The 121896-nt window shown below is 42.3% G+C and overlaps 7 protein-coding genes across 11 annotated transcripts in view; 5 read left to right on the forward strand and 2 right to left on the reverse strand.

Moving 5' to 3' along the window:
* The window catches only part of LOC311064669 (polyprenol dehydrogenase), a 56249-nt gene extending 51393 nt beyond the window's left edge, over positions 1–4856 (reverse strand). The window contains exons 1-2 of the mRNA XM_084084581.1: positions 4737–4856; positions 2626–2733 (exon numbers count right to left, since the gene is read on the reverse strand). Coding sequence (XP_083940707.1) covers positions 2626–2733; positions 4737–4839 — 211 coding nt within the window. The 5' untranslated portion in view covers positions 4840–4856. The remainder of the gene's footprint in view (positions 1–2625; positions 2734–4736) is intronic.
* Positions 4857–9726: 4870 nt separating this feature from the next.
* Positions 9727–10644, forward strand: LOC311064438 (mitochondrial glycine transporter A-like; the record flags this gene model as incomplete). The annotated part of the gene is made up of 1 exon (XM_084084268.1): positions 9727–10644. One exon carries the CDS (start codon positions 9727–9729, stop codon positions 10642–10644), a length of 918 nt encoding a protein of 305 aa, XP_083940394.1.
* A 23091-nt stretch (positions 10645–33735) lies between these two features.
* znf148 (zinc finger protein 148) lies at positions 33736–48337 on the forward strand. Of its 4 annotated transcripts, none has more exons than XM_084085446.1 (8): positions 33736–33856; positions 36233–36605; positions 38479–38610; positions 38820–38943; positions 40121–40204; positions 40718–40836; positions 41098–45640; positions 45749–48337. In XM_084085446.1, exons 2-7 carry the CDS (start codon positions 36240–36242, stop codon positions 42739–42741), a joined length of 2469 nt encoding a protein of 822 aa, XP_083941572.1. In that variant the 5' UTR covers positions 33736–33856; positions 36233–36239; the 3' UTR covers positions 42742–45640; positions 45749–48337. The 4 variants fall into 4 exon arrangements, with proteins under 4 accessions (XP_083941572.1, XP_083941573.1, XP_083941575.1 ...); XM_084085447.1 differs by having other exon boundaries at positions 41098–45624; XM_084085449.1 differs by having other exon boundaries at positions 38479–38604.
* Positions 48338–49159: 822 nt separating this feature from the next.
* slc12a8 (solute carrier family 12 member 8) lies at positions 49160–78073 on the forward strand. The gene is made up of 15 exons (XM_084084073.1): positions 49160–49423; positions 52797–52949; positions 53576–53722; positions 54308–54502; positions 55802–56033; positions 67181–67294; positions 68043–68130; positions 68936–69023; positions 71511–71657; positions 74047–74339; positions 74994–75412; positions 75730–75827; positions 75926–76043; positions 77099–77159; positions 77462–78073. Exons 2-15 carry the CDS (start codon positions 52833–52835, stop codon positions 77628–77630), a joined length of 2286 nt encoding a protein of 761 aa, XP_083940199.1. The 5' UTR covers positions 49160–49423; positions 52797–52832; the 3' UTR covers positions 77631–78073.
* Positions 78074–82839: 4766 nt separating this feature from the next.
* Positions 82840–114737, forward strand: heg1 (heart development protein with EGF-like domains 1). 2 transcript variants are annotated; one of them, XM_084085443.1, is made up of 19 exons: positions 82840–83471; positions 83694–83721; positions 93640–93963; positions 94667–95022; positions 95646–96006; positions 97154–97451; positions 98063–98327; positions 99195–99483; positions 99766–99879; positions 100167–100289; positions 101095–101198; positions 101318–101373; positions 102821–102981; positions 103395–103529; positions 104347–104392; positions 104500–104537; positions 107941–108028; positions 109273–109450; positions 111225–114737. In XM_084085443.1, exons 1-19 carry the CDS (start codon positions 83082–83084, stop codon positions 111366–111368), a joined length of 3498 nt encoding a protein of 1165 aa, XP_083941569.1. In that variant the 5' UTR covers positions 82840–83081; the 3' UTR covers positions 111369–114737. The 2 variants fall into 2 exon arrangements, with proteins under 2 accessions (XP_083941569.1, XP_083941568.1); XM_084085442.1 differs by having other exon boundaries at positions 82840–83721.
* On the reverse strand, positions 104816–105769 carry LOC311065157 (leukocyte elastase inhibitor A-like). The gene is made up of 2 exons (XM_084085374.1): positions 105247–105769; positions 104816–105200 (listed from the first exon to the last, which is right to left on the reverse strand). The coding sequence occupies exons 1-2, from the start codon at positions 105762–105764 to the stop codon at positions 104861–104863; spliced, it is 858 nt and encodes a 285-aa protein (XP_083941500.1). The 5' UTR covers positions 105765–105769; the 3' UTR covers positions 104816–104860.
* Positions 114738–115442: 705 nt separating the features above from the next.
* Positions 115443–116770, forward strand: LOC311064791 (eukaryotic initiation factor 4A-I-like; the record flags this gene model as incomplete). Its single annotated transcript, XM_084084733.1, has 1 exon — positions 115443–116770. One exon carries the CDS (start codon positions 115443–115445, stop codon positions 116670–116672), a length of 1230 nt encoding a protein of 409 aa, XP_083940859.1. The 3' UTR covers positions 116673–116770.
* Between the last annotated feature and the right edge of the window lie 5126 nt (positions 116771–121896).

The raw sequence follows: 121896 nt of genomic DNA on the forward strand, positions 1-121896 counted from the left end.
CATGCAGAACAATTAATGATAAGGCAAATTGCGTGGTTGTGTGGTCTCGCTTTATCAGTGACAGTTTAGTGGGGGCTGTCTGTGAGATAAAATGCATTTAATTAATTCTGTTATATTATGAAAAAGTACAAGGCATTTACACTTGTACTCTCTCCCTGCCAGCTAGATTTGAGACGCACACAAGGATAAACTGATGAGAGTTTAGTGGTCAATTTCAAGGTCACTAACCTCCCAAAATATAATTCATGTCAATATATATAAATACATTTAACCCAACTGCTCCTTAACATACATTTCTAATCAGACAATCACATGGCAGCGACTCAGTGCATTTAGGCCTTTACACATGGTCACTGTTGCAGTGATTTAAATGACTTTGAACCTGACATATGGTCAGGGTTGCCAGATCTGCTTATTATAATTTCCCCGCAAGATTTTATTTGAAAATAGCCTATCTACAAGCTCACAACGCGTCGCATCGCGACGCGTTGTGAGCTTGTAGATCTGCTATTTTCAAATAGCTGATGTATATGTTAATGTGGCCCATAGTCGCTTCTTTTGGGCTGGTTTTCCTAGACCTGGTTGCTTGTTTCTCTCACAGAATCTGGCAACACTGCATATGGTTGGTGATGCCAAACGAGCTGGAAACCAATAGGGTTTTTTACAAAGAATGGTCCGAAAAAGAGAAAATATCCAGTGAGACGCAGTTAAAAACAACAGAGTTGTTATGGATAATGGATAGGAAAGGATAATGGTCAGACAACAGCGACTGAAATAACCACTCGTTACAACTGAGGTATGCAGAAGAGCATCTCTGAATGCCAAACACGTGGAGCCTTGAGGCAGATGGGCTGCAGGCAGCAGCAGAAGACCATGATGCCAGGTGCCACTCCTGTCGGCTATGAACAGGAAAGGAAACTGAGGCTGCAATTAGCACAGGCTCACCGAAATGTGACAATAGAAGAATGGAAGAACGCTGCCTAATCCGACGCATTCTCTAGTTTCTCTGTAATCCTTAGAGATGGTTGTGCCTGAAAATCCGTCGCGTCGTGAGCCTGTGGGTCTGCTTTTTGCGCAAAATTTGAAATAGAGTTTATGTGTGTGTTTAATACGGTGTGACTATAGAGTCTCGAACTCCTGACGTCACTCCGCTATCCCCTGGGTCACGGACAGTGGTGGGAAAAGTATTCAATTTTTTTACTTAACTCATTCCCTGCCAAAAACATAAAAAACGTAATTATTTCCAATTACCAATTCTGCCAAGAACGTAAAAAACGTAATTTATATCTTTTTTTTTATTTGACCCAAAGACCAAGGAGATATGATTTTTCGAAGATCTAGACTCCCATCCACTTCCTTGTTAACTTAAAACTTAAACATTCTGCATCTCGGTTCCTGAATACTTTTTTTTTTTCAATGAAAAATCTCTGGCAGTGGGCAAATGCGGCCAGCAATAATTCAGGCAGTGAATGAGTTAAGTAAAAGTATCAATACTGCAATGTAGAAGTACTGTACCTGTTGTACTTGAGTACAGTACTTGAGTAAATGTACTTAGTTACTTTACACCACTGGTTTCTCTGTAATCCTTAGAGATGGTTGTGCATGAAAATCCGTCGCGTCGTGAGCTTGTGGGTCTGCTTTTTCCGCAATATTTGAAATAGGGTTTATGAGTTTAACACAGTGTTCCTATAGAGTATTGAACTCCTGACGTCACTCCGTTATACCCTGGGTTACGGAGGTATTTTTTTCTATTGAAAATACCATAGGGTCATCTTAGACACAAGAACTGTGTTCCAAACATAACATTTGATCTGTCTGTGTTTGGAGAAAATGTATTTATTTGCTTACTCTTTGGATAAAATGTGTACTTTTTCCATATCCATAACATCCATAATGAGTCAAATCGCCTGGCTCATTTGTTTATTTTTGGAACACAGTTCTTGCGACGCTATTGAGACCATATGGTATTTTCAATGGAAAAAAATGACTCAGGGTGATAGCGGGCGGCCTGTAGCGGCAGTGATGTCAGACTTCAGTTCTCTATAGGATCCTTTCAGCAATGCCAGTCCATGCTGTGTGACTGTGGTGTAGAGCAGTGGTTCCCAAACTAGGGGTTAGGACCCCCCAGGGGGCTCCCCCCCAAGTTATTTTGGGGAGGTCCCCAGAAGATTATCTTAATGTCCGATATTTTTTTCTCACTCTCAACGTAAGTGTATACCGGGTATCTGCATATTTTCTAAAGTTACAATTTAATGACTTTTAAGACCTTTTTAATACCAAACTGGCCAAATTATGAAATATTACGTAAGAAAGAGGCAAACATTGTGAAAATAGCCGAACTACAAGCTCACAACGCCTCGCCCTGCGAGGCGTAGTGAGCTTGTAGATCGGCTATTTTCCACATATTTATCTGTGGAAACCGAGTCAAACTAAATGTAATGGCTACATTCCAAGTGCTTTTCAGGGTGGGGCGGTCCCCAGTTCAAATATGATTATTTTGGGGGTCCCCAGTTCACATATGATTATTTTGGGGGGTCCCCAGTTCAAATATGATTCTTTTTGGGGGTCACAGCCTGAAAGGTTTGGGAACCCTTGGTGTAGAGTGCTTGCTTGATGATACTGTACCTATGATAACATGGGCCCCCAAGCTGGCCAAGTGGCGGACCACCTCATAGCCTATCCCCCTGGATCCTCCTGTCACTATGGCAACCTTGCCATCTTGTCTGGGCATCACTGGAAGAGGCAGACGAGGACAGACAGAGAGCAGAATCAGATCTGATAAATATGACACTCTATCTTTATTAAAGAAACCTACAAGCTTCATATTTCCCCGAGCAAAGGTTCCTTTAAAGATCAGTGGTTCTCAATGGGGTCTGTGGACCCCCAGGGGTCCTTGAAGGAGTTTCAGGGGGTCCCCAGTAAAATGAGTTAATTCATATAGCATCATAATCTGTTTAACCCCTTTAATTTTATACTTTGGCTATTCAAAAATAGTCAAACTACAAGTTTGCAATGCATCGTAATGATACGTGTTGTGAGCTTGTAGATCTGCTGTTTTTGAAAAATGTTACAATATCTTGAAGAAATGTGAACATTTTGAAATATGAATGAACACAAATCTTCTTATGGGGGTCCCTGGCACAAAATCCTTTCAGATAGGGGTCTGTGCTGCGGCCAAATACATATACATGTTGTGGTCTTTGATATGAAAATGTTTGAGAACCACTGCTTCAGATATTCCACAAAAAGAACAGGAGTAAGTTTAGAGTAGCTTTCAGCAGAAATAACGTAAGAAGGCCAACAGTAAAATTGTGGATGCACACGTGAAAAATGGAGGCTATAATACTTATATAAAAACTTCAAATCAATCAAATCTTTCCGATTAATTTGACCAGGATCGGTGTCTCTGTCTCTTATTTTAAAATACATATGAATTAGCAGTGATGGAAGAAGTACTCACATGTTTTACTTAGTAAAAGTATTAATACTGCACTGCAGAAACACTCAGTTACAAGTAAAATGCCGGATTTCTAAATGTACTTGAGTAAAAGTACATAGGTATTGGTATCAAAATGTACTTAAAGTACCAAAAGTAAAAGAAATCATTGTGCAGATTGTCCCATTTCACAAGTTGTCAAATGTATGAAACGTATAAAAATATTTTGAAAATAGATCGGCTATTTTCAAATGGCCAAAATGTATATAGGGCTGAGGTAGGTGAATAATTTTGTAATAATAATCAAAATCTACAAAGCAACTATAGTACCTAAAGTTTTAAAATAATTGCATTGGAGTAAAAAGTACAATAGTTTCCTCAGAGATATAGTGCAGTAGAAGTAAAAATTGGAAATACTTAAAATTGGACATTCGTACTTGAGTATATGTACTTAGTTACTTTACACCACTGTGAATTGGCTGGAGTGCGCTAATAGAGCGCAGTTCTGACTTGCAGTAACGTAAGGCAACGTTGTCACCATGAAACGCGTTTGTTTACAGTCAGTGCTAGCCTTGGATCATAAGACGGTCGTCTGTCATCACCGTCATGGATGAACTTCAACATAGTGTTTGCGCTTTCTCCATTTACAGCCCGTACATCTACACAAACGTTCAGATTTCAGATATAAAGTGCTTAACCAATGGCCACGGATGTTGCAATTCACTTCGGGCGGGTATAAGTACCCGTATCTTCCGTATTGTTCAATAAAAAGCATTTTAATCCGATCGGTCGCCGTTTTCTCATAGAGTTATGATGTATATCAGAGTGCAATACACCTCCCAACCGATAGGGTCACGCAGTCGAAAGCGTCTAGAGAAAATGGCCACCCATCCGATTAAAATGCTTTTTATTGAACAATACGGAAGATACGGGTACTTCTGAGGTCCCGAACACAATTGTAACATCCGTGGCCATGCGGTAAGCACTTTATATTTTACATCTGAACCTTTATGTAGATGTACGGACCAAAAACGGAGAACAAGCAAACGCTATTTTGAAGATCATCCAAGACTATTTTATAATATATGACAGAATGCACCCATGACAGTCTTGTATCAAGGCTATAGTCAGTACATGAACCCCTATGATCAACATTATTGCTTGATTTATTTGTTTACAATGTTTACTGATAGCCATAGGTGACGTAACTTACAACACACTTGCTTTTAAACACATTGAATGAAATGTGAGTGAAACATGTTTGACAGTACTACACTACAATAAGTAGAAGTGGACCGACCTGGCAACTTGAAGGGTCTGCTAAACAGTTGAGCTAGCAGCACCTTAAACCCGACCAGATATAACCTGAAAACAGGCAGAATATAAGCTAGAATAGACATCATTCTATCAGTATCTGTTCTGTCTGTAACGGTAGCAGAAGAACTAGAGTGCGTCGGGGAAACGCAGTTCCGTGTGTATGTTTGAGGACGCGTTCCAATACGAAACAATCCTGCTCCAACATGAAACCTTGCACCCATCTACACTGGGATGGGATCTGTCAGTTAGTTTGCATAGTCAGTTTACACAGAAACGTCCTGTTCTTGTGCGTGCGTGCGTGCGTGCGTGCGTGTGTGTGTGTGTGTGTGTGTGTGTGCGTGCGTACAATTTCTCAGCTCAAAATATTTTTTTAAACAGGCTTCTAACCGAAGGCAGGGATCATAGCTTAGCTATATAAAGGTACAAAAAGGGCGTTTGTGTCATAAGCCAAGCTGTACTCAAAATACTAATTTGTGACTCATTTGTTCAGGATCACCCTCTCATCACCCGTCATAGATAAAACTTAAGGATGCTTAATAAACAATTAGATGCAGATATTGGAACTTTATTAATTTGTTTCTGCTCCCTGTGATAAGGTTTCCAATAAATAAAAACAGGCATATATATGTGTGTGTGTGTGTGTGTGTGTGTGTGTGTGTGTGTGTGTGTGTGTGTGTGTGTGTGTGTGTGTGTGTGTGTGTATGTATATATATATACATATATATATATATTATATATGTGTGTGTGTGTGTGTGTGTGTGTGTGTGTGTGTGTGTGTGTGTGTGTGTGTGTGTGTGTGTGTGTGTGCGTGCGCACGCACGCACGCACATACATACACACATACACACACACATACATACAAACAAACATACATACATACATACATACATACATACATACATACATACATACATACATACATACATACATACATACATACATACATACATACATACATACATACATACATACATACAGATTTGCACAGGGCCCAATTTGCAAAGGTGCCCAGTTGTCCTGTATCCATCTCATCTGCCCTGCATTGGCTGCTTGATGTTCTGTGTGATCAAGCAATGTGGAGCTGCCATATTGCCCTGTTCAGCTGTCTATCTGTCGCATTAACCACTGGGAGCAGTAACACTGTTTGAGAGAGTGGAAGGATAATACACTACTTTGCTGAACGTTAATTTCCCAGGGTGGGATCATTGAACATGCTTGTATAGCAGGGCAGCTGTCTCTCGCAGCCTCAGTCTAATAACTCCTCTGGCCACTAGGGATTCACGGTTCACCTACAGCTGGCTGTCAGGTTTTTTTTGTTTCCTGGCTTCGCATGGGACAATTTCAAGCTGCACAATGTAACTTTCTCTACCCCGGATTTGAACCCGGTTTCCTGCGCAAGTGCTGAAATCTTTAGCATTGAGCTAATAGAGCCTGCCTGCTTGCTCAGGGGATAAATTGAAGCTTGACCATTGGGTCAAACTTTGCGTCAGATCCTGTGTCTATATGAGACATGGCCTTTGACACTAAATAGTAATAGTCTAAATAGTCTCAATAAAAGAGCAGGGAGACAAAATACAACCACCCCAATTGTATAAGTTATATTGTGTTAACATACTCTACCATACAGACTCAGAGTGGACAACATTATATTTTATTAATTAAAAAAGGTTACAAGTGCCGCCGCTTTCAGTCCAGTGCATGTACTCTTTTTTTTAAACCACATAGAAGAGGAATGATATGCAGCTGTTATAAGCAAAGGATTAGCATGCCTATTGTGAAATCCTGTCATTTATGCAGTCTGTATATGCATACTATAAGAATACTGGAGCTAATTAGCACCAGCATTGGCTGTCCAGCTTATCATGACAGATAGATAGATAACAATATTGTAGATGCACAGAAGAAAAGCCTATTATGATCGCATCTTAAGCAAATGTTACAGCCGTGTCTGAGCCTATTTTAGAACCCACATCTTGCAGCTCTAGCCAGACTACATGGCCATATTCAGTGCTGAGAATGGTTGAAGCGTTTGCTTTCATGGCAGGTGAGCTCATGTGGGTTATTTCTTTTTTATTGCACCTGTGTGGATCCTCTGTGAACTGTCTGTGTTGCAGCGTGACACATCACAGAGCAGCTTCAGTGACGGTGCAAAAAGGTTTCCCACTTCCAGGCTATACAAGCTATACGGGGAGTCCGTGTCACACAGCAGAATTTCAATCAATACTGCTATGCCATCATGGACACACACAATTTAACCCATTAAGACCTGAAGCCGATTCTACAAATGTCTTCTAAATCCCAACAGTATTCTGAAAAAACTATATTTCTATATCAGTGGTGCTTAAACTTTTTCATGTCACGGACCCCCAAAATGATATGTAATTGGCCGCCGACCCCCATCTCAAAATATTTTGTTCCAGGGACCCCCCAGAAGATTTTAGTTACAAATGTTCGCTTTAAAACAATATATATATTCAAATATTTGCACACATTTTCATAATTTTTCAAAAATAGCAGATCTACAAGCTAATGGCGTGGCACTCGGTGCCGCTCTATGAGCTTGTATATCTGCTATTTTGAGCGGCGCTAGCCGCTCTATACCTTTATAGAGCGGAGCCTGCTCTATACCTGACTTTGTCCGTGTGCGTACGTCAACGTTCTGATTGGTCAGGTGCGTAGAAAAACATTATAAACATATATCGATGACAAAATGTATCAAAGGCGCCGCTACCTTCACACAGGGTATGATTTTTGAATATCCAAGGTGTAAAATAATGCTTTTTTTTAGCTCAAATCAAAAAGTGACGCAGATGCGTTCCAGGGTTGGGTTAAGAACACTGTACCTGCTGCACTTTAAGAACACTGTAACTGCATGTTATATACACACCTGCATATAATGACAATGTTCTGAAGAACATGCACATACCTGCTACTACATCTGTATATTATATGTTTTAGATGTTTTTTGTTTTTTTGGGGGTCTTTTTCTGCCTTTATTGATAGTTCAAGTGAACACTGACAGGAAAGAGGGAGAGAGAGACGGGGAGAGAGACTCGGAGAGAGACTCGATCATTAGAGCCTATACCCGGACTGCTATAGGCCAGCGATCCGGGCCTCTTTTTGATTATTTGACCTCTTTCAATCTTGTGTTTTTCTTTCCTCTCCTGCTCTCACACTTTCTCTGTCCCCTCACTGTTCACAGAAACTACAAAATAATGGAGCATGCACAAACCCGACCCCCCCCCCAAAAAAACACTATTTCACCTGTAAACCTGACAATAAAGCTGAGTCTGATTCTGAAGCCTCACTTACAAGTTACACCTGGGATTTGGAGTATAGTCAATGTAAATGTGAAGATATTGGCACTGATGCTAGATCACAGCCTTTTCCATGGCAACGAGGCCATAGTTTTTGTTCTCTTCTTTGGGTTTGCCCCAATTTTAGGGTTGTCATATCACAGTGTCTGCAAATTGCACACTGTCTCGCCAAATACAGGACACACCGTCGCCCATCCCTGCAGCAATGTAGAGCAGTCATTCCCAGCCTTATATGGCACCCACTTTGGCAAAGATAAAGCAGCAGGACATGTACTATCAAATTAGGGACTTCTCATAATTAGTTACTACCTTGAGTCAATTAGGAATATATAATCAGAGGTGGCAAATACGTACAGCACCTGAATAAAGATTGAAGCCTAATTTATACTCTGTATACAACGGTGTCATAGGTGTGTGTGTGTGTGTGTGTGTGTGTGTGTGTGTGTGTGTGTGTGTGTGTGTGTGTGTGTGTGTGTGTGTGTGTGTGTGTGTGTGTGTGTGTGTGTGTGTGTGTGTGTGTGTGTGTGTGTGTGTGTGTGTGTGTGTGTGTGAGTGTGTCCCTCGAGAACCCTCCATGTGTGTGTATCGCTGAGGACTTGAGAGAATGATATGCCGTATATGTCGTATCAGCGCTTGTCGAGAAATATGCCTATATTGTAAATCTATAAATGGACAAATCTCTGCATCTGTCTGTGTTAGTCTGGCTCATATAATATGGGCATCTCTGTGTTTGTCTGTCTGTCTTCCTGTGTCCCTTTTATGCCCATATATGTCATCGATATGACGTCATCGACTGGCCTCCTAGTTCTATGATAATGGCTAGTAGTAAGTAGCCTGCATGTGGCTCATAGGGCAGGAGCCTCTCCAGTTGCTATAGTGTGAAACGACTTGATGCCGCAATCCTATGCATTTGTGCAACTGCAAATGGCAAATAAACTCTTATCTTTATGTACAACATTCAACAGCCGTGACGTTCAAGTACACCCCGTGGACATGGTCGCAGGGTCCCAGGACTTCTCAAAATCCAAACCTTGGGTCACATTTCTATAGTCTTTGGTATGAGCCAGCCAGGGAATCGAACCCCTCTACCTCCCAATCTCAGGGCGGACACTCTAACCAAACCACAAGGCCTCTGAGCTGGTTGATAATGGGTACTGCATCAAATACTCGACAACGGCCAGGTACAACGGGTATGGCATAACCAAGGCGTGTGCGTTCCCAACATGGCATCGCCCTAGTATTCATAATTAGAGGAGAGGAGAGGACGGGAAGAGGGGGGAGGGGTGAGGAGAGGAGAGGAGGGGAGAGGAGAGGAGAAATTATTATTTCTAGGGGGCCGCGAATCGGCCCAAACCTCTAGTTTATATATATTATCATATAAGATTTGGTGGCCCCCTACAGCAAACTCTGAGGACCCCCAAGGGTCCCGGGGCCCCTGTTGAAGACTAAACTAATCAAGATGGCGTTGTGCTCCCAGCAAGGGTTGACACCATATATGGGCACGGCTGGTGACGTCACGTCACATCACGCCACGTCACGCCATAGAGCACACGTTATGAAACATCGACTCAAGACTATTATTTCCGTCGATGAGTGCATCCACAACTTGGAAGTGTGGCAGAAAGAGAGACTTTGCCTCCAGGCTTTGCCAGAAGGATGGAGCTCCTCCAGACTCACCCCGTCATCAAGGCCTTTGTGTGTGGCTCTCTCAGCGGAGCCTGCTCCACGCTGCTCTTCCAGCCCCTGGACCTGGTGAAGACCCGCCTGCAGACCCAGCAGACCCTGCAGGGCGGCAGGCTGGGGATGGTCTCCATGTTCCTGAAGGTGGTACGAACCGAGAAGCCGCTGGGGCTGTGGAAGGGGGTGTCGCCGTCTCTAGCGAGGACCGTCCCGGGGGTGGGGATCTACTTTGGCGCCTACGACTGGCTGAGGCAGGGCTTCTTCCAGGAGGAGGAGGAGCCCCTGGGGCCCACGGACGCCCTGCTGCTGGGGGGCGGGGCTCGTGTGGTCGCCGGGGTCCTCCTCCTGCCCGTCACGGTCGTCAAGGCCCGCTTCGAGAGCGGCCGGTACGACGGTTACGGCAGCGTGAGCGGAGCCCTGCGGAGCGTCTACCGCGCCGAGGGAGCCACCGCTCTGTTCTCCGGCCTGACAGCGACTCTGCTCCGAGGCGCTCCCTTCTCCGGTCTCTACCTCCTGTTCTACGGCCAGACCAGAGCTCTGCTGCCGACCGGGGAGGTCAGAGGGTCGGCCTACTGGCCGCTGGCGCAGTTCGGCTGCGGCCTGGCGGCCGGGGTGTTGGCCTCACTGTTCACCCAGCCCGCCGACGTGGTCAAGACGCACATGCAGGTGAACCCACGGCCGTACTGTAAGAGGACGACGGATGCGGTCCGGTACGTCTACGCCGAACACGGCTTCAGGGGGTTCTTCTCCGGCGCGGTGCCGCGTTCTCTGAGGAGATCCATGATGGCCGCCATGGCCTGGACGGTGTACGAGTGGACGATGGCCCGCGTCGGACTGCTGGGGGGCTCGACGCTCAAGTCGAAGGCAGATGATGGCGAAAATAGAGAAGAGTAAAAGAGATACAATTTATGTTATAAATATAAAAGTTCATACTACACAGTTTTAGCCCAGAGATAAAAAAGGTATCATTGGGGCTCTGATGCAACCTGAGGATGTTTGAAATTCAAAAGGTTGAGAATCATTGGCCTGCGTTTACATTCAGATCAACATAATATCCACTTCTCAAACAACAACAATAGTCACTGCGGGCGGCAGTGGCTCAGGGGTAGAGTGGCCTTGCACGGTTTCCTCTGCCATCAGTGTAAGAATGTGTGTGTGTGTGAATGGGTGAATTTAATGCACAATCTATGTAAAGCGCTTTGGATAAAAGCGCTATATAAATGCACCATTTACCATTTTATTTACCATTTAGTCACCATGGTGATAACACCATATATGGGCGTGGCAGGTGACGTTACGTCACGTCACGTTACGTCACGGGCCTCTCAGTATATGTAGCAGACGGTTCTGCTTTACTTGCTATATATATCAGCTACTTTACTTAGAAAGGATAAGGGATTGCTCTCTGCCCTGATGGCAGGTTCCCTATTCGCCTGCCAGGACTAAAGCCAGCTGAATTAGAATTACCACTGGCCACTTAAGTTGGGACAAACAAACAAATTCTCAAATGCCCTCATTTCAGGGGCATCTGTACGGAGGTAAAACACTCGCTTCCTGGCAGCGGTGCCTCTGTCTGGGGAAGCACAAATCTCCATAATGCGTACTGCTCTCCCGGTGAAACTCTAACCCACTGTCAGGTGAGAAACAACGTGCCTGGCATCTCCATGAACCAGGGGAGACGTGGCACTCCCTCCTCAGGCCAACAGTGTGGGTTGGCAGGGACAGGTATCGCAGTACACTGCATTGGAAATTAAATAAAACAAGCACATAAACATTTATCCAAAGTCCCTCATTACATTATTTCAAGCTACAGCTCTGGGCTCACGCTCAGCTGGCAACCAAATCATTCGCGAATTTCTCTCCATTGCACTATTCAAAAGAAAGACCACAGCGTTGATGGAAAGTTAATGGAGCGCTTCACCCATTTTCAACCTTATCTTCATATAATTGGTCCTCGCTAATGCTCATTATAAGATGGCACAATTTTGCTGTACTTGCTGTCAGAGGTGGGCAACACAAGTATGTGTTATTTTCATTGATGCAAGAACAAAGGCTTCTATTTCATCATGCTAACCTTCCAGGAAGAGAAAAGCTGTAATTTCCATTAGCTTGGGGTTCCCATCGATGACGACGGTCCACAGCCGTCAAGTGACACAGAGCGACTAGACAGAAATGGTGTCATCTTATAATGAGCGTTAGTGAGGACCAATTATATGAAGATAAGGTTGAAAATGGCAAAAGTGCTCCTTTAAGGTCTGGGTGTAACGGTAGCACTGTCAAGCAGTTGACCTCAGTTAAAGTGTTTATAACAGCGATTCCCAACCTGTGGTCCGGGGCCCACTGGTGGGCCGTGAGGATATTACAAGTGGGCCCCAAAATAATTGGCAAACACTAAGATTTTATATTGATAATATAACATTAATATTTAAAACATTTGTGTAAAAACAATGTCATGGTATTGTTTCATTGTGCTATTAATAAATAGTCACCTGCCTGATTTATACAATAGTTGCACACCGGTTTCGAGCACCGAAAATAGCAGATCTACAAGCTCAAGACGCGTTGTTTGAGCTTGTAGGGTTATGGTTAAAACGGAAAAAAAAGGCATTCGTAAAATCAATGTCCTAAAATGTTGATGTCCTCACAAGTATAGACAGTAATACAAATGTGTGTGTGTGTGTGTGTGTGTGTGTGTGTGCGTGCGTGTGTGTGTGAGGGCACGCACGCGTGTTTGCGCGCGCGTGTGTGTGTGTATGTTCTAACATGGCCTGAGAGGTCGCGTGTCAGTGATGCGGGCTGCCTGCTATATTGTTTACAAGAAATCACATCTCACGCTCGACTGTGGCATTATCTAGGATGACAGAGCATCGGAGAGACAGTCCACACACACATACATGAACATGAACACACATGTACAGTATAGCATCCTCTCAGCTAGTATTACTACACACACACACACACACACACACACACACACACACACACACACACACACACACACACACACACACACACACACACACACACACACACACACACACACACACACACACACACACACACACGCAAGGAGGGTGCCTGATGTAAACAACATGTGAACAGCATCAGAATAGCTCCAATCAACAGTCAACCGCTCTCTTATATGACAGCTACTGGATGGCTGCAAAGCACAGGCCTATCTATATCTTTCTAAATCCAGCCTGACAGCAACAGTTCCAGGGGGTCTGTGCGTGTGTGTGTGTGTGTGTGTGTGTGTGTGTGTGTGTGTGTGTGTGTGTGTGTGTGTGTGTGTGTGTGTGTGTGTGTGTGTGTGTGTGTGTGTGTGTGTGTGTGTGTGTGTGTGTGTGTGTGTGTGTGAGAGAGAGCGTGTTCACGTGTCAGTGTTATATTTTTTTGTTGCAGGCTGAAAATGAATTTTGTACTTTTCCCAGATTTTCATGAATCCATCATTAGCGAGGCAAAGGTGGTTTGTGGTGGTTTGCAGAAATTGTTTTCTGGGTTTCTCTGAATTGGGCCAATCTTTAAGTCAGTGGCTCTCAAAGTGGGGTCCGGGTACCCTCATGGGGGTCCTTGAAGGGGTTCCAGGTGGTCCGCAGCGGAATTAGTTAATATAGCATCAACATCAGTTTAACTTAAACCCCATATACATTGGGTATATGAAAATAGCCAATATACTGTGCTTGCAGATCTGCAATAAATAAATAAAAACTATTTTTGAAACATTTTAATAAAAAATATATTTTATAAAATCTTGTATGGGGGTTCCTGGCAGAAAACACTTTCAGATGGGGATCTCGCAGCAAAATACATCATTTAATTTGGAGGTCTGTGAGTTGGACGTGTTCCCCTTTTGTTTTCTTCAACTCCTCTCTTTTCCCATCGATTTCCTGTCAATGTGCTTACATTCCTCCAGAACATCTTGGTTACGGCCGGGTGCCAGTTTTGGAGTCCAACTGGGACCGTTTGTGTGAAGTCTGTTTTTTTTTCTCCAGTTTGAGCTGAGCGTCTGTCCAGATGTTGTGAGACAAACTTTTCTTCTGAAGCCTCTGAACATTTGACAGACAGAGAGACAGACGGTCAAGGATGAGCTGAACACTCCAATATAGTGAGATGGAGTCTCTATCTCTATGTGTGTGCACACTTGTGTGCGTGTGTGTCAGAGACAGCAATGATTTGTGATAGAATCTCAGCAGAGATTGTACAAGTTTGCACATGCTGGACTTAAGTAGAAATACAGATAATTGTTTAAAAATGACTCTGTATTGATTCTACTTCTTTGCTCAAGTAAAAGTAAAAACTACACGCTCCAAAATGTACTCAAACTATAAAAGTATATTATATTTCTAACTGCTGTTTCTGTGCAAAGTCAACCTCATGTCATAGTAATTTGAAGACAATTAAGTGAAAACATCTTCTACCACTGCATTAAATTAAATTAAATGTATCTCTTTTAATAGGTGCATGTCAATGACTCATGCAATTTTGTGCATGACTGTGCACAGTCATGCACTGTGGGTTCATGCTGTATAGGTTTATGCTTTTGTGCCTACAGTATGCTTACAGTATGTCTATGCATGCATGCATGCATGCATGTCCGTGTGTGTGTGTGTGTGTGTGTGTGTGTGTGTGTGTGTGTGTGGGGGGGGGGGGGGGGGGTGGGGGGGGGGGTTTCTCATTACTGTCTTCAGTGAGCTGGTGTGTTTTCATTAGAAGATGTGGTATACTGAGGAGTGGGCGGGGCACTTTACTCACAGCAATTAAATGTGTCATTAACTCCCGTACCACAGAGCAGCAGCAACAACCATCGCCATATTTCCATATTTCACACATGGTGGCTGTCAGGTGCAAACTCTCTCTATGTTCAAAACTGTTACTTCTCAGGAAATGGAAAAAAGAACATGTGTTCTAATGTATACAATGTAGTTATCATTTAGTCACAAGCTCTTGTTAATTATTTTCATTGGTTCAATATGTATAAAACCCCCCAGATAGAATTAACCACTTTCACTTAAAAATACATTCGAAAATAGCCAAAACATAACATCTACAGGTTCATAACGTGTGGCATCGCGATGCGTTGTGAGCTTGTAGATCGGCTATTTTTGTTACTTTAGTATGACACTATATTATGACAAAGTAGGGCATTAACTTATGAAAAAAAAGATATATATAATGTGTGTGTGTGCGTGTGTGTGTGTGTGTGTGTGTGTGTGTGTGTGTGTGTGTGTGTGTGTGTGTGTGTGTGTGTGTGTGTGTGTGTGTGTGTGTGTGTGTGTGTGTGTGTGCGCTAGTGCACGACATACCACCTGTTGTCATGACACAGTAATAATGACTAGAGATTCTTTCACAGGGCCGGCCGGACAGAGAAGATGTCAGGCAGAGTTTCATAAACATGCAGAGCCTCTGAGCCGCTATACTTGTTCCGTTGCCTTGGCACTGAGCACTTCTAGCAAACCATGCCATTCCCAACCTGAGGGCCGAGGCCCACTAGTGGGCCATCGGGATATTGCAAGAGGGCCCCCAAATAATTGGCAAAACACTAAGATTTTAATTATAACATTGTTATAAAAAATGCATGTAAAAACATAATAAAAGCATTGTGAGACCGCGTGAGAGAGGCGAGGTTGAGATGGTTTGGACACGTGCAGAGGAGGGATAAGCGGTACATTGGGAGAAGGATGGGGGAGAAGGATGGTGAAGATGGAGCTGCCAGGTAAGAGGAGAAGAGGAAGCCCAAAGAGATGGTTTATAGATGCGGGTGAGAGACCAGGGGGGGAGTAAAAAGTATCAATACTGCAATGTAGAAATAGTCTGTTAAGTAAAACTCCGGAATTCAAAATGTACTTGAGTAAAAGTACAAAAGTATTGGGATCAAAATGTATTTAAAGTCCCAAAAGTAGAAAGTACTCATTATGCAGAATGTCCTATTTCACAAATTTTCAAATGTGTAAAATGCATACAAATCTTTTGAAAATAGCAGATAGCAGGAAGACGCAAAGAACAGAAGCTGTGGCGACCCCTATGGAAATTAACCGAAAGAGGAAGATTGTGAGATCGATGAATAGGAAGTTTATAGAACTTAAAGTGTGTTAGTTTCATTGATCCAAGCCGGGACACAATCGATTGATTGACCGTTAAAATAAACATCCATCTGACAATTGACCACATTGAAAAACCCTTTGTGTATCCATGAGACTCAGACACCTCTGTGCATTATTAATTCAGTCACACACAGCTCTAGCCACAGTCTGAATACATTCCATCTGTCGACTGCATGATTACCTTCTTAACCATATGATCCCTATCCTGGGGAGAACATTTGGCGAAAATAGCAGATCTACAACACTCACGTTGTAGATTTGGTGTAGAGGGAAATACTAGTGAACCTAGTGCAGATCCCTGGGGGACCCCGGTCAGCAACTGTACAGTATACTAGGGTTTAAGTGGTTTAAGTCTAGGTCTGCAACTCTCAAATGTTTTCGTAGCAATTATTATATCGATCACGTTTTTGATTAATCGTATAATAAAGAAGCACATTTTTCTATGTTTTATTTAACTTTTCAAATGTTATTACTTGTCAAGAAATCAATCAACCACTTATTAATTAACTAACTAACTAACTAACTAACTAACTAAGGATATTAACTAACCTTATTTTATAGTTAGTCGCACAATGGTGTCACACGGAAATATCTAAAATAGCAGACCTACAAGCTCGGCTATTTTAACTATTAATGAAATCTTCTGAAGCTTTTCTATAATGACATGCCCAAAATAGGCATAGTTTATTAATCGATTATTTAACAAAACTACATTTTCAGGCCATGGCCTTCAAATCTAGTCCTATATTGATCAGAGCAATGTTCAGAAGTTGTTAAAACAAGTATTTTGCATGACTAGAATGTGTGCTTTAGGCTACAGCACCTAAATGCTGATGCAGAAATGACACCTGCAAGGATAAACTAATTAGCATTTTCTTCTACAGTAACTTTATAAGCAACCAATGAGTGAAAACATAAATACATGTATAAAAAAATATATAATAGAGAAAAAAAACTGCTTCTCGATTATTAGATGAATCAAAGAAATAATCGATAGACCAATAATCACTGAGAAGAAAATTGATAGTTGCAGCCCGAGTATCAATCCTCAATGTCAGTGAGGAAAATAAAAAGTTAATTGGCAAACAGCTAAAAGGTCCTTTATCGCTGCTCTTAAAGAACAAGCTGCTGCGACCACAGATGTTGTTGCCTCTCCCAGTCCCTTCACTGATGTGATGATGATAGTGTTTATGGTGATGATGATGATGGCACCACAGCACCACAGCTTTTCCTCTTGTTAACATGCTAATATTGTCGCTGTCTGTCGGCCGGAAACCTTCTACATCCAAAACCTTCTACATCCAAAACCGCACCTTTTTTATTGTCATTTCATCAAACAGTAGGGTGTTAATTGACGAAAGAAAAAATGTAAAACATGGAGATACAAGGTTTCTGCCCGACAGCAACGATATATAGACAGGTTTCCTGTTAGTAAACATTGAGAGGAATATGACCGCGCAGAGGAGGGGGAAGCCTATGGGTGCGTTTGGAAATTACGCACCGGAGCACACTCGCCTATTAGTTTGTATTGGCCAGTGCGCTCACTGCCGCTCAGGGCTGTATTTTCGAACGCGCCTTTCACCCGGGCATGCGCAGATTGCGCATTCTGCTCTGTGATGACGTCGCGCGGAAATCCGTCTATAGTGTTAACATTTGTGCAAGCAATTTCCTATAGCTAATACGTCTAGTACAAACAGATAAAATAAAAAAGTTTTGACATGACTCATTAAGAATAGTGATAATACATATTATATTAATATAATATATAAGATAATATAACATAATAGATATTATATTATCGCCTTGCAATTAATATCCAATATCAAGTATGAATCCAAAGCAGTTTTGTGAAAAATGGCGTGTAGATCAGCTCCCTTTGGATAACTGCCAACCAAGTCAAGCTTTCTGCCGCCAAGTCAAGACTGGATGCAAATTTCCCTTCTTTCATTTTTGTTTGTTATGTTTTCTCGACATAAATCATTGCCCCGGCATTCGTCGTCTGACACAGGTCGTAGTTTCATGGCACAATGTCACAGGTAAACTCAATTCAACTCACACAGCCTGACAAGGTGGATAACAATGATTTTACAAACAACTTAAGGATGGTTATATGACAGTTGGTCCAACCATCCATCCACTACCTCGAAAACGACTTGCTGGATTGCCATGTGATTTTCTGTGCCCTTGTCCTCCACTGATTTCAGTGACCCGGTAGCCTTTCCTCTAATGCCACCATTAGGCCAAAGTTACCAATTGCACACAAGATGTTTCAAAATCCGATGGGCAGATTACCATGAAACATGCTGATCGTGTGCATTCTCCATGGAGGATGGCCCCTTCTTGGTGGCCCAATGGCCTTCCCTTTATCGCCACCCATAGGCCGAAATATCTCAAAATGTCATCGGCAGATTGCTATGAAACTTAATGTGCTCAGCAAGGATGGAGTGTTGATTTTGGTGACCCCATGAATCCCTCGATGGTATAAGCTAAGTTCCCTCCAGGAGTGGCACAGGGGAGCATGTTCACTACCTGAGGGTTATACCAGGGTCAGTTTACCTTTATGTGGATTATGCGGTCGACAAACGCTGACATTTAGCACAGACTTTTTCTTGCACTGACCTTTTTTCGTGGACCGTAACTAAAGTCCATAGTATATCACCTACAGTATACATCTGCTGCTATATGCTCACGCACCTTTATATCTTACCTCAGGTACTATGTGTAAATATGTAGATCATTTGTTTGTTTTCTTTGATTGATCTCTCTTCCCCATTGCCCCCCCCCCCTTCTTCTTCTTCTTCCTTTTCTTTTTTTTTCTTGTAGCCTGGAGCTTGTAGATCAGCTATTTGTTGAAGAATAGATAAGGAATAGGAGAGTCTGAGGTGCGAGGCTCGGACACAGCAAGCATGTGCATAAGAGAGAGAGAGAGTGTGTGTGCGTGTGCATGTGCGTGAGTGCGTGTGCTAAAGCTCGGACAGGGCAGACACACGTCACCTCAGCTCCCGTGCTGTCAAGCTAAACTGACATAAACAGCCCTCAGGCCACCGTATCAGAGATGGACTTTACATAACGGCTGAGTCACTCCCAATCTATTTTTACGGCTCTGAAGAGAGTGTGTGTGTGTGTGTGTGTGTAGACAAAGAGGGAGACACACACTGTGGTACTATATACATTCACTATACTTAAAAGTCACACTACTTAAAAAGTAGTAGCGTGACAATGCCATTTAATCATATTTAAAGTTTTATGTTAGATTCGCTTGAATAGATATGTGACTAAGTGCTCAACCTTTCCACAATTATTATAGAAGGGAACAGATTTTCGAAACATGTGAACAAAGCTGCTCCGCGAAACCGGAACAGCAACTTCCGGAAAGAGGAATTCGTTTTTTTTTCCTTTTTTCCAGTAGGCGTGGCCTAGACCGGATCACACGGGCCATTAATAACGAATACCAGGCTTTCCTCCGAGGTGGAAAGACTGGTGATGCGAGGTTACTTAAACCATATACTAAGTATACACTAGAGTTTGTAGATATTCTATTTGCTATTTCCGCTGAATGTTAACCCCTGAATAGGGATGCTAGAGTTCAAGTGGTCTTAAAACTATAAACTGGGGCATTACAGGTGTACGGTAGAACCTACACAGGAAACTTGTATTGCAATATCGGTATCGGTCGATTTGACCATGCAAATAATCGTTAATCGGATATCGGCCAAAATGTCAATATCGCGCATCCCTTAAACTTTGGAGATTGTAGTTTTTTTGTTAAATTAAGTTAGATTAGTTAAATGTAGTTAAATTAACAAAAAGGATTTACTGTGTGGTGCTCATTGTCTATTGTGTCTATGTTGATTCACGTGTCTTTATCCCCGGTTACAATCACAGGTTGCAAACTGTCCTTTGCCACTGACGCATACTCTCTCTCTCTCTCTCTCTCTCTCTCTCTCTCTCTCTCTCTCTCTCTCTCTCTCTCTCTCTCTCTCTCTTTCTCTCTCTCTCTCTCTCTCTCTCTCACACGCACGCACGTCGGCCCGTGGGTCCGTGGGGCCCAGGCATACAATGCTCATTTGGTATGTTCTTGCACTCTATTTCAATGACGTGACGTGCACGCCGCTTAACACCTACACTGCAAGTCACAAAATGGACAATTGATATGCATCTAGGCTTATTCCTATGTTAATTCGCTAGGTGTGAGTCGGGAGCCTTTGAAAACTTTGTTGAGGTGCGAATTTAAAGTAGTTTTAAATCTATACGTGTGCCTGCGTGTGCTCCTGGTCAAATAGGTTCCGGCATGGCGTGCAAGGCCGTCCAGTGAGCATTGCACCCCTGGTGGGGCCCTATGCGACAGGGTCGAGATGTTGAAAATGGTCTCCCAACGTTATTTAAAGGAATAGTATACACTTTAAAACTCACTTCATGGCGTTGCTTACTCGCTCCGCTACACCGCTTCAGTGGTTAAGAAAATGTCTCCATTTGGGTCCAGTGGAGGATACTTTACACTTACTCCACTGCTCTGTAAAAATCAGGCAAAAGGCATGCACGCAGTCACAGACCCTCTTCTAGACAGCTTGCCTACTGCGAACGTGCCATAATAACACACATTGACCATCTGAACACATACATACTGTACTGTGCGCAAGGAGGGATTTCCAGGGCCTGTCTGGGCTGGGGTTGTAATTTGCCATAATGTGCCATAATAGTGGCAAACCATTCCCTGATTGGCCAATCCAACCCATGAACTTCACGCTTTGTGGGATGTTTGTGCCGCTGTGCCAATATAAGTGGCATTGTGCACGATACTCCATTATTTTGCAGAGTAAACTTTGATTTGGGCCAGGTGTGTGAAATGTTCAGATGGACAGTGAATCTGCAAGGAGCACCAGATCTACACAGATCTCCCTCTGCCCCTACTGCCAGTGTTGCAGTGGGGCACAATGTCTACACCTTTACATGCTCCCCCCACGACATGCTTCAGATGGTGGTGCACATATTCAACACAGTGTCTTTGAGTTGGCTGAGGTTGCCCCCAGTGACAACTGGAACAGGACAATGTCCCGTTGAGGTTCCCTCTAGGTGCGACGCTCACACAGCTGTGCTGATAGAAGATATTGTCTACTACTGGGCGGGGTGTAAGTATAACCCACAGGAGTACTGCAGTGTGCTTTATGCATTTGATGTTGACACCCACACATGGTTCAAGACCAATAAGGTTTCAGGGACTGTTCCAGAGGGGAGGTACATGCACTCAGCCTGTGTCTTGGGGAAGGTCATGTATATCTATGGGGGAAATAGAGGACCGTCTCGACTCAATGACCTCTACACGTTGGACACCACCACAATGGTCTGGGCTTTAATTAACACCAGAGGCACTCTAGCACCTGTTGTAACAGGTCACTCTGCAACCATCATCGGGACAAAGATGTTTATATTTGGGTCGGTGGGTCGGTGGAGCGGTGACAACAAAATCACTGTGTTTGACACAGAAACCAACAGCTGGCTGAGTTTAGCCAATAAGCCGCGCCGAGGGCGGCCGCGGAGGGCACAGTTTCTTGCAAAATCGCGTGAATGTCATGCAGCCTTTACGTACAATGGAGATCTTTACATATTTAGTTGCATCAGCAGGGACTGGGAAATTCATCTGTTGAAAGATCTGTTGAAATTCAATCTAAAGACCCTCTCCTGGACGATAGTTGAGCCCAAGGGGAAAGGCCCGTTTCAAACGTGTTCGATGTGTTGTTGCGCGGGGAAGGATTTCATCATCCTCTTTGGAGGACGCAAAGGGTACACTCGCTCTGGTGAACTGTACATTTTAGACTTTCGTCCTAATTTGAAGACGTTATGCAAGCTGGCGGTTATTCAGTACGGTCTGGAGCAGTCGGAACTCCCACACGACATCAGGTGGGAACTGGCAGCCATGAACCCAACAGCACCATAATTTTTTTTAAAACATATCTGTGATCGCTGCCAGTGTGTTCCAGTGGATGTTGATGATCTAAGACTGGTTCTCGTGGCCTAATACATATCAAAGTGGGGTTCCTTGAAATAAAAAAAGCGTGAGAATAAATGATCGAAGATATATATATATATATATATATATATGAAATAATAGAAAGTCCAATAAGAAACACAGATGTTTGTAAGGGGCAGCCATAGCTGATTGGTTAGTGAGCCCGCTTAGGATTCCAGCCATCAGCAATGTGTCGAAGTGTCCCTGGGCAAGACACTTGACCCCTAACTGCTCCCCACCTCCGCGCTCCTCTGTGGGCAGCACTCAACTGGGTGAATCTGAACTGAAGTTGCCCCACGGCATGTGATAGGTATAAAGACAATAAAGGAGAATAACAGAAAATCACTGCAAAGGTGTAAAACGGATTTCTCTGTCATATTTGAGGGAGTATTAAAGTCAGCAGAAGAAGCATTGACAGTACCACATACACAACACTATAAAGGAACGCTCCTTGGAGCGCAGATCCCCGCCAGGCCAGGCTGCCTACCTAGGGCTGTGGGTCATGGGGTGCAGCCATCTAGCATGTGTGGTGGCCGTATAGGTGTAAGTGCAATCGCTGTTGGCTCTGTGCTGTTTAGAGGCCCCAAAATGTGTGCTTTGGATGGGGCACTGCATTTATGATTTGTGCCATTTTGTGCAAAATGACTACTCCCGCAACTTTTGGAAGCCAATTGTAGCCATTCGGAATGGGAAAATTGATGACATGCCTGCAGAGATAATGTATACCGATTTTCGTGAGTTTTTTATCATATTTTATTTTTATTGCTTTTTCTTTCTTTTTTTGTTTTGCCTTCTGGCCTTGGCGGGGATAAAAGTCCTTGTTAAAGGGGTATTTCACTTTAAAACACTCCTGGGGTCATTTTAACGTCTACTCTGGCTTTTGTCCTTGAAGTTAAAAGGCTTGAGAACCACTGGTTTAAAGTAAATGTGGGAAGACAAGTGCCTCTCTGACATTGAAAAGTATACTGTGCGGAATGTTAATAATGCAGGCATCCCTGAACTGCACAGAATCCTGAATACTGAAGGTTGGTTTCGCTTTTATTTCATTAGTTAACATTTGGTTAACATGTTCACTGAACTTCAGTACATTTCACCAATATGGTGTATTTGCTCACACAGTGCACACAGACAGGTGCATGGCAGACACCTGTCACCAGAGTCCCCGGATCCCCGCGGAGTTTCCTCTGCCTCGCACGCACGTACGCACGCACGCACGCACGCACGCACGCACGCACGCACGCACGCACGCACGCACGCACGCACGCACACACAGTTTTACCATTTTTGTTGCATTTATAAGACTTGTCTTACCTGAACCCATTAAAACCTGGAAAGCATCTGTGTCATTTCAGATTTTAGCACATTAGTTCTAAAAATTTACAATTGGCAATTCAAAAATAGCACATATACAAGCTTATGAGCTTGTATAATGTAAATGTGAAAACGTTGAAAAGTAAAAGATTTCCACATACAGTAAGTCATATTTGTCTGGTCTTACTACCCTTGAGAGAACAGTTTGTCCCCATGTGGATAGTAACGTGAGCACACACGTTACTATTGCGCGCACGCGCACGCGCACGCACACGCACGCACGCACGCACGCACGCACGCACACACACACACACACACACACACGCTCACACACATGCAAAACAATTGTGCAGACACAGACACAAAAACGCTACCCTTTCTTCCTTCCTAACCCATAGCATAACACATGATCACACACACCACATAATATGTATGCACACAGGTATGCACAGACTATACACAACTGCCCCTCAACACATTGTCCAAAATGATATACAAAATGACTGTACACAAACACACTTTGCTTCCCTCACTGTACATGCCTTTTCCTGCAACAACATGTACAGATACACACATGTACAGTAACTCTGTGGATTCTAACCCATGTTGCTCTCATGGGAAACCCAGAATCTACCACTCACCCAAAAAGGGAATTCCCCCTTGGCCAAAGGAGATATTTGGCTCCTGGGTTTCAAACAGGGCCAACACAAACACATATTTTATTCCTTCATAAATAATATCTGAATCTTTCCTCCCTTCTTTTTTCTTTTCTTTTTTTTTTACCAAACTAGACTTGGAGCGATGAAAGTCAGGAACGATGCAAGATGTCAGATTGAAACAGTGCAACAGTTAAAGGTAGGGTAAGTGATTTTCTTTGGTTAAAATAAGTGTTAAATAGCTCTATATTCTGATAGTACTCATTGCTATAGAGTGTTTTTTCAGTAAAAGGAGTCTCCTTGTCTCTCCAGCTCTTTATAAAACAGACAATGCATTTTCGTTTCAGTTTCAGTTTCATTTCCAATTTTATCCAATCAGGATAGAGAACTCAATCAGGATATAGATTAAACAAAAATTAAGCTTAAAATTGGGTACTTTCTCTTGATTGGCTGAGATTTTGACACCTACCGGAAAATGTATTTCCTGTTTATTAAAGAGGAGAGACGGGGAGACTCCTGTTACTGAACAAACACTCTATAGCAATGATAACTATCAGAATATAGTGCTTTAACCTTTTAACAAAATACTTTTTGTTTTAACCAAAAAATATCACTTAACCTACCTTTAATTGATTTAATCGATTATAAAAGAAGATCATTTATTAATAATCGCTTGCAACCTGCAAGTTTTATGTCCTACCCAAGATTTCAAACCCTTGCTTCCCACCATGGATATATTGTGTTAACATATACTGTACCATAAAGATTGGTTAAAATAACCTTTTATTCATTAAGATAAGGTCTGGATTGCAGCTTTAATTTAACTCTTAAAGTGTCAGCATTAAATTAACACTCCAGGTTTTTACTGTAAACACTAATAAACACACAGACATTAGAGAGGTTGACATACTGTGTGAAGGATGCTGTTGCTCTCTAAAGGGTGAGTTATACTGCGTTGTGTGAGCTTGTAGATCTGCTATTTTGGGTGCGCAACACAGCGTGCGGCCAAGTATAAATCAGTCATCAGGGTGATACGTTTTCATCACATTCTTCTACTATATCGTCGCTGTCGGGCAGAAGAAACCTTGTATCTCCATATTTTAACGTTTTACATTTTGTTGTAAATGAATGCCCTACTTCATCATACAAGAGTGTCGCACGAAAGTAGTGAAAATATCGGCTAATTTCACTATTTTGAAATGTTTTTTTTTTTGGGACATACAAGGTTCAGTGGTGGAAAAAGTACTCAAATGTTTTACTTCAGTAAAAGTATCAATACTGCAATGTAGAAGTACCCCATTACAAGTAAAAGTCCGTAATTCAAAATGTATTTGAGTAAAAGTACAAAAGTACACACAAAATGTACTAAATGTACTTAAAGTACTAAAAGTATAAGTACTAAAATGTTTGAAAATAGCAGATCTACAAGCTCACAACGCGTCGCGATGCGACACGTTGTGAGCTTGTAGATCGGCTATTTTCAAATAGCCTAGGTATAAATAGGGCTAAAGTGGTTAATGTATGTTTGATAGTGTAATCATTCATATCTGCAAAGTAACTAGTAACTAAAGTTTTCAAATAATTGCAGTGGAGTAAAAGTACAATATTTGCCTCTGCGGTGCAGTGGAGTAGAAGTAAAAGTATAGACAATAATTGGAAATACTCCAGTAAAGTAAAAGTACCTCAGAATTGTTCTTAAGTACAGTACTTGACTAAATGTACTTAGTTACTTTATAGACCACTGACAAGGTTTCCACCCGACAGCAACGATATGTCTCCTCCATTAGCCTACACCTCCTACACGTTGGGCCAACAGATATATGGGAGAGAGGGAGGAGGGTGAAGGGAACCTAACAGCTCGTGTGCCCGCAAGCTGTCTTTGATTTATGGGAAAGGGCAGACAGGGCTGTCATTTATGGTGTGTGTATACTGTGTATACTGTGTGTGTGTGTGTGTGTGTGTGTGTGTGTGTGTGTGTGTGTGTGTGTGTGTGTGTGTGTGTGTGTGTGTGTGTGTGTGTGTGTGTGTGTGTGTGTGTGTGTGTGTGTGTGTGTGTGTGTGTGTGTGTGGGGGGGGGGGGATATGACAGAGGGTTTATATGGGTGCCTGACAGAAGTCATTTTGTTGCCAGGTCAAGAGGACATCTCCCATCAAATCTATCCCTTCTTTCTCCTTCTCTCTCTCTCCCTCCCTCTCTCTCTCTCTCTCTCTCTCCACCCCCCTCTCTCTTTCTCTGTCCCCCTCTCCTGTGTCTGTCTGTCTCTCTCTCTCTCTCCCCGTGTGTGTCTGTCTCTCTTTCTCTCTCTTGTCACCCCCTCTCTCTTTTCTCCTCTCCTCTTTCTCCACCTCTCTCTTCTCTCTCCCCCTCTCTCTCTCTCTCTCTCTCTCTCTCTCTCTCTCTCTCTCTCTCTCTCTCTCTCTCTCTCTCTCTCTCTCTCTCAGGGAGGTGGGGGGCTGTCTCTCTCTTTCTCTCTTGTCACCCCCCCTCTCTCTCTCTCTGCTTGTCTCTTGTTGGCAGTAGACCGTTTATGTTGCCTTGTTGAATTCAGCAAGCTTGTTTTGTAATATACAATATTGTACAATATTATAAAACATATCCATGACTCAAAATAAACGACAAGGTTTCACTTTCTTTTTTTTTTTTTTTCTTTTTAGCTTTTAAAATGTTATTAAAGCCTAATGGAACCGGGGCGTCCTTGGCGTGTCCTTCACGCTCTCAAGTTATTAGAAGGCCATTTATTCAGTGGGAGCGTGAAGGTTTTTCTGGAAAGAATCTAGATTAGATCTGGCGCTCATTTTTCGCAGGTTAAATAACCGTATGGAGAGACAGTGATGGTGCCGGTTGGGTTGCACTCGGGTGACGGTCAGCGCTGGTCTGCAGCGGCATTATGATGAATGACCGTCATTACGCGTTGCCAATGGCCTTTGCCTTTTAGTCGCCTTGTGTGTTAAAGCATTGACCGTCTCTCACCCCTTTAAAAATTAATTTTGACCACCGATTTGATCTGTATTAGGCCCCAGAGACCCCTATTTGATACAGATGTTAATCTCCGGGACCCCACATTGTGAAATGCTCAGTGTTGATTTAACTCTGAGAGTGTACAAATGGAACCAAATGGACCCGTAAGGGTCCATTTGGTTCCATTTGTACACTCTCAGAGTTACAGACCCGCAAGGGTCCATTTGGTTCCATTTGTACGCTCTCAGAGTTACAGACCCGTAAGGGTCCATTTGGTTCCAATTGAACACTCAGAGATATAGACCCGTAAGGGTCCATTTGGTTCCATTTGTATACACTCTCAGAGTTACAGACCCGCAAGGGTCCATTTGGTTCCATTTGAACGCTCTCAGAGTTACAGAGCCGTAAAGGTCCATTGAGTTACAGACCCGTGAGGGTCCATTTGGTTCCATTTGTACACTCTCAGAGTTACAGACCCATAAGAGTCCATTTGGTTCCATTTGTACGCTCTCAGAGTTACAGACCCGTAAGGGTCCATTTGGTTCCAATTGATCACTCTCAGAGTTACAGACCCATAAGAGTCCATTTGGTTGCATGTGTACGCTCTCAGAGTTACAGACCCGTAAGGGTCCATTTACAATTGAACACTCTCAGAGTTACAGACCCGTAAGGGTCCATTTGGTTCCATTTGCACACTCTCAGAGTTACAGACCAGTATAGGGGTCCATTTGGCCCCCTAGGTGGTCCCCAGACCCTATACGTTGTGAAATCACAACACACCCTTCATTCATCACAAGGATGGGGAAACAAACACGTGGCCAGCACGAAATAAAGCACACAAATATCTGGGGTCTGTGAATGCGCAATTTGCGTAAAAGCAGCATATTCAGCGACATGCCGGGTCACACAGTTAATAATGCCAAACATCAAGATAGATTATGAAACATGTAGGAACCGCATGGTGATAATGATAATCCCGTTGGCGTTATCTTGTATGGTAAGTAAATGCTCCATGTCGGGGCATATCCTCCTGAGAGACCAGATGAACTGAACATGAACTAATGCTGCAGAGATAATTGTGGATGGAATGCTCACACGCGCGCGCAGGCACACACACACACACACACACACACACACACACACACACACACACACACACACACACACACACACACACACACACACACACACACACGCACAGGGTGTGAGAGAGAGAGAGAGAGAGAGAGAGAGAGAGAGAGAGAGAGAGAGAGAGAGAGAGAGGGTCAAGAAGACAGCCGTTATTAGACAGCGCTGATGAACGGATAAAAAAGCGACTCTATCTTGACCTTAAAGGACACCAGCACTGTTACCGCAATGTCATTGGCTGTCTTCGCACTCCAATTACTCGGAAAACAGCGGCAGCGCAACGCAACGCAACGCAACGCAACGCAACACACACACACACACACACACACACACACACACACACACACACACACACACACACACACACACACACACACACACACACACACACACACACACACACACACACACACACACACACACACACAGCGACATAGCTTCCATTTCGCTTCTATGTTGATGATGGCACGGTGACATTGTCACCTAGAAGCGCTCCATCTCTGCCATGCAGCTCCAGCGGAGTTGCGAGGTCGAAATGGCATTGTGGATAGTGGATAGGCGAGTAGCCTATGCGAGTGACCTGTGTCCTGTGTGTGTGTGTGTGTGTGTGTGTGTGCGCGCGCGCGCGTGCCGCGTGCGTGCGAGAGAGAGAGAGAGAGAGAGAGAGAGAGAGAGAGAGAGAGAGAGACTGGACACCGGTCGGGGATACGCGCTCCTCAGACGTGGTATTCTAGACTATACTGGAGCGCAATTTGACATTTGCGCGCGCGCGCACGCACGCACAGGCACAGGCACACACACACACACACACACACACACACACACACACACACACACACACACACACACACACACACACACACACACACACACACACACACACACACACACACACACACACACACACACACACAGAGAGAGAGAGAGAGAGAGAGAGAGAGAGAGAGAGAGAGAGTCAACAAGAGAAGTAGAGACAAAAAGCACATGTATGAAGGACTCACGTGGTGACCGCGGGTTTGTAATAAAGTGCGCGTTGGTATTATTCCCGTTAGGTTGTGTGTGGATCTCATCATCATCATCATCATCATCATCATCATCATCATCAGATGCCGTGGTCACAGTCCACGTCCCTGCAGATGTACCAGAGGATCACATAGAGGATGAGGAGGATGGCGAAGATGAAGAGCGCTACTAGGATGGCCTTCGTCACCGGAGAGATGAACGACTGCATGGCAGAGCCGCGTGGAGAGAGGAGGCTCCGTCACTCAGTCAGCGTGTCCTCTCCTCCTTTGACTCCTCTCTCTCTCTCTCTGCTGCCTCTCCTCTCCTCTGATTCCTCTCTGCTGCCTCTCCTCTCCTCTCTCTCCTCCGTCTCCTCCGCTCCCGCGGCGGCAACTGTTGAGGAGGAGGAGGACGGAGCCCGGAGCCTTGTTGTTGTTGCTTGTGGCGATGCACGCACGCACACATTTATGATAAAGAGCGACACACACACACACACACACACACACACGCGCGCGCTCCTCCTCTTCCCCTTTGGCTGTGATAAAGAAAGCAAGCCAAGCGCGGGCGTGTGCGTGCGTGCGTGGGGGGCTTCCCTTTCCCCAAAGAAGCAACAGCGCAGCCAGGCAGAAATCCCCCGTTTTGTATCTGTTTGTTCCCCCACCTCCACGAGCGCATGGGAGACACTCCAGATATAGAGACACACAACCCACACCGGGGAGACTGGTTTGATTCACCCGGGACGGTTCGGTTCGGCCACGCTGCTGCTGGTCGCTGTTCCGCACACAGACAGACCCACTCTGCGAGAGAGGCTATAGCCTACTAACGTTCTTCTTTAACTTGTGCGCGCGCTGTTGCTGCTCCTCCGACCGCAGCTGGAGGAGGAGGAACAGGTTGATTAGTATTCCACGCGACGGAGGAGCGGAGCGGTCAACTCCGTTCCTGTATGATTCTACCTCACCGCCGTCAGCAGCACGCGCGTCTGAAGGTTGGCCAGTCAGTCAATTCAATTCAATTCAATTCAAAGGAGCTTTATTGGCAAGAGAAAACATACGTTTACATTGCCAAAGCAAGTGTAAAAATATAATTAAAAAACAGTTGAAAATGGGGAAAGTATGTACAGTCACACTGCGTCGTTATATACATGTTATAGGCCTACAGGGTATAAAGCTTTTTGAGACAAATATAAGCAATCTTTTGCAGTCACTTTAAGACAAATAGCAGCATTTTTTTCCTCAAAACGATTTAAATAGTAGAAAAAAAGAAGCCTCAGATTTAAAATGTGTACAGTATAGCTCTAGGTCTACGCGGGACACGAGCCATCACATTGACATAAAAAGTCTGTTCTTTGAAAGCATTTTTACACAATAAAAGGTGTTGGTGACATGGAGGACCCCCGCCCCAGTATAAAATGTATTTGGCCCCGGACCTCCAATGCAAATATTGTGTGCCAGGGACCCCCACACAAGATTTGTGTTAAAATGTTTCAGAAATATTCAACATTTAGATTTTTCACATTTTTCAATATTCTTTGAAAATAACAGATCTAGGCTTTTTTCCCCCAAATAACCGATGTAGACTATATATTAAAGTGGTTAATCCCTAATTCCCTATTCTGGGGGGAACATCCCCCAAAGCAACCATTGTGTGAGATTTTGGCAAAGAGATTTGGTGTAACTACTATACTGTAGACGAAAAAAGAGGTACAGTACAAATATAACTCAGGTCCGTTTTTAAGACTAAAATGTTGAAGTGTTTAAACTGATGTTTTAATGCTATAGTAGGCCTAATAACACATTTTGCTGGGGACCCCCTGGAACTCCCTGAAGGACCCCTGGGTGGTCCTCGGGCCCTGAGAACTACCATTCTATTCTATTATGTTCCATTTCTATTCTATTCTATTCTATTCTATTCTATTCTATTCTATTCTATTCTATTCTGTTTTGTTCTTTTCTGTTTGCACCAAATTATTTTCTAATCTTTAGTCTAGAGGCCAACTTCTGGCTACTCTATTTTATTCTACCCTATGTTCTTCTATTGTATTCGAGATATTCTAATAATGGATGATAACCCGTTTAGCAAATATTATAGCTCATCATCTACATCCATAAAAATGATGAATGTTTTCACAAACATTCATAATTATCAAATCAGTCCTGATAGTGATAGAGTAGATGACAGTACGCCTACAGACAGTACACTGATCTGTTCTTTATGAGAATGAATAGCCTACTTGTGGCTGTTGGCCTCAAATTATGAGTGACACTCATTTATATTCACCGAAAGCTATAAAGCTAAACGACACCAATTGGAACAAATGATCAATCACAGCAATATGGTGCTGTAGCAAGTCATTGAACAATAACCCAGTGCCGATGTCTTGTTTCATTTCATTTTTACATGTTTCTGCTTCTGACTCTTATTAATGCTGTGTGTAACTCTTATATGACACCTGAATTTCATCAGGGATCAATACACTTTTATCTTATTGTATTTTGTCTTGTCTTGTCTTATCCTATCTTATCTAACTTAACAAGGGAACCAGGAGACCTGGTACTGCCAGACCCCTAGTGGTTTGAAATCTGAATGGCCGGACACGCATGACGTGTGTGCAGAGGAAAAGAGGGACAGACCGACTGACCGACCGACCCGACCGACCGACCAAGCCTCCTGTAGGCCGACCCCCTGGGTCTGGCAAATATATTTGGATATAATGGATTATATTATTATTACTAGGCTACTAGAAAAGGTGCTCCACCAGTTAGGTGTGGGCCAGCAATGGTCGGAATTCGCCAATCAGGATGGAATATGAAAAATAGGACGGATCCGTCTTGATCACTTGATTACAGAGATAATGTGTACCGATTTGCATGATGTTTGGACAACATTTGTCGGTGTAATATAAAGAGAAAAGGTTTCGCAAAAAAACGGCCTCCTGGTGGCACTATAATAGGGCCACCAGGAGTGTTAAAAGGGTGGCATTTGTTCCTCAACATAGTGTGAATGTGCGTGCAAACGGAAATAGCATGCTGTGTTCATGATTAGAGGCATTTTGTTCAAAACAAAGCACTCCTACAAACTTTGGAAGCCAAGCTTAGCCAATCAGGGGGAAAAATCGTTTAATGACTATAGAGATACTGTGTACTGATTTGCATGATGTTTGGACAAAATCTGTAGGAGTACTGTCAAAAAAGGAGTTTTGCTCAAATCGGCCTCCTGGTGGTGCTATGACAGGCCCATGTGAAATATTTGGGGCAGAGGTTCTGCACTGGCATCCAGGGAGTTTCGCTGCAATCAAGCCAACGGTCCGAGATTAGCTGTCCACAAACGGAACCACACAAGGACGGACGGAGGGACAGGGTGGACACTATGCAGCATAGAAACAATATACCAAAACCTTTATCATCAGAACATGGACATGCACACATTGACTGATCATAATCCCAGCTTGATCCCCTTTCATAACAAACAATTAATTTGGGAGAAAAGGGAACAGAGCTTTTGACAACCGCAGTGATTATCAATTAGCCTGATCATTAAACCACAGTATTGTTATCAATTATAGATAATGAATACACAGTTATGCCATTATCAACGAGCCTGATCATTAAACCACAGTGTTACTATCAATCAGATATACTTAATACACAGTTATGCCATTATCAATGAGCCTGATCTTTAATATGAAGTGCTGTTATCAATCAGTGATCATTAACACACAGTGATGTTATCAATCAGCCTATTAACCTGATAATTAAGTGTTGTTATCAGTGAGCCTGATCATTATTAACACACAGTGCTGTTAAACACAGTTCTGCCATCAATCAGTGATCATTATGACAGTGCTGTTATCAATGACCCTGATCATTAATAAAGTGTTGTTAACAATCAGTGATCATTAATGCAGTGCTGTTATCAATGAGCCTGATCATTACCAATACAAGGTGCTGTTAAACACAGTGCTGTAATCAATGAGCCTTATCATTAATACAGTGTTGTTTTCAATCAGTGATCATTATTACAGTGCTGTCATCAATTATCCTGATCATTATTAACACACAGTGCTGTTATCAATCAGTGATTATTACAGTGCTGTTATCAATTATCCTGATCATTAATACAGTCCAGTGTTTCCATCGGCATGATCATGATTACACAGTTATCAGTATTACACATTTCTGTCATTAATCAGCATGATCATGATCACACAGTGATCATTAATACACATGTTATTAATCAGCATGATCATGATCACACAGTGATCAGTATTCCACAGACACAGTCAGTGGTGTAAAGTAACTAAGTACATGTACTCAAGTACTTTACTTAAGTACAATTTTGAGGTTTATTTAGCATTTCCAATGTTCAGTACTTTTACTTCCACCCCATCTCAGAGGCAAATATTGTACTTTTACTCCACTACAATTATTTGACAGCTTTAGTTACTAGTTACTTTGCAGATTTAGATTATCACAAAACATGCATTAACCCTATACATTTCGGCCATTTGAAAAGCCGATCTAGAGCTTGTAGATCTGCTATTTTCAAAATATTTGTATACATTTTGAACTGACATTCTGCATAACGAGTACTTTTACTTTTGTACTTGAAGTATATTTTGATACCAATATTTTTGTATTTTTTTTATTCCGGACTTTTACTTGTAACAGAGTATTTCTACAAATCAGTATTGATACTTTTACTTAAGTAAGAAATGTGAGTACTTTTCCCACCACTGGACACAGTGTTGTTATCAATGAGCCTCATCGTCACCAATGTCAGCCACTAGATGGCGACAAACGGGCAACAAAACAAGAATGATTCCTGTACTTGTCACATCAGTGCAATGTTGTACATTTGGGGCTCCTACTCCGTACATCAGCGTTACATTGCATAACAATCATGACAACTAGACGGATTTAATCATTAAGACGCACACTAGTAGGTAAGCTGGCCGCGGTGGCGCGTACAAACACAGACAATGTGGAGGAGACGCAACAGCGGTGTCGTTTTGTCTCGTTATAACCGAGCTAACTAGCTGCTAACTTTAGCCGCAGCAACACTGGGGCAGGGTTGCCATGTCTGCTTATTATAAGCGACTTTGGGCTTGTTTTCTGTAAAGTTGTTTGTAAATATTGGTAGTTTGTTGTTTTTTTTGGGCTTGTTTTTAAAGTGTAGTTGTTTATGTGGGCTTGTTTCTAAAGTGTAGTTCTTTATTTAGGCTTGTTTCTAAAGTGTAGTTGGTTATTTGGGCTTGTTTTTAAAGTGTAGTTGTTTATTTGGGCTTGTTCCTAAAGTGTAGTTGTTTATCTGGGCTTGTTTCTAAAGTGTAACTTTGTTTATTTGGGCTTGTTACTAAGGTGTAGCTGATTATTAGGGATTGCTTCCTAATGTTGTTTAAACCAGTGGCTCTAAAACATTTTCATGTCAAGGACCCCCAGATTTATGTATTTGTCTGCAGACCCCCATCTGAAGATATGTTATGCCAGGGACCTCCATACAAGATTTATGTTGTTAAAATGTTAAAAAAAAAAAAAAAAATCCAAATCTTTCACATTTTCTTCCAAGATTAAAAATAAATAAATGGTAGATCTACAAGCTCACAACGCTTCTATATACTGTAGTCCATGGGTTCCCAAACTTTTCAGCCCGCGACCCCAAAATAAGGCGGAAATTGACTCGCGACCCCACCTAAACCTGGAGGTCATTTATGCACATAAACTTGCACGTTCGGTGCGCATTTGTAATGTGTTAAAATGGTAAAATGTACCATTTGTGATCATTTTAGATGGTATTTCATCCATTCTGTTGAATAAAAAGTTAAAAAAAAAAAAAAAAAAAAAATGTTTTTTTTTTTTTTTTTTTTTAATGACCCAAAATAATTTCGCGACCCCACGTCAGTCTCCCGCGACCCCAAGTGGGGTCGCGACCCCTACTTTGGGAACCCCTGCTGTAGTCGCTTTATAGTTGCTTCTTTTGGGCTTGTTTTCATAGACCTGCTTGATTATTTCTCTCGCAAAACCTGGCAACACTGTGCTAGGGCCTGTGGACTAAGAATAGCCGAAGGAGCCAGTCTTCTCCAAGCTAAAGCTGCTAGCCTCGAAGCTAAAGCTGTAGCTGATGATAAGTTAGACGAAATGTGCGACAGGAAAAGTTGTGCTTTGGGTGAAATAAAGCAGCAGTAGATGTTAGGCTGCTGGTTGTATGGATTTAAGTTGTGAGCATGACGTTATGCCGACGATTATTAAACTATTTATAATACCAGTGGTTCTCAACCTTTTCAGGCCGAGACCCCCCCAAATAATCATATTTGAACTGAGGACCCCCCACCCCGACAAGCACTTGGAATGTAGGAGTGGAGGCATGACATTTAGTTTGACTCGGTGTCACAGATGAATATTGTGAAAAATAGCAGACCTACAAGTTCACAACGCCTCCATTACTTTTGATGTACTCATGGTCTTTTTCTTTTCTTGGGTATTAAAAAGGTCTTAAAAGTCCCTAGGCCCCCCCCCCCCCTCCTCAATCATGTGGGGACCCCCCTGGAGGTCATGACCCACAGGTTGAGAACCAGTGATTTATACCAAACATTGATGTGTTGTTTTTTTGACCCCCCAACCGCCTTAATAATGACATTATTATTATTACTGACTGGGGGAGAAAAGTGTGTGTTTGTTTTTGTTTAGTCTCCAAGTGCAGGGCTGTAAGTGGTTAAATGAGGCTTTAATGAGCCTTAATCAACAGGCCTTTGAGCTTGACTTTGACCACAATCCACACATCAGTTATTGGTGTCACACAACCACAACACACCTGGTCACAGTAGGCTAATACGATTATTTAAACCAAAATATGCCCTGCTAGCCATTGTGTCGAAAATCAAAATAACAGCACAAGCCATGTGAATGTCGTATTTACTATTGTAATTGGAATGCTTGTTATTTTGGCTTGAGGACACAGTATTGGAAATGGTGTCAACAACACCGGTGTGTGAATGATTCACATTTGGCCTAGTAAATGTTCCTCCAACATAACATCCTCCCCTCTCTCTCTCTATGGATTCTGAAATAGTGCTGCAACAATCCATGATCGAATAAGCGTGAATTTTTAAAATGTTTTATATACAAACAAATCCATTAACCACTTAAGCCCTATTTTTTTACTTCATCACACAACGGTGTCATGCAAAAATAGTGAACATTTCTACAAGTTCACAACTATTTTAACTATTTTTGCAATGACGTTTCTTTTTTGTTGAACCTTTTGTACACACCCAAAATCTCTTTAAAATGCAGCCCTGTTCTAAAACTGACTCTCCTCTCAGCAGAACAATGAACATGGAGGATAAACTGGAAGGCGTGCTGCTGAAGTGCGGCAGCGGCGTGGACGGCGGCAGAGGAGTGGGCGGGCTGGGCATCGCAGGAGGAGGCGGCCTGGTGGTGATGACCCTGGGAGAACGCTCGCTGGCCAACCACCCCCTGCTGGCCGAAGATGACGACGACGACGACGACGACGATGACGACGAAGACTTGACCAGGGGTCCGTTGGTCACGCACGACCTGGTGCCTCCGGAGCAGCTGATGGTGCACGAGGAGGGTACCAAGAGCGGCGCCGGCGGGGAGGGTCGGCGAGGAGAGGTGGCCGTGCACTTCCCCATAAAACTCTCCAACAAGATGCCCTGCTCGCTCCATATGCCGGTGAGTTGCATCTTTGTTCTGTTACTGTGTGTGGCAGTGTTGATTTTGACAGGCGATTTTGTTTTAGTCATAGTCTTTTGAATAGAATTCCATTTAGTTTTAGTCATATTTTAGTCATCTGAAATGTTTTAGTTTTTGTCTAGTTTTAGTCGACTAAATATCATAAGATTATAGTCGACTAAATCTACAGTTGATTTAGTCGACTAACACTAAAGTGTATTTTGGTGGTGCCTTGATGGCGTCGTAATGGCTGATTTTGACTTGGTTGCATGCTGAAAATAGCCGAAGTACTCAAACCCCAGTACCTGAGTCAAAGTATAGATCAGGGTTAGGCAACCTTTAGGCACGGGTGCCAACATTGGCACAGGGGAGGGTGAGAGAGAGGATATTTAAACACAACATAGTCAGTTCAATTAAGTGCCCTCCCATCTGTATGCATTCTGCACATAATTCTACATTCATTCAAACTCTTATCTCTGACTGAGGAGGGAGTCCGGGAGATAGGTGGGTTATTGCTCTGAATCTAATGGTCATTATTACAATGTCCTGATGGAAAGAAAGTAGTTCAAAGAAGAAGTGAAAAAGCCTGTTATATTTATGGACACTCAGAATAGCTTGGACATACTTAATTTGATGTCATATTTAAACTTGATCTTGATATGGCACAAGAAAGAACATGGCACTTGATTTCAAAAAGGTTGCCGACCCCTGGTATATAGATGCTCCTGGTCAAATATTACTTTACAAGTAAAAGTGTGTACTGTACTCAAGTACAGTACACAAGTAAATATACTTTGTTACTGTACACCACGGGCTATGAGGGATACTTGAGTGCTTTGTTTTCTCATGTAGCCAGACATAAACGTATATATACTGTGTGAATGTCATAATAGGCGTACATTCAGCGAAAATAGCTGCTCTACAAGCTCACACAACGCGTGGCATTGCGTTTTGTGATAGTCTTTTTTCCGCAAAGAGATTTGTTGTTGGGGGAGGGGACTTCAGTATAGACATTTGGAGGATCTTTGTCAACAAGGACATTTGGAGGATCTTTGGTTCAAGTTTCAAGATAAATGTCTGGCTCTTACAGGCAATCTCTTCGAAAACAGCATTCATGAACAGCAATGATCAAATACTGTGAACTCATTAAATGTCCCATTCAATTATTGTGGAGAGATATATTCCCATAACCTCAGGTATTGTCATCAATTTTTCAATCTACCATAACATTACCCCTCTCTCCTCATAGTAATATAGCACAAATTAATGACAAAATAGATAACAATAGCCGAGTTACCGCAATTCAATAAAGTCTGGGAATTCTATGATAATGCAGGTATGGTGGGTATTTGTCAAACAGTTTAATCTTATTTATAGTGCCAAGACCATTGAGAACCAGGTTACTGTTTTACTTTTAGTTTATTGTGTTTAGTTTATTCACTTGCACAGCTTAGTTCGACATTGTGCCACAATACTTTGTGTCACCAATGTTGACCTTGTTTCTTTTTTCACATAACTCCATGCCACTTAAATGTTCTTAACTCCTGTCAAGATGAAAACTAATAAATATACAAAAGTCACTGGAAATAGTTGATGTTTGAATGAATCGAATGTGTGCCGGAGGGTTACGTAAGTAGGTCAGCGTGGCTTATTGTCTGTGTCAGCCGAGCAATGAGGACAGCGTCGTGAGCTTGTAGATCGGCTATTTCCACTTTTTTGTAAAAATGTATGAAAAGTAAACGTATCAAAATGTTTCAACATGGAAACGATTATGAGGATTGGGCAAAATCATTGTGATTATCTACAAAATAATTGTGATCAGGTGATCATGTAATAATGGTGACGGTGGTCCGTGGTCTTCTCGGTTTCACAGTTGAGCATCAAGCAGGAGCTGAAGCTGTCCGATCCACTGGTCCAGATGAAGAAGGAGAAGAAACAAGCTAAGGACCTAATGGAGTGTCCCAAGAAGAAGAAGAGGAAGCAACGCTCGCCAGCTAAGGTGCAAGTGAGAGAATGTTTTTTACATGTCAACACTAGCAGGTGGTGGTTGTGTTTGTTGTTTGTTATTGTGATGAGTGCTGTAGATGAGTTATTGGGAAACCAAATTTACGATTTTCAAGTGAGCCCTGATCCAGAAAAAGGTTGGGAACGACTGACATAGACCGATGATTCCATCTCTTTGTTTCTATTATTGTTCTCTCTCGCCTTTGATAGATTCTCACGATTAATGATGATGGATCGCTGGGGCTCCAAAACCCCAAGTGTCACATTTGTGTTCACTGCAACGCTGCGTTCCGAACCAACTACCACCTACAGAGGCACGTCTTCATCCACACTGGTAGGAGTTGAACTGTCACATCAACATTCAAGATTGTCTTTTTTTTGTCGAATAGGTTTTATTTAGAACAGATTATAAAATGTTTGTACAATGTACATTCATTAAAAAAAAATATATATATATAAAACAAAGAGAAAAAGGCACAACAAATGAGACAAAAAGGAAAAGACAATCCTCAATCCCTCCCACCCATACTGTTCAGTGACATCACATAAAATAAAGTAGTAAAAATGAAATTTGGGGCAGCCAAAACATTTTTTTTTAAGGAGTACCATATTCTCTGAAGGTGAGGTGTATTAGTCATTGAGCCAGTGGTTAAATGCCCTTTTCCAATGTGTCAATTTTGTTGTTGTTGCTGTAATCAGACCATATGATAGAAGTTGTCGCTGTGCTCTCGTCAAAATAGAAATGGAATCTGACATTCCCCGAATAATTTGCACAGGATCGGGATCAATATGAATACTAAAAATATCAGAGAATGTCTCAAAATCTTAATCCAATATCTCTGTATCAGAGGGCAAAGGGCGAAGCTGTGCCTCTATTGCATTACATTTATCACAGTGCGAAGAAATATCTGGAAATATCTTGTGTAGTTTTGATTTGGAATAATGGAGTCTATATATGACTCGAAACTGAACTGCAGTGAACATTCAAGATTGTCATACAAGTAGACTATTCTAGACAGGAGTTAGATGTTGAACGCTTAACTTAAAAAAATGGAGACATGGTTAATGAGATTAACTTGACTTTTATAGTACCATGGCCATGGAGAATACTCTTATTGGCCAAGAGGGTGTGCATTATTTTCAGATGGATTAATATGCATAATATCCATTGCACCGTAGTAACTGTTTAAGCTAAAATTGGTTACAAACTATCCTTAAAAACGACATGGATTTCCATAATCTTTTTGGGGAGCACATATATTATGTTAAAAGATGTGACTAATGCAGTTGGCTGATAAGCTTCAGCTTCAAACATCAAAAGATGAGACATCACGTTAGTGAGGTGAAGTTGACTTCTAATGTGGATATCTTTTAATATGCATGAATGTTTTGGACCAAGCCCCAACATGAGTTACATGCAGCACACTGAAGAAGGGCTTGGCCCAAAATATCTGTTCATATACAGTGCGCTACAGTTTATAATGAGGCTAACTTGCTGTCTGTCTCCCAAGGTGAGAAGCCTTTTCAGTGCAGTCAGTGTGATATGCGCTTCATACAGAAATATCTGCTCCAGAGGCATGAGAAGATCCATACTGGTGAGTGAATGGAAGGAAGCACGTTTATAGTCTTAAAACCCAGAAAGAAGTCAATATTTTTGTTCTTTGAGTTCCCTAGTCTCGAAGTCTGTGTGTGTGTGGGTGCACGCCCGCCCGCCCGTGCGTGTCTAAAGGCATAATGCCCTGAGAGCCTGGCCTTTAAAGAATAACAAAAAAATTTAGTGAACTTGTGAAATATGCAAGAAATCAATAAAGAGCAAAGTTTTGATCCGAAGGTCAACCTTTTGAGAAAAGTAATTAAATCATAACTGGTGTTGTAAAGATTTTGTGAAGATTTTGTTGCTGAACAAAACGTGTAAGTATCATGAACCTTTATTTGCCACACATAGCTTATTTTCAGCAATAATCAGAGATCCAATGGAAAAAAATGTGATGGGCCTTTAGTCGAGGGAAAATATGTCATCGCTCTATTTCTACCAAGATGTATCTAACATGCATTTGTGTTTAGAATATTGTCTTCTAACTTGCCGTGCTTGTTATATCTTTGCTTAGGTGAGAAACCCTTTCGTTGTGACGAATGTGGGATGAGATTCATTCAGAAATACCACATGGAGAGGCACAAGAGAACTCACAGCGGGGAAAAGCCCTACCAATGTGACTACTGTCACCAGGTGAGCTTGCTGTAAACATAAGTGTAAGTTTCCATTTACCATTAAATGACTGAATCTGAAGCCATTACACAATGCAGTACAGGGTCAAATCTGTGCTCTGTTGCTTATAAAATAGCTATTTTTGTTTTTCGGGGGGGACATTTTGGAAATCTTTTGTAGCTTTTGGAAACATGTCACTTATGAAATAGTGATGCCAGGTTGAAAGTGGTTAAGCTGCTACAGTAGAAGCTATGTTCTTTTTTTTTTGCCTTGTTTCCACAGTACTTCTCCAGAACAGACCGGGTTTTAAAGCACAGGCGGATGTGTCATGAGAACAGGGAGAGGAAGGCCCACAAGGCAGCCGCCAAAGCTGCACCTCTGCGTGACACAGAATCTCTTGGCCTTTCCTTTCCTGCCAAAGAGTGCTCACTGCCCAAGAAAAAACGTCAGAAGTGTTTGGATAAGTCGCACAGCTCTGCTGCGTCCAGTGCTGCCCGAATGGAAGAACACGCGGTTGCCGTGGTCGGCGCGGAGGAGAAAGAGAAGCAGAGACCGAGCAAAATCGAATGTCTACCTCTCTACGCTGTCTCCTCCAAAGTCAAACATGAATATGTGATCGCGGGCTACTCTGTGGAGCTTCCCGAAGAGTCGGCCAGCCGCCCCCCTTTGGGAGAGGCGTCCCCCGAAGAGATTCCTCCTCCCAAGCTGGTCCTGAAGAAGGTCCCCAAGAGGAGTGTCAAACAGGCCAGCGAGCAGCCGCCTCCCAGCCTGTCCCCTTTGTCTTCCTTTGAGGAAAGCAACAAGGTCACCAGGTACACCTTTGAAATTGTGGACAAACCAGGAGGCCTTCTTGATGTAGAGTGCAACACTGAACTCGAGCCCGTCGAAACACTTCAAACCAAACCAGCAGCCAGCAGCACAAACTACGACGACGCCATGCAGTTCCTCAAGAAGAAACGCTATCTTCAAGCTGCCATGGCCAACAACAGCCGCGATTATTCCATTAACGTAAGCAGCATCTCTTCTCAGCCTTCTGTTACGCAAACAGTGGTGTCAACCGTCATCGATGAGACGGTCCCCGCCACCATCCTGGAGCCCCAGCCACTCAATGCGGAGATCAAGGCGACGCACGACAAGAATGTGCTGCCAGACGAGGTTCTTCAGACTCTGCTGGACCACTACTCCAACAAAGCTAACGGACAGCAGGACATCTCCTTCAGCGTGGCCGACACGGAGGTGACTTCCAGCATCTCCATAAACTCCTCCGACGTGTCAGACGGCAGCCCCGTGGAGAGTCTGGGAGGTTCCAGCGCCCAGCCTCAGCCGCCCGCCGAGAAAGCCAGCCTCCTGCACGAGTACTCCAAGTTCCTCCAGCAAGCCCTGGAGAGGACCAGCCAGAACGACAGCTTTCTGAGCACCCAGAGCCTCAACCTGGTGTCTTCCGAGAGTCCCACCTTGGCCGGGCAGCCTCTCTTCTCCACGGAGAAACAGTTCCCTTCTCCCAGCAGGTTCAAATCAGGGATGAGCTCTCCACTGAGGTCCACGCTAGAAAAACCTCACTTTGGACTCCTGGTGGGGGACTCTCAACACTCATTTTCGTTTTCAGGCGACGAGACCAACACGCCCTCCGCCGTGTCCCCGACCGACGACGACTTTCTGGAGGAGGTCTCCCCCTCTAAAAAGTCTGACTCCTCGCAGGGGATGGTTCAGACTTTCCAAATCAGCACCTTTGATCAGAACTTCAGATCGCACTTCCAGGCGACGAGGTCGGGAGCGTCTTCACAGTTCACTATTGCCAACGGACAGGTTAGTCTGCGAGGAGGACACGGCACAGACTTCTCAGAGTTCCCCTTGGTCACAGTCTCAGAGACCAGGTCTCAGCTCAGCTCTTCTCCAGACGTTTCGTCTAGCGAAACGTTTGGCTGAGAGAAGGTTTCATTCATAATCTGTAAAATCATTTCAATGGCACTTTATATCCTAACATCCTCTGTTCTGCCAAAACTGGTAAAAATTGGAAATCATCGCTGTCGGGCAGAAACCTTGTATCTCCATATTTCAAGTCTCTGTTTTATTTCATAAATGAATGCCCTATTTCGTTGCACAAGAGTGTCACGCAAAAGTTGAGAAAGTTGTCGATCTACAAGCTCACAACGCGTGGTGAGGTTGTAGATCTGCTATTTTTGAAGAGTTTTAAGTGGTTAAGTGTGTCAATATTTGACCAATGACAAGTATTAACAAGAGCTTGTGACTAAATAACTACTGTGGATCCATTGAAACACAGTTTCTTTTCCAACAGTTTTGGACATAACATACAAGGTTTCCACCCGACAGTTACGAAATGTGTGCTCAAAGCATTGTTACCATTTCTTCCTTCTCTCATCATTTCATCTTTACAAAATGGGGAATAATGGAATTGGAAAAGGCATAATACCCCCTAAAAAAAATAATTTGAATGATGCATGGGTATATTACCATGGTATAGCACCATTCAAAGTAGAATGTATATGGAAAGATTTGTGACCAAAGCCTAACGCAGTGGATGTTGTGGAATATTCACTTGTATTATTGCCACAGATTATTTGTATCTCAGTGTTGTCTTTATTGTCAATCATTTTTGCCTCACGGTCGCTTGCACACAAAATATTTACAGTGATTCTAGCTGCTTAATGTGTAATATTTTCCACAGAAATGCAGGCTTAAATAATAACGTTTGCCCTTTTGCAGTTAGCTACCTCCCCCTGTTATTTTTCTGATCAAGAAAACTAATAACTGGAATACATTTTCAGTTCCCTTCACATGTCAACAACCACCCCCTCTCTCTCTCTCTCTCACACACACACACACACACACACACACACACACACACACACACACACACACACACACACACACACACACACGCACACACGCACACACTCATGCACTTATATCCAATGATGGCCTGTTGAAACTAAATCATAATGAGAAAATTACTATTGATTATTTGTCTTAATTTAAAGTCACTTTATTTGCTGTCACCTGAAACAGGTGTCATCACAAGATAAACTTGCTGAATGATTGTATTCCTCTGGTATAGAAACCAGTATAATTTCCTTTGATATGAATTGGCTTCATATCATGTTTGGCCATTAAGGAAAAGAAAATATAGACAAAATACTATGTATTGTAATGTATTTTCTTTTGTTCCTTTTTGACCTTAAAATTAACATTTGTGGCCTTTGTGGCTGGAATTACAGCCAGACTTGTAAAGGTAAAACTGTTTTTTTACAAGTCTTAGACTATCCTATTCTTCTTCAAAGAAATTAAACAAGTAGACCAACCTGATCTAAGTCTATTGAAAAGACCCTATAGCCTCTGATTTTTGAGTTTGAGCTTTATTTTAAAAATCAAAATTGTAGTTGTGAAATTGTACTTAAAGTTTGTTGCATGCACTTAATGGCACGATGGCGCTTAATTCCCATAACCAGAATAAGCAAGCTCTAATGGACATCTTATTACAAGTACACTGAACTTAACAAAATGAGTGTATGCAACTGTCCTTGTAAAAGGACACAATCTTTTGTAATGCACATTATTGGGCGTGTTAACATTTTCTCTGTACAGAAATTGCCAATTAAGCTAATACAACTTGGCAACTTTCTTGTCAATGATGATGATGGCGACTTATCATGTCAAATCCTGTCTTAGATTTGTCTTATCGGAAGCGTAAAGCTACAAATGCCCCCCTTCTACTGTATGTATAACTTTACTTACTCTCTCTGCCACCATTTTGCACCAGTCATTTAATTTCCCTCCTTGTAACGGGTTTAATTCGAACACACAAACAATGTTGAAGGCGACCCATTGTGTTGTTTTTGTATGGTTACATTGTGAATTATAAGTGGGGCGAAATGCTTTTCTAGTTTACTTAGTTGTACGTGTGCCTTTTTAATATTTCCAGTCATTCCTATATTATGTCTTTCTTTCTGATAAGTCAATGGATAGGATACAGGCCTAATAATTCCACTTGCACATTATTAGCACATGTATAAGCTATGAAATTATCCACTCTGTAATCTTATTAGGGTGATCTAATGACAACTTAACCACTTAAACCCTATGTACTGTACAGTACTTAATTGACTGGAGTCCCTCAGGGCAGTCTACTAGGCCTCCTCCTTTTTTGCCTCTCTACACCAAATCTCTTCGGTGAAAATAGCAGATCTATTATATTAATGAATATAATAATGAATATGCCTTTTTTAAATCCTGACAAATGTGGAGAGAAACTGATGCTCCTACTGTTCCACCAGTAACCTATGAGCTGCAGGTAGTAATCAAACATTAAAAACAAAAAAAGAAACACAAGCATTTTACGTACTGTACAAGAATTAAAAAGAAAAAAATCTGCCATTTTTTTTTTTTACAAATGTTCGCCCCAGAATAGGGACGCTAGGGTTCAAGTGGTTAATTATCATCACTCTTATTTTAGAATGCTCCGGGACACTGACCTCTTGTGGGAGGAGGCAAGAAATAGCACCAAGGCAAAGTTCTCAGCCTGATATCTATGGTTAGGAAAAAGAGAAGGTATTTTAAATGACCCGTTGTCTGTGTGTGTATATATATACAGTATGAGAGCAGTATCATGTTTAAGATGTCTATAGTTTTGATAATTATTTCATATTTACAAAGCAGAACTCAATGGTAAGCCTTGTTTGTTCAGACTTCTACATGGTTTTAAGTAACGCATGTTAATCTGGCTTTTTCATATACTGCCTCAGATTGTGTGTGTGTGTGTGTGTGTGTGTGTGTGTGTGTGTGTGTGTGTGTGTGTGTGTGTGTGTGTGTGTGTGTGTGTGTGTGTGTGTGTGTGTGTGTGTGTGTGTGTGTGTGTGTGTGTGTGTGTGTGTGTGTGTGTGTGTGTGTGTGTGTGTGTGTGTGTGGGCGTCATTAGGGGTTCAAAATGTTTGCATTTATCCTCAAAATTCAGGTCTTTTATTCGTATTTCTCCACCTCTGAATGTTGTTTTTTTGCTGATTTATCTCATTTTAGATCGACGCTTATATACACTTGTTTTCTCTCTGCAAACATACATTCATTAATCACTTTAAACCTGGCTTCCCTATTTTTATTTTTCATTTTTTCTTTTTAAATAGAAGATCTACAAGCTGACAACACATCGCATTGCTGTTAGCTTGTAGATCTGCTATTTCTGCTAAATCTTAAGTTGTCACTTAACCACCCTCTAATCTTTTTAATGAAATGACGCCTGTGTGTGTGTGTGTGTGTGTGTGTGTGTGTGTGTGTGTGTGTGTGTGTGTGTGTGTGTGTGTGTGTGTGTGTGTGTGTGTGTGTGTGTGTGTGTGTGTGTGTGTGTGCGCGTGTGCGTGCACATGTGACCTCTTGCTTTTGGTGCTATTGTTCACAAACACTGATTTTGTGTACCATCCATTTAGGTTTGGACATCAAAAGTTCCTCTCCCTCGTTTTTCCTCGTTACATTTCTACTGACAATCAGGGACAGACAACATCCCTTTGTTCTAAAATCAAAACGGCTAATTATTTCCCCTCTGTGAACATTCCTCTTAGAATGTGTATAAAATGTCCTGTTGTAAATATATTGTATATTTTCACATTGTGCATTTTTTTATGTTCTGAGATATACAGTATGTACTGATACATGTGGGTAGGGGCGACTGTAGGCTTGTGCAAGACACCAGTGGAATGCACATTCATTAAAAAAACAATATGGGGGCGGGGGGGTGACAATGAATCCACTTCTTAATGTGTGAAGTGTGAATTTCTGACATTTGTGTATATATGACTGCGATTATCAAGAGTAAATTGTCTGTTTTTTGACAGAGAATTGGTTAATGTTTAGTTTAAGGAAAAAAATCTGCAAATAATGAATCCATGTAATCTTGACACGTTGTTCCCTACTATTGAAATGTCGGTGATGGAAAAACATTATTTTATTGTAGGGCTGGGGCGATATGACTAGAAAGCAGTAGTTTATTAGAAAGCATTTGATTATTTCAAATTCTTTGCCTCGTTTTTGATTAATGAATGATTATTTTTAAAAACATATAGTGAAAATAGCAGATCTACAAGCCCGTGAGCTTGTAGGTCGGCTATTATTCCTATTTTGGTACGCCACCATTGTACAACAAAGTATAATACAGTGTTAAGTGGTTAATCTGACTTATCGCTTTATTCGGTGTATAAAAACTATTCAAATTTGATATATATTGTATAAATACAAAATGATGATTTAAAGAAAACACTTTATAGATTATTCGATTAACCTACATGAGTAAGATTAGGTCAGTTATGTTGGTTTATTGCCCAGCCCTAGTTTATCATTTGAGAATTGTTTGTTGCACTCCCCTATGGTGTGAAATATATGTATGTGTGTGGTTGGAAAATCCCACTAGCTACCTATTCATACTAAAGCACTTTTCAAAAGCAAAGTGCAAGATGCGCATTTATGCTTCGTTAATTGCAATCTTTATTTAATTGGCCAATTTAAAAAAATGAAAACGAAATGCGTTGATACAAAATCATCCACTTATATGTCGTCTGTCGGGTGGAAACCTCATAGCCTGGTAAACCCCTCCCTCCGGAAATCCCATTTGTATTTGATTCCTTCCTGAAATCAAATGCAAATGAGATTTCCGGAGGGAGGGGGGTTTACCAGGCTAGTAGAAACCTCATACCTTTCAGAATTCAAAAGTAGCAGATCGACAAGCTCAGAACGCGTGGCTTCACGCCACGTTTCGAGCTTGTAGATCTGCTACTTTTTATGCTTTTGTGTGATGTTAATTTACAGAAAAAAACACATGAATTAAGGAGATAAGAGGTTTCTGCCCGACAACGATATAAAAAAAGAGTACCACAGTCCTATCACATAAGCCTATTTACTGTTCTGAACTACCATCACCTGGCCATAAGTGTCCTTGTATAAGCTGGAAAGAAAAAAATCACTTTGTTTTGTGTAAAAAAAAAAAAGTCTGAATGATTTTTGATAAAAACTTTGTTCTATTTTTGAAACATGTAATGTTGCATACGGCACTGATCTGATGTGTATACTGTATCATAATGCAGTCACTATTGCTATCATCACACTGATCCTCCATAGATTATGTCAAGGTCAACCGATTATGGTCAAGAATTTCCCTCTCAAGTCTGACTTGTTGACTCTGCTATTTTCATATACTTTTTTGCAGAACTTGAACCTCTACTCACTAAAACAAAGTTGTGAATCATTGATTTGAATGCTCCACTGTTTGGGGGGAGGGAGGGAGCGGGGGGTTGTCAAGGTTGATTTGCATGGTCTCCAAGTTTGTCGGGTCGTGTGAACTTTTTTTTTTTGTTTTTTTTGTTTTCTGAATATATTAATGTGCGGCTTTAAATTGTAGCTGATTAATTTCGGTAAAAGTAGCCAATTATGATTAGATTTTTGCAATATATTATCATTTGTAAAAGATCTGATTAAAGTTGTTGTTTTGATGTGTGTCATGTCCCTTATAAATAAAAAATAATTCTCAGTATTGGGTCTTTTCAAGGAGTCTTGATAATTCAGTAATTAAGTACATTTACTTTAAGTACTGTATACTTAAGTAAAATGTTGAGGTATTCTTTACTTTACTGGAGTATTTTCAATGTTCTGTACTTTTACTTCTCCATTAGATCTCAGAGGAAATAGACGATCTACAAGCTCACAATGCCTCATGGGATGCAAGGCAGTGTGAGCTTGTAGATCTGCTTATCAGATTTTCAAAAGATTTGTATACATTTGAAAACTTGTGAAATGGGACATTCTGCATAATGGCTACTTTCTACTTGTGTTACTTTAATTACATTTTGATACCAATACTTCGTTTGCACTTTTACTCAAGTACATTTTGTATTCCGGACTTGTATGTGTAAAATATCTACATTGCAGTATTGATACTTTTACTTAAGTAAAAAATGAGAGTAGTTTTTTTCCACCACTGCTTGATATTCCAGGAGCCTACTACCGTGGAGCTGTGTGTGTGTGTGTGTGTGTGTGTGTGTGTGTGTGTGTGTGTGTGTGTGTGTGTGTGTGTGTGTGTGTGTGTGTGTGTGTGTGTGTGTGTGTGTGTGTGTGTGTGTGTGTGTGTGTGTGTGTGTGTGTGTGCGTGTCAGTCTGGTGCTTTGATTTAGTCCTCCGTACGGCGGTGTCGCTCGGCGAAAATAGCTGAGCTTGTGGATGTGCTATTTTACGACGGATCAGACGTTGACGCTGATAGGCTCCCGTCCGTGCCAGCTTTAGCGCGGGTGAAGGCTGGCCAAAACTAACAAAGCATTGGCAAGATCAACACACCTTAAAATAACATTGGTCAGAGCAGCAGTAGGATACCTGTCTGCTGACTAGTCAGTCTACCTTGACTTGACCACGTAGCATTATTAGAAAACAGCCGAGGCTTTATGGAGACTGATGAGTTTATCAGGAGAATTATAGGCAACAATAAAAGTATAAATAAATAAAACAGCTCTGGCATAGGCTTATCTTCTATATTTATTTTTCTCTCACCCATTCCTGACAAGACATGGAATCGGTGTTTTATCATTGAAAGCGACGCGTTTTGTTGCCCTCATCCAGGCAGGTAGGCTAATTGTAATTTAAATCATTATGTGAACAGGGTATAAATACGCATCATATCATAGGTACTGCAATATGCTCTATTCACAGCAGCCATATTATGAAGACATTCACAGGTGTTACCAATGATACTAATGAAGGCTCTGTTCCATTCTGGTCAAACAGAGTAAGGGTGCTGATATTGTGCATGTTTGCTCACTGGAAACACTCTGTTACACCAGTGGGTCTACAGTTGGGGTCCAGGGACCCTCATGGGCTTCCAAATGGCCCCTTACAGGTGTGTAACTCTGAGAGACTCTCAGAGTTATGGGGCTCGTGGAAACTACTGTGCTAGACTAAATGGAACAGAGCCTTCATTAGTATCATTGGTAACACCTGTGAAGGAAGAGATAATATGGCTGCTGTGCATAGAGCCTATTGACGCATTGTCCAGTGCCACTTATTGTATTTGGTAGGTGTATGTGATTAAATGCACACAGGTGTTACTTGATTATTTATTGGAACCTGACAAGTAAAGAGAGTACAGGCAGTTCCATCTCCGAGTGTTTGTATATTAATATTATGTATACACTACACACGCATCATATAGTGTTATTATGTTTATTAAATTAAATGTCATGATAAGCGGTTACCATGTAGGGTGCCTAAACTCCACACTACTGTTTTGTCTCTTTTGTTGGTAAATGATTGCTCAGTCAACACACCTGTCGCCTGTTGGATCCGGGTGTCCGTTTATTAGACCTACAGCCACACCTGTGTTTGTCTCCGGGACGGTGGAGACACCGCAATTAATGTCTTGTATTCATTTAAATTAAAAGTAGGCTAATGCTTGATTTACAGGCCGTCGTAGGACGAACTGACAAAGTAGCCTATATACACTCGAATCTGCGTCTCCCAATTAGCTATTGGCCATTTCACTGCTCTTTACAAGAAGGAATCCCAAGCATAGAGTTATAAATATATCGATCCCAAGAGTGAATCCCCATCCAGGGGAGATATTGAGCTTTAAGCATAATGGACAAAGTGACTATAGACTACTCAAATAGGCTAAGCCTGTAGGCTATTCTAAAGTAGGCTACACATTACCTAGTAGCCTACCCTATACATTTTCTTTTTAATATCAATGCATTGCTCTATAGAAACTTTTTGTAGTCTACTATTAACATAGCTAGTCTACTCTACCACAGTGTATCTCAAAGTGGTCGTTGGGGGGGTTCCCCAGCAGAATGAGTTAATTTAGCTTAGAAATATGTTTAACCACTTTAAACCTAGGTGGGCTATTTGAAAATAGCAGATCTACAAGCTGTAGATCTGTTATTTTCAGAATATCTTGGAAAAAATAGAGAACCATATGCACTGTATACAGGTTGCAGTTTTAGAAAATCACCAGAACTCTACTCTACTCACTGCATATTAGTTTTTCAGTAAATAGTGAATAACCATAACTGATACAGGCTGTGTAAACAGAATTAACAGGCTGTGACAAGTTAATGAACAAAAAGCTTAGAGCAAGACCAGGGATAATAACCTTCCTCATGGCAGCTATGGTTTTAATGTGCATTTCAGAGTCAAGTTGTTATGCTGTCCTGTGGTGGAAAAGTAATGAAATTACTCAACTGTACTTAAGTTTACTTGTAGGCTATTTCTATTTGGCTTAACTTTATACTTATACCTCATTACATCTCAGAGGTGAATGTTGTAGCCGACGTTTTAGTCCACTGCTTTACGAACATCTTTACAAAAATCTAAAATAGCCGATCTACAAGCTCTGAACACGTCACACATGCATGGGTCATCACCATGCCAGCTTGTGATGGACATTTTCATCACCATACAAAATATGTGTTCAATAATATTACCAGAAACATAGTGGACTACTAATCTGCTGTAGTGTCTATTGCTCTGTGCTACACATTTTAAGTCTATCCTGTGTTTGGGATTTCAATAATTGGGTCTTATCAGTACAGTCAGTGCTACAGTACCATCACTTGTTACATGAGCAAAAGTTGGCTGCAAAGGTGAGTGGGTGCATATCATAGGTCTTATGGTTATTATTTTCAGAGGAAAGTGTTATTTGAGGACAGGAGGAGATCAAGTTCTACCAGCTAAAAATGTTTTTTTGTTTGTCAAGGAAGCAGCTTCAATAGTTGTGGTTATTAAAGTGAACAGGTAGTCTTTGACCGTGCGTAGGACGGTGTAATGTAAGGTATGAGTGACTAGATACTGAAGGGCATGACAGGATTTAAAGGAATGCCGTGTCACAACTAGTTTGATGCAAGGGCTCGGAAGTCGGAACTTTGATCGGAGGTGAGCAAACTTTTAGGTTGGAGGTCTCATGGTGATTGCGGACCCCCAGGCTGTGGATCGAGGCTTTCCCATGGATTATGGCTGTGTAGTAGTGGTGGTGTTACAGTTTTTATTGCTATTATTGGACTATTGGACTACTTTCCCTGTATTTATGAAAATCTGCTTTACTTGTCCAGTTCTGCCCTCCTTTACCTCTGTAGCAAACTTCCTTCTCAGCAGATGACATGCCTTCTGTCTTTGCTCTTTTCCTGTACCACACTTCATACACAATTTAAAATGTTTTTTTTTCCCCACAAAGGATTGAACACAGTTTTTTGCCATGTTCAGGAAATTAAGGCAGCTATTAGCAAACATTGCTTCTATTTGTCTTGTTGTCCTCCTTTGATGCAATTATGTATGTTGTGCAACATATTGACAATTCGTCATACACTCATAAAGTGTCATAATGACACTTTATGAGTGTCACCGAAATCATGTTTTGTTTTTTGGAATGTAAAAAAAAACATATTTTTTTCCAAAAAAAAAAATTACGTCTTGCCACGGACATGTTACCCTGGTCACATGTGATGTGGTGAGAGCTTATACTGGATATTTTTGAATAGCCGAAGTGTAAAATAGAGCTTAAGCCATTAATGATCAATAATTATAGTCCAATAACATGATACTGTGTAATGCATAATGAGTACTTTTAGTTTAGCTATTTGAATACAGGTCTTTAACAGAGTATTTAGCTATACACTGTGGTATTGTTGCAGTACTTTTACTTACTTACTTACTTACTTACTCAAGTAAAAAAGATCACTGATTATGTCAGCCTGTAATGCTATATATTCTGTGCAGGAAAGATCCTTGAAAAAGTCCTAAATTCCATTTTAAAAAAATGCATTAAAAAAGCTTGTAAGAAATAGTGAAAATAGACGATCTACAAGCTCTCAACGTGTCCGGATGCGACGCGTTGTGAGCTTGTAGATCTGCTATTTTCGCTATTTTGGAAATGGGGCTAAAGTGATTAATTCATAATACATTTTTGTTTGGGAACCCCTGTTCTACATGACTACTGATGCGTGCAGGGCACAGAGTCACAGTGATCCATTCCATCCCCTGCCATGGAGACCCTGCAGCCCACAGGGTGGTCCGGTGTAGGACTGCCGAGGCCTGGGAGAGTACCTGGCACCTTCACAAACCACACACACATCCACGATCTGTTCCACGAGGATGCACAGGTACAACTTTGTCCTTAAGTATGCATAAACCCCCTCCAGACTGAAAAAGTCTTCTTAATGGCCAAAAAATAATATGTGCACAAGGAAAAGTGTTTTTGTACAAAGCCTTCAAACCTTTTGTTGTACCACCAACGGCATATAGGAATCACTCAAATATCTGTCGATTATGAGGGTTAAATGAGATGCAAATAAAGCTTTATTGAGATACTTCAGATGCAAGCCACATGGTGCTAAGCAGGGAAAACACCCCACCCCCAGTAAAAACATTTCCTTTTGGGAAATAACAATTTCTTTGTATTTATCACATGATGAAATATAAAGGTTTTAAGTGGTTAAGATTAAGAAAGTGTCCCATCTCTGTTTTCTCTTACAAATCAAACCCTGCCTTCAGCCTTGTCTTCTGTCAACATAAAATGATATTTTTCTCAGCGGGTAACTAAAGTTGGGTTAGGGGATAGTTTTACCACTCATGCCACCCATTGTAAACTGTAAAGATCATCCACAATGTTTGTATGCTACGTAACTGTATATAACATAAAAACTTTGAAGAAAGTTGAAGAAAAAAAAAGATCATCCACAATCAAATGGATCTATAAAGCATGATCTTCCTCATGTGGTCGGTATAGGGCTTGCAGCGGCCCAGCCAGCCCTGGTGGAGGGTCCAGTTGTTCGTGTGGGAGCCGGTCCTCTTCGGTACCTGGGACGGCGTCTTCACCACCTGCATGATCAACATATTTGGCGTGGTCCTCTTCCTCCGCACCGGGTTCCTTGTGGTGAGCGGACATATACTGTACACTCACCGGCCACTTTATTAGACACACCTCTCCAACTGCACATTAACACATTAATTGTGTTTGGGTTTTATTTTGTTGTGTCTGTGTTTTATATCTGTAGCCTATGTCTTAACCCATTAAGACATGAGGCCGATCTTACAAATGTCTTCAAAATCCTAACTCCTAAGTTTTCTGAAACACTTATGTTGCTAATATCAGTGGTTCTCAAACTTTTTCATGTCAAGGACCGACACAATTATATGTATTTGGCCACAGACCCCCATATATTTAGTGTTTAGTATACTTTAGTATACTTGTTTAGTATACAAGCTCATCGCGTTTGTGAGCTTGTAGATCTGCTATTTTCAATGATTTTAATACATTTTAGACATAACTTGTAAAACGGGACAAACTGCATAATGAGTACTTTAACTTTTGGTATTTTAAGTATATTTTTGTACTTTTACTCAAGTGAATTTTGATTACCGGACTTTCACTTGTAACAGAGTGTTTATACCTTGCAGTATTGATACTATTGCCTAAGTAGACAGTGTGAGTACTTTTCCCACCGTCCTCCTCCTCCAGGGGAACACGGGTGTGTTGCTGGGGATGCTGCTGGTGTCCTTGGTGGTGCTGGTGGCCTTGGTGACGGTGATGTCAGGGATCGGGCTGTGCGAGCGCTGCGGCACCGGGAACGGAGGAGGGGTCTACTCCATGATCTCCACCGTGCTGGGGGGCCGCGTGGGAGGCACCGTGGGCCTCCTCTACGTGTTCGGACAGGTCAGAGGTCAGGGACATTGTGTTGAATGCACTATATTCTGATAGTAATCATTGCTATAGAGTGTTAGTTCAGTAACAGCGGTGTCCCCATCTACCTAGCTCTTTAATAAACTCAAAATAAAGTTTCCAGTGCCATTTTCATCGAATCAGGAGAGAGTGCTCTATTTATCAGCTTAAATGTTATGGTGTTCCAGTTCCAATTTTGTCTGCACCATTACTTTGTGTCATCACTTCCAATTTCACTTTTTCATACTGCATCCTGGATGAGTTCTCTCTCCGTTTGTAACCTGTCAGAGTTAAAATGCATTGGTTCTCAAAGTGGGGTCCTTGCAGGGGTCATCACCATGGGAGCTGGTGATGGACAATTTCATTCATATTTCATCCACAGACATGCAAAATAATATTTTTTTACCAAAAACACATTGGCCTAGCCCTAAATGTATACTAAGGGACTGTGTTATAAGGTCTATTCCAATGTGCTGCACATTTTAAAACAATAGTATGTCATTAACTACTGAGCCACTTAACCACCAAAAACTAAATCCTTATTATTTTGGATAATAATAATTGAGTCTCATCAGTATAGACATGCTTCCATTGCAAAAGGGCCATACATCATGGCTATTATAGAGATTGCTTGATTTTCAAAGGACAGCGTTACTTGAGGACAGGAGCCTCAGTTGGTTTGGTTTGGCAAACTTGATTTGATTTATTAGACATAATTACATGTTAAATGCTTCTCACGGAAACGTCAAGGATAAAATGCCAATGGAACACTGGAACAAGGAAACTTGAGAGTCAAAAAAGAGGCTTACATGATGAGTGATTAATGAAGAGCATGCCAGGATTTTAATTGAATGCAGTGTCACAATAGTTAAATGCTAGGCACCTAACTTTGATCAGAAGTGAAGTGAGCTAACTTTTAGGGGGGAAAAAAAGTGCCATGAACATAGATGTGCCATGAACATATGTCTTGCCATGGACACGTTTGTCCGTGTACGGACATGCTGATGAGCCCTTGGTCCTTGGTGGGGTTCCAGCTCTGTCCCCAGCAAAAGTAATACAGCATCACAATCATTTTAACCACTTTATCCATTTATATGATGGCTATTTTTGACATTTTTTGAAAAATATTGAAAATGTTTGAATAATTTGGAATTTTCTTTGCATAAATCTTCTCTTCTGGGGGCCCTGGCACAAATCCTTTTCAGATAGGGGTCCGCGGCCAAATACATATCAATTTGGGGGTCCTTCACACGACAAAATTTGAGAACCACTGTCATGTCTTCCCCTCCTCAGTGCGTGGCCGGGGCCATGTACATCACAGGCTTCAGTGAGTCGGTGGCAGAGGTGCTGGGCATGCAGAGTGAGTGGGCGGTGCGCGGCATGTCTGCCGCCGTGCTGCTGGCTCTGCTGGGCATCAACCTGGCCGGGGTCAAGTGGATCGTCCGCCTGCAGCTGCTGCTGCTGGCCCTGCTGGCCGTGTCCACGCTGGACTTTGTGCTGGGCACCTTCACACACCTGGACCCAGGTAGGTAGGCTGGGAGGGCTGGGCACCTGCAACTGTCCGTTGGTTTCTTATTGATAACTTTTTTGAGTAATCAAATAAAAGTGAAGCATACTATTTAAAAACGTATGTCGTCAAAGGATTGAAACCCCCAAAAATTATAGATTTTTTATAATCGACTAAATGGATTAGTCTGATTAACCACAAACGTGATGCGATACGTTAAATAATGAATTAAATCTGTTTTAATGTACAATATTTGTAAGTATAAAATATGAATAATATTGAGAAATGGAAAATACTCAAGTATTTTGATTACAGAATTGTAATTAAGTACAATACTTATGTACTAGTAAATGTACTAGTAAATGTACTTACTTTCCATCACTAGCTGTCATGGCTCTTATAGTTGTTTGTTATGGGAGCACTTAGTTTGAATAAGGTTTGTCATTGAGCTGTTTTTGCCAGTAGATGGCACTGTGGCACCATACTCTCTCCTCATTCTGAGATTTTATAGCCAGTGTCTGGTTTGCTGTTATTGATGCATATCTGCCCCTTTAACCCATACTGTACCTGTTGGGGTGTTTTTCTTCACTGCAAAGCTGCTCACTCATTCTCTTTAGTGTGGATAACATATCCCAGAAAGTGAAAAGGGGAAGTGTTTTTTCAATGGTAGACCCACTGTAAGGAAGTAAAGGTCTTTGTTGTTGCTGCTGTGATAGTTGAGTGGATAATGAATGTTTTGCAATAATAAACAAAATCTACTAAGTAACAAAAAGAAAGTAGTTTTCAAATAAGTGCAATAAAAAGTACAATAGTTGCCTCTGAGATGTATAGTGGACTAGTATTGAAGTATTTAAAGATTTACATACTCAAGTAAAGTACCTCAAAATGGCTAAGTACAGTAGCCTACATGAGTAAATGTACAGGTTAGAGCCGAGTTGCTAACCTGTGGAATGTTAAGTCAGTAGACGGTTTTGTGGTGTGGTGCGGTGTGCTGCGGTGGTGTGGTGTGGTATGTTGTGGTGGGGGAAACATTGTTGCCTTTTTGTTTCAATAGAATGTATTCTTTTGCTGGCCTTCAGGAAGTCCTTCCCCGCGTTTCCTGTTCTCACTGATTATCAACTTCCTGTTCAGAGGGAAGAGCAAAGAGTTCCAGAAGGGCAGAGCCTTTTCTCTCCCTCTCTGCCAGCGAAACCACAAGGAACGCCACTGCTGGAAAGTAACCTAAGTACATTTACTCAAGTACTGTACTTGAGTATAATTTTTTACGTCAATTTTCAATACTTTATAGGCCATAATTCTCCACTGCATCATAGAGGCAAATATTGTACTTTTTCACTCTACGTTTATTTGAAAATTTTACTTTTATACTTTTACTCAAGTAAAAGTTTGAATATAGGCCTTTTATTTGTAACGGAGTATTTCTGCACTGTAGTATTGCCACTTTTACTTAAGTAAAAAAATATGAGTACTTCTTCCACCACTGAGGAACGCAAACAAGACCGACCAACCAACTGGCGGTGGTGGTGGTTAGCTCGGCAAGATGAAACTTTACCACTCCATTTACCCGCGTGTCTGTCAAACCAGCCTACCATCATCCCTAATCCCACATCACCACCACAGCTGGGCACAGCCCAAATCCCTGTACTGTGAGCAGTGTCGAAATACAATTACTTGAGTATTGTATTTTTTAGTATCTGTACTTCACATGAGAATTTTTTATTTTTGGATACTTTTGATACTGACTTTCACTCTACTACATTTCACATTCCACTACAAATATTGTACTTTGACTCTATCACATTTCTAGGAAGGGTAAAAGTACATTATGAATTAACCACTTGTAGATGGAACATCATTGAATCTTTTTGGGGGAAAATGTCTACATTTGAATACATTTATAACTGATAATAATTGATGCTTTGATAACTAGAAAAAGTGCTCCCCGGAGCACAGGTCTCCGCCAGGTCAGGTAGGTTATTGTGAGTCAGCAATGTTGATGGAATATGAAGAATCGGACAGCTCCATCTTGATCACATGACTATAGAGATGATGTGAACCGATTTGCGTGATGTTTGGACAATAATATAATATAATATATTAATAATGATAATATAAATATAATTATAATATTAAAACATTTGTTTAGCAAAAATCGGCCTCCTGGTGGCGCTATAATAGGGCAAAAGGGTGGCATTTGTTCCTCAATGTAGTGTGAATGTGCGTGCAAAGTTTCACCGCAATCGGACGCGGCATTCATAATTTGAGGCATTTTGTTCAAAACGGGCTACTCCCGCAAACTTAAAGGGTTAGTTCAGATTTTTTGAGTATTTTCTGTAGGAAATACTTACCATTAATGTAGTGGTTGCAAAGGTATTAATTGATTGCCCGAGTCCCGTGGTCAGAGTTATGGTCCGTTTCTGATAAATATGAATGTAGTTCCGGTAGATTAGTAGATTTGGTGGGGGCCGCTCATTAAAAATAAATACATTTAAAAAACTAGTGTCATTTGTATTGTTGACCTATTTCTACCATATAGAGCAGGTTTCGTTCAATTTCGACCCCTCTGTCACATGGTACTATTTTTTGTGTCATATATTTTGTGCGTGAGTAGGCTGCCGCGGCGCAGTGATTCTGGACACAAACATTACTACCATGTGACAGAGGGGTCGAAATTGAACGAAACCTGATCTATATGGTAGAAATGGGTCAACAATACAAATGACGTTAGTTTTTTTAATTTATTTATTTTTAATGAGTGGCCCCCACCAAATCTACTAATCTACCGGAACTACTTCATATTTATCAGAAACGGACCATAACTCTGACCACGGAACTCGGGCAATCAATTAATACCTTTGCAACCACTACATTAATGGTAAGTATTTCCTACAGAAAATACTCAAAAAATCTGAACTAACCCTTTAAGGTGTCAATCTTAGCCAATCAGGATGGAATATGAAAAACTGATTGCGTTTAATTACTATAGAGAAACTGTGTACCGATTTGTGTGATGTTTGACAAAATCAGACAAAATCTGTTGGAGTAATATACATTTTTAATTTTTAATATAAAAAACTTGTTTTGCAAAAATGGACCTCCTGGTGGCACTATAACAGGGCGATCTGACAAATTCAGGGCAGAGGTTCTGCTCTGGCATCCAGGGAGTGTGCGTGCACAGTTTCGTTGCGATCGGCACGATGCCGGAGATTAGCTGTACACAGACAGACGGACAGACACACACACACACACACACACACACACACACACACACAGACAGACCGACGGACAGGGTGCAAAACATAGTCTCAAGCCACGCCTCTGGCCTGGCAGAGACGATAAATAGATAATGTACTTTTTAATATGTGCTTTTGAAGACTTAAGTGTTTTTAAAAGCAAGAACTCCAGTACTTCAACTTTCAAATTTGACAGAGAAACAGTGATATTTGACCACGAGTATCTACAGTACAAGTACTTTGTCCACCACTGTGGGTAGTGGGATAGTAGGAGAGCTAGTCATAATGGATAGACCAGGTTTTTCCAATTAAGCGCTGCTGTACTTTCTCTGTGTGTGTGTGTTTGTACTTGTATTACTATACTTGTGAGGGCCAAATGACCACTCAAGTATATAGTTTAATGCAAGAAATTGGACGTTGTGAGGACAAATGGTTATTTTATGGTTTAAAACGATTATTACAGTTAGGTTTACAATTAGGAATAGATTCAGGTTGGGGTTAGGATTAGTATTAGGCCTTCAGAGGTTAGATTTCGGAGGTATGCCTGATTTATACGTAGTTGCATGCTGGTGTCACGCACAGACAATAGCTGATGTACAAGCTCACAACTTGCTGCACTGCCATACTTCTATAACATTTTTTAAAACAACATTCATAAAATCCTTAAAACATTGATGTCCTCACAAACATAGTAATACAACCGTGCGTTGCATGTGTGTGGTGATGATCTCATGATTGGCGGAGTGCCAGCTGGTCCCCCTAAGCTAGCCAAGGGCCTAGTCTAGCCTCCTCTCACCGGGCGCCTCAGACAAACGGGGGCCTGGTTACCTGCCAGGCGGAGGGAAGGAAAAAGAGCCACGACATGTGTTTACAGTACGATAACACCTCTAATCAGGTGGCCTGTCGAGGCCAGCTGCCTGTGCACACTGTCACATGGGCCCAGCGGTGGGTTCCACAAACCTCCATACATCACCGTCATACAGTTAACTGCTGTATGGCATTATGCCTTCGCAGCCAGGTGTCAAAATTCAATGAAAACATCTACTGAATGTCTGCACCGACCTGCTCCAGTAATGCTGTTCAGTAAAACCCCATGATATACTGAGCAATGCTCTGTGCAGGGGTGGAAAGCAACTAAGTACATTTACTCAAGTCACTAAAAATACTTGAACGTTTCTATTTCTTTGATAGTGTAAACTTGTAATCCACTACATCTCAGAGGCAAATATTGTACTTTTTTGTACCTCAGCTATTTGAAAATAGCATATCTAGCCTACAAGCTCACGTCGCATCGTGACGCATAAAAAAATACTTGTCAGTATTTCTACATGGTGGTATCGCTACATTTACTTTAAGTAAAACAATGGGAGTACTTCTTCCACAACTGGCCGTGTGTGTGGCAATGTCATTATAAGTCAACAGGCTATGCGTTATTATGCTTGAAGAGCTCACAATAGATTTGTCGAGTGACCCCCCCCCCCCCCCCCCCTCTCCGTCCTCTACGTCCTCAAGGAGCAGTTTAGTGATTGATTATGACAAGTCCTTCCTGTAATACTGTTTCTTTTAACAGTTTCTCAGGTGCAGTTAGAACCGGCTCCCCACTGTCAGGGCTGTCAAGATCATGACATTTTACTTGGCCATTAATTGTCGATTTAACTGTTTTTGGCATTGAACATTGGAACATATACAGTAAATAAAAACAAATTGCGTTTCTGTTTGCTTTTTCTTAAACAAAAATTGCACCTGGCAGACATGACAAATAACTTAAAGAAGAAATATACTTTCAAAAATGTTTTAGAATAGCGGAAATGGTACGATCTACAAGCTCATAATGCAACGCATCGCATTACAGACCTGTGAAGGGTCCATTTGGACCCAAAATTGAGAATTGGGATTGGTTCAAAGCTTAACTGCCCCCATATGGGAAATTCATTTGAGAAACTTTTTTTTTTTTGCTCATACCGAACATGCAATCTGGAGGGCGTGTGTCGGCCCGAGGAAATTGCCAAGGTATTGTTGCTGCAACCAAAAGTGCCTGAACCGCAAGACAATTTTGCGCTGTGCCGTCAAATTGAAATACAACCAGGCAACGCCTTTTCGCTTCCATCTGTCCGTTTGAAGCCCTCGATCCCATGGAAGAGGACAGGAAGCCATAATGTGCTTCCTGGGTCTGGGGTTTAGGGTGTTAACCCGACTTCACCCAACATTTTTGGACAGTGACACAAAGACATGAGGCCGGAACTGAGGCGCGATCGAGGGCTTCATCTGAACCAGAGGCTGCCGCATCTTTGCTCTTGATGTGATCCTATGACGACAGACTGGTGTTGTCATCCATCTGAGTGGGATACACACACCTCAAGTACGACATCATCACAGGCTGGGAATATCCTTTCCATCTGTGTAAATCAGCTTTGAAATGATCAGAAATCTCATATTTCCATCATTATTTCCACATCATTGTCCATGGCTCTTTTAACCACTTTCAACCTGGCATCCCTATTGTTGGGTATTTCAGGCAAAAGAAAAATGTTCATGGAAAAAAACAAAAATGCCAATCATAATAATTAGACCTCTTTGATCAGCTTCAACCAGCTGATTGCTACCAAAGTGGTCATACTTGAGTGCCGGGGGAGGGTTAGTAAGGGGTTAAGTGTCTTGCTCAGGTAAATGGTAAATGGTGCATTTATATAGCGCTTTTATCCAAAGTGCTTTACATAGATTGTGCATTACATTCACCCATTCACACACACATTCATACACCGATGGCGGAGGAAACCATGCAAGGCACCAACCTGCTCATCGGAAGCAATTAGGGTTTCACTGTATTGCTCAAGGACACTTCGACACTAACTCTGGGGGAGCCCGGGATCGAACTGGGAACTTTGCGGTTGCCATCGCGGTTCCCATCCGGCTCCCCTGTCAGGTGATAAGAAGCGGCTTGCTAGCTCCTCATGCATTGAAGGAGGCATGAGCTCAGTTCTGGCCTCTCCCTAGGCTGGCAGAGGGAGAGTAACGCCCAGGATTACATAGGCAATTGGCACTGGGTGAAAAATGGGTTACAAAAACATTGGATAAAAATGTAGCCAAAAAAAATAAAAGATCAATAAGCTCACAACCTGTCCCACGCGTTGTGAGCTTGTTGATCGTCTATTTTTGCTATTAAAAATGATTAAGTATATGGCCTGTTTTGGCCATAGTTCATTATTATTATTTATTACCAGTCATTGTCAGTCAATTCTTTGTATATTTCAGTAACAGGCTTTGTATATTTATTTGTCATACAGTACCTGCCCTGTGTAATTGTTTACGTCAAATGTTCAATGCCAGAAACACAAATCATTAATTGCAATTATTATTCATGTATCACATTATTTGTGATAATTAATCATCTGCTAAAATGTAATGATTGTTGCAACTCCATTGACAACCAATGTAACCTGCCTACACATTCTTAGTAATCTAAGAATGGAATGCAGGGCTGTGGGAGTTGTTTTAGTGGTCAGACAATATGCTTAGAAAAAAAGTCTGATATTCTCCCTGTTTTATTGTGCAATACAAACTACCCTGCATGCACTATAGTAGTTGGACGCTCAAATGTGAAGCACTGCTGATGCGTGCAAACCTCTGAATTGTTTTAGTCCATGAGTGAAGTGAAACCATTTTGAGTTATAGCCACTCGAACCCTTAGCATCCCTATTTCTGGGGGAAACGTTCTACATCTACATGCTCAAGTGAACACCCTTGAGTTAATTGACTTGATGTGCTCTCTCTCTCCCCGCACTCTCGCTGGTAGCACATGGAGCTCGAGCGGCCGCGGCACTGTGTGTGTGTGTGAGTCAGGCTGGCTCGGGTGTTGGAGCGTGATGTTATAACAAGGGTGGGGAGCCCACACAGTGGAGACATGGACACTGACTGCCCTGGCTTTTAGTTACACACCACCACTGGGATTGTTTGGATAAAGGGTGGTCTTGCCGGACTCACAGAATGGACTCTGAGAGTTCGGACTCCTGGTCCTGTTTGATCTGGGTTGTATAGCCCTCCTTAAGTTTCCCTGTCTCATCATAGCTGTGGACAGCAGGACAGAATGGATGGTATATCCATCCCTTTTTGGGCTTAGTCTGTGTCATGCATTGGTGTATTTCTGAGAAGAAAAGAATGAGCGTCCATGCACTTGGCGCTCTCTCTCCCTCTCTCTCCCCCTCTCTCTCTCTCCCTCTCTCTCCCTCCCTCTCTCTCTCTCCCCCTCAGACTTGGAAGCGGCTGAGCTTCTGAAAAGGGCGGTGACTTCCTTTTGGATAAACATGTCATTAATCTGAGAGAACACATTCTTTCCCATCGTAAGATAACCCAGCGGGAAATGGCCGGTGTTGTAACATAGGCGGACCCTTCAGATTTGGCTCTCTGGATTAAACCGTGGGGCCCCCCATCAGTGGAGACCTGTATGCAGGATTGGATTCGCTGGGGGGGTCAGACTGAATTGAATACATGCATATACTGTCTGATATCTTTCTTTGGGTACTTAGAAAAGCGCAATATAAATTTGAGATATTATGATATGTCTCGTATCGAAATGTTATTCAAAGGAGAGCGTGCACACCCAGTTGTTGCTGGTGCAGGACAGGATAAACAACAGCTTAAAAATGGAAAGTCAGCACGACAACTTTGTCAGATTTCTTTTTTTACTTGCAACAAAGTGTCCATGCATCACAGGTACAGAGACAAACAACATTGCGGCCAAACAATTTGGCCTTCCTCCAGTACGGAAGGTACAAATTGTTTTCCTCAGGTGATGAAGGACGGACATTTTCTAATAATGAATTGGAAGTAGCAAAAAAACAACAACACTATTGTAGAGCCCATGCAAAATCAATCATGTTGACTTAAAGGAGTAGTTCGCCCAACAAAATGAATTCAATTGAAATCAATTACACACCCCATGAAGCCTTGAATTCGTGGAGATTTGTTTGTTTTTGTCACATTCCTAAAGCCAATAATGTGATGACGGTCAGAGTCTCCGGTAGGTTGAGTCTCCTACTGAGCAGCCACCCGGTCATCAAAAATGTACTTAGGAATGCGACAAAAATTAAAAAAAAATGTGTGTAATTGATAGAAAATAAGTATTTTTTTGGGTGAACTACTCCTTTAATACAATTATTTACAGCAGGAGCAACAGAACAAGTATATTTATTGTATATCTAACGGACCGACCGGACTGACTCAGCAATTTGAAGCTAACTGACTTTGATTTCAGTGCTTTGTTTATGCCAGCCTGCACCTCAGCAGTCTGGGCCATTTTCTCTGCCTCCCGGCTTTGGAAATCATCCCCAACGTTGCCTTCCCAGTCCTCACATCCTCTACAACGTTATTTCCATGTCCGTGTTTTGTCAGACTGTGAAAAGACTCTCCGGTTGGCGGTGACAGTGTATTAACCCGTCTGTCCCCCTCACTGTGAGCAGATAGCTCTCATATCCGGCAGTCTAACTGCGCCGAGGTGACACCTCTCAGACTGGGACAGTAACTAAGTACATTTACTTGAGGCTACTGTACTAAAGTAATCTCTGTCATTTTAGATGTCTTTGGCTATTCAAAAATAGCAGATCTACAAGCTTATAGCACGGCATCCACGAAAAATCGTGAAAATGTGTGCAAATCTTTGAATATATATTTATTAAGGTGAACATTTGTAAAATATTTGTTCCAGGGACCTCCAGTAGCAAAGATTTGAGACTTAATATGTTGTTTCAAAAAATATATATATATTCAAAGATTTGCACAAAATGTTGAAGATTTTTCAAAAATAGTAGATCTAGTTTTTTTTTTTGTTTTTTTTTACAAGCTCATGATTTTCACTCTGCTACACTTCAAATAGAAATATTGTACTTTTCATTCCACTACATTTCTAGGAAGAGGAAAAGGTATATTATGAATTAAACACTTTAAAAACTGTATTTAGAGCTCGGATTGTGCAGTGGTAAAGTGCCTGCCCACCACCGCCGAGGTTGTGGGTTCAAATCCATCGTGGTGCATCCGGCTTTGTCGAGCGTCTATATACGAACACAATTGGCCCGTGTTCGGGGGAGGGAAGCCGGGCGAGGAGGTTGATATTAGTCATTGCACATAATCCTACGGGCTGGGGCGGCACCTGTCAGCAGGGAGAGTTGGGCGGGAGGAGTAGGACGAAGGCTCTACGTCCTCCCGGTGGGGGCTCCTCACTGGTAGGTGAGTCAGTAGGATACAACAGCAGTGACAACACACAGAAATGTGTTTGAGGAGGAATTAATTGGCATAACAACTAAATTGGGAAGAAAAAGGAGTAAAAAGCAAAAACAAAAAACACATTTCAAATATAGTGAAAATGATTGACCTATAATCTCACAACGCGTCGAGATGCGACATGTTGTGTACTGTACTTGTAATCTTTTGGAAATTAGCCAAATTTCAATACAGCCATGCATTGATATTAAAAAGAAAATGTACTTTGTAATTTGCACTTTTGAATACTGAGGTACTTTTAAAAGCAAGTACTCCAGTACATATTTGACAGAGCAACTGTAGTCAAGTAATACTGGAACAGGAGCATCTATACTTTTACTCAAGTACTGGAGTTGAGTACCTGAGTCCGCCACTGCTCGTAGCACCGGGAAAACTGCTGCAGTGGTGCCCGTTTGATGCCCAGAATGCTGTTTGTGTGTCAACCCTCCCCTGACCCGGCCTTTCCACATCTCTGTCACTACCACTCGTACTCTCACATTTTATGTCTCTGCTCCGCTTTCTTTATTTCTCTCTCGTGGATCTCTCATCTTAGCTTCCTCTGCAACGCTGACAGCTCTGTTGAATTTCCAATTCCATTCCATCTATTCAGCTGTCTGAGGATTAGAAACTCTCATCCGCTCTGAGGAAAACACTGATGTAAAACAGCCTGACGTGTGACTTTTATATACAGACTGTACAATACACATTAGGGCTACAGCTATCCATTATCCTCTTGCCGAACTATAGATTATCTTCTACGTTTTCGATTAGCCTAATTGAATAATCAAGAAGCACATTTTTTTGTCATATCAAGGAATCGATACTTTATACTTAATCATACAATGGTGTTGTCTGTTAACACAGAAATACCAAAAATATACGATCAACAAGCTCACAACACGTCAAGAGTTTGTAGATCAGTTTAGTATTTTGCGAAATGGTTGACAATTCTTGCCTATAATGCCTATAATGGCCTGTTTTTTTGGCCTTCTATTGTTCTCTGTTGATCTCCTTCCCACTTAACCCCCTACCCCTCTTCTTTTTCTCTCTCCCCACCCTTCTTTCTACGGAATTTAACGTTGCGATGGGAGTGTTGTACAAAAACGAATTTCACCCACTTTTTTACCTTGTAAACCTGTGATGTGACAATAAACCTGATTCTGATTCTGATGCCCAAAATTGTAAATCTTGAAGAGAAAAAAAAGTCTCCAAAATCAATTTTGTCTAATCAATTAACCCTTTAAAGCCAGGAACTCATCTGTGTCATTTTAGATGTATTTGGCTATTCAAAAATAGCAGATCTACAAGTACTACTTGTAGATCTGCTATTTTTGAAAAATTGTGAAAGTTGGTGCAAATCTTTGAATATATATATTTTTTAAGAAAACTCAAATCTTTGCTTCTGGGGGTCCTTGGAACAAAATATTTTGAGATGGAGTTCCGTGGCCAAATACATATTTTTGGGGGTCCTTGATATGAAAAAGTTGAGAACCACTCATATTACAGCAACATAAGTTTTTCAGAACTGATTTAGAAGACATTTTTAAGGCTCGGTCTCAGGTCTTAATGGGTTCAATCAAGTTGTTTGATAAACTGTTGCACCTCTACACACCTCTACATGACATTCTTTTCTCATTGATTACCACTTCATTATTTGACTGCTGTCTCTCTGTGTTGCAGAGCATGGTTTCATTGGCTATTCACCGGAGCTGCTCAGTAAGAACTCTCTGCCAGATTACAGCCAAGGAGAAAACTTCTTCACCGTCTTTGGGGTTTTCTTCCCTGCTGCAACCGGTGAGGAACCATAACCATTTCCATTCTGATCGTCACATCGGCGCTGTCGGCTAGAAACCTTGTATGTCCAAAAGTGTTAATTTTCAGGAAATGGAAAATGTTCCAATGGATCCACTAGTTATTATTTAGTAACAAGCCCTTCTTAAAACCTTTTAAATAGCAAAAATAGCGGATCTACAAAATATGCTGCAATTACATTTTTTTATTTTATTTTATCCCATAATTATGTAACCCATTTTTCACTCGGTGCCAAAAGCTGTAATCCTGGGCGCTACTCTCCCTCTGCCAGCCTAGGGAGAGCCCCTAACTGAGCTCATGCTTCCTTCAGTGCACGAGGAGCTATCAAGCCGCTTCTTATCACCTGACAGGGGGAGTTTCCCCGGCAGGACGTTGCGCCTGGAAGGAACACGGTATTCCAACCAGTTCCTTTGCCCTCCATCAGGCGCCCCGGCTGACCAGGGGGAGGCAGTGTAGAGACCCTAGGGGACACGGGGAGAACATGCAAACTCAACATGCGCGACACTCTTGTGCAGTGAAGTAGAGTATTAATTTAAAAGTTGGAATGTGGAGATACAAGTTTTCTGCCCGACAGCGACGATATCTTATCATACGGTAGGCTATGAGAGACACATCCATGGAAAGATTATACTGTACAGTTTTGTGAGCCAACAACATGGTGTAAAACATTATGTGTGTGTGTGTGTGTGTGTGTGTGTGTGTGTGTGTGTGTGTGTGTGTGTGTGTGTAGGGGTGATGGCAGGCTTCAACATGAGCTCAGATCTTCAGCGGCCTGAACACAACATCCCTGTGGGAACTCTGGCAGCTGTCTTCACCTCGTAGGACCCCACACACACACACACACACACACACACACACACACACACACACACACACACACACACACACACACACACACACACACACACACACACACACACACACACACACACACACACACACACACACACACACACACACACACACACACACACACACACACACAAACAATGTGAGCTTGGAGATCTGCCACTTCGCTAAATGTTCACCCATTTTTTTGCTGAATGTTCACCTATTAGGACATGCCCAAATTAGGGACGCTAATAGGGTTCATGTGGTTTAATCACAAAATTCCAAAGTTCAGCCTAACCTCCCTCCTAGCACGAGTTTCCAAGTAAAATGTGCAATCGGACTTGCACATTTGGCAGTGGTTCTCAAACTTTCCAATCTTCAAGGACCCCAGTTGTGGTATGCATTGGGCTACGGATCCCCATAACTCTTGACAAGGTACCAAATGGACCCGAATAGGTCCAGACCTGTAAGGTCAGCCCTCACAGATCTGTAAGGGTCCACTTGGTTCCTATCTTATCAGTGATTTTGCTGGGGCACACCCAGGAACCCCCTCAAGGACCCCCTGGGTGTACCCGTACCCCACTTTGAGCACCACTGGCATACGGAATCATATTTTTTCTCAAAAGGCAAACTCAGCCTTTCCCTTTTGAATGAAAACAGAACAATCATCCTTGGTTGACCCGTATCTGTAACTCCATTCTAGATTTTGCGTTGACATAATTCTCCTATTAATAGTGTGAGAAAGCCGCGTGGATAATGCTGCTGTGTGGTTGTGTTGGTGGGGCTCCACAGGTGGTTCCTGTATCTGGTCTTTGTCTTCCTACTGGGGGCCATCTGCACCAGAGAGGCCCTGCGTTATGACTTCTTGATAGCGGAAAAGGTAAACTCTTTTTTTTCTCCTCTTTTTCTCTACTATTTCCCCCCCACACACACACAGTGACGAGCTCAGTTTTGTTGCGGTGTGGTTTTGTGGTTTTGTGTTCAACCTCCTTCTCGTAATGCCATCCAAAGGGCAGGCTTTGTACAATTCCCCCGACCTGTCATGGAACGTTTTTGAGTCACGCTTTTGGCACGGTGGCTAGAGAGGGACTGTCCCACAACGTCACAACAGGGCTGGAACTAGAGCACGCAACAGCCACACAAAGCAAGATGCTAAATGGGTCCACTTATTTTAAAGTATGTGTGTGAAATGTTGGTGTGACATGCTCCACCAGACTGCGCTAACAATATAATAACCAAAAAACAAGATTTATTATAATAAAAACAGCGAGAAGATAATATGCCGGGGACAGCGATAAAATTGATATTTGTTAATTGTAGAGCATTTAGAATAATCGAAATAACCTTACAGGGTGTGCAAAAACAATATCAGTGTATACAGACACTTTACGATTGTCTACAGAATATAAAAACAGTATACAGTATATATACATTCATATACACATACACATACACATACACATACATATACATACAGTAGAAGGCTGTATGTATGTAAGTATAAACATAGTAAACATAAATGGAAATATGTGAACTGTAGCAATTATGAGCCAGATACAATCCACGCTCTCTACTTTGTCATAGGATGAATAGCAAAAATAACCCAAACAATTGAAAAGATTTGCCCAAAATAGGGACTCCAGGGTTAAATGCGGATGTGAGTGTTGTACTGGGCTGGGCTGTACTGAACAAGTGTTCTGTGGGGTCCATTTACACAGCTGCTGTTAGCGAGGCCAGGCGTGAGAGTAGTGCTGAGGACACACACACACACACACACACACACACACACACACACACACACACACACACACACACACACACACACACACACACACACACACACACACACACACACACACACACACACACACACACACACACACACACACACACACACACACACACACACACACACTTTTGTATTACTATACTTGAAAGGACATTTCAATTTTTGGATTTCCACTTTTTGAATGCCTTTTTTTGCTTTTTTTATCCTAACTAAAGCCCAAAATGGCCAGTCTACAAGCTTGTAGATCGACTATATTCGCTGTGCAACACTTAGCTGCGTGTGCAACTAAGTATAAATCAGGCATAACTCCAACCCTAACCCCCAAACCTTGTTGAAAGTCTTTTTCAACTATAAAACCAAGGACCAGGGAAATTGTCCTCACAACGTCTATTTCTCAAATTCTACATATACTACCCTCACAAGTGCAGTGATACAAGTACACACACACACACACACACACACACACACACACACACACACACACACACACACACACACACACACACACACACACACACACACACACACACACACAGCTGCATTTACGGCCTGTTGGTAGGGAAGGGTCTTGGGCCAAGGGGTGATTCATAGGACAGGCCAGTGGTTGCATACAGTACTTGTTGATGACAACTTGACTCAGTCAGGGGTTGGCATGCAACTTGAAAATAGTCAGGGCTTGTCTGTCAGCGTGTGCTTGTGTAAATCAATCAACTGGATCCCAGTATCGCAGTCATAATTGGCATTGGATGCACCGTTATGGAAATTCTTGGCCGATACTGATACCGATATTTGTTTATTTAGTTTTTGGTGTTATTATTTCCCCCATTTTGTGCCAGGGAAACCTTCATTATAAGAAATGACTGTTCAGAATCTGCAGCTTGGTAGACTGTAGATAACCAGATAACCAACATAGCCAGCACAAAATTGATGCTTGTCAACAACAGATAAATATTGGCTGCTGCTATCGGTTAATGTCAGCTTTATTTGCCGATAACGGCAAATATCAGCCGATACCGATATGTGGGATCAGTGCATCCCTAGGTGGAAGAAGTATTCTGATTATTTATTTAAATAATACCACAATATCAGAATCGTAGTTTTAATGTTACTTGAGTAAAAGTACAAACATATTGGCATCAAAATATACTTAAAGTGCCAAATGATAATGATAAAGATCCTAATGTATCCGGTAGGAGACTCCTTTGCGTCTCCTACCGGATACATTAGGGTCTTTATTATTATCATCAAATTATTGGCGACGAGAACAAAACAATCTCCATGAATTCAATGCTTCATGGGGTGTGTAATTGATAGGAAATAAGTAATTTTTTTGGGTGAACTACTCCTTAAGTACAGTACTTGAGTACATGTTCTTAGTTGCTTTCCGTGACTGATAATTAGTTTCGAACCGTCACGGAATCTTTATGGACTTCCTTATTGTAATAAGGAGGCGGTTGGTCCATATTGTTTTGGGATTGTGTTTTCATAAGGGGCTGGCTGAAGCGGAACTGAAGCCAGGGTGTAGTCGCTCTCTGAACTCCCCCTCCATCCCTCTGTTTGTTTTCCTTCTTCCCCCAGGTCTCCTTGGTTGGTTTCCTCTTTCTGCTGGGCCTCTATATCTCCTCGCTGGCTTCCTGCATGGGCGGCCTGTACGGAGCACCCAGGATCCTCCAGTGTGTCGCCCAGGAGAGGGTCATCCCCGCCCTGGCCTTCCTGGGGAAAGGGGTGGGTGGACGGATGGATGGATGGATGCTTTGAGGGAGAGATGGTCCTCTCTCACGCTGACATGATGTTAAAACGATGTTGCACTTGGAAACTCGGGTTATATACTCTACCTGGCCATGATATACAGTACAAGTCAAAATATATCACACTTTTTAGCACATACACTAATTAAGCAGATGCTGCCAATATATCGTCACTATCGGGCAGAAACCTTTTTGTGTTTTTTCGGCCCGGCACCTAGGCTCAATGTAGCCTGTCTCTCCCTTTTAACAAAAAACGTTTTGTTTTAACAATAGAATATCCATTACCTTACCTTTTTTATTGTAGTTTGTTTCTAGTGCAGTGGTTCTCAAAGATTTTTACTGTATGTATCTGACCCCTCCCCCCCCTCTGAAAATATTTCGTGCCAGGAACCTCCACAGAAAACATTTGTCCACATTTTGAAACATTTGATCTTCATTTGATCTTCAAGCTCACAACGCGTCGCAATGCGACACGTTGTGAGCTTGTAAACATTTCATGGTGTTTATACTGTTCCACATTTTGCTGGGGACCCCCTGGACCCCACTTTGACAACCAGTGATGTATAGTACAGCACCACAGCCAAAATGAACTCTGACACAAACAATTGTTGCACAGAGGGAGTGTGCAGTGCCTGTCCTGCATGCATACGGGGGGCGTGGTGGGTGGACTCCATGGGAAACGGTGAGAAGACTGCCTAATTATAGAGTGACCCAGTCCTCCACCCCATAGAAGCAAGGGGGACTGAGTCCATTAGAGCCATGACTTACAACACGCCACTCGCATAACACACACACACATACGTACCAGCGTTGCCAGATTTTGCGAGAGAAATAGGCAACCAGGTCTATGAAAACAAGCTCAAAAGAAGTAACTTAACACATGAGCACTTACATCGGCTATTTGAAAATAGGTTCGTAGTGAGCTTGTAGATCTGCTATTTAAATAGAAAATCTTGATGCATTCAAAATATTTTTAAAACATTTGAACACAAATCTGGTACGTGGGTCCCTGGCACAAAATGTTTTCAGATGGGGATACCCGGACAATTGCATATTAATTTAGGAGGTCCTTGACATAGAAATGTTTGAGAACCACTGGTTTAAACGACATTTAGGAAGCAAGCCCAAATAAGCAACTACACTTTATGGTGGCTCACCACCAAACAGACTACAGACTGGCAGTCGGGTCCTACGTCGGATGATGTCGGATTTTCAGGTGTCCAAAACTTCACAGAAAAACAAGCTCAAAGTCGCTTATAATAAGTAAACATGGCAACACTGACACGTACCCCCTCATACAATAATGTCCACGTCCTGACCCCCGCGACCCCGCCCGCTTCCTCGGTCTTCCCCTACCGGGCGGGCAGCAGCGTCTGACCTCTCAGCGGGCTGGAATGAGGCCCTAGACATCTCAGTGCAAATCAAAGCCTCAGAACAAACGCAGGAAGGGAGACAGGCAGGGCCCAGCCCTGCTGAGCCTGGAGGCTGGCCAGACGTGAGCTATATAGCGCTATAGTTTAGCTAAAAACTGGAGCTGGGTAGCAAGAAGCAAGATCTCAAGAATCAACTTTGTCACATCACAGGTTTAAAGGTGTTAAGAATTGGGTGAAATTTGTTTTTTGCGCAAGCTCCATCATTTTGTTGTTTTCATGAAAGGAGAAGAATAAGAAATGGAGCGGGAGAGGAGAAAAACCAAACGATAAAGAAACCTGTCAAAGAGAACAAAATAAATCATATCTACGTGTATATACATAGCATAAAAGCAGCAGATATGCTCCAAGCTAAGATAATTTGATTAATATACTAAGGCTTTGTTAAGGTTACAGGCAAATCAATGTTTTTCTCAAATACTAAACAACTTTAGGATTGACTGTCCACACTGACATCTGCAAGTGATCAGATCAGATTTGTGTATTCAGAAATTGTCAACCTTTCTGCATTGGTTGCTGTGGTAATGACACAACGACATAGGCATGAGTAATGGAAGCTCAGAATATGTTGTGACAAGTTGTGAGCTTGTTGTTTGGCTATTTCCAGAGGATGACACGTCATATGACAGAGTATAAATCAGGCTTCCGAGTGTACTGAGACGCAGCTTTAGAAATCAGATTTGAATCTCATTTCAAACCACTTATCTGACAAAAGTCTGTTTTCATGTGGAATTTATGCTGTTCATACTCTATTTGATTCCAATCTGAATAATGATTTGTGCTGCCTGTCTGAACATTGCAGAGTACCGTGTTCTTTTACCTTGTATCATGTTTTTTGTGAATAATTGGACCAAATACACAATCCAACTCTCCTCTCTTTATCTCTCTCTTTTAAAAAACATATATTTTATTTCTCTCTCTATCGCTGTCTAATAGAGAGGCCCCAACAAGACCCCTGTGGCAGGCATCTGTCTGACTACCCTGCTGACCATGGCGTTCATCTTCATCGGCCAGGTCAACGTGCTGGCCCCCATCGTCACCATCAACTTCATGCTCACCTACAGCGTCATCGACTACTCCTACTTCAGCGTGGCCATGACCTACAAGCTCCAGACCCAGGAGAAAAGGGACGTTCTTCCCCTGGCCAGGAGGACATCAGGCCACAGGGCTTCAGCCAAGCAGAGCTGGAGGCCCCTGCTGGAAGTCACCCACCAGAACTACGGTTCTAGGTAGGGTTGTGAATTGTCTGCTATCTCACGATAGAAATCTTTTTTTTTCCAAATCGAAACGATTCTTGATTTGATTCCGATTCTAGGGGGTTACGATTCGATTAAAAATCAATCCTCATTAAAAAATTATTCCCAATCAGTTTAATCCAAATTATTGTATTGTTTTCATCTTGACTTTAACAACCAAGTGTAGCCTCGTTATTTCCGACAGCTCAAACAAAGAATTATATAATACCAGAGAGGGTTTACAGAGGGTGTACATTTTTTTGGCTTTAATGGAATCTTAGGTAAGGTGTAGTTCTGTTTGATGCAGAAACACAACATAATTGCTTTGATACATGTAACATTAACGAGTGTCAACGAGCGTCAGCCATACAGTGACACACACACACCTCAGCTGTGCCGAACTGAAAGTGACTGGAGTTAAAAAAAAAAAAAAGCCCTTGAATATGACTGAAGACATGATAATGTTTACTGTGAGTATGGTAAGCTTATCTATCTAATATCACAAACACCATAGAGTAAAAACTCCTGTAACTTTAACCAAAAACAAAAAAATCTAAATTTAATTTTGGAAATTGTGAATCAATTTTGAATCGTTGATAATAAGAATCTCGATTCTTGCATGAATACATTTTTTCCCAACACCCCTAGTCCAAGGGGCAGAGGAGGGGGGAGTCCTCCGGCCGAAGGCACTCTGCTGGAGTTCACCAGGGATATGGACCAGATCTTTCAGACCGTTCCAAACGGAGACGCCTGGTCTGAGCGCAGGGCTTCCTCTGGACCGGAGGAGAGCGGCAGGTGTAAAAGCAGGAGGGCCAGCAAGGTCCCCACCAAGCAGATGCTGATGGACAGCTTCGGCCTGGACGTGAACAGTAACGTGTCCCTGGCCGAGAAGAGCCAGGAGACGGGCTTGGTTTCCCCAGACCAGACGGAAATGGGTTCCCAGGGGGTTCCGGGGGAACCGGCGCCCATCACCGGTGGCCCCGGACACTCACCACAGGTCAAGTCCCCGACGAAACCAGGCCACGTTGAGCTGGATCAGTCGGCCGGGCCTCAGAATCAAAATACAGGTGAACCGTTTTATACACTAGAGTGGAAAAGACATTTTATATATAACGTCGCTGTCGGGCAGAAACCTCTTATCTACATATTTGAACTGTGTTTTAGTACACGAATGCCCTACTTGATCATACTACAGTGTCACACAAAAGCATCAAAAGTAGCAGATCCACAAGCTCGAAACGCGACGCGAATTTCGAGCTTGTAGATCTGCTACTTTTGAAGCTTTTGAATTTGAATCATATAAAGTAATGGTTTTGGACAGAGCCGATAATCTGTTAGTCTCTTTTATATAGGCAGTGATATGACCCAATGCTAAATGTTCCAGCTAACGGAGATAAGCCAGAACAACAAGGCTCAGAAATCAGGCCCATGCCGGACTCATTCTATGCCAACTTCTGCAACCACTGGGTCGCTCTGATCGGCGTAAGTGACTAGTAAAACATGCTGTATAGACATCAGAATTGATTTCTCCTCAAAGAAGGATGTTACTCCCGTAACCATGTGTGTGTGTTTTCTTCCAGGCGGTGTGTTCTATCCTCATCATGTTTGTTATCCAGTGGGTCTACGCCTTGGCAAACATCACAGTGGCCCTGCTGCTCTTCCTCTACATAGGGAAAACAAGCCCTGGTCTTCCTATGGGTCAGTGGTTCTAAAAACTTTAGAGAAGGATTACACTTGCAATTCGTGCCCCTATTTGAAAGGTTTTGGTGCCAGGGATCCCCCAAGAGAGCTTATGTGTTAGATTATATTAAGTACATAATTCTACAACTGTCTTATAGGCTACTGTAGGTGGGGAGAGAGAAACCTATGATCTGAATAGTTGTTCTTATACGGTACATTCTGTCTTTGGGTTACCTTATAGCTGGCACAATTATAGTGAAGTCAACCACTTTAAACCTGGTGTCCCTATTTTCTGCATGTCTCAGGCAAACTGTTCAAAAATAACAAATCTACAGGCTTGCCTTGTGAGCTTGTAGATTGGCTATTTCCGCTGTGTTTGAAGTAGTGCTTAAGTGTTTAAACTGTTCCTCATTTTGCTGGGGGCCCCTTGGACAGCCCTCCCCCAAGGACACCTGGGGAACCCTGGACCCCACTTTGATATAACCTCTGCTGTATAGGTAATCTGCTGAGTGCAAAACTCGTGCACATTGTAAATGTTTTTCAATTATCCTCGGACACGTCCTGCTCCGCTCATTTGGCTGAGGGCTTGATTTGCAGTGTATTCGCTTAACAGCTGTTGTGGCTTAGGATTTCTAGAATAGCTGACTGGGACGTCCTGCAACTGCGTGTTATGGCATCTCCAGCACACAATGACACGCTTCACTAGGCTCTACCAGTGTGAAACACTTGTGTCACAGGTGGTAGGGTCAATGAGATGCTGCACATACCTCACTGCTCTAATACCGCTCGCCCATGCACTTTTTAGGTCAGTGGTTCTCAATCTGTGGGTCGGGACCCCACATGCGTTTTTTTTGGGGGGGTGGGGGTCCCCAGATGACAGAGAAGTGATAATTAGTAAAAATAGGCTATTCGTTTGGGTCCTGGGGAGACATCACATTCCTTTTTGGGTCTTAAGCTAAAAAGTTTGGGATTCACTGGTTCTCTTTTCTGTCAAATAAATAAAGTTTGCTTGTTGTTTGTTGTACTTTGCATAGGACAGCATATAAACAGTGTGTGTTTTGATTTATTTACAGGTGCTGCGTCTCGCTTCAGCTTTTTCAGATGGCTCAAATCAACGTTGAGCAGCATCTGCAGGTGTGTTTCAGTTCAGGATGTCACCCTGATATTATTATTATTCAGGATTGGACTTTTAAACCTTCATAGATGGTAGTCTTTGGTACAAAGACTACCACACTGGTCTATATTGGAACCTCGCTGGTCTTCATAATGTTTGCTTCATTGGTTTGAAGGCATTTTCTGTTTTAAGTCTCAAAATGATAAGTTGAGGTGCAAGGACTAAAATGGTTGCATTGTACATAGCACAAAGTGATGTGTACACAGTGTATTTCTGCATTGTGGTATTGCTACTTTTACCATGCACTGTCCTTTTATCTCAGGAGACAGCCATCTCCCAGGGACCAAATTGTGGTGACACCCTCTCTCTTGGGCGTCGGTATGGAAACCAGGCAGCTGACGGAGGACAACGCTGACTTTTCCTCCCGACACCGATACCATCAGTCTTCCTTTATCGAGGCCAGTAGGATGGTGCGACCGCAACTCAATTGACTGACACGTTGTCACTTATACTCCTCAGTCACTTTGTCACGGTTGACAGGGCCATTGTCACCGGCCAACAGAAGGTTGGAACCCCAACGTCTGCTAAAGACGGTGGTTCAAAGTGTCACATCAGCCCGTCTGGGTTTTATTCTAATTAACATAACTTTTTGTTCAGGAGTGTGACCCAGACTACTGTAGGACCTGTGCATGTTTTGGAGGTTGGAGCCTGAGTGGATTTGTGAGAGGACTGTTTATTTAACTATTTTGAAAAATTAAAGTTGGTGAAATTGTCTTCATATTGGAGAAAATATCACTTTTTTGCGGCTTACCCCACTATGTGACTTAGGCAAAATGGCATTATACATTGACCTCTATTTTCATCTGCCATAAATGCATTATATACATCTGACCAGAGGGTGCAATAAACTAGTCTATAACCACTTTACCTTGAAGATGAGTATAATGAGCATTCACTCCATTTCTGAAAGATGCTGTCCAGGAGATGGTAATGGCAGTGTGGGACTGGCTGGTTTGACACCAATTCAAACACTACATTCCTAGCATCTAATCTTCATATATATAAAGAAAAATGCTTTCATTGCGATGCCGATAAATAGGAACTTACTTGCGTTGCTCCAAACCGGAACATTATTGATTGATTTGATTATAAAAATAAACATGTTCTAAAAATGCACTCGGCCCACACCCATCTGACCACTTAAGTGTTAAGTGGTCAGATTTTTAATTGGGCCCTGGTTGGAAAAGGCTGGGAACCAATTGGTTTAATGATACTGTTGTGTTGTGTTGATTTCACTCTGGTGCCTCCGTTGCTTCCGGGAGATTAGCACCTACAGTACATGAGGATGAATGGCCTGCCTGCCCCACATGACGACCAAATGTTCTTCCTTCAGTCTCCGTCTGCTTATCCAGACGTCAGGAAACCGCGTGTTGAAAGCGGACACAGCTTGCGGGGCTGTGTTCAATCATCTCAAGCTCATCAAGTGTCGCACTGCTTGGCCATTTCCTTTTCAAAATCACAAGTGAATATACTCAGCAGACGGTAGTAGTTCTTGCTTTCACTGCTGAGTAACTTGGACAGATTCTGAGCTTCCTAATACCCTAGCTCCTGTTAAGGCAGGAAGGTTTTGGTGCGCCAGCAAAATCTTCCACAGCTGTCTTTTGAGGTGTATTGAGGAAGTGAAAACAAAACGTATAAGTGTAAAATAGAAACGGATTCAGCTTTTTTTTTTTAATGTTGGTCTGTTAATTAGGGGCCATACAAGGCCCTTGACATAACGGTAATTTGTTTTTTGCCAATATTACATTGGAATCTGATATTTAGGTAATCTGCAAACAAGGCCAGTACTCAACTATTACACCCTATGGATGGATCCAGAGATATAAACATGAGTACATATAAAACTTACGATGGGCCAAGCACTTACTTCCATCTCCACAGCCACCTTCTTTGCTTGATGTCTATTGCTGAAATACCTATAACCAAATGTGTTCCATGTTTGATGCATAAGCACGACATTGCTTTGCCTTTGAATGAAAGTGACTGTTCTATACATATATTTCACTTAAGCCTATAGTTGAGACCAAAGATTTGCGATGAGACGAAGCTGTACAGAACTTTGCTGAGAAAAAAGGCAGTGGTCTGAAATTAGCCATCACATCACACGTTGGTAAGATGAGATCCTGCAGCATATTTGAAATGTCATTGGTGGGATGAAAGAGTTTGGAGTCACCTATAGAATGGATGCTATGGATCATGACTCATGACCCATAGCATCCATTCTATCGGTGACTCTATAGACTCTTTAATGAGCATGGGTTATGTATTAAAACCAGTCCAGAAGACACAGGTCTGACGCCTGCTGAAAGCTAATTAACCTCTGGGTTTACTAACCTTGGATCAGTAAGGGTCAGCCCCATGGTATTTGAAATGCATTCCTCCTGTTGGGAGTCTCTTGAAACCAAAGTATCGACTGATCTGAATTTGCAAGAGATTATGTAATAGAATAGACCATAACAGTACCCTGATATTATATACGTAAACCTGAGAGCCACATTCTGACATCATATGGGGTCCGAAAGATATTCAGCATCACGAATGACATTAGTCAACTAACCTTAATGGGGTTAGTTGACCTGTAAATCTGTCACGATCTGGTGGTGTGGCAGACAGCCAGGCAGAATAGTGTTCAAAACCCATGATTGTGATTTTAATACAGGTGAACATACAGACAAACGATGCAACACAAACAATGATCCGACAAAGACCGCGGGGAACAAGACTAATATACATATGAGGGATTAGATTACACATGAGATACAGCTGGGGAAGACAAGAACATGGAACCAAAACAACCAGAGTTCCGCCAATGAGGGGGCAGAAACGGCGCCGGTCACGTGGTTCATGTAAACTGGAAATAGTTACAACGCTCATAGACTCCAATGCATTCCGTAATCTTCCGGTTTAGAGCTTTGTCACTAGTATTCGCCAATAGAAGGCTATAGAAGACCTGGCCCGGTGAAGTGAACGGAGGTGACACAACTCTCCTCGAGTGGCTCTGAAAACAACTAGAACAAGAACATAAAGTAGAAATACAACACCTAGACAGGCAAAGACTGTGACAAAATCAAGCTGTGTGTGCGTTATCTCACTACTGTAGCTCTGGGATGTGTTATTGTAACAACAAGAAGCAATACAAAAAGTTACAATCCTGCAATCCATTTTTTCATAAAAAGAAAATGTCATCTGTTACAGAGGTCATATATGTGGCAGTGGCATATTTAATGTTCTTGCTTCAAAACTTTAAGGATATGTGATTTCAGCTATGTGTAGGAAGAACACAAGAGTCCAGAGAGAGCACCAAATACGGCCAGTGGACAGACTTGTACCGTGTAACACACAACAGCTAGAGGTTGTTAGTTAGAGGTTGTTAGTTCAAGACCAGGCAGCCCTTTGCAGGACATGACAGAGCATGAATGTAACGTTCCCATTGGTTCAAGAGAGAGTTCAGAAGATAGCCTTGTGAACTGTGTGAACGCTGACAGATGGTGTGGTCAAGTGATCACACCACTGCTGAAAGAGTTCACCACTTGAACCCTAGCGTCTATCGTCTCTGTCGGGTGGAAACCTCATTATGCAGTGTTGGGAAAAAGTGCTCACATATTTTACTTATGTAAAAGTATCAATACTGCAATGTAGAAACACAACATTGCATTACAATTTACATTACACTACGGTCATTTAGCAGACGCTTTTATCCAAAGCGACGTGCAATAAGTTACAAGTAAAAGTCCGGTGTTCAAAATGTACTTGAGTAAAAGTATAAATATAAGTACCAAAATGAAAAGTAGTCATTGTGCAGTCAAGTTCAAAATGCAGAAAAATCTTTTGAAAATAGCCGAAATACATATATAGACCTTAAGTGGTTAATGTTTAGTAGCCTAATACAAATCTAAATAAAAAAAGTAACTAGTAACTAAAGTTTTCAAATAAGTGTAGTGGAGTAAAAGTACAATATTTTCCTCAGAGATGTAGTGGAGTAGAAGTAAAAGTATTGAAAATTGGAAATACTCCACTAAAGTAAAAAATACCTCAAAATTGTACTTAAGTACATTACTTATTATCGACAATATTATGTTGTCATAATAGGTGAACATTCTGCAAAAATTAGATCTACAAGTGCTCTCTCTCTCTCTCTCACACACACACACACACACACACACACACACACACACACACACACACACACACACACACACACACACACACACACACACACACACACACACACCCACACCCACACACTATGATGGAGGCTATGTCAAATAGTAATGTCAGTAGGCTATTTGTGCATCATCATGCATATGTTTCAGTGTCTCCAGTGGTGGAAAGTAACTACATACATTTACTCAAGTACCGTAAGCCTACTTGTAGGCACTTTTTGATACTTTCTACTCCACTAACATCTCAGAGGCAAATATATTGTTATTTTTATTACACTAATTATTTAACAACTTTAGTTACTTTGCAGAATTAGATTATTAACACAAAACATACATTAATGATGATGTTTATCCTATTATAATAGGTTAAGCTACCCAGCAGCACACAGAGTAACTGAATTCAGACCCATAGGCCTACCAGCTGCAACATTAAAGAACACATTAATGCATAATTACAGTCTAATAATAGATTGTGAAATGGACCATATAGTAGTGACTATTTTAAGTGAGAAATTGGCCATTCAGTCATTTCTGCATAATGGGTTTTATGTTGGTTGGATCAAGTCTTTCTTGATCCAAGTGCTTCTCAAAGTGGGGTCCGGGGACCTCCAGTCCAGGGGTCCTTGGGGGGTTCCAGGGGGTCCCCCAGCAAAAGCATTTAATGTAGCATCACACCCAAATATATATCATTTGGGTAGTCCACTCCTTGACACGAAAAAGTTTGAGAACCACTGCTTTAAATCCATGGTTCTCAAAGTGGGGTCCGGGGACCCCCAGGGGTCCTTGAGTGGGTTCCAGAGGGTAACCAGATAAATGTTGGATAGTTAGTAACCAAATGGACCCTTGCTGTAACTCTGAGAGTGTACAAATGGAACCAAATGGACCCAAGGGTCCATTTGGTTCCATTTGTACACTCTCAGAGTTATGGTGGTACGTGGTCTAATGCAGGGGTTCCCAATTAAAGTGGGGTCCGGGGACCCCCAGGGCTCTACAAACATCAGCTATTTTCCCAAAATCTTGATATTCTTCTTTGAACATTTTTGAATATGTTTTACATTTTTAACACGGGGGATCCGCGCCATGCAAATCCGCATTCATTATAGCGGTCCTTGACCTGAAAAAGTTTGAGAACCACTGCTTTAAATCACTCCAATGTTCTCTGTGTGTCTGTGGTGTCTTCCTCTATAACTCTATGGTCTTCCTGGACATTAAAAACAACAACATTGTGGAAAGCTACAGCAACACTTTGCTGCTAATAGCGGAATTATCGTGTGGAAGCCACTATCGGGGCTAGTGTGTGTGTGTGTGTGTGTGTGTGTGTGTGTGTGTGTGTGTGTGTGTGTGTGTGTGTGTGTGTGTGTTTGTGAGTGAGCGCGTGCGTGCGTGTGTGTGTGAGAGAGAGTAGGAGGAGCCCAGGCGCCGGTAGAATGTGATAACAGTCTTTCTGCTCCAACTTCACTTCATAGTGAACTGAACTGAACAAGTTCTCTCTCTCCTTCTTCCTCCCTCCATTGGTCTCTATCAGGACCATTCATAATGGTCTCTATAAGGACCATTCATCTCCATGATGATGAGGAGGGATTAGAATAACTTTATTTTAAGAAACAAAAACTAAAATCAACCCAAAGCGCTCTTCCCGATGGTGGCCTCGGGCGACCCGCCGCTGATCATCATCTCTTGGAAACGGTTCGCGATCCCGTTGTTTTTAGGTGTTGAATCATGGAAACGTGTTTTCTGAACCACGTCCTCCTCCTGCTCCTCCTCTTGCTGCTGGCCGCTCCGCCGGGCCCCGTGCAGGCATCATGGAGGACGGCCACCCGGTCCCCGGACCACCAGGACGGGACAGCGGGACTGGGAGTAACGGGACGGTACTATGGTGGTGCCTCCGCCTCCACCTCCACCACCAGCACCGGCCCGGGAGGAGAAGAGCTCCCGGCCACGGCAGCAGAGACGGTGTTTACTCAGGACTCCACTGGTCCGGGAGGGACCGAGGATCAGGACTCCATCATCAGGGACACTTTATCACCAACTGGAAGCAATCTGCTGCAGAGCCGGACTGATGGACTACAGAGCCGGACTGAGAGCCGGACTGAGAGCCGGACTGATGGGCTGCAGAGCCGGACTGAGAGCCGGACTGATGGGCTGCAGAGCCGGACTGAGAGCCGGACTGATGGGCTGCAGAGCCGGACTGAGAGCCGGACTGAGAGCCGGACTGATGGACTTCAGAGCCGGACTGAGAGCCGGACTGAGAGCCGGACTGATGGACTTCAGAGCCGGACTGAGAGCCGGACTGATGGACTTCAGAGCCGGACTGAGAGCCGGACTGATGGACTGCAGACTAGTGCCACTGATACCTTAGGTGAGTATAGTTCTCAAACTTTTTTTGTGCCAAGAACCCCCCCCCCCCCCCCCCCCCTCGCCCCAAATGATAATGTATTTAGCCGCGTGGACCCCCATCTGAAAATGTAATGGGACCCCTAGAGCAGGGGTCTTCAACGTTTTCAGGCCAAGGACCCCCTAGCTGAGAGAGAGATGAAGCAGGGACCCCCTACTCTATATTGTATAAAATTGTGTTTCAGATTAGTTTTAGTTTTTTTACTTAGTCTGCTCTTTTTTCCCGTTGAGAGCTTGTAGATCGGCTATTTTCGGCTAATGTTCCCCTCAGAAAAGCAATTCTAGGGTTCAAGTGGTTAATGTAAAAAATCACACAAAGATTTGGCGGACCCCCTAGGGGTCCCGGACCCCCTGTTGAAGACCCCTGCCCTAGAGGCAAAGATTTGTTAAAAATGTTCACTTAAAAAAAAGTATTCATAACTTTTCACTAACATCCAAGAGGTTAGAAAAAATAGCAGATCTACAAGCTCATAGTGTGGCACAAAGTGACACGCTATGAGCTTGTAAATCTGCTATTTTTTAATAGCTAACCTATAAATGGATAAAGTGGTTAAAAATGTTCACTTTTTAAAAAGAGTATTCAAAACCCTTTTCACTATAGGCTAATGTTCAAGAGGTTTGAAAAATAGCAGATCTACAAGCTCATAGCGCGGCACGAAGTGAGTGACACACTATGAGCTTGTATATCTGCTATTTTTGAATAGCTAACGTATAAAAATGGATAAAGCGGTTAAAATTATTGTGATGCTGCGTTAACACATTTTGCTGGGGACCCCCTGGAACCCCTTTTCAAGGACCCCTTTGAGAACCAATGCGTGAGAAGTGAGGCACTTTTCACCATGCACTTTGAAGCACTTAAACCCTCTATATACTTAGTATAATGGACCTGAGTTGCAACTGTACTTGAACTGCTTTTCCCCCCTCTACACCAAATGTCTTCGCCAAAAATAGCCGATCTACAAGCTCAAATCGCCTTGTAGATCTGCTATCTTTGGGGAATGTTCCCCCCAGAATATGGATGCTGGTGTTCAGGGTGCAAGATTTAATCGAACATAGAAAATTATCGATAAGTAAAGGCTCTTTTATTTTCCAGAAATAATGAAAATAGCCGATCTACAAGTTTGCAACACGTTGCATCGATTTGTGCAGTGTTGTTGTGAGCTTGTAGATCTGCTGCTATTTTCACAATGTTTGCATGACACATGAGAATGGATGGATAGCCACAAATGATATACAGGTTCAATATTAGTTTAGTTTCCACACACATAGTCTATTGCAGTGATTCTAAAACGTTATCATTTCACATTTAATTTATCATATAATACTCCTTATATTTACTTATATGTATTCAAGAAATATACCTCAAAGGACAAGCTCAAGAAATAATGGTTTGTCGTTCATGAAGTGTGGCAGTGGCTTGAATTGTGAATAAGTGAAGATAATAGACAGATGTCCAGTAGACAGACAGCTCCTCTGTCACAGTTTCATGTCAAAGTTCAAGTGACAGTATATCTGGCAGCCTTCACACCAGATTGATAGATCAGTGGTTCTCAACCCCCCCCCCCCCCCCCCAAAAAAATCATATTTGAACTGGGGACCCCCCACCACGATAAGCACTTGGAAATGTAGGAGTTGAAGGCAGCATTACATTTAGTTCGACTCGGTTTTACAGATAAATATTGTGAAAATAGCAGATCTACAAGCTCACAACGCCTCACAATTTTCACAATGTTTGCCTCTTTTTTATATTATTTGACAATTTGACCAATGTTTGACCAGTTTTTGTAGTATAGGGCTTTAGTTTTGATGCAGTAATGATCTTTTTTCCTTTCTTTTGTATTTATTTTTTTAGGTATTAAAAAAGGTCTTAAAATGTCTCTTCACTGTCATCTGGTCCCGACCCACAGGTTGAGAACCACTGAGATAGACAACTGGCATTGCTGTTGTACCCATTGACCCTTATGGGTCCAATTGGGATCCATAAACATGGTTTGCGTGACACCAAAATGGGTCCCACTGACCTACTACACAGACGCTGAGGCACACAAGTCATTTAAACCAACCTCCTTAGTCTCTTGAACCTGCGTACAAATAACACGCATACACACACAAAAAAACAACGCAATGCATACGACGCCACATCCCATAACGCAAAGACGAGCAGTCATGTCATGTGAGTTGGATGTGTCAGTTTGACATTAGCCTCGGAATCCCAGCCTTTTTTTTTGTTTCAAAAAGTTTGACATAGACCAGTGGTTTTCAACCCTTTTCATATCAAGATCCATTATTTATTCAGCATTTGAGCCACAGACCACCGTTTGATGAGATTTAGACTCTCAGACCCAAAACGTAGAATATTTTGTTGTCGTTGGATTTGGATTTTGTTCACAATTCCATACTGTATTGATGTTGGTACAATAGGAGAGATAACAGGCAAACGTTGATCTAAATAACAATATTCTACATTCTCTAATTGTGACTTCTTGTAAATTAAGTAATGCAGATCTTTAACAATAATTGAACTATTGTGAGTGAGAGTGTAAAAGTAAACCAAATGGACCCGTAAGGGTCCATTTGGTTTACTTTTACACTCAAGAATTAAAGATCTACCTATAAGGGTCCATTTGGTTACCAACTCTCCATCATTTAGCTGGGGACCACCTGGAACCCCCTCAAGGACCACTGGTGGTCCCCGGACCACTGGTTGAGAACCACTGACATACTAGCTAACTTTGAATCACTCCAAACTTTATTCCAAAACAGCAGCAAACAAGCAACGGCATTTTTTATTACAATGTCTTCTTCAATTACAATTTACAATTTAGGCATTTAGCAGACGGTCTTAATCCAGAGTGATTTACAGTAAGCAGAAGCAAGGTAAGCACGAGGTAATACATCAAATGCATAGACATAGTAATCTAGGATCATAGGTAAACCAAGAACCTATCAGCAGTCTAAACAGTATAATATATCAATCAATAATCTGTACATTGAAACTATACACACTATATAGGATGCCAGGACTACAAATGAACCTGTTATCTGGTCTACATGACATGCTATCTAAACTATATTTCAGCCTTTGCATAAGCCTGCAAGGTCGTCGAGGCTACGTTAAGTGCTACGGCAAGTGCTACGGGCTGAGGTGGAGTCTGAAGAGGTGAGTCTTCTTCAGATTACGGCGGAAGATTGTCTTCTTCAGCTTGAACAAGGTTGAAACGCCGTTGCTCGTTTGCTGCAGTTGTAAACAGAACAAAGTTTGGAGTGACCTATATTTTGCTGCCCTTGCGAGTTGCAGTTTGGCTCAGCACCGAAGGATGTGCCGTGTCTCTGTCTTTATCAGTTTGAAATATATCCCAGTGGTTCTTCTCACAGTAAAAACTGATGACTCAGACTGAATGAAAGACTGACTCACTCACTACAGCCTCCTAGAGCAAACATTTTCATGTCACGAACCCACAATTTGACATGTATTTGTCCACAGACCCCCATCTGACAAGATGTTGTGCCATGGCCCCCGATGATAGAATATTTGTGTTAAAAAAAAACAAAATCATTCAAAGGTTTTCACAATTATTCAAGATTTTTCAAAACATTTTCAAAAATAGCAGATCTACAAGCTCACAGTGAGCTTGTAGGTCAGCTAATTTTGTAATATCCAAAGTACAAAATAGGGTTAAAGTGGTTTAACAGATTTTTATTCTATACTAAGTCATTCAGCTGGGGACCCCCACGGACCATTGGGGGTCCCCGGACCCCACTTTGAGAACCACTGATATAGCGTATCTTGAACAGGCAACACATCACGGTTTAAATTGTAATTGTAAATTGGTTCAAAGCATGCCTACTCTTAAGCCACTGTGTTCTGTGATCAAAGGCAGGGTGGGTTTGATTTGGGCATTGGCAGCCTGCAGCAATCAAAGAGGACAACATGAATATTTATATCTCAAAGATTGGCCTTTACTTGATGAAGCAAAGCCTTGTATTCATTGAATTATACGTTTTGACCCCGTTACTTGTGCATTATCTGCAAAGTACTCAACCACCTGTACTTGAGTCACAGCATAGATACAATGGTCAAATATTCACTCCACTAAAAGTGAAAGTTGCTACGTCAATTTTGTACTTGAGTTAAAGCATTGAGTTAACCCATTCAATCCGGGGACGCATCTCTGTCATTTTAGATTTCTTTGGCTATTCAAAAAAGCAGATCTACAAGCTCATAGCACGGCACAGAGTGCCGCGCTATGAGCTTGTAGATTTGCTATTTTTGAAATAGCAAACATTTGTAACCGTCAAAAGTCTCAACAAATGTCTTCATTTTTCTGATAAACTGTTGTTGCTATATCAGTGTATTCTTGTCAAGGACCCCCAAAATTGTATGTTTTTGGCCGCCGATCCCCATCAAAATATGTTGTTCAATACAAAGTATAAAATAACCCATATGTGGTTAATTGATTCATTGATATATATATATATATATATATATATATGAAACAATTTAATATAAAGAAAAACATGTTTCTTCCTTATTCGATGAATTGGAAAAAGCAATATATAGAATAATCACTAAGAAAATAATCGATAGTTGCTACTTTCCTCCCCAGTATACCCCAGCAGATCCAGTGAAACGGAACGATTCTCTGGTCAAAACGTTTTCTTAAGCCACTTCAATATTCAATTCACTTAAATGTTATTATGGTGCTGAATCACAACCAGTTGTCTCGAGACACTTTCCATATAGAGCAGAGACCTTCCACACCATGAGCAAGCTTGTTTTGCCAAGGGAAAAACAGGTGTGAGAGCGTAGAAATGTGAATTAAATAAACCCTTATGGGTCCATTTTATTCAATTTTTTATGGGGGTCCTTGAAATTGAACGCATCTGTGTCACTTTAGATTTCTTTGGCTATTCAAAAATAGCATATATACAAGTTCATAGCGTGGCTATCCCTGGAACTAAATATTTTGAGATGGGGGTCCGTGGACAAATACATATCATTTTGGGTGGTCCTTGACATGTAATTTCTTTGTGAACCACTGATATTATAGCAACATAACTTAAAAAAAATGTTAGGAGACATTTGTAGAATCCCCAGAAGCAAAGATTGGAGTTAAAAATGTTTGCTTTAAAAAGCATTTATATTCAAAGATTTGCACACATTTTCAAGATTTTTCAAAACAAAAATAGCAGATCTACAAGCCGCGCTATGAGCTTGTATATCTGCTATTTTTGAATAGCCCAAAGTATAAAATAATGGTTATAGGTAAAAAATAAAATCTAAAATGACACAGTATGCTTTCTCGGATTGAATGGGTTAATAGCAGTCCATGGAAATCCTTCATCTGTTGCTGACATGTTTTGTGTTCTGTATATCACAACTCAGCATCTCAACAGAACAGAAGAAGTGTATTGAGTCTTCTCAGGCCTGGGCGAATAATCGAGAAGCAAGTTTTATTTTCTTATTTTTTTCTATTTTTGTGAAAATAGTAGATGTTGTAGATCTGCTTTTTTCACTATAAAAAAATCGTTCATTAATTTGAAATAATGGTGACAGTTGATAGTCATATTGCCATACGGCCCTACATGCAGTGATGTAAAGTCCATTTACTCAAGTACTGTGCAATTTTGAGGTACTTTTACTTCTACTCCACGACATCTCAGAGGTAAATATTGTACCTTTACTCCACTACAATTTGAAAAGTTTAGTTACTAGTTACTTTGTACAGTAGATTTTAATTATTATTAAAAAACATACATTTACCACTTCAGCCCAATTTACATTTCGGCCATTTGAAAATAGCAGATCTACAAGCTCACAATGCGTCGCGATTTTCAAAAGATTTTTATACATTTCATACGTTTGAAAACTTGTGAAACAGGACATTCTGAATTATGAGTACCTTCTACTTTTGGTACTTTTTACTTTTTTAAGTACATTTTGATGCCAATACTTTTGTACTTTTACTCAAGTACATTTTGAATTCCGGACTTTTACTTGTAACAGAGTATTTCTACAATGCAGTATTGATACTTTTACTTAAGTAAAAAATGTGAGTACCTTTTCCACCACGGCCTACATGTGGATAACAGAGCCATAGTCATTCTATTCATGACATTTCTTCATGTTCTTCTGGTTGATACTTGGAACCTGTTGCACGTGCTTGACCTCAGCGTGCCAGAAACAACACACCGTCCCCTGCGGACGCACCGCACGACCTTTGATGCTGATGGGAGAAGGAGACAGTGTGTGTGAACAGTTGAGAGCTAATAGATAAACAACAGGCGTGTATGTGTGTGTGGGCCGTCGGGAGGGTCAGTCGCTGCGTTGCCAACAGCACGTTCCAGTCTGTCTTTGGTTACTAACGCCCGCGGACTGGATCCAGAGAGAGAGAGAGAGGGAGGGAGAGAGAGAGAGAGGGGGAGAGGGAGACAAACAGACTGAGAGAGAGAGAGAGAGAGGGAGAAACAGAGAGAGTGAGAGGGAGACAGACAGAGAGGAAGACAGAAAGATAGAGAGAGGGAGAGGGAGGGAGACAGACAGACAGACAGACTGAGAGAGAGAGAGAGAGAGAGAGAGAGAGAGAGAGAGAGAGAGAGAGAGAGAGAGAGAGAGAGAGAGAGGGGGAGGAAGACAGACAGAGAGAGAGAAAGACAGAAAGAGAGAGGGAGAGACAGAGAGAGTGAGAGGGAGAATTGCAGAGGAAGAGAGAGGGAAAGAAATAGACAAACAGAGGAAGTGAGAAATAGATAGAGAGAGAGTGAGAAAAACACCGGCTAATGGTCTAACAAGACACCTCCATACACTCCTGGTGGACGCAGGCTGCGCTGCAGTTGAACTCTCCCTTCCACTGGGGTTTTGGGACGGCTGCTTGCCGGCTGCATGCTGTGCGCTACGCTCTGGATGGAGTCCAGCTCCGAGGCCCGTTCTCTTCCGCTCAACCATGGGCAGCAGGGTGCTGTCTGTCTGCCCCAGGGCCTGTCTGTCTGCCCAGGGGGCTGTCTGTCTGCCCAGGGTGCTGTCTGTCTGCCCAGGGCCTGTCTGTCTGCCCAGGCCCTGCCAGCTCCAATGCTGTCAATTTCAGCAGAGCATGGGGCTCTCTATAGGTAGAGCAGTGGTTCTCTAACTCTTACATTTCAAGGACCCCCATAAGGACATTGGTTCCACGCTTTCGAGATTTCCAGGTGGGCCCTGATCGAGAAAGGGTTGGAAACCGCTGAACCAGTCAAATCTAGCCTCGTTCCCAGCCTTACTCGTCATCTGCAAAGTGAAAAGCCTGGTCACGACCTAATGCAAGTGAGTGTCTATAGGGGCGGGACTTCCGTCGTACGTATTTCCCCCGGAAACTATCTTTTTCGACCAATCATAACACTTGTCTCGTTCACGGAGAATGTAAACAGATTTGTAAAGCGTCAACGTCATTTCCTCGGGCGGTACTTCCGCCAAATTCCGTTTAGACACTCATCCTAGTCTAGGTGTTGCCCAGCGTGAGTCAAATGTATGTTGGAACACCAGACGTTGCTTCTAAAGCCGTGCATGATTCCTACCGACAAATGGTCCATGAGAGGGTCTGCTACGCATCAAATCATCATCATCTCTTACTCATCCCATTGTGGGAGATTACATCATCAATACAGATCTGACTTGTAATGTTTAGGCCAAAGGGACCACATTCAAATACATGTGTTTCATTGTGTGTGTGTGTGTGTGTGTGTGTGTGTGTGTGTGTGTGTGTGTGTGTGTGTGTGTGTGTGTGTGTGTGTGTGTGTGTGTGTGTGTGTGTGTGTGTGTGTGTGTGTGTGTGTGTGTGTGTGTGTGTGTGTGTGCGTGCGTGCGTGAGGCTTAAGCAAAGTACCTCACCCGAAATCAATTGGGGCTCCAAGGATAGGGTGTGGTGTTTGTGTGTGTGTGTGTGTGTGTGTGTGTGTGTGTGTGTGTGTGTGTGTGTGTGTGTGTGTGTGTGTGTGTGTGTCTGTGTGTGTGTGTGTGTGTGTGTGTGTGTGTGTGTGTGTGTGTGTGTGTGTGTGTGTGTGTGTCCATATTGCCTATTTTCTGTACAGTATGTCTTTCTCTAGTGGTTCTCAAAGTAAGGGTCCAGGCACCTTTAGGGTTCCTTGGGGGGGTTCCAAATGGACCCTTACAAGTCTGTATCGGACACAACGGCAAACGTGGGACGTTTCAGTGGGTACCTGCGACAGCACATGTTGACTAGGGGGGGACATGAGTTACGATTCTGTCCCTATCGGGACATAACGCGAACAGTGCTGAGTCGGCTGAACCGGACTTTCGCAAAGTTCAACACGGCGACCCGCCCGGTGCCTCTCGTGGCTCAAGTCCGCTTTAGACGGCGCACCTCCGACCCTCCGTAGTTTTAACAGTTTTTTTGCGCTAACTGCCTTTTCCAGGGTGAAGGAGGCAGTTACAGTTAGTTACCTGCCGAAACGTTGCTCTCTTATTTACTCTGCGTCCAAAAATAAACTTAAGTATTGGCATTTGGCTACCAGTGTGTGGCGCCACCTTCTTGTCTCTTGACCACTATTTTTAGATTATTCTGCCGTGGACCGGCACCACTACAAGGACTTTGGTGCGCGTAGCATTCTCGTGCACAGTGTTTTTTGGGCATCAACATTAATCCATTAAGACCGGGATCGCATCTGAGTCATTTTTTAGATTTCAAAAATAGCAGATATACTACAAGCCCATAGTGAGGCACCGAGTGCCGCACTATGAGCTTGTGTATCTGCAAGAGGGATTTTAAAAAGCATATCGTCTCTGTCAGGTGGAAACCAAACCTCATGTATGTGCAAAACTGTTACTTTTCAGGATTCAAATTCAAAAATAGCAAAAGTAACGGACAGATCTAACAAGCTCAAAGTTTCCGAGCTTGTAGATCTGCTACTTTTGATGCTTTTGTGTGACGCTGTTGTATGATCGAGTAGGGCGTTCATTTACGAAAGAAAAACACAAAAAGTTAAAATATGGAGGTAAGAGGTTTCTGCCCAACAGCAACGTTATACAGTTGAATACTCAAGTATTTTCTTTAAAGCACACACTCCAGTACCTTAACCCTGAGTACAACTTTGACTGAGCAACTTTCACTTGTTGTGGTGGAGTACAGTACTATTGAACCAGGAGTATCTATCTATCTATCTATACTTTGACTCTGGGGTTGAGCGCCACATCCTCACTGCTGCTCTCGCTCAGCTTTAGGAAGGAAATGGCTGATTCCCAGCGGACATGGCCACCGCCATATTTAGGGCCTCAGGCCTTTTGTTGAGGGTAGACGAGCCCGGCTGCCAATTGTTCTCCACCCAAAATCATTACATCCGCAGCGAGCTACTTCTGACAGCATCTTTCCCCCCCTCCATCTACTCTACTGCTGCAGTCCATCACAGCCCCAACGGCGGCTCTTGGCCGCCCCCTGGTGACATGTTTTGGACAATGCAGAAATGGAGGTAAACTACTGGGACCAGGGGCTGTGCGATATATGGCCAGTGGTGGAAAAAGTACTCAGATATTTTTACTTAAGTAAAAGTAGCAATACCATGATATAAAAATAAATATTCCGTTACAAGTAAAAGGCCTGTGTTCAAAATGTTACTTGAGTAAAAGTACAGAAGTATTGGCATCAAAATGTACTTAAAGTACCACACGTGCTATGAGATCTGCTATTTTTGAAAAATGGTGAAAATGTGTGGAAACCTTTGAATATATATATATTAAAGCGAACATTTGTATCTCAAATCTTTGCTGCTGGGGGGTCCCTGGAACAAAATATTTTGAGACAGGGGTCCGCGGGCCAAATACATATCATTTTGGGGGTCCTTGGCATGAAAAAGTTTGAGAACCACTGAACTAAACAGTTAAGTGTTTTCTCCACAGTCACTGAAGGGAGGAGGCAGACCGTAGCAGAGACAGGCTGGTCATCATCAGAGCATCAGACCGCGGGCCCGGTGTCATCCACGCAACCTCTGATCTCCACCGTGGTTGTGGTGGTGGCCACCACTGAGGCCAGCATTAGCACCTACTGGGAAGACCTGGAAGCCCTGGCCCCGGACCTGCTGCTGCCGCCACCACACCACATCGTCTCCCAGGAGCCCAGACCCTGGACCTCTGTGACCGAGGAGGCCAGGCTACCCAGAGACAGCCCCGAGACGGGCCTCCGGATGGAGGGGGACGACGTCACAGAACACACGGACGCTGGGGGTAAGGGCCTGACACAATTATTACGTAAATCGTCTGATCTAGGGGTCTTCAACAGGGGGTCCGGGACCCCTGGGGGGTCCTCAGAGTTACTACCAGGGGGCCGCCAAATCTTTGTGTGATTGGATAAAAAAAAAAAAACATTAACCACTTGAATGATATTATCCCTATTCTGAAGAGAACTTGAGGCAAAAATAGCCAGAGGTTTGGTGTTGGTCTATGAAATCTATGAAAATACACATTTTATACAGTATGTATAGTGGGGATCCTTGCTTCATCTCTCTTTCAGCTATGGGGTCCTTGGGCTGAAAATCGTTGAAGACTCCTGCTCTAGTTGCAAATTATTTGAGATAATCGCAATTATTAAAATCGTCATCATCGTTTCCATGTTGAAAAATGTTCATGCATGTTCAAATATAAAAAAGCAGAAATAGCAGATCTACAAGCTTGCGACGCGTTGTAAGCTTAAAGACCAACAATTTCTGCTATTTGAAAACAAATATTTTGTCAAATTATTAAATATGTCAGTAATTTCTTTGTATATTTAAGTTATTTGTCATATCTGCCCTGTGCATTTTTTGTTTACGAAGCCTGAAAGGCCACCTTTTTTGTTCATATGTTTCAATGTTCAATGCCAAAAACACAATTAAATTGTTTTTATTTGTATGACAATTCATCGTCAACTCAAACGTTCTCATCGTGACAGTCCTAGCTGGGGGGACATCGCTGGGGACATCAGAATCTGTCCACACGGACGACGTCAGCAGCAGCAGCAGTGCCTTCATCTCTACCACCATCAGCCGGGCTGGAGAGAGGACCCTGCTATCTGTCACCTCTTCCTCCTCCTCTACCTCCACCGTCTCCTCTTCCTCTTCCTCCTCCAGCAGTAGTCACGACGACGACAACAACAACAACAACAACAACAACAGCACCTCATCCATGTTCACCGAGGTAAACTCCAACTCCCAGCAGCCCCCCTCCACCTGGGGTCTCCCAGGCACGGACGCAGGGTCTGAGGACTACAACCACAGCCTGCCCTCCTCCACCAGGACCCACAACACGGTAGGCCTGTCACGATTATTACATTATCGTCTGATCGCAATTATTTGTGACAATCACCATAATCGTTTCCATGTTGAAAAATGTAATACAAAAGTAAAGATATGTAATGTAAAATCTTTTGAAAATAGCAGATCTACAAGCTCACAACGCGGCGCATCGCGGCGCGTTGTGAGCTTGTAGATCGGCTATTTTCAAATGGCCAAAGTTGAAATAGGGTGGAAGCGGTTAATGTATGCTTTGTAATAATAATTGAAATCTACAAAGTAACTAGTAACTAAAGTTCTCAAATAATTGTAGTGGAGTAAAAGTACAATATTTGTCTCTGAGATGTAGTGGAGTAGAAGTAAAACTATTGAAAATTGGAAATACTCCAGTAAAGTAAAAGTACCTCAAAATTGTACTTAAGTGCAGTACTTGAGTAAATGTACTTTCAATGTATATTGCAGTTATTTGTCATGTCTGCCCTGCTCAATATTTGATTACTAAGTTTAAAAGCACAAACAGAAAAAAAATAAAATCCTATCTTCCGATTCAATGCCAAAAACACAATTCAGTCGTTAATCACATTTGTTAGCGTGACAATTAATGGCATTAATGGCGTTAAATGTGTAATGGTGACACAGCCCTACGACATGGATGTTACACGTTCAGAGCACCGGACGCTCCTCCAATCCTCCACGGGAACGCTGCCAGAGACGGGGAATCCGGAGGTGTCCGAAGGGAGCCCGTCTTTCCTGACGGGGCGCCCCAACAACGCCACCCAGCAGCACGGGCTCACCTCCGTTGTGTCCGAGGAGGAGGAGGAGGAGGAGGGCACGCCCGACGTCTCCACGCCGTCTCTCAGGGTGACGGAGGAGGACACGACGGGACAGGAGGCTGACACGGACCCGACAGAGGCGCCGCCGATCGTTTCGTCGGAGAGCGGTGTGACTACCAACACCTCTGCTCAGGACCCGAGTTCAGAGGTCAACACTGTGACACAAGGTTGCTATAGTTTTGCATTCTTTATTGTCTCCGCCAGAGGTGGAGAGTATGTTTTCGTGTGTCCCCCCCCCTAGCCAAGCTAACATTGGTCAAGCTTCACGTGACACGTGACACGTGACAATATGTTGTCACCAATGCTTTTGATTGGCTAGCGAGACGCATGACGAAATAAAATCCTATAAATTGGTGTCACTTCCAAAAAACATTTATGTTTTTGGAAGTGAGGTAACATTGGTCAAGCTAACGGGATCAAGCTAACATTGGTCAAGTGACACGTGACAATATGTAATATAAATAGGTAAGACAGGATTTATCAGGAACAGTACTGGCGGAGACCTGTGCTCCGAGGAGCACATTTTCTAGTTTATTTATTTATTTTTTACTTTTTGTTTCCAATTTCAATTTTTAGTTTGTAAAGCAGGAATGGCAAAATATTTGTATTTTTTTGGAAAAGGTTTAGTTTTCGTTTAGTTTTTATCCATTTCAGTGTTAGTTTAATTTCTTTGTGGATTGTCAGGGCCATGATTCAGGACACAACGTTTTGTGAGCTTAACTTTCTCAGTGCCACACAACGAGATATCCTGAGTTTTTTCTGAATGCCCTCAGTGCCAAGAACAAAAAATCCTGAGTTTAAAAAAATATTATTATTATTTTTTTTTTTTTGGAAAAAAATGTTCAGAACCCAACATATCATTATCTGAAGATTTGCAGCTCCATCCACTCCTTGTTTAACTTATAACTGAAAAGGGCTGTATCTCGCTTCCTAAGCACTTTTTTTTTACTTAAAAAAATGCTGGCGCAGTATGAACATATTTTTTTATTTCATTGGCACTGAGAGAGTTAATTGTAGATCTACTATTTCTGAAAAATTATGAAAATTTGAGCAAATCTTTGAATATATATAAAATATATAAAATATATTTTTAAAGGGAACATTATTTTGTATTTGTATGAGCTTGTAGATCTGCTATTTTTGAATAGCCAAAGAAAATCGAAAAATGACACAGATGCGTTCCCGGTCTTACTGGGTTAAGCGGGAAAACAGGTTCAAATCCGGGGTACAAGAGGACAACTGACATAGTGCTGCTTTAAGTTTAGTAAACCCTAATAATAACCCTTGTATGCTGGGTGAATGTCCCATTCACAGAGTTCTCTGCCGGAACGCAGAGCTCCAGCAGCAGCAGCAGCACCCTGGGGGGCCTGGAGGAGGAGGAGGAGGAGCAGGGGGGAACAGAGAGGGTGCCACCGCCCCACACAGCGGAGGAGGAGGAGGACGACGAGAGGAACACCGTCCTGGCTCTGACCACGGCCACGCCTACGCCGGAGCCCAGCGTGGTGACGGTCCTGGAGGACACGCTGGCCCCCCAGGTCCTCCCAGAGACGGACAGACCAGCGCTGGCCACTGAGCTGCTCCTCACCACCACGCCCGTTGTTATCACACACAGGTACTGTGGTGTGTGGTGGGGGGCAGTCTGTTTAAAGCAGTAATTCTCAAATATTTTCGTGCCTAGGACCCCCAAATGTATATATATTTGGCCGCGGACCCCCCATCTGAAAATGTTCTGAAAAAAATCTAAATTATTTCTAACACTTTCACGATTTTTTCACAAAAATGTTCAAAAATAGCACATTGTGAGTGTGACACGCTGCGGGCTTGTACCGTACATCTGCTATTTTTGAATCGCCACCGTGTTAAATATGGATAAAGGGGTTAAAATGATTGTGATAAGTTTGGGATCCCTGGAACCCCCTTTAGAACCCGACTTTTAACGTTTTTGTTTTGTAAATTAACTACTTGATCATTCACGCCGCTTTTCAAGCTTGTATATCTGCGACTTTTGAATTCGAATCCTGAAAAGTAACAGTTTTGGACAGTTTTGGTTTCCAACACGACAGAGACGGAAACAAAAGTTTAGTTATAGTTATACATTCCTCTACAGACATGTAAGATCTGCTAATTATTAACCGTTCGCCTATAACGACAAAAAAGGATCGATATTTTTTTTCATTATCGATTAAATCAATTCATTCAATTAACGGTTGAACCCCTACACAGACCACAAGTCACAGAGGAGGAGGAGACGACATCCAGAGCCACCGCAGCACCCTTCATCACCTCCACCCACCCTCCTCCTCCAGCCAGCACCCTGCCTCCCCAGCTCAGCAGCAGTGGCAGCACCCCCCCCACCCAGGGCCCCCCCACCCAGCGCAGCACCCATCACCCCACCACCGCCTCCACCACCACCGCCACCGCCACCAGCTCCACCACAACCTCCACCCTGGCCCCGCGCACCACTCTGCCCACCTCCCCCCACACCCAGGTGATTAGCATTTTGACATTTTCATTGTTTTTTATTGACTTTATGTTTTCCATTTCAGTTTGGTTTTGATTAGTTTCTAATGCCTAGAATGTATAAATCCGATTTATACATTATACACGATTTATTAAATCGTGTACAAGAAGCCACAAGAACCAGAGGTTTGAGTGCCTGCATTTTCTGTGTTTTTTTTACAACAGGGCTTACGATTTAATTTCATATGATTTCGACATGTTCACAAAGACAAAAACTAATGTTCTCTATGATTTTAGCTAGTTTACAGTTTCAGTTAGTTGTCGTTCTTCTTGTCAATCCTCCTTTTTATTTGTATTGCAGCTAACTAAAACGTTTTGTCAATTCTAGTTTTCGTTATTTCGTTAGTTAAAGGTAGGGTAAGTGATTTTCTTTGGTTAAAATAAGTGTTAAATAGCTCTTTATTCTGATACTACTCGTTGCTAGTATAGAATGTTTGTTCAGTCTACATTTCTCTCCACCTCTTTATTAAACAGAACATTTATTTTCAGGTTAGGATTGTATCCAATCAGGATAGAGAACTCAGACAGGATACAGATTAAACAAGTGAAATTGGAAGTGATGACACTAAGAAATGAGCTGAACAAATTGGAACTGGAACACTATAGAAAATTAAGCTGATAAACGGGTACTCTCTCCTGATCTGCTGAAATTTTGTCACCTACCTGAAAATGTATTTTCTGTTTATTAAAGAGCTGGAGAGACGGGGAGACTCTATAGCAATGAGTACTATCAGAATATTGTGCTTTGACCTTCTAACAAAAAACGTTTTGTTTTAGCCAAAAAATATCACTTTAACTATTATAACACCCCGTCCCGTCCCCTGTCCACACCCAGAGGCCCTCCACGCGGCCGGCCAGCCCCACCAACGTCACCACCCTCCGGCTGGAGACCAGCACCGCCAGCCCCCTGAATACCACCACCACCCGCGGAGGGCACGCCACCACCACCAGCGCGTACGCCCACAGCAGCAGCAGCAGCACCCCCGCCGCCGCCAGGGCCACGCCCACGCCTCACACCACAGGGAGACAGACGGACAGGCTGACCACGGAGCCGGTGCCCACTGCGGCGGAGCTGGTGCCCACCACGGCGCCCATGGAGGTCCGGCCCACCAAAGCGCCGCCAGGTCAGCAGCTAGTCATTTTTGGATTTCTTTGGCTATTCAAAAATAGCAGATATACGAGCTCGCAGCGCAGCACCGAGTGCCGCGCTAAGAGCTTGTAGATCTGCTATTTTTGAAAAATCGTGATCTACAAGCTCTTGTAGATCTGCTATTTTTGAATAGCCAAAGTATAAAATAATGGTTAAAGTGGTTACACAGATGCGTTCCCGGTTTGAATGGGTTAATGATAAAATGATGTATTTTCTTTATTATAAAATCTATGTTTCTGTGTTGTCTAACCTGTAGCCAGTCCCTGTGCGGTCAACCCCTGCATGAATGGAGGCATGTGTGTCAGCCGTGAAGGAGGGAAGTTCACCTGCCACTGTCAGCAGGCCTGGAAAGGTCCCACCTGCAGCGAGGGTGAGGCCTCTCTGTTCCAGTGCTTCTCAAAGTGGGGCTAAACGATTGATACTTACTGTAGGAACATAATGGACCCTTATTTATTAAAGGACGACTTCAGCCATTTTCAACCTACCTTCATATAATTGGTCCTCACTAATGCTCATGATAAAATGGTACCATTTTGTGTGTGTGTGTGTGTGTGTGTGTGTGTGTGTGTGTGTGTGTGTGTGTGTGTGTGTGTGTGTGTGTGTGTGTGTGTGTGTGTGTGTGTGTGTGTGTGTCTGTGTGTGTCTGTGTGTGTCCAGATGCGAACGAGTGTGAACACAACCCGTGTCCCCCAGGCTCCATGTGTGTGAACACGCGGGGCTCTTTCAGCTGTGAGTGTCCCCTGGGCTTTGACCTGGAGGATGGACGCACCTGTACCAAAGGTAAAGAGTCACAAATTAAGACCTGAGGCGATTCTTTAAAAAAATCTAAATCCTAACAGTTTTTTGAAAAGATTTTTCAAGATTTTTCTAAAATAGCAGATCTACAAGCTCATAGCGTGGCACTCGGTGCCGCGCTATGAGCTTGTATATCTGCTATTTTTGAATAGCCAAAGGAATCTAAAGTGACACAGATGCGTTCCAGGTCTTCATGGGTTAACACATTGAACGCCAGAGGTTAATCTCATAATGTACCTACCAGTGCCAAGCTCTTTTTGTTGTTTTTTTGTTTTTTTCATGTCGTCATAGCCCCCGCTAAATCCGTTTAAAATCCGCGTTCATTTGGTTCGACACAAACACGGGATCCGTGAAAAACAAACAGCGAAAACTGCGAGTCGATCCGTGCCGCCATTTTGAAGTTACAGGCGAGAACGTTAGACAGGACGATGCGGTGAGGAAAACCAGAAGGGAGATAAATCGATTCTAAGCTGACGCCCAGACAGGAAACGGATGCGAGCGAAAAAACCGGAACCAGTTTTATTCCGTTTCCGGTCGGCCCCGGAACCGGAAATGGGTCGAAAAAAATTCCGGAATGTGCACTTTTTCGATTTAACATGGGAAATGCGAGTCGCGTAGATCTACGCGACTGGCACACTGCGGCTTTAAATCGTTTGGCGTAGATCTACGCGACTGGCACGCGATGTGTTAAAGGTGGCAGCTGTCAGAAAAAAAGGGTCCCTTCATATTCCCAAAAATAGGCCGGTGCCGTGATAGTTATTATTAATATGAATACTTTTTCCACATACAGCAAAGACCTTTTTGGGCACATTCAGTGTGAACAGAAAGCCTCATGATCCTGATGTGTTCAAGAGCGTCACCGTTCACGAGATCCAGAGAGAGATCGTTCAGTTGGTGAGACGCACCGTACATCATTGTCTCTGCTTTATATAGAAATAGAACATGTAGCAAACATATTCCTAATATATATACTCTGTAGTCTATGCTCTAACTGCCTTATTTCTTTGTCCTAGCTCAATGCATCGTTGTCGATTCTGCATGGCTACCGCCGTTCGACGCTGAGGAGGAAGTAAGTTGATCCAGTTTTAGGATAAACAGTCTCATGTACGAGTAGCTTGCCTGGGCCCAAAACCTTCTATTCTAATTCTGTTGAATTAATAAAAAATCAAAAAAACACTGTTGAAGACCCACCCACAATGTCCTTTTAATGATTGGGTGTTTATTTTATTCATTTGTTTTCTGTTTCATCTTGATATGTCTTTATGTTTGTAACCACTTAAACCCATTATTCTCAGTGAAACAGACCTGAATTACAACAGTGTACTTGGACACATTTTTTTCCCTTTCCCATCTACACCAAATCTCTGTATTTTTGGCGAATTCTTCCCCAGAATGGGGATGCTGGGGTTCAAGTGGTTAAACCTTTAACCCATTAAGACCGGGAACGCTTCTTGTGTTATTTTTAGCGGCGCTGATATTAGCCCTCTATACCTGGCTTTTGCATCAACGTTCTGATTGGTCAGGCTCGCCAAGGTTCTGATTGGTCAGGTCCGTCAACGTTCTGATTGGTCAGGTCCGTCAACGTTCTGATTGGTCAGACCCGTCAACAAAGTGATTGGTCAAGCTTCACGTGACACATGGCTATAAACACATTATAAACACATATCGATGACTCATGCTTTTCCCCCTTCTTTTTTTGTATGTATTTTTAACGGCGATGGTCCTGCTCTATACCTGGCTTTTCCGTCAACGTTCTGATTGGTCAGGCCCGTCAACGTTCTGATTGGTCAGGCAAGGGAACTATTCATGACATCAATATCATATCATGAATACAAAATTAGATGGTTTATATAAACTGTAAAAGTCCGGAACATAAACACTCTGGGTACGGCTTATAAATTGTATAGATTATTTCATAACACATACATATCTTTCTGGTACCACATTTATACTCACGCACACACAAAGTTTATTTTTTAGGTACCCGCTCTATCAGCTATGACAGATCAGTTTTTGCCACTTACCTTGGAATGCATTTGGTGATTCGCTTCCAATGGCACTATTTAGTGCCACGGGAAGCCTTGAAATAAATTTACAGAGATTTAATATTGTTTCTCTAGTAGAAACACATATCTATGACAAAATATATCAAAGGCGCCGCTACCTTCACACAGGTGTGATTTTTTAGATTTCTTTGGGCTTTTAAAAAATAGCAGATCTACAAGCTCGGAGCTTGTAGATCTGCTATTTTTGAAAGATTGTGAACATGTGTGCAAATCTTGGGACCCCCACAAGATTTTAGTTAAAAATGTTTGCTTAAAAAAATAAAATAAAATAAGATTTGCACAAATTTTCCAAGATTAGAAAAAATAAATAGCAGATCTACAAGCTAGAGAAAATCAAAGAAATCTTAAAATGAATAATGGGTTAGAGCACTTTGTGACTGTCATTGTTTCTGAACGGTGCTCTATAAATCAAAAGTACTTATTTTACTCCCTTACTTTACTTTCTTCCAGAGGGGCAGATGGGTTGCGTATCCTGGCCATCAACATGTTCTCCGTCTCCTCGGACGTGACCAGCGCAGAGGTGTACAAAGGCATCGAGATGTACCGCAGCAACTGCAGCTCGTCCATGGCCCACTGCAGGGTGGTCCTACACCACCAGCTCACCTATCACGGTTAGACAAACCTCATTTCTGTTTATCAAAGAGCTGGAGAGGCAGGGTTACTGAACAAACACTCTATTGCAATGATTACCATGAGAATATAGTGCTTTAACATGTCAACACAAAACCTTTAGTTTTGACCAAAAAATACCACTTACCCTACCTTTAAAAATAGCAGATCTACAAGCTCATGGCGCGGCACCGAGTGCCGCACCATGAGCTTGTAGATCTGCTATTTTTGAAAAATCCCTGGCACAAAGTATTTTTGAGATGGGGGGTCCGCAGCCAAATACATATCATTTTGGAGGTCCTTGACATGAAAACATTTGAGAACCGCTGACTTACAGCACCCTATAAATTGCAGATTGTGTCCGTCCACTCTGGCCAACAACATCATAACTAATACTTATTATGTCTTTCAACAGTGGAGAGTCTGTGTGTTGAACAGAACGTACAGTGCGACACGCAGCGCTCCGCCTGCGCGGACAACAATGGCACCGCCAGCTGCCAGTGTCTGCCGGGATACTACAAACAGAACCCGGACGCCCTGTCCTGCATTGGTAAGCGTTGTGTGTGTTTGTGGCATATGTGTGTGCATATTATGTGAAATCACACCAACATTCTTAACTTGGTTTTGGGGGTCCCTGAAACAACATGGCATGAAAAAGGTTGAAAGCCACTGCCCTAGGGGAATTGCACTATGGGGAGACACCCCTTCCTATATAAGCCCATTCAACTTCAAACTCCCATTGAAAACACACATCCCTGCTTCTGGTGACTGATATCGTCCTGGAACGGAATGGAAGGACGATTCATTATTTCATGCATAGACTTCATGGATTTCATGCATGGACTTAGGACTCCTTGATTCGACGTGAAATTTCAGAAAGTATTAACATAATGAATATCTAAATATTGAATCAAGCAAATAAAAAAGTCACACAAAAGCCAGAGTAGAGGGGCGCCCGCTGGCCTTGCGGTCCAGGCGAAACTAGCAGATCTACGGGTCACATCATGACCCGTTGTGAGCTTGTAGATCTGCTATATTTCGTTCTTTGAATATGAACATTTTCATGTATAATGATATATCCAAAATAGGAACGGCAGGTTGAAAATGTTAACGCTGGCCCGGACCACTGTCCTAGTGGTCCTGGGCACATAGGCTCTAATGTAGCCTGACAGCGCATAGCAGGTTCGAGGTCCGTTACTGACGATCTTTGATGCTTGTCTCTCCCCATCTCTCTCTCTCCCTGTTTCCCCTCCATCTACACTGTACACTATAAATAAAGGCAGAAAAGCCCCCAAAAATACCTTTACAAAAAAATTAAATACATGCTAACGCTATGTTTTCTGTGCCACATACGCTTTTTGTTTCAGACTGTGGAGATGGCTATAAGCTGAGCGAGAACGGCACCTGTGTCCAGTAAGAATGGATTTCTTTTACTTTGGGGTGTCACGCGTCATGTTGAGGGGGAGGGTACAAAGTTGCATTCTCGTCCTAACTCCTGTCTCTCTGTCTCTGGGTTTCAGGTGCATGTTTGGCTTTGGAGGTTTCAACTGTGGAAATTGTAAGTAGGGCTACAACCATTGCTTATTTTCTTGGCGATTATTCAGCCGATTACATTTTTGATTAATCCGGTCTATCCAGGTCTCCCTTGAGAATGAGACCTCAAGTCTGAGGTTATCTTTATAAAAATAAAGGAAAACAATTATAACACACACATATATATATATATATATATATATATATATATATATATATATATATATATATATATATATATATATATATATATATATATATATGAAGAGCCAAGAGCAAACTCACTTACACCATAGGGGGAGTGACAATGCTGCAAGTGTTTGTTACAGAAATATTTTGAGTATCAACTCAAGGAGGGGAGCAGTATCGGCCTGCAAAGAGGATGCTCATGGTGGGGTTGTGTCGAATGAAGAAGAGGAAGGGGTGGTCAGCAACAAAGCTAGGGGGGATGATCGGGACCTCTTTACAGATATAGTCATTACACAAAGAAGTGGCGGCAGCTGCCTTAGTGCCCCTCTCGTTCACTTCCACAAAGGCCTTGTGCACCACCTGCGTAAGCACCAGGTTGTTGGCTGAAGACATGCCAGAGAAGTCACTCAGTTTGGAGTCAAAGGCGTCCACCATGCCCATCTTGATCAAGGTGTCGTTCATGTCATATGTCTCCTTCATCTTGAAACGAGGCAGGCCAATCAGAATATCATCAATCATAAATGGTTTCGTCCTTATGGAATGACTTGTCCCACTTGTCTTTAAAGTAGATGGCATTGACCAACACCAGTCTGGTATCTTCATCCAACACACCCGGGACAAGCAAGTCCTTGATTTTATCTTGAGTCTGTTTCTCCACCCAGCTGTTCATGTTCAGCCTGGCTCCTTCTGCGTTGTCAATGAAGTCCACAGGCTCCAGCTGTGCATCATAGTGTTTTCTGGTGGCACTTAAGAACTCCTCAACAAACTGGTATGACTGCTCTCCATACAGGCGGTTGGCCAGGCTGAGGGCGTAGGACTTCCCCGACATGTTCAGGTCACTCATAAGCTTAGAAAAGTCCATGTGGACGTCATCCTTAAAGTGCAAGACCTCTGACATCTGTGTGGCTGTGTTGCCACGGGCCCCCAGCAGCACCATGGCCAGAGCAGAGGAGATGCTGAGAGGAGAGTAGAACACATTGCCAGTGTTGTTATCTTCTGACAGCTGTTTGAACAGAGACAGGGAAAAAGTGTTGATGGCCACTGCCAAGGGGGTTGGTGGCATTGTGATCAGTGTCTTAAAGGACGACTTCACCACTTTTCAACATATCTTCATATAATAGGTCCTCACTAATGCTCATGATAAAATGATATCATTTTTTTCTAATCAGTCTGTGTCTCAGAAGAGGGCTGTAGACAGTTCAGAAACCCGTCTACCAGTGACATCATCGATGGGGAATCCAAGCTAATAGAAACTGCAGGCTTTGTATTCCTGGAAAGTTGCAATGCAATAATAGATCCCATTGTTCTCGCCTTAATAAAAATCTGAATACATTTTTTTTAATCTTTTTGGAAAAAAACATCCTGCCTAACGATGATGTCACTGGTAGACGGGTTTCTGGACTGTCCACAGCCTTCCTATGAGACACAGACCAAGTAGAAAAAAATTGTATCATTTTATCATGAGCATTAGTGAGGACCTATTATATGAAGATATGTTGAAAAGTGGTGAAGTCGTCCTTTAACAAATGTCCAAATGTTACAACTCACACAAAGTAAAACTATTGTGTTCCTTGACACTTGCATCATCACTGTGATGTCAGCCATGCCCAAATATGGAGTTCTGTGTCAGTCTTGCCCAAATAGTGGGTTATATGACCTCAGACTAGCCTCTAGGGTCACATGTGGTAGTATCCATAGTACCATGTGTGTAAAACAATGCAATTGCGGTTATTGATACATTTGACACAATCAAAGACATTGACCGACGGTCAGTTTCTCAACCCAAGGCTGCACAGATGAACGATATACTGATCCTAGACCTGTGGCTGTATGTATCACGTTGCAATCGCTGGTTGTGGCAAAGGAATGGAGAATTTCTGCATATTTTGAGCATATTTGAGTGGATGCTCTCACGATAAAATGTTATTTGTATTTATCAAAAGCCTCTGAAGTTTTCACATTCTAAGTACAAATCAAAGCTGTTCAATCTAATGCATTTTCAAGTAACAACTAATATACAGTAAGTTTAATGAACATTACCAATAATTAAACTTTTTCACATGAATGAAAACAATGTTCTTGAGGTATTGCGCTTGTTCAAAAGCGTGAGAAACCATTTGTTCTAGGTCCAATCTTCTCTGTTTATTTATTTGTTTTATCACTGTTTGTCCTGTATCCCGTGTGAGTTCTCTCATCTGATTGGATGAAATTGGTATCCCAACCGGACAATTGATTCTCTGTTAAAGGAGTTCACCCAAAAAATTACTTATTTTCTATCAATTACACACCCCATGAAGCCTTGATTTCATGGATTTATTTTTGTTTTTGTGGCATTCCTAAGACAATAATTTGATGACCGTGTGTATTTCCGGTAGGAGACACAAATAATCTACTTTGTGTCTCCTACCGGATACATTAGCCGGTAGGAGACGGGAATCAATTTATTAGCTTAGGAATGTGACAAAAACAAAAAAGAATCCATGGATTCAAGGCTTCATAGGGTGTGCAATTGATAGAAAATAAGTCATTTTTTGGGTGAACTCCTCCTTGAGTTGGAGAGGCGGGGAAACTCATGTTACTAAGCAAACACTCCATAGCAATGATTTATACACTTATTTTAAACATCACTTGCAGAACTTTAAGCCCTATTTTATACTTCGGTGTACGATGGTGTTGTGCGAAAATAGCCGATCATACCTTGTAGACGTGCCATTTTTGAAGTTTTTGAAAATGTGGACAGTTTTGTAGTCTTTCGACACTTTTCGGCTATAATAGGCTCTATGCACAGCCACCATATCGGAAAGAAATTGGGCCTCTTCCTTACTTCCTGTGTTTTGGTGTTACCAATGATACTAATGAAGGCTCTGTTCCATTCTGGTCAAACAGAGTCAGGGTGCTGATATTGTACATGTTGGCTCACCGAAAACACTCTGCTACACCAGTGGGTCTCAAAGTGTGGTCCAGGGACCCTCATGGTTCCTTGAGGGTGTTCCAAATGGTCCCTTACGGGTCCATTTGGTTCCATTTGTACACTCTCAGAGTTATGGGGGTCCTTGAAATCAAACAGTTTGAGAACCACTGTGCTACACTAAACGGAACAGAGCCATCATTAGTATCATTGGTAACACCTGTTAAGGAAGTAAGGAAGGGGCCCAATTTCTTTCCAATATGGCTGCTGTGCATAGAGCCTATTCCGGTTTGGAGTGGATCATAATGTGTTGATCTCCTTGGTGTTGCAGTCTACAAGCTGATTGCAGTGGTGGTGTCACCTGCAGAGGGCGCCCTGCTCATTGTTCTCATGATTGCCCTCATCATCACCTGCTGCAAGTAAGGAGGCTAAACGACTCTACACACATCTGGCATGCTGCCAGGGTAAAAGTCAATCATATCTGAATATGTAAATGCATGCACCACATGTGTGTCCATGTATTTACATATTAGATATTAACAGTTAAGGACATGAACACTACAGGGTCCTTCACTGTACCAAGCAAGCAAGTGGCAGACTTTAAAGGAATACCTCATGCAAGAAATGACTTTATTTCTATCGTTTACCTACCCAGTGCTGTCTTTGACTCACAAATCATTTTCGTTTGTAAAACATTCCCTAACGGTGAATGAAGAATCCAAAAAACTTGATACATGGAATTAATCAGAGACCCAAATTAAAATTCTGTCCATAAAGTCCAAAACACCGCTCATATAATGATTTAATTTCTCTTCTATCGAAGTCCGCTGAAAAAGGTTTCCAAAGTATCACCAAAGAGGGAGAAAATAAAACGCTTCAGGTTCAAACCGTGACACACACGAGCGAAGAATGCTCATGGGCATTCATTGTGTTCAAGCTCATTCACATGTACGCGAGCGCCCAGGCGCGTGCGTCTTTCGTGCATGAGCCGTTTTAGCCCGGAAGTGTTTTAAAAGTGTATTTTCTTCCTCTTTGGTGATATTTCGGTCGCACACTAGCAAACATGTTGGATCACATTACAAAAAGACAGGCTCATATTGATGACGTCGGTCTTGTAAATGTCCAAAAAGTTTTTATTATTTGATACTTTATTAACAGTTTGCAATTTGTACAGAGGTACAGTTTACAATGATTGTTAAAAGGATAACACAAAAAGCCCTTGGAGCCTGTTTCCATTGTGGTCCTGTAAAAATCTCCCTGATGTATCTTGCAGTTTGAGCCAACCTTAAACCATTGTTTCTAAAATGGGGTATATTCCACTCAGAAAGTTGTTGTTTTTTGGTCTGATATCGGTTATGAACAATTCAATCTAGGAATTAACATATACGTTATATGCCATTATATTTTCAATATAAAACGACAATAAAAAAAATCCAATTATATATTTTTTCCAGCTGGATTGGAAGGGCTGGTGAAGCCACTCAGCTGGCAAAATATATTGTACATTAGTTTCCACTTCCACAAAAAGTGTTAGAGAACAGCTGTGCTCGTCCTCTTGGTGCAACGCTGTAACAATTAATAGCAGTTAATAAACAGCGTTGGTTTCCTTGCACTCTGACTATCATGATGAAAATCCCTGAACATATTCTGCACGTTTTCCCAGGAAAGACAAGAATGACATCAACAAGATCATCTTCAAGAGCGGTGACCTGCAGATGTCTCCGTACGCCGAGTTCCCCAAGAGCAACCGTGTGTCCATGGAGTGGGGCAGGGAGACCATCGAGATGCAGGAGAACGGCAGCACCAAGAACCTCCTGCAGATGACCGACATCTACTACTCTGTAAGGAGAATACTTATCTAGCCACACGTCTAACAATTGATTGATTTTTCTTTATTGAAGTGTCATGCTTCCAAGGAAGCCCAGCCCATATGGACTTACAGTACAGGACACTTTTGCATTTCATTTGACATAAACAATGCACCGACATAATAATTCGCAAACAATGAACAAAGGAATAACAAACTAAAACACTCAAGCTTCATACTGCATGACTTTCCATTAAGAGTATAGTATGCAGCATACGATACGATACATTTTCACTGAAATCTTGCGCCACAGCAGCCCCATATGCAACACATAATACACACAGTTGACATGGCAAAAAAATAACAAATGAATTACAAGAGCAGTGATGTCCTTCGTTGTTCTACTGGACCGTGGCCAGGTTTTACATTTAGCCTCAAAATCGACTGATGAACAAAGGACACATCATATCTGGATCGTTATATCTCCTTTTTGAAGACAGCAACGTTGCTGTCTTCAAAAAGGAGATATAACGATCCAGATATTCCCCATTCAAAACATGGCTAGTGTTTGAAGGGATATTCCTGGCCAACCTATAGTATACTGTTATATGTAGATGCATAGTGTCTCTCAAGTGGTTGACCAACAATCTTTGAACAAAATGTTCAGTTGTTGCAGCATACTGTAGATATATACAGATGTTAAACAATAATAATAATAATAATAATAACTAGAAAAAGTGCTCCTCGGAGCACAACTCTCCGCCAGAAGACTTGTGTTGGTTCGAAGGTCGCGAAGGTCGCTATCCCTCTTGTATATGTAAGTGTCCTATCCATCCTGTCTGGGTAAGTGTCCTCTTCCGTTCATTCTGTGTAAGTGTCCTATCCCTCCTGTCCTATCCGTCCTGTCTATGTAAGTGTCATATCCCTCCTGTCTATATAAGTGTCCTATCTGTCCTATCTGTCCAATAAGACAGATAGGAACAATTGGACCGCGACTACTTGACTACTTCCGGTTCGAAGGTCTGGGAGTGAGCTAGTGGCCGGATTTTCGGTATTGGAATCTGGCTTATCACAGTGACACATGTATTTATAGGTCGCTATCCCTCTTGTATATGTAAGTGTCCTATCCAACCTGTCTGGGTAAGTGTCCTCTTCCGTTCTGTCTGTGTGAGTGTCCTATCCCTCCTGTCTGTATAAGTGTCCTATGTCATATCCCTCCTGTCTATATAAATGTCCTATCTGTCCTATCTGCCAATCAGCCATGCAGCCATTTCATGGTTCCCGTCTTACCTCACTCTGACAGTGGCGGAGACACTGTCAGAGTGATGCCATGTATATATAGGCCCGGTGGCGTCACTAGCCAATCAGATCACAGTATTTCACGTGTCACGTGAGGCTTGACCAATCGGTGTGTCATGTTTAGAAAGTGAAAACGCAGTGATAACAATACTCTCCTGGCGGAGAGTAATAATACAGCAGACTTATATAGCGCTTTTCTGAGTACCCAAAGTTGCTTTACAAAATGAATCAAAAAAACTTTATTAGGAGCGAAAAAGTTAAAAGGCTAAAAACATTAAGATAGATAGATACCGTGTAGATACCGCATTGGCCACTGCTGTTCATTGGAGCGATGATATTCGTATGATTGGCTGAGGCTCGTTCAGGCTCTCTCTTTCTATTTTGTGTCTTGACAGTTCTCATCCTCTCCTCTCTCTCTCTCTCTCTCTCTCTCTCTCTCTCTCTCTCTCTCTCTCTTTCTCTCTCTCTCTCTCTCTCCCTCCCTCTCTCTCTCTCTCTCTCTGTGTCAGCCTGCGTTGCGTAACTCGGACCTGGAGAGGAACGGCTTGTACCCGTTCAGCGGCCTGCCGGGCTCCCGTCACTCGTGCATCTACCCCGCGCAGTGGAACCCTTCCTTCATCAGCGACGACTCCCGGCGAAGAGACTACTTCTGATCCCCCCCCCCCCCTGCACACCACCACCACCCCCAACCTCACCCCCACCCGATCCGACACACATGGACCAATGTGCGTACGTACTACACACATCATTGGAGGGCAACAGTTAATCGAATTTATCGATATAATCGATTTTGGGGGGAGGGGGGGTGAGTAAACTTTTTTTTTATGGTTAATCTTACTGATTAACCACCCAGTGGTCAATCTTACTAATAGATTTAGTCGATTTAAAAAATATATATATTTCTCTTCTACCGAAGTCTGCTGAAAAAGGTTACAGAAATATCACCAAAGAAGAAGAAAATATACTTCAATCGGAGAATTCTTTTTACATTTCCCATAAAGGAATACAGTTGCGTTCGGATGGCGAGCTAATGGCGAGGCCTGCCAAGTGACTGGTTTCTGGCTGCTGCTCCGCACTGCAAGTTTTGTCCTTTTGCAGTGGCTTTGTTTGCCATGCAAGGCAAGGCACGTGTAGCACATCGATTACCAACCAGTGGGGTGGGGCCCACTGGTGGGCTGCAAGGGTATATTATTGCAACTGGGCCCCCAAATAATTGGCAAAACACTACGATTTTAATGATGATATAACATTAATAGAAAAGAAATTATGTTTTAAAAAAATGTTTTCTTTAAGATACCCAAACTTAAACTAGGAAGGAACTTAAAGTATTCTACGTTAGTTCTATTGATCCATGCCTGGAACACAATCGATTGAATTATCATTAAAACAGAAATGCCCACCCATCTGGCCACTTAACAGTGTTAACACATTGACTGCCAAGAACGTAATATCACTTCATCTCAAATCCAACGCTTGACTGCCAATGACGTCAGATTTATAAAAAATATATTTATCTCGGATTTCTTTTCCCAAATTGCGTTTTTGGTGCAAACGAGCTATATTCAACTGCCGATAACTGTAGAACGGACGATCACGGTTACAAGCGGTGGAAAGAATAGAGACTCGTCTTTCCACGAGACATCGTTTGTTTACATCCACGTTGAAAAAAATGGATCGTCAAAATCAGGTCAAAATAAGGTAAAGCCGCTGGCAGTGGCGGATTAATTAATTAATTAATACCTGGCAATGCACGTGTTAAGTGGTCAGATGGGTGGGCGCCGTGAACGCTTTCAAGATTTACAAGCGGGCCCTGATCCAGAAAAGGTTGGGAGCCGCTGGTGTGCTGCATGCAACTTTGTGTTGCATTTGACAGATGATGCTGTTGCAGCATCTGTCCAGCTGGACTGCTATGCGCTGAGGATGTGTGTGTGTGTGTGTGTGTGTGTGTGTGTGTGTGTGTGTGTGTGTGTGTGTGTGTGTGTGTGTGTGTGCGTGTGCGTGTGCGTGTGCAATGCATGTGCGTAAGCGTGTTTGAATACTAATATGTGCGTTCCACTGCTGTGATTTGAATGTAGATTCATATTTTATGTGTTCACTAAGACTTTGTTCAGACTGTAGTCAAATCAGTTTTTTTTCTGATTTGTTTCTCAAGTCTGATCTTTAGGACTGACTGTCCACACTGTTATTTTGCAAGCGATCAGATCGGATTTGGCATTCAGACATTGTCGACCTATCTGCATTGGTTGCTGAAATCAGATTTTGAATTAAGCAATGTTACACAAGAGGGCGTGCTCGTGGAACTCGGCCCCACCTCGTTCCTGACCGCATCACTGTCGTGCCAATAATCACGATAATGTTACACCCTCGAGTGTTTTATACAACAGTTACCATCAAAATAAAACATATACAAATGTATTCATATTGTGGGGCATTTCGCTCTCAAAATAACAACCTTTCTGCAAGTGTTAACTCACTGTTATCCTGGAAATACATGGGCTCTGAGTCCCTGTTTACTCAGGCAGTCCAGACCCAACATTGAGATGGCTGTGCACTAGACAACGGTTCCCAAACTGAACACACAGAGGAACAAAACTTAGCTGTTGGCTCAATCTCACTGTAATGAATATATTTGATAGATTTAGCTACTACCAATGTTGATTTTGTCGACTAAAACTAAGACGAAAAATGTTTGTCGACTACCTTTTTTCACTGACGAAAACAAAATAAAAACTAAGCTATGATGACTAAAACTATGACTAAATATATTGACAATTTCGTCAACAACTAAAAACTAGACTAAAATGTTAGGGAGGGACTATAGTGGAGAAGAGATCCATGTGCGGCTGTCACAGACCGAAAATATCTGATCTACACGTGAGCTTGTAGATGAGCTATTTTCGGCACGCAGATAAGTTAAAATCAGCCATTTTGATGGCATCACGGCCCGCCAAATACATTATAGTCGACTAAAATCTTATGATGTTTAGTAAACTAAAACTAGACTAAAACTAAAACATTTCAGAAGACTAAAATATGGCTAAAACTAAACTTTTCTTTTTTTCAAAAGACTGACGAAAACTAAATCCAAATTTGCTGTCAAAATCAACACTAAGTCTGCAAACTTCCCATGCAAACTGCTAGCCTACCCCGTCCGATCAGCACAGCTGATTTTTAGATTTTGATTAGGTGTGCTGTCATGCTCATTTGAGCACGGGTAGAGATCCTTTTTCAACCAGTCAGATTGCTTGGTCGGAACTACCTGTTGTATAATCGTATTTCGAACCAGATGGGCTGTCAGTGTGAACATAGCCTAATAAAACATGGATAGCAGAGGGTATTGCTGGAATATGAGCACAGTGCTTCCCATAATGTTATAGCTCAAGACCCAAAAGAGATATTTGGTTTCTCACCGGGACCCAAATTTACCAAAAATATAGTACATTATGAATGAACCCCTATAAAGCCCTATTTTATAGTGAAAATAGCTGAATGTTTTTAAAATGATAATAAAGACAATTGTAGAAAACGTAAGAAACTATATTTCTCGTAACCACTGTAAATGTCAGGATGTACTAAATGTGTCTCAGTGCCAAAATGTTGGAAAATATTGAATGTCTTTTCTGATCTCACAGCTGTTAATTTATTCCCTTTGTAGCATAATGGATGTCTCACACATTCTGTACACACTGAGTTACCGAGCAAGGAGGGCAAAAAACTAATAGCTTTTAAAGGTGTGTGTGTGTGTGTGTGTGTGTGTGTGTGTGTGTGTGTGTGTGTGTGTGTGCGTGTGCGTGTGTGCGTGTGCGTGTGTTGTGTGTGATTGCATGTGTGTGATTCAACTAAATATATGTAAAAGTATCAGATCTCATTGAGCGATTGTATGTAAAGATGTATCATAATTCGTTTGCTACTTTTTTAGATGGAATATCATTTTATGTAACTATTCCTTTTGTATATTAATGCTGTGTTTATTCTGACGTTTTAGTCAGCCATGCTTATTTAAATAAAAGTCTTGCACTGCAGTCTGGTCTCCATTCCAACTTTGGAACACTGTGTGTGTGTGTGTGTGTGTGTGTGTGTGTGTGTGTGTGTGTGTGTGTGTGTGTGTGTGTGTGTGTGTGTGTGTGTGTGTGTGTGTGTGTGTGTGTGTGTGTGTGTGTGTGTGTGTGTGTGTGTGTGTGTGTGTGTGTGTGTGTGTGTGTGTGAAATCTGACACCGTTGTGCTCCGCAGTGTCTCTCTTTCTCTTCCTCATTGGCTGAGAGGCCAGCCAATGAGGAAAAAGTGTTGAGAAGTGTCGAGATGTGATCAGTAGGTACAGGTCTGTTTGTAGACAGGCTGGCTTTTCAAGCCACCCTGTAAAAACCTTTCATGCAGGTATTTAAATTACAGCACCAAAGACAGTATACGTATTTATTCTACATTGTAACAAGCACCAATGTCCTTCCCTGATTTACTTTTAGTACTTGGAGATAGTACTATATGGTGACCAGACGTCCTGGTTTGGCCAGGATTGTCAAAAATAGTCTACCTACCTGTACAAGCTCACAAGTCACAATGCGGTTATCGTATCTATGGGAACCTGTGACGAAGAGATGACATTGCAGTATTGACTAATTTGGTCCTTAACAGGCAGGTCACAGCAACACACATCCAGTTTGTAACAGTGATATAAGCATATTATAGGGAATTATAGAGAATTATAGAGAAGACACTAGTATTTGTATTCATGGCGACCAACTATGAAGAGAGAAAACGAGACAATGGTCCCGAGAGCATGGAGCCTGATGGCATCATCGAGAGCAACTGGGACAATATCGTGGACAGTTTTGATGACATGAACCTCCACGAGGATCTGCTCAGGGGAATCTACGCCTACGGTTTTGAGAAGCCCTCCGCTATCCAGCAGAGAGCCATCATCCCCTGCATCAGGGGTCATGATGTGATCGCCCAGGCCCAGTCTGGGACGGGGAAGACGGCTACCTTCGCCATCTCCATCCTGCAGCAACTCGATCTGAGGCTCAGCGGCACTCAGGCCCTGGTCCTGGCCCCCACCAGGGAGCTGGCTCAGCAGATCCAGAAGGTTATACTGGCGCTGGGCGACTACATGGGCGCCACCTGCCACGTCTGCATCGGAGGGACCAACGTCCGCAACGAGGCGACGAAGCTCCAAGCCGAGGCCCCGCACATCGTGGTGGGAACCCCCGGGCGCGTCGCGGACATGCTCAACCGCAAGTTCCTCAACTCGAGGGACATCAAGATGTTCGTGCTGGACGAGGCGGACGAGATGCTGAAGCTGGACCAGCGAAGCTTCAAAACGCTCATCCACGAGATCTTCAAGAAGCTGGAGGGCAACACGCAGGTGGTGCTGCTGTCTGCCACCATGCCGGCGGACGTCCTGGAGGTCACCAAGAAGTTCATGCGCCTTCCCGTGCGCATCCTGGTCAAGAACGACGAGCTGACCCTGGAGGGAATCCGCCAGTTCTACATCAACGTGGAGAAGGAGGAGTGGAAGCTGGACACGCTGTGTGACCTGTACGAGACTCTGACCATCACCCAGGCCGTCATCTTCATCAACACCCGGAGGAAGGTGGACTGGCTGACCGAGAAGATGCACGCCAAGGACTTCACCATCTCCGCCCTGCACGGGGACATGGAGCAGAGGGAGAGAGACATGATCATGAAGGAGTTCCGCTCCGGTTCCACCAGAGTCCTCATCACCACGGACCTTCTGGCCAGAGGGATCGACGTGCAGCAGGTGTCCCTGGTCATCAACTATGACCTGCCCACCAAGAGGGAAAACTACATCCACAGGATCGGCCGCGGCGGTCGTTTCGGCAGGAAGGGGGTGGCCATCAACCTGGTGACGGAGGACGACAAGCGCACCCTGCGAGACATTGAGACCTACTACAACACCAAAGTGGAGGAGATGCCCATGGATGTGGCCGACCTCATCTAAAGAAGATTCGGCCCAGTATTTGCTCTACCCCGCTGGTTTTAATTTCAAGGACCCTCAGTTTGATATGCATTAGGCCAGTGGGCCCAGTTTTTGTTAAATCTTTGAGACCCCAGTCTACAGTCTATAAGATTCTCAGTGTTAATTTAACTGAGAGTGTACAAATTGTACCAAATGGATACAGGTCAATTTAGTCAATTTGTACACTCAGAATTACAGACCCATAAGGGTCCATTTGGACCACCTGGTGGTCCCCCGGAGCGGATGTTGAGAACCAGTGTTCTACCCCAACCCACCTGAATATGGTGGGCCAATACAAAAAATACAAATTGATCAATAAATATAAAAAATGTAGTAATAATAATAATAATAGTACTGTAATAATAAACTAATCCAAAATAACGCTCAACAGGTAGCATTGAGGTAAAACACAATGGTCAAACTATTTTTTGTTTATTTTCCTTCAAGTGCAGTGGTTCTCAAACTTTTGTCAAGGACCCCTAAATTTAAAAATATATATATATTTGGCCACGGACCCCCATCTGAAATGATTCTGTACCAGGGAACCCCCTCAAGAACATGTGTTATGTTTAAATAACTATTCCAAAGCTTTCACATTTTTTGAAGATAGCAGATCTGCTATTTTCAAATAGCCAATACTGTATATAGAGTTACAGTGGACTAAAAGCTCGCTATTTTATCTCATTTAGCTGACCCCACTTTGAGAACCACTGTTCTGGTGGATTCCCCTTTGGTTATATAATACTTGTTGTCAGAGTACTTAGTGCATTGCCCATTATCGTACTTGCAGGCCAGTCTATGACATCAGTACTATGACGTCATATTGATGTCATCAGGGAACTCCATATATGGGCAGACAGACAGATACACAGCGATTCATAGACCAACTTCCCGCTTGGGTCCTCCGCAATATGCACGCTGTGTTTGAACACGCAGAGATTTGGTGAATTGAATACTTTATCAACAGTTTGCAAATTATACAGAGGTACGGTTTACAATGATAGTTAAAAGGATAGCACAAAAAGCCCTAGGGGCTTGTTTCTATTGTGGTCCTGTGTATTCAATTCATTAAGACATTTAAAGACATACAATAATAAACAAGACATAAATCAACACTAGTAGCAATGAACGTAGGCCTGTACTGTATGTACAGTGGTGCTAAGCAGAGAGTGCTTTTCTAGGACCAGTTACAAATTGCAGACAGGTGCTCTTTAATGGCGGTTTTGAAGGAGGGTAAGGAGTCACACTTTGTGATGTTTGTTGGAAGGGCATTCCACATTTTGGTGGTATAGCAGCAGTAGAAGGAATTTGACCCCATGTTTGTGCCAAATCTGGGTTGTGTGAGATCAGTGGAGCTCTATCTGGTGTTGTGCCTGCAGTGTGAGTCTTTTACGTTATTGAAGTAGTCTGACAGGTACATGGGTATCCCTGTTTCCTTGCGTATCTTGAAGACCAGGCCCCAAATGCGTAATTTATAGAAGGATTTCTGTACAACCGCCAGTGCAACAAACTGCAGAAACACACGCGGGCGCGCGCACACACACACACACACACACACACACACACACACACACACGCGCGCGCGCGCACACACTGAACAGTTCTCAAGGTATGCAGACTAGAGGACACACACAATTGATTCTGTGCAGTTAGAAATATAATATATGTTTATTATTATTATAATATTATTATAAATATATATGTTGATGCTGCTGCATGGAGGAGCCGCATGCAATACAGTTCCTGGGCTGTATTTCTCAAAAAAAGCACCAAATGCCACCAAATGTCATTTACACATGATTCTTTTTGTCATCCTGAAAAACACAATGTAATGACATTACACATGCTTTTGGTATGTCACTAGGAAGGGTTTAGGATATCATCCACTTGTTTGGAGAAACAAATCATAATAGCCTTTTTTTTTGTTAAGTCATTGATGTGACTGACTGTGTTTGGGGCAAAAGGCCTCTGGCTGGGGCATTTTCCCCCTTTAGTTCTATTTTGTTTTAAATACTTACACGTTAGCTATACTGTAGTTTAAAATTGTTACATAACTGTGTACATAAGTAAAGTAAATAAATATTGGTAGGACAAGTGGCTAGCTAAATGGCTAGTTTAGTGGCTAACTCATTTAACTAACGGCATCTATTTCAAATTTTAGAAGCTTTAAGTATTCCGACATTACATGATGCAATAAAAGATCAGTTTGCATAAGATTTTAAGTCATACTTATATTAATATCAGTAACGTACAGGTTTTAAAGACTGCTTTAAATGGCCAAAATAACAGAAATAAAATATTATTTCAATGTTAATGTGGAATCAAAATTAATTTGGGTCAGATGTCCTATGGGGTGCTTTTCCCCCCAGAGTGCATGGGGCTTTCTGCCCCCTCTATATACTGACTGTATATTGAATCAGAATTGAATGTTGCATCAACTGTCTGGGGTGCACACAAAAGTCAGAGTAGACATTAAAATCACCCCAAAAGTGTTTAAAATTAAATACTCCTTTAAGTATTCTTAAAAGTGTGTACTTTTGAATACTGAAGTATTTTTAAAAGCAAGTACTCCAGTACTTCAACTTAAAGGACAACTTTGGTTTTTTACAACCAAGGTTTATATTTTAGCTTGTAATTAAAGTAAATAAATGATGAGTGTAATTTTTTTTTCATTTACTGCTTTCTATAGTTTTAGCATTTTTTGCGATATTTTTTACAGTGGGCGGGGGCATTCTGTCCGGTGGCTAAATATGCCTTTTTTACACAATAAAAAAGGTCCGGCTGTCTGAGATGGCCAGATGTGAGTTATTGGGGGCTAGAAGAGCTACTGTAAATAATAATAAAGAAAACGCCGGGTTAATGTGTTAAAAAAATACATATTTAGCCACCGGACAGAATGCCCCCGCCCACTGTGAAAACACTGTAAAAAAGATTGTGAAAATTGCTAAAACTATAGAAAGCAGTAAAAAAAAAAAAATTAACACTCATCTTTTATTTACTTTAATTACAATCTAAAACATAAACATTGGTTGTAAAAAAACAAAGTTGTCCTTTAAGTACACATTTCATTGAACAACCTTCACTTGTAGTGGAGTAATATTTGACCAAGAAGTAGGCCTACCTATACTGTGACTCAAGCACTGCGGTTGAGTATATCCACAACTATAGCCCCAATAACAAACTGTCAATTATAGTAAAAATGCAATTTACAATATTTCCAGTAGAGGGCGATGCTTAATAGCTCACAGGTTCAGTAAAACTGGGATGGTGACAGTAGTGTCTCATTGAAACATTGTAATAAACATCTGTAAATGAATTTTGAATGATGCACAAATACTACTCCCTGGATGAACATGGCCTACTTCACTCAAGCCCCTGCTTAATGAAAGGTATCTGGGAACTGGGAGGGAAAAAAAGATCTTCTAATGGCATAAGACTGTTCTACATGGTCAAGATCTACTAAGATCTAGGTCTTGGTTCTCAAACGTTTTCATGTCAAGGACCCCCAAAATAATATTTGGCCTCAGGCCCCTCATCTGAAAATAGTTTGTGCTATAGCAGGTACCCCCCATAAAAGATTTGTCAAAAATATTCTAACAACAAAACAAAAACAAAGCTTGCTGTGAGCTTGGATTGGCTATTTTCAAATAGCTAATGTATATGAGGCTAAAGTGGTGAAACTGATCTCATTCTGATGCTATAACTGATATACTTGGATTTTGCCCCTGGAACCCCCTCAAGTTTAACTTTAGTGGAGCTTACAGGAGTCAATCAAATATTCTTTAGGTCAGATGAGCTTTCTGCTCTAATCCACATATGCACATATACTGGTTTGCACAAAAGGTGCACAAAAGCTCGCAGTGATATTGTATATCTGCTAATTTTGAATAGCCAACACTAAAATCTAAAATTACACGATGCTTTCCCGGTTTTAATGGATAAGAGTGGATAAATAAAGGAGGAGGAAAAAAGTAACCCAGTCACTTAGGACCGGGATCGTCTCATGATGAAAATAGCAGATCTACAAGCTTATATATCTGCCATTTTAAAATAAGCATATCTTACCTGTCGGGTAGAAACCTTGTCTCTATAATTCAACTTTTTATGTTTTAGTTTTTAACCCCCTTACTTACGTCGTTTGACAATGTCACGCAAAAGTAGTTAAAACGCAATACATTGTGATCCAACAAGAGGCGATATAGGTGATACATTATCTTTCGACAGGCCGGAAGGCGGAGATGATGTTTTCACCCCTGTATGTGTGTCTGTCAAATTGGCCTCATGGTGGCACTACATATCACTGTAGTGGCACTGTAAATCAGGCCAGGTTTTCTGGTTAGTGTGTGTTATTATAATAACTAATGAAGGGGTTTGAATATCAATCTATTAATTCCAGCATTCGCTGTGCATTGTCCACAGTGATGTCGATCAGATGAGCGGTTCGGTTCTCAATGCTGCAAGCAGCCATACTGTGGTTCTTGACAATGTTATTAGCATGTCCATTCCTAATGGACACATACTGTATTCTTAATGGGCACAGGCCCTGAATGGCCCTGCTGCAGAATGGCCAGTGCACTAGTTCAGTTGAAATGCTGAGAATGAAATACTGCCACTTCACTCCAAGAGGTGGTTTACAGCAGTATTTTTTTAAAAGTGGGTACGGTTATAGTACGTCTACCTGTCACACCTCAGACACAGTGGTAAATGTTATCACCAACCTTATCATCTTTCATGACTACTTTACTGACCAAGACTGACCAGTCTTCTTTAAGCCCGATAAAATACACACACAATCTCTCCATCACACAAACACACATGCACTCTTAGTGTTATCTTAAATCTGCAGCCCATCCATTGAGGCCTAACGACCCCCTGCTTCCCATGCTGTAACCCATTGGTTCTCAAAGTGGGGTCCGGGGACCCCCAGGGGTACTTGAGGGGGTTCCAGGGGGTCCCCAGCTAAATGATGGACAGGAACCAAATGGATCCTTATGGGTCTGTAACTCTGAGAGTGTACAAATGGAACCAAATGGACCCGTTGGGTCCATTTGGTTCCTGGGTCCATTTGGTTCCATTTGTACACTCTCAGAGTTAAATTAACATTGATTTTACGATATGAATTGGGGTCCCAGAGATATAAATGCCATTAAATGGGGGTCCGTAGCCCTAATGCATGTTAAACTGGGGGTCCTTGAAATTAAAATGG

Source organism: Gymnoscopelus microlampas, assembly GCF_963454915.1.
Source record: "Gymnoscopelus microlampas genome assembly, chromosome: 17".
In the NCBI taxonomy this organism is placed as follows: domain Eukaryota; kingdom Metazoa; phylum Chordata; class Actinopteri; order Myctophiformes; family Myctophidae; genus Gymnoscopelus; species Gymnoscopelus microlampas.

Coding starts and splice junctions, on each gene's coding strand:
- znf148 (XM_084085446.1), top strand. CDS start 36,240: ATGAACATGGAGGATAAACTGGAAGGCGTGCTGCTGAAGTGCGGCAGC. Junction 38,611..38,819: donor GCTCGCCAGCTAAGGTGCAA/GTGAGAGAATGT, acceptor CGCCTTTGATAG/ATTCTCACGATTAATGATGA. Junction 40,205..40,717: donor GCATGAGAAGATCCATACTG/GTGAGTGAATGG, acceptor ATCTTTGCTTAG/GTGAGAAACCCTTTCGTTGT.
- slc12a8 (XM_084084073.1), top strand. CDS start 52,833: ATGGAGACCCTGCAGCCCACAGGGTGGTCCGGTGTAGGACTGCCGAGG. Junction 53,723..54,307: donor TCCGCACCGGGTTCCTTGTG/GTGAGCGGACAT, acceptor CTCCTCCTCCAG/GGGAACACGGGTGTGTTGCT. Junction 56,034..67,180: donor CTTCACACACCTGGACCCAG/GTAGGTAGGCTG, acceptor TCTGTGTTGCAG/AGCATGGTTTCATTGGCTAT.
- heg1 (XM_084085442.1), top strand. CDS start 83,082: ATGGAAACGTGTTTTCTGAACCACGTCCTCCTCCTGCTCCTCCTCTTG. Junction 98,328..99,194: donor CCACCTCCCCCCACACCCAG/GTGATTAGCATT, acceptor GTCCACACCCAG/AGGCCCTCCACGCGGCCGGC. Junction 101,374..102,820: donor CGTTCGACGCTGAGGAGGAA/GTAAGTTGATCC, acceptor ACTTTCTTCCAG/AGGGGCAGATGGGTTGCGTA.
- LOC311065157 (XM_084085374.1), bottom strand. CDS start 105,764: ATGCCACCAACCCCCTTGGCAGTGGCCATCAACACTTTTTCCCTGTCT. Junction 105,201..105,246: donor TTTAAAGACAAGTGGGACAA/GTCATTCCATAA, acceptor TGATATTCTGAT/TGGCCTGCCTCGTTTCAAGA.